This window comes from Manis pentadactyla, chromosome 12, assembly GCF_030020395.1.
Source record: "Manis pentadactyla isolate mManPen7 chromosome 12, mManPen7.hap1, whole genome shotgun sequence".
NCBI lineage: Eukaryota > Metazoa > Chordata > Mammalia > Pholidota > Manidae > Manis > Manis pentadactyla.
In genome coordinates this window covers 43,210,006-43,354,184 of record NC_080030.1, presented here as the reverse complement: position 1 = coordinate 43,354,184, position 144,179 = coordinate 43,210,006, and the positions used below count along the sequence as shown (strand labels likewise).

The following is a 144,179-nucleotide window of genomic DNA, read 5'->3' as shown; positions in this document are numbered from 1 at the left end:
GAGACAGGTGAAAGACAAGAGTGGAAATGTGCTTCCCCCCCATTCTCAAGGCGCAATCTGGCATTTAGCTGGAGGCAGCTACTGTAAAAAGATTTGTGGCAGCGACTGTAAAGAGAACTGAAATGTCAGGGTTTCCTCCATGGCGGGGCCCACACTGGGTCAATGCAGATGGCGGCCTCCACCAGACAGCATGCTGAAGAGAGATTTTAAAGGGTATTTTTGCCGATTTAGCAAATGGTACTGGAACATAATGGAGTATGTGGTAGCTAATAAGATGCTGTGTGAACATGTTGATTAATATGGATACTGTATTTAAAATAATGTAAGTTAAAGAAAACAAGTCCAGAACTCAAAATAGCAGTAACACACTGATTACAGCTCCATAAAATGTATGCTCCTTTTTAAATATTGGAAGAGTGCTTGGAATAAAATAAATAGAGTTTTTGAGGTTGGAAGCCTTAGTTCATAATTAGTTTTAAAGGGTTTTTGCAAAATGGTCTTTTTTGGGAAATGAGTAATGCATTTTTAGGAACTGAACTCCGCTCATCCCAGGCCGCTTGGGTGTGACTAGTGGTTTAGTCTAGAGACAAATATTTGAAGAATGAGGAAAGGAATTAAGGAAGGAAGGAAGAAAGGGAGAGGTGAAGAGGGAGGGAGGAAGGGAGGGAAGGAATAGCTGGGGCACTTTCTGGCTTTTCCCCCCTGAGTATATCAAAGCTCAGAGTGATCACCCTGAGGTTTTACTCACCTAGACACTTTCTGACAACTCGGAGTGACTTCAGACGGATTTGTATCACTAGTCACTCAGTCTCACCCAGTCTCAAACAATAACTGCATGTTTATTGATGACCTTTGGTGAATACACAATGTCCAGACCTGTGATCAGAGCTTTGGAGGGGACCACCAAAATGAATAGTATATGGTCCCCCTCATCAGTGCACTTTTCATCTCATTGGAGTGGTTGGAACAAAATACATAGTGAAGTGCAAGATTGGAAAATACCAAGAAAAAAAAAGTATATTATAGTTGAAAAGAAAGAGATTAACGAACGCTGGAGCAATCAAAGAAGGCTCCAAGGAAGAGCCGGCAGTTATGCTGGATCTTAAAGTGTGGCTATGATTTGGATTATTACATTAAAAAAAAAAGCACAGAGCCAGCAAGCAAAGGGGTCCCAGGGCAGTGGGTTCTGCCCACTGGGTGGAGGGAGTGTGGAGCACAGGGGACATAAAGCAGACCAGCCAGGAGGAGATGGGCCCCAGAAGGCCTGGGAGTCAGGTTTGATCTAGTGGGGGACAGGCAGCCACCGAGGGCTTTTGAGGAATTGATGGGGAAAGGATGTTCTCTGGGGAAGACTGACCTGGTAGTCACAGGTTGGGGGATGGGGCCCGTTGGATGCGGAGAGTGGTTTTAGTTTAACCACCAATCAACGGAAGAGGAAGTGGTCAGGCAAGATTTACAGAACTTCCTGTGGGAGGAAGGGGGCATGTGGGGGAGGCAGGGTCTCCAGAGCCGTCGGTGAGAACGGAAGGACAGAGGTGGAGGCGACAAAACCACAAGAAAATCATCTACCTCTTCTCATTGTATATGACTTAAGAAATTGCTGGGGGTGGAATGATATGATTGGGTCTCCCCGCTCTGCTGTTTCCTTCCTGTGTGGCCTTGGATAAACCATTCCAGCTCTCTGTCCCTGCCTCTTTAAATACAAAAGTAGACTAATACTTGCCTTACTTCCTTCAAAAGATGGCTGAGCGTAAGAAGAAAACAAATCCTACCATTTGCAAAAACATGGATGGAGCTAGAGGGTATTATGCTCAGTGAAATAAGCCAGGTGGAGAAAGACAAGTACCAAATGATTTCACTCATCTGTGGAGCGTAACAACAAAGCAAAAACTGAAGGAAAAAAACAGTAGCAGACTCACAGAACCCAAGAATGGACTAGCAGTTATCAAAGGGAAAGGGACTGGGGAGGGTGGGTGGGAAGGGAGGGATAAGGTAATTAAGGGGTATTATGATTAGCACACATAATATGGGGGGGCACGGGGAAGGAAGTATAGCACAGAGAAGACAAGTAGTGACTCTATAGCATCTTACTACGCTGATGGACAGTGACTGCAATGGGGTGGGGACTTGATAATGGGGGAATGTAGTAATCACAGTGGTGCTCATGTGAAACCTGAGTATAAGATTGTATAAAAATGATACCTTAATAAAAAAAAAGATGGCTGAGGAAGCAGACAAAACTGATTTGGAAAACATTTTGCAAAATGTAGAGCACTAAGCAAATATTTGCTATTATAAACAATAACTCATGTTCTACTATAAAATCAAGTTGCTTTCCAAATGAAAGTGGTCTGCCTTCATCTGAAATGGTTTTAAGCTGCCATTCTTTTTTTTTTCTAATACACATTTTCAGTTTTAGTGTTTAATTTCTCAAACACTTGAACTTTAGGTGTGCTTGTACATAAATTTAGTAGGATATTTAATGTGTAATTCTACTGCTAAAACATCCCTGAGTTTTATGTGTTACAGTCTATAGAACAAGTTCATTTTAAGGAAGTAGAACTATTCCATATGAGTGTTTTATCATATGATTTTTCCAGGCAACAGAATTTTCTTTCCATACATACCTTTCTTGGTTTCAAATGTACTGTAGGTTGCCACTCTTTCGAGCCTCTCTCATGCCTTTAAAATCATCTCCTTCTAGGAGCCTACCCTCTGCTGCTCAGCTCTGTGGGCACCTTTCTCTTCTGTATTTTTATGGTTCTACCATGAGGCTGTAAATCAGATAACCATGTCTGTTAAAAATGGATATAGGGTAAGAATAAATGGGCCCTGAGCGAGACCTTGAGAAGGCTATCCTAAGGGCAAAGGTATAAACTTTAGATCTTAACTTTTTGGGGAGCATCATTTGGCTATGAATTTTACTTAATAATAGTAAAAATGTATTGAACATTTGGGGGTTACTTCTGAGCTCACAATTGTGCTGGAGGCAGCGGAGACTGTGGACAAGGGGTGGCTACACAGAAGAGATGTCACAGGCATTTGAGCCAGTGAGCCTATTGCCACACTTGGCTGAGGTTGATCACATCAGGCCAGACAGCATACTGGAATTCAACTAAATAACCATTTTCTTTATCATTTGTATTTTTATAAAAGGACTAATGATTGAATGAATTGTGGTGTTTGACAAAGATGAGGAAGTTGTCTATTGGAGCTGGTCTGCTGTGAATATAGATTATTCTATTTTGGATATATTATATTTGCAATGATGATAAGATATGGCCATGGAATTATCCTGTAGACAATTGGAGATTCAGGAGCAAAACCTGGGTGGGAGGAAAGGAAATAAAAGTTTAGGAGTCATCTGTAAGTAAGTGGTAGGTAAAAATGAGACTAGGAGACACAACGAGTGGATCCTGTAGACAGAGAAGATCTGAGGACCGAGGGCTGAGTCCTGGGCAAACCCAGGTTAGGGAGCAGGAGGTGGGAAGTGTCAAATGCTGCCTCTGACCTCTAAGAGCTTGCCTCTTGTCAGAGACACTAAACATGCGCATCACTAAGGGCTGGAGAGTGACGCATGACTATAAAAATCACCCATGATAATTTGGGCTCTACAGACCATACGTGCTGTAGGCGGTCAGGCAGGGAGAGATGTCATGAGATGGAGCTACCACAGAAGGCTTCCAGGGAAGGGAAGAAGTTCTGCCTGGGAAAGGTCCCTCTGGGGGCTCTGAGCCAGCTGCAGTGTATTTGGGGAGCCCTTCAGCCCAGAGGTGTGCACAGAGAAATGTAGGTCTGGTCCACCCAGTGGAAGAACTCCCGCCCCTACCCGCAGCCAGCCTGAGCCATCTCAGCATAGCCTGCCCCAATCCCTCCTGTAAATCCCTCTTCCTCCAGTTCCCTATGCATAAATCCTGCCTCTGAAACCTGCCACAGGTTGCCCTTCCCTGACTGGAAGGTCTCCCTTCTCTTCTGCTGCTGTACTTTCTGAAAGCCTCAAGACCACCTACTTGACTTCCTTTCTTAAAGTCAACAACTTGGTTTTCATTAACATGCATTTGAGACTTTAGATAAATTTCTTTATATTTCGATACATTATTTTTATGCTTGGCCTGTTCCCGATGAAATTGTCCATCACCTACCTTAGAAGATGACTGCAAAGATTAGGGGCAATGTATGTAAGGCACTGGTGCTGAGTAGGTTCTTAGCAAGAGCTCGCTGGGGTTACCCACGTATGGGATAGTGGCCATGTCTGAAGTCCTCTCCACCCCAATCTAAGGGCAGGCACATGGTGAATGAGTGAGTATTGATATGACGATAGATTGTTCCCACATTCAGTTGGCTTCTTCTGCATCTTTAGCAATTTTGTTCAATAGCAGGGACAGTAAGAGCTCATTTCTGGGAGGTCTTAATGGGTATTTGCCCATGTGTTTTTTTTAAAGAAATGGCTGGAGAAAAGCCAATTCTCCTCTCCTTTATTGGTGAAGGAGAAGTTGTTTTTGTTAAATGTAACATCTCCAAATCTTTCAGATGGATATGAATGCTGATGACAGACTCGACCTCAGCACACTGCAGACATGGGGAATTACTGGCTCAGAAAGAGCAGCTCACAGGGAGCTTTATGTCCCTGGCCATCCCTGGCGCTTGGTCCATTAATGTGGTAGTAATGTTGTTAGTGGTCTCTGTCCTAGCAGCAGAGTTCGCTTCACATTTTAGAGCACCTGCAGAATGGCAGGGAGGAAAAGAGGAGAGTGACACAGTTTTCCTTTTGGGAGTGACAGGCATGAGGCCCAGCCTAGATGATATCCATGATAATGATATTTTAGAATAGCCATTTTTAGAATTTCAAGCAGTTTCAACTCAGATCTACCCTATTGACTCTGACGTGGGCAGAGAGAGAGAAGCTGGAGAAGGGCCTGTGCCCTGGAGACCATTTGGGTTTCCTCTTAATGGCCCCATTACGGTTTGGCCTGTTTAACATTTGCCAGGAGTGACGGAGATGTGGTTATTGGGATTTCTGGGCCACATCTCTTTTGCACACTGACCTTTGGACTTGGACTGTCTTAAAAATAACTATCTCTGGAATCAGAATAAACAGTTCTCTTTATTTAATACTTACGGATATTTCACATCCATACAGTGAATATATAAACAGTGGTGAAGAGAAGATGGTGCAGTTTGGGTAAATTTTCACACCCTGTAGCTCAAGCCCAAATCGAAGCCGTGAAATAGATGGTTTGTCTTCAGGGCCTGCCTCCCCCTCGTCAGCAGCACCTTTCCATGGGACCCACCCGACACTTCCTCGGCCCCAGATGGCCTGGGTTCCAGCATGCCAGCCCCCTCAGCCTCCTTCTAGGGAAACAGCGCTCCTTAGCTGTGCACCAGGCACCACCGAAATCCACCCCTCCTCCCGCAGCTCCTGGACAACTGGATCTGGGGGGCGCCTGCCTTCAGGACTTGCAGTCTGTGCTGTCAGCCTGTGTTGGCAGGGGGAAATGATTCACCAGAGTCTCTCTGGAATTTGCACTGAGAAACAGGTAAAAGTCGAGCAGTTCGTGGTGGATTTGGCTAAAGACACCTGCAGACATGCACCAGGACCCGGTGAATCAGCTGCAGTGATGACAGAGCAGAAGATAACAAAGCCCAGAGACACGTGGCTGAGGAGGCAGGACAGAGGTGCCGGGAAGGCTGGCTCGGGGCGCGGGTCCACACTCCAGCCACCAGTGCCAGGACACCCGGTCACCAGGGCGGCCTTGCTTGGGCCCCCTCTGGCTCCCCCACTGGGGTCTGCTGGCTGAGGCTGTTCATCCCTGTGGCCTAAGGTTGGGGATTCAGCTTTCCTGGGATTCCCAGGAGGCCTGGACAAGATCCCCATTTTCCTTACTCCCACACATGAATTTCCCTAAGATGAAGCCCTCAGTCCTAGAATCCAGAGTGCGTTTGGTTCATTGTGAGGCAACGCGAGGTCTGCTCACCTACTCATGATGATTTCCTCTTTTTCTATGAATTTTTTAGTTTAAGGAAAAGAAAATACCAGGAGAGAATAAAGCATTAAAGTCATGCTGGGACGTGACAGATGTTTCACGTGAAGAACCCAGCCTCCCCCACCATGCTGGCAGACCCTCCGAGGCCTACCCAGGTTAGCCCCGGGGTGGAGAGCTGGGACCCTGGGCGCTCGGGCGGCTGAGGGTGAAACACGGAAGGACCAGACCGGGAGGGGATTGTCTTCTCTCTGGCTGCCATAAGACAATGCCCCAGACTGTTCACAACAGTCATTTACTTCTCACAGTTCTGGAGGCTGCAGCTCTGACACGAGGGAGTGAGCACAGTCAGTTTTGTGGTTTGCAGGCAGCTGCCATCCCCCCGTATGCTCACGTGGTGGAGAGACAGGGAGAGAGGCGGGGAGGGCTCTCTGGTGCTTCTTCTTTTGACACTAATCCACTTCCAGCAGGTTCTGATCAGGGCCCCGCTCTCATGCCCTCATATTTAACCTTAAATACCTCTTTATAGGCTCATCTTCAACTACAGCCGCACTGGGAGTTAGGGCTTCAGTATATGAATTTGGGAGGGACCCATTTCAGTCCACAGAAGAGCCACATAGAGAAGCAGCTTCTTGATACCCTGCCCATGGGAGACTCCGAGCTGATCTATGGTTGACTGGGTATGTGTCTATTCATTCATTATTCCTTCATTCAACAAGGACTGTTGAGAGCCTCTGGTATGAGCACCCAGGCAATATTCCTAGTGAGTATTATCTATGTAATATTACCAGTCACGTGAATGTAATCAGGTACTTGTGATGATGTTAATGCCTAGAAGAAAAGTAAAGCATTGGTGGGGCCTGGGGAGAGTGTATATGTTTATCACTTCAGATAGCTGGTATTTTGAGCAATGGTTCTGGTCATAAAAAGAAACTCCAATAATGTCATAAGATAATAGCAGGAAGTTGCTCCTGAGACATTGTCTCTTTCTCTACTTCCTTGTTTTGAAACTCAGGGCACTGGCACTTTTGGCCAGCTGTTCCCCCAGGCTCCCTGAGCTTTACTCAGAGGACACGTAGCAACTGGTCGGCTCCTGCACCAGGAGCGCATCCTGGCCGAGTGCAAACAAGGGGTCCCTGAGCCCCTGGGCCCCAGCTCATTGCTGAGGTGAAACTGACTCAACGTGTCCCGGCCAGTTCTGGGAGACCAAAGCATTGCCAGGTCCAAGTTGCTTTTAGAATAAACCCCTGAGAAGTAAATAACCGTATAGCTCAGGTAGGTTAAATATTTGCATGTCACAGATGTTTGTTTAAAGAATACATTACCCTGATTACTTTAATATTTCCCAATGTAGGCCACCTCCTTTGATAAGGGTACTGATCAGAGTTGGATTATGTTAGAGTGCATTTGGGAATAATTCATTGTTAAATAGCTGTAACTGCCTGGCAGGCATGGGAGAGAGCAGGACTGCTCTGGGGTGGGGGTGGGGGCTCCCACATCCTGAAAGTTCCCTCCCCAGTGACCCCCTTGAAGCCAGAAACTCGACCCCTAAAACCCCACATTAAAAAAGTGTGCCAGGCTGGCTGGACAAAAGTGGCCAGTCTGTCATCTACCCCTGCTTATGTACAGCCAATGCCAACACCTGGTGCTTGACAAATTTCTCCTTTTGGGGGGCCCTCCAGAAATGTGCAGAACTGAACTGCTCAGATCTTCTCACTGCAAAATAACAATGTTTACTAATATTCCCACCTGAATGTCATCCTTGTCACAGCTGGTAGGGATGCAATGAGCAGCAAACAGCCGGGGCTGCAGCTCACCATGTAAGTGGCCACTGTTCCTGAGTTCTCGTGGTGGGGTCCACTGTGGATACAGCCAAAACCTAGGGTGGTGGCACTTTAGAGTGACTTGAGCTTAGAGATGAGGAATGAGAGATAAGCCTGGCACTCTTGGTAGCTTGCTGGCAGCAAAGTACTTACAAATCAAGCACAGAGTGGTTGACAACATGTGTGACACATCTAGTGATGGTTCCCCACCCCCCAAATAGATGATTATTTCTGCAGCTTGTCTCAGCAGAGCAACCTGAGCCGCACTAGGCTTTCCTATGTCTGGGAAGCATTTAAACTCCAAAGGCCTCAGCTTTTTATTCCATCCATGGTAGGGAAAACCACAGGGCTGGAGGCAGAGGCCGGCTGATTCACAGCCCACCTGCCAGCTCACTGGCTCTGGACAGCAGCAGTGCTTCGCAGTAGGTAGGCACAGACGCTGGAGCCAGATGCCTGCTGGGCGACCTCCTAGCTGCTGCAGCTCTCTGCCTCAGTTTCCTCCTGGGGATAGTGTTACCTCGCTCCTACGGTTGTCATGAGGATGGGTTGAGGGATTTTGTGCCAGACACAAAGCAAGTGTTTAATATGGGACGTATCTGAAAAGCACTGTAGGCAAAAAGTAGGAACTTCTGTGTGTGGCTGTTTGGGCCATCGGTAGCTCACTTTAGTCCTTCTAAATGCTCCTATTTTCTACCCACTAGGCAGGAGAGTGACCCCTCTTGCACAGAGGGCTATGTTCTGACTGCTGGTGTCATTCAGACACTTCCACCTAGAGAATAAAACCTAATTGTATGACATCTAAAGGATGATTCGCTTACTGGGGAAGGGGCTCCCAGGACTGGGTGTCTCCCTGTGTCCCTCTCCGTTTGGGCTAAGTGGCCTCAGCAAGACCCTCTGAAGTGGCAGCTGCTCTCTGGTCCCCTAACACATGCCTGTCACCCAGGCCCTCAATAAATGTCCACTGAGAAAAGGGATGCATCGGTTCTGTACTGGAGTGGAGTTTTGACTGCCATAGGCTCTCTGTATAGATGCAGGAGTCATGCAGGTGTGCTGAAGACCATTTCCCTTGTGTTTCAGCAGAGATATTCACACGGATAGGCAATACCTACAGTTTGATACATGCACTGTATTAATCAAATCAGAGTCAAAATACAGCTTCCAGGGAAACGAGCCTGCACATGGTTCAGGACAAGAAGGAGGAACACATTCTAATTACAGCAGCAGAGGAGGTCGAATGCTGCAACATGTCCTGGCATTGAGCCCAGCACACACTGAGTGGACCCTTCACGTACCCATCGAGCCCAGATCCAGTTTCAGCCCCATCAGCAGTGGCTTCTCCATGTCCCTCAGTTAATCCTGGTGCAGCTGGTGTGGGTTTGGGCAGCTTACGCAGGATGGAAGTGCACAGTGTATTTTATTACCACCCACATTGGGCTGGATATCTTGCAAAGGTGCTGATTTTTTATGACTAGGAGCCACACAGGGGCTTTTCCTGGAATGCAAGGTTGGCATATTCAAAATTAAAAGCAACTTACGTTCTGAGAATTGGTGTCCAGAGAAAACACACACTATTGTGCTACTTACCATGCCTAAAGTCAATAGACACAGAAAGAGTTACCCAACCTCGGTATTATGAGCTCCTATGTCACAGAATTTTAAAGTCAGCATTCAGATCTTCTGGTTAGTCCATTTTTTGCGATTGAAAACAGAGGCTCCAAGGGAATGAAATGACTTGTCCAGAGTCACACAATTCATAGCAAAACTTTGATTAGAGCCCAGAGTTTCTAACTTTAGTTCAAGTCCTGGGCTGTCTGAAATCTACTCTCTTTTTAAAATCATACCGCCAGTATTATAATGACACATTATTTCCAATATGTTTATTTAGGTTTGTTATTTTGAAGTGACAGCTAGTTGGAACTTTTCTCCCAAGGATTTTTTTCCCCAGAAAAAAAGCAATAGAACATTACCACCATCCCCCCATTTGCTAAAGCCAAGAACTTCTGAGTTATTCCCTCCCCCACCCTTGTCCCACTGGCCCTACCCCTGGCCCCAGCAGCATCTACTCTGTTGAGAGGTCCTGTTCAACTTCTGAAATACATTTTAAATCCTCTATTTCTTTCTACCTCCACCTCTGTTCCAAGCCCCGCCACCTCTTGGCTGGATCTGCTACAATGCCTCTCATCCATTCTTCACACTGGAGCCAGAATGCTTTTTTTTTCTTTTTAACTTTTTCTTTCAAAAAATTAAAGATCTGCAGGAAGGTTGCAAACCGCAATGTCCAGGGAGATCCCACGCAGCCACCAGCCCATTTCCCCCAGTGGTAACATGTTGCACAACTATCACCATAACAAATATTGAAAGTAGGACATTGACCTTGGTGCAGCCCCCAGAGGCACCTGCAGTTTTACACAATAATCATACCCCATGGGTAGATTTGGGTGACCATGACCACAATTAAGAGAATGATGTTTAAAACCCATCAATCAATCAATGATGGGATCTCCTTGCTGAATTCTTTCAGTGGCTTCCCATCCTTCTCTAATCCACACAAACTCTGGCCCAAGCAGCTTCCTCACAGACCTGAGCGCTCTCACCCTTTTGCCTGGCGGGGCCTCCTCTCAGCGCCTGAACCTGCTGCTGCCTCCATCTGGTTGCTGTGTTCTGGGCTGTTCCATAGCTGGTATTCTTCTGTAGGTCCCACTGGCCAGGCAGCCTTCTCTGGCCACTTTCTCTGTACAGCATCTGGGCTCTGCCCTCTAGCACTTCGCATGGCCTGCACTGCTGCCTAGGCCTGCTCACGTGTTTTTTTTAATTCTCCAGGGACATACATGCCCCAAAGGCAGGCATCTCATCAATGGTTATCTCCTCAGAACTGACTGCTGGGACTGGCATGCAGTAAACATGCCAAATGATGAGGGTTGGGGGCAGATCTATGGCTGAATGCCCAGAACCAGCCAGGGCAGATCTGGGTCTGAATTTTTTTGCTGGGAGGGAACTGTGTAGTTATATATTTAGAGAAAAATCTCATTTTGAAAAGTATAATTAAAAGTATAATTGCCTTATGCTGAATATAGATAATACTTTAAGAATACTAAGGTATAAACTTCTGTAATTTTTTTACAAGTCTGTATCCAATACTCTCTAAGGTTTTGAAAGAAAAGGTGCATTTTCTGTTCTTTATCAAATTGCATTTCTGGTAAATGTTTATGATAATTCTGTTTCTTTTTCCATGTTATATTTTGCATCTTTAAGAAAAGTATCAAACCCATCTTTCTCTGCTAAGAATAAGCTTTCTAGTAGGACAATATTGTACTGACTACAAACACGTGTGCTCCTGTTACAGCTTCTCTTTCCCTGGAGTATTTGTCTCAGTTTCTGCAGCCACTTTGATGCTGGAAGGATTCATGACTAAATAACCATTTTTAGATTTTGTCCCAAATGCATGGCTGCAGAATGCTTCTGAATTAAACACCCTCAAAGCTGTGTGTCCACTGGCCAGCAACATGCCACATCAGATCCTTTACAAAAATTATCCTTCCTCCTCATCACAAGTCCTTGGGATACATTCATATCACCTAAAATACGAAGGTACATTTTGGAAAAATGTAGCTGCCACAGAAGACAAAGGTGTCTTTGTTGTTGGGACAGAGGGAACTTTCTTTTTTTGCTTTGAATTGAGGGAATCTGCTGACATGACACAGGCCACTGAAAGCAGAAGCTGATCTCTAGGGTACGTTTTTGGACCCCTCCCCACTGGGGGATGCCTTGTGGTGTAGGAACTGCTCAGGACAAGCCTGAGAGAGTAGAAGAAATCCGCCTTTCCACCTCCCCCACGTTTCCCATTTTCTGTCTCAGGGGGCATGGCTCCCTCTGCTTCCCCCTCCTCTGTCAGAAGCAGGCAGGCAGGGACCAGTTCTGTTCACCTGCTCCAAGGTTCCTTAGGCAATCCACACTTTAGTGCTAATTCTTTCATTAAACATCCATTCACTGGCACTACTGTGTGGGTCAGGCAGAGTGTCAGAGACACAGAGATAGAAGATACGTAAGTGTTGGCCATGTAGAAACTTCCAGGGCCAGCAGGGCGTGCAGATAAATGGACAGGCAGTCACAGTAAAACACGAAGGCTGGTGCTAGTTAAGTGTGTTATGCAGCAAGCGTCACGGACTTTGGTAAAGCCCACTGAGAAGGGAAAAGGGAGAATTGTGAGCTCGGAGGGAGGGTGGCAGCTTCCTCCAAGTTGTCCTTTGAATGAAAATCAAAGCTGGCAGTGGAGGCCTGCTGCTGGCAAGCTCCGGGACAGGTGGGATCTCCTTCAATTGTCCTGGAGGGCCAGCGTCCCCCTCTCCCGGCCGGGTGGCAGCTGGTGGTGGCCTGCCTGTGATGGGTGAGTCCTCTCCTAAATCTCCCGGTTTTCCGTCGCACTTGCATTTCCTTGATTAAAGTCGCAGATGTGGCTACACAGGCAGGAGCTGCCAATTATGACAAGAAGGAAGCTGGGCAGTTGACGTCTCATGGTCATGACTTCCCTTGGCTGAGTTCCAACTGACAGGGGGGCTTCTCCTTGCAATGCCTGGCTTACCCCGGGGTTAATCAAGTCACGTTTCACACTGCTGATTTGTCTCTGCACTTTAAAATGTTTCCTTAATTGCATTAAAAAAAATTAGTACGATGTACCTACCTGTATCCCTCCCGTTCCCCTGAAAGGAAACTTGGTGGGAAGGGTTTAGCTTCCTTCCTGTTTCTGCTGTGGTGCTGTCCTTAGCTGCCTTTCATTCTGTTGGAGATAAAAACTTCATTACTTGACGCAAATCCCCTTTGGGGCAGGAGCCGCCTCCTTTCCTCCATTTCAGGTCACTGCGCAGATCTGCCCAGGAGCTGCTCTTTCCTTCAACCCCTTCAGGCTGAGGAGGTAGCTGGTGCTGAGGAAGACCCCAGGACGTGGAGGTGCTGACGCAGGGGTCAGGAGCTGCATCTGCCCAGGGCGCTGTTTCTTGACTTTTCTGAGGTTCGGTATCCTCTCTGCAAAATGGGGGCAATGGCAGTGCCCACCTCCCGGGGAGACGTGACCACGGCTGTGCGGCCCTTGGCCCAGAATCTGGCGCACGAAATCTCTCCGAAATGTCAGCGGCAATAATCGTGGATCTCATTGATTTCAAATGTGGACAAAGCATAAAATGGAGACAAAAAAACACTCGTATCAGCATATGTAAGGCTTTCTACCAGTGCCTCTGAAACCAGCAGAACATGGGAGCAGGCGGCCTGCCCAGGCTCCTGTGGGCCCCGCTCCCCCTCCAGCTACGCTGAGGCTCTAGGGCTCTGGGGGGCTCTGGCATGGCATCCTGTGGTCCTGGGTGTAACTGCCCCCCTGCCTCGGCTCCAAGGCTCAGCCGCCTCCCTGCAGTCTCTGGCTCACAGTTTCTGGGGCGAAGAACTGCTGCGTGGCTTCCGAGGAAGGGCACTCAGCTCCACAGTCAGCGACGGAGAACAAGAGGGGGCCAGTCTCCTCTGTGTCTTGGGTCCCCCCCCCCCCGTGTAATGTAGCCTCGGGAAACCTCTGAACAGCAGTGGGGAGTGGGCTGCATGGTGCTGTTTGTGAGCAGTATGTGAGTCATGTTCCTGCTTTGAAGCCATCTGTACCTTTTAACCGAGAAACTGAGACCTAGGGGCCCAGAGGCAGACCAGAGACAAGCCTCCCCGCTGGTGAGAGGCAGGACACGGCAGGGGGGAGCTTGGGGAGGCTGGGAGCAACTTCTGAGGTCTAGAGCTGTGCTGAAAGGCTCCTGCCCCCAGGGGCACAGACCACACCACGCCGCCTGCTCCCGCTGCAGCGCAATCTACCCCTAGGCCTTGTGGCTCCATGATGGCCGACCCTATGAGGGGAGGACAAGCCCATGTTGGCCAAACTCAGACTTGTCCCTGAGAACCTGCCTGATGCTTTACTCACTTGCTTTCTCTGAGGTCTCAAAGAATGGAGACACCTTGCCATGCCCAGACTCTGTTTGAAGGACACCTGACTTGCCAAATTATTTCTTTTCACATTTTAAGTGTCCAGAGGAGCAGAAAGCTGCAGCCCTTTCTCTTTCCTCCTCCCAGCTTGCTGCAGGAGAGGAGCATCTGGGGCAGCAGGGTATGTGTTGGCTGCTCAGTGGGAAGCAGAGCAAGGAGTTATGTAGATACTGTCATTTTTTTTAACTACTTCCCATCCAAAACTATAGTTACCTTTTTCGTCCGCATCTTCAGGTTCCAACAAACCAGGGACTTTCCAGCTGCCAAGAATAAGAAAGAGCCAAGGAAATGGACAAATATTTCTTGCTTGTGAGGACAGAGCTTATAACTTGGTGGAAAGACTGACTGTAACTTCAGATGGTGATGAGTGCTATGAAAAAATAAACAAAGCAGAGAAAGGGGTAAAGAGCTAAAAAACACTTGGGATTGCAATTTTAAATAGAGTGGTTAGGCAGGGCCTCCCTGAACAGGTGCCAACTGGGCAAGGACTTGAGTGGGGTGAGGGAGTGAGCCTGCAGCTGTCTGTGGTAGGAGGTAAACCTACAGTCAGAGGAACAGAAAGTGCAAAAGCCCTGAGGTAGGAGGGTGCTTGTGTCTTGCCTGAGCCCTGGGCAAGTTCTCTACAGATTTGGTGAGACTGAGAAATGACAACGGAACGTTCTCGGGGTGAAAGGGTTTACATCCAGCTTTATTCTCCTGGCAGTAGGTTGAGCACTGGAATCACAGTTGCATCCAGAAGTCTGCAGGTGTGTAATCCAGCTCCATCTCTGCCTCCACCCAGAGCACTGGGCAGAGCTCTTTATATAGTGACTGAGTCAATAATATCTCAGTGTCAACAGGTGTGGGAGCAATAGCCTAGCAGTAGGCCAATTACATCATCAAGGAGTTTAGGGTCAGATGAGGATCCTGGCCATAGGGAACTTCCATTTTCCTCACACTGATGCACACATTGTTAAAGGATGTCAGACAAGGCTGCGCTCTGCCTTCTTGTTTCTGTTCCCCAACTATAAGCATATGTCCTTAGTGCAACATTGTGTGTGTGTGTGTTTGGTGACTTTACTGCTTAAAATGGCCCCAAGCCTGGTGCTGAAGTGCTGTGTGGTGCTCCTAAGTGTTCTCGTCTTCCTGGGGCATCACCTGCATCCCACCTAGAGCCTTCCTCTCATCTGGGAGGATTAGAAGTGATGGCAGGACAGCAGACAGGAAGCTTGCCATGCATGCCTCCTGATTCACCCTTTTTGAACTTCTGCCATGGGGACAATACTTTGGATGAGTCAAGGTGTGCATGGACATCAGGCGATCCTGACCTCCGACTGGTCTGGGAAGCTGGCAGATGCTGCCTTGCAGGACGCTCCTGCCAGGGGGGAGGACACCAAAGTAGGATGGTCAGGTGTAGTCAGGTAGATGAAGGCTCTCAGGAATGGTTTCACCAAGTTTCCCTGAGGTTTTGAAGTGACCTAGGCAGAACCCCAAAGTAGCTGGGAGTCACCTGTAAGTCCTGCCAGAACAGGGTTTTTCAGCTAAGGACAAGGAGGCCTGTTTTAGGGCTGGGGAATGCTGACATACCAGGCCAAGTGGGAGTCCTGCCAGGCCTCTGAAGGGTCTGCTGTGCTATGATGCGGGGTGAGGCCTAGTAGGCCAGGGGCATGCCTAGGACAGACCTCATCCCTGAAGACTCCTTGTTCAGATGCACCCGGAGCAGAGGGAGAGAGGCAGGGAAGGGGAGGGATCCCTAAGAGACCAGCATTTTTATCTAGGAGAGGCTCAACCCACAAAAGCCTTTCAACGCCTCTCAAAAATTAATGTACACAAAGGTTGCCTGGGGATCTTATAAAATGCAGATTCTGATTCAGCAGGCCTGAGACTTGAATGAGCTGGTGTCCCTGGGCTCTGACCTCACTCTGAGTGGCCAGGCTCTAGGTCAGTGGGTCAGATTGCCCTTGACCTGAGCTGCAGTTTTAGTGGTTTCTTCTTCCAAAAAATAGTGGTGGAGTTTCAGGAGGAGAACAAGAGTCTTCTAAACACAGAAAAGAGTAACATTTCCTTTTGCATGTCTAAGATGCAGGGTGGCAGACTTTCACACCAAAAGCCAGAGGCACAGGCACAGCTCCTGGCTTGAGCTGTCCTTACATCACACAGTTAAAGAACCGCAGTGCAAGACTCTGGTCTTCTGACTGCCAGTTTCATGTGCTTCCCATTCCCCTGGACCGCCAGGACTCCCAAGATTCCAGGGCCTGGAGGACTGCCCCATTCCAATCATTCCAGAAAGACCCAGAGGCAAGGGAAGGACCCTGGAGAGAAGGTAGGCAGGTCAGGCATGGTCAATTTAGGACTGAATGGCTTTGATGTGGTTCCTTTTGATGACAAAGAACTCAGTTCAAGAAGCATTTACTGAGCACCTTCAGGGCAGGCAAAGTCCTATCAGTGCTATTGATGCACCAAGAGCGAAGAAGACAAGAGATGGTCCTGACCCAGGAGTTTCCTGTGTGGCTGGGAGGAATGGGACACAAATAGTCACGCTTCCAAGATTTATATTTTATTGCATTCAATGTGAAACTGTGGGATATGAAGTGTCATCGTTCAGACTGCATCTAATAAGACCATGTAGAGTCAACTATCTTAACAGGAAGTTCCATAGCAGAAAAATAAGGACAGTTCAACATTTCTGGAAACATTGCTGCAGTCTTGATTTGGTCCTGATTGTACCATTCGCTGCACCTAGCGGCCACTCACCTGAATTGCAGGGTCAGTTCTTTGCTCCCCATCTCCCCCTTTGAAATTGAATTTGCAAATATAAATGCATGATGACATGTAATGTAAATGTCTCAAAGAATTATCTCTTTGCTGTTGAATGAAAAATCTTTCCCACTTAGGAACTCTGGCAATTTATCACCAGTTTTGTGCCCACAGCCACTTTTTTTTTTTTATTTTTTTTTTTATTTTTTTTAGATAATTATTTTTTATTGAAGGGTAGTTGACACACAGTATTACATTACATTAGTTTCAGGTGTACAACACAGTGATTCAACATTTATATACATGATAATTCTAGGTACCAGCTATCACCATACCAAGTTGTTACAATATTTTGACTATATTCCTTATGCTATACATTACATCCCGGTTACTTATTTATTTTACAATTGGAAGTGTGTACTTTTTTTTGGTTGTTGTTGTTAGGGCATCTCTCATATTTATTGATCAAATGGTTGTTAACAACAATAAAATTCTGTATAGGGGAGTCAATGCTCAATGCACAATCATTAATCCACCCCAAGCCTAATTTTCGTCAGTCTCCAATCTTCTGAAGCATAACGAACAAGTTCTTACATGGAGAACAAATTCTTACATAGTGACTAAGTTACATGGTGAACAGTACAAGGGCAGTCATCACAGAAACTTTTGGTTTTGCTCATGCATTATGAACTATAAACAGTCAGTTCAAATATGAATACACATTTGATTTTTATACTTGATTTATATGTGGATACCACATTTCTCTCTTTATTATTTTTAATAAAATGCTGAAGTGGTAGGTAGATACAACATAAAGGTAGAAAACATAGTTTAGTGTTGTAAGAGAGCAAATGTAGATGATCAGGTGTGTGCCTGTAGACTATGTGTTAATCCAAGCTAGACAAGGGCAATAAAACATCCACATATGCAGAAGATTTCTCTCAGAACAGGGGGGTGAGGTTCTAAGCCTCACCTCTGTTGATCCCCAATTTCTCACCTGATGACCCCCCTGCGACTGTGCCTGTCTTAGGTTGTTCCTCCCTTGAGGAATCTTACCCGTCTCTGGCTAACCAGTCATCTTCCGGGGCCATACAGGGAAATGTTAAGTTGGTAAGTGAGAGAGAAGCCTTATTGTTTGAAATGGTTAGCTTTTTATTTCTTTGCATATTTATGCCCTGTGGCTTCTATGCCCAGCATTTGTCTTGAGGTATCTTTACCACTTGGAGGAGTTATGATACTCGGTAAATTTGATATGAGGCACGAATTCTATTTAAGAATTCGTTGTAATTAGGAAGGAAGAAGAAAAGCTATAGAAGTAGCAGGCGGGAGAAAACATGGGAAGATTGATTATTTCTTTGACATATCTTCTTGTAGAGTAACTTCAGCATGTATAGATTTTAAGCTACTACTTAAATTGCGCACATACATTAACATAATAGGAGTATAGTTACATAACCAAAGCATACCTGTAATTACCAGCCATCTCCAGTGAAACCAAGAAAACCAGTTAGGCACCCTAGGCATTTGTGAAAACTTATCAATGATATGATGGTTATTATCTAACTGAATTTGAATAGTTTGAGAAAAATCAGACAAATTAAAACAACCCATTCCTGGGCACTGTTCACATCCCATATGTTCTTTTAACAGTAAATAGTCTGTAGTTGTAAGATTTTGGAGCGCTACAATTTGCACTTCTCCTAATTCTTGGTTGAGTTCCAACAGTATAGATCCAGTCAAATTTGTTGTTTTACTGTATGCACAGGCCAGCTTAGATATCTCCTTCATTCCCATGGCAAGTCCAGGAATCGGTGGGATGAGTGCATCTACAGCTGTAGCAGTGCGTGGATCTTTGTTGGGGTTTTTTGATGATCATCTTCTGGCATGAGTCTTCCCGAGAGTGCTGATGTTGGAAGTTCTTTTTCATATCGTATCTTAGTTCATTTTCGGGGTAGCCAAATTAGGCTTTGATCCTCTGTATAAACACAAACAGACCCTTTGCCTACACTTTTATATGTCCTTTATATCATTGTGTAGAACTCATTAGAGGTCACCACATAGGAACTGCATTTTTTTTTTTTAATCATTAATCTACACTTACATGACGAATACTTTGTTTACTAGGCTCTCCCCTATACCAGGTCCCCCCTATATACTCCTTTACAGTCACTGTCCATCAGCGTAGCAACCTGTTGTAGAATCACTACTTGTCTTCTCTGTGTTGTACAGCCCTCCCCTTTCTCCCACCCCGCTATGGATGCTAATCTTAATACCCCCCTACTTCTCCCCCCCTTATCCCTCCCTACCCACCCATCCTCCCCAGTCCCTTTCCCTTTGGTACCTGTTAGTCCATTCTTGAGTTCTGTGATTCTGCTGCTGTTTTGTTCCTTCAGTTTTTCCTTTGTTCTTATATTCCACAGATGAGTGAAATCATTTGGTAGCCCACAGCCACTTTTGAATTTGTGAAAAATACTACCTTTTGACTTTGGACATTTTACTGAGTTTACTTACTTCTAAAGAGAAGACAAGAACCTTAAAAATTTTTCTTCAGTCATTTTTATTGCATCAAAATAACAGAGAGAGATAGAAAAAACCTAGTAAAATATAGACAGTAAAAAGATAAGTATTTCTGAAAGTACTAAAACATAACAGCACCAAAAATAAAATGTATTGCTCCATTATGCATGAAAGAGATGTACATAATTATCCAATTTTTTAGCCACAAAAATTATCCAATTTTTTATATACAGTTGACCTTTGAACAATGTTGGGGCTAGAGGTGCTGATTCCCCACATAGTCAAAAACCCACATGTAATTTTTGGCTCCTTTAAAACTAAACTACTAAATAGCTTACTGTAGACTGGAAGCCTTAGCAATAACCCGAACAGTTGATTAACACATATTTTGTGTGTTATATATACTGCATACTTACAGTATACTCTATTACTTACAAATATGATATTCTTATAATAAAGTGTGCTAGAGAGAGAAAATGTTAAGAAAATCATAAATAAAATATTTTTACAGCACTATGTTTAGTTACAGAAAAGTTCTTTTTTTCAAAATAAAAAATATGTTGACCTGTGCAGTTCAAACCCATGTTGTTCAAGGGTCAACTGTGTTACTATATTTCTCATGATCAAAGTATGTTTATTAAGCACCTTTTTTTTCTGGTGTTAGTCACTGTAAAGCAAATTAAGCAGATTATTTTAACTCTGAAGGATCACAGTAGCAATACCACTATGAAAAGTTCCCACTATTCCAGGAGGTGGATGGTAAGAACCAACAGTTTGTTCTCTGGAGTAAGTAGAGACAGAAGTTGAATGCCAGTTGGCGCCAAGAAGTGGGGAATTGGGGGACCTATACAGCATCCCCCTCATAATCTTCATCAACCCACTTCCCCATTATATGATGTGAACACTTGACATTTCTACACAAAAACAACTTCAAGCCTCATCTTTCAACCATACTGCTGTCCCTAACTCTCTCTGTTGGATCTTCTCAAAGGAGGACGCCACCCCAATTCACTCACGGAAAGCGTCTCTTGATGCAACAAGCAAGAGGACTTTATTCAGGAACCAGCTAGCTGGGGTCCAAGTGTCAGCCCGATGCAGCGGGTTTCAACAAGGACCCCAAGCACTCAAAACCAAAGGTTTATATAGCATTTTCAAAACACTTAACTCTTAGTAATTTTCCACAGCTGCACATTATCTTTGCAAGACATACATCCTGGGGTTAAGTGAGAGCAAGATGAGACCACTCCTCAACTGTTAGGGAGGTTCTGCACGATAAGCTTGGTATGTAGGATTAACTGACCAAGGTTAGCTGACTGAAGGCCACAGCTGCCCCCATCCCGGTGTTCATGATTAACTTGTTTTCCAAGGCCTTACCCAGTTCCAGTTTTTCCTTCTAAGTCACATATTCAGAAAAATGGCTTCTAAGCCTTTAAGATGGCTACGTTTATGCCATATTTCTGTTCTCACCTAATGGTAGATTCTACATCTCCTATATACATTTTTGGGCCATCACCTGGAAATATCCAGCCTAAGACCACTTTTAGAAGTTAGGCAAAGGTCTCCTAAATTCTACTTCATTGATAAAATGTTGGTCTCTGAAGAGGGTTGACATTTATAGATCACTTATCTGGTTGTAGGACTTAAGGACTTTCTGGCAGGTGACTATAACTATCACTGTGACAAGGCTCACATCAGCTGAGTGAGTGAACTAGTTAATTACACTAGTGTGACTCACAGGCCTGCCAGTCATTAAACAAAAGCAGGCCATTCATTGTGTTTACCCGCATGTGCAAGACTCAACTCAAAAGGTGATTTCCTTTAGGTGAAAATTTAATGCAAGTCAGGTTTCTCAGTCCCATGACCCTTCAGATGGCATTTCAGCTTCCTACCCAGACACACAGCAAATATAAATATTTTCATCCAGTTTAAGAAACTGTATTTCAGTGTTCTTGCTGCATCTGAAATCCATGGGAAAATTAGGTTTGTTTGTTGTTTAATATCAATACTACCATGGGATCTTGGTAAAACTAGGCACATTATGGGATCCTTTTGCCTTTTTGGTTTTTCTAACGAACACACTAACAAGCTCAACTAAATGGAATGACTTCAAGGAATGTTAAACAGAACATATAATTTGTGTGTAATTATGTGGTACTTATCCTCATAGAGTTTAGATTCTAATTCGATGAAAATGTGTGAGGTATAAACAAAATAATATTCTTTTGAGCAAATCCAACTGACAATTTTTAAAAACCTAAAAATAGGTGTCTTTTTATGGAGGAAAAGCCAAAATATAGGAAAAAAATATTAATGATTCTATAGTTCTGTGGTTTTCTACCTGTTCTTAGGCATCTAGGAGAGGCCTGAAGAATCTCTGCAGGGAAATGGGAGAGGCTGAACTGGCTGTGCAAAATATTGGAGTTTCAAGTAAAAATTAAAAAACAAAAGTTGTTTCACTAATATATATATTTAAAGTCATGAATGTTCTCCATTCATTTGTTCATTTCTTCAATAAATATTGAGTACCTATTATGGCAGGCATCCTGCTAGATGATTGCCTCCCCCAGACCTTTTAAGGTGTATTTTATCTCAGCCTCAGGCATTGGAATAAAATATAACACGAATGATAATGCTTCCTTATTATTTCACAGCATGTCTTTAAAAACGGATGTCAATATTGGAACTATCTTACAGAGAGGAAACTGAGATCAAAGACAAATAGTTAATATTTTACTGTAACTGTCATTTCTCTCACATTTTAGGTTAAGACACAAGTCTGGCTAAAATGATAAGCAACAGGGAACAGTAGTGCAGGAGGAGCATTCTGCCCACTTCCTCTTTTGCCCTGTGGTGGGGGTGGGGTGCTGGTGGGGGTGGTGGGGGTGGTGCTGGTGGTGGTGGTGGGGGTGCTGGTGGTGGGAGTGGGGGGATGCTGGGGGTGGGGTTGCTGGTGGGGGGGTTGCTGGTGGTGGTGGTGGGGCTGGTGGGGGGGTGGGGGCTGACCAGGAAGAGCACACAGAGCTTGCAGGAAGTGGGAAAAGGGAGGTGGTACCATGTGTCTTCTGAGGTTTCCCAACAATTCTGCCTGAATTAACTTGAATGAATCTGCTGTGCCCACAATATGACATTCTTAACCCAAGTCAAACAATTGCATATTAGGGGATTAAAAAAAAAAAAGCCCAGAGTTTTTGTGTATTTTTGTTAGCGTCTTTCTGACAGGAACTCAAGAGCCCTGGGACCCGCCATCTGTCATTCATCATCAGAGAAGGGAAGTCCCATCCACAGGGAAGAAGTCCTAATATGTTCCCTCTGCAAATACGTCTACCAATTAGGAGCTCTTTCTGTACACATCTCACTTGAGCTCCGCAGCCATGTGTGAGGCAGGCAGGAAGAAAGAAAAGATTTTGTTGTCCTCCTTTTATGGATCAGAAAAAGGATTGGAGAGCTCAGGTGACTTACCTAAGGTCAAACAGCCTGTACGTGGTTGAGTAGGAATTTAATCTCAGGACTTCTGACTGCAGGACTGAGTGGGGAGAACATTCAGGAGGTCTGGTAATGTTTTAGATCTGCAGACCGCGAGTGGTGCAACCCTTTAAGCCCCTTGCCAGCTGGCAAGTGAGAGGCTGGAGTTCCCTGGGGTTCCCTGAGGGACTGTGACTCTGTGCTGGTGGAAGTGGGGCCATCCACTTTTCCCTTCCACTTATCCCCAGGAATTCTCAGGTTTGGAAATTAGGAATACAGGTGAATACTTTTCAGTGGTATTTCATTTCTTTCCTGTAAGTACTGATGTACTGAAAAAAATCACTGGGGAATTTGCAAAATCCCCCAAATCTCCTTAAGTAATTTGTGCTGCCTAAATCCAAAGTTAAGCCCCAGCTTTGTGGTGAGCTGCTGGCAAGCTGCCTGTCTGATTCCAACACGGCAGGAATCTCTGTTATGTTGCAGAGCAACAATTAACCTCACCTGTGATTCCTTCTGAAGAAAACTGTCATTTCACGGTGTGAGCAATGTGTGGGTGTCACAGTGTGAATTCTGGATGCCGTGGTTACTGTGGGTTTTATGTCACCACCTGAAGTCACTTTCACATTTCCTTTACTGACCATCCTACCAGTGTTTCTGACCCTAAAAGCTGAACTTTTTGCCTTTCAGTAATGAGATTCAGCTTTCTGCATAGTGTCTTGATTTCTAAGGTAACCTCCCGGAAGGCAGGAACCAAGAAGCACTAAATTCACCTCATATAAGATCATCTTAAAGTGGTGTGAGGAAATGGATTTGCTTGGGTGAGGCCACCACAGCCACCAGCTCCTGGAAGCCCCGGTCCGGCCCTCCTTCCTGGCAGCACCTCTCCTGCCCTCCCCGGGCAGTGCCGCCTGCAGCGCACTCTGTTAGTCGTTGGTTATGGCTGTGCCGTGGTCACCGATGTTAACGCTCTAGTAAACAGATGGAGGGAGAAGCAAGAAGCATCTTAGTTAAAAGACTTTGGTTCTGTCAGGCTGTTGAAACCCTTTACACTCTGATTTAATCTTAATCTACTGGGAACCGATGATGTGGCTCCTGGTTGTCACTCTGTTGCGGTTCACATGGGTCCGCTCTCTAGAAAAGAGCTAAGACTACTTTCCTGCTCTTCTTCCCTCACTGATTAAGGCTGTGAGGTGAAGACACTTCTCTGGTGAGTTCTTTGCTGCCAGCAGGCAAACGGGGTGGGCAGCCCCCCTGGCAGGCGACAAGGGAGAAGGGAAGAAATCATTACTGCCTAGGGAACCTTGAAATGGTGCAGAAGCCTGGACTGGGGCTGGGTATCCAAACCTCAGCTCCCTGGGGTTTTCTATGAAATATGTTCTGAGTGTTTAACTTCTTCCTTTCTGGTTGGGCACCTGGATGTAGAATGATGTAAGTGGTATACGGAATAAAGTACCCAGACAGAAAAGAAGATAAAGATTGGGATTAGAACACATTTGTCTTAAAACAGTTTCTTTTAAGTAGCATTCTACGTCAGTGCGTCTCAAGCTGTGGATTTTGTGGGCTTTTGGATGCCTTATGCCAACCGTACCTCTTGAGAGGCTTATTCATTTCCAAAAGGCACTGGCTGCTTTGCATTTTAGGTGAAGCCTGGTGTAGGACTTCCCTAAGGCTGCCCTAACAAAATGTCTCAACTCAGAACAACAGAAATGTATTATCTCTCAGTTCTGGAGGCTAGAAGTCTGAAACCGAGGTGTCGTCAGGGCCATATTCCATCTGAATCTTGCAGGGGAGAATCTTTTCTTGCCTCATTTAGCTTCTGGCGTTTGCTGTTCATTCCTGGCTGTTAGACACACCACTGTAACCTCTGTGTCCATCATCACGTGGTGGCCTCCCCGTTTATCTGTGTCTGCATCTCCCCATTTACATCCATCTTACTGGGTTTGGGGCCCACTCTGCTCTTGTGGGACCTCATCTTAATTGATCTGGTTACAACTGCAATGACGCTATTTCAAAATAAGGTCACATCCTTCAGTACTGGATTAGGACACAGCATCTTTTGGGGGGACCCAATTTAACTCATGGCAAGAGAAGATACAGAATCCAAGGTTTCCCCAGTTTATGTGTCCAGAGCTCTTTTTAACTGAAGAGAATATGCAGACTTAATGACCTGTGCAACGTATTTGTGACACGACGCCCTTAGCCCTTTGGGATGTCACTCGTAGAGTTCTCCAGTTTACCTTGAATATTACCACCGATTTACCTTTGTTTCCATTGGGCTCTGACACCACTGTTCTCCCATGTGTTTCAGTTTCCTAGGAAACCAGAGCTTGCCGCCCACAGGAGGAGCTGGTCATGCTTTCTGAGTCAGCCTGCACAGCGGGCCTGGCATGGCGCTGTCTCTAAGTGCGTGCTTGCCATCTTGTGGTTGCATCTACCTTCTCCCAGCAGACTCTTTTTTTTGTTTTTTGTTTTTTTTAAGTAAAACAGAGCATTTTGCCTCTGCCGAGAAAAATACTGCCTCAAATCCAACCTATCTGTGGCCACCGCCCACTCCGGCTGTTCTCCACCCTCCTGGGCCAACCTCATCACACTCAGGTCTTTACACCGGTCTTAGTAAGGCTGGAGCTTGTGCTGTGTTCCCTACTACGTCTCCCATGGGTCTCTGACTCGAAACCCCACACTCCCAGGGTCCCTTGTCCTCCTCTTAATTCTTTCGTAAGTCATCTTTTCTGGTCTTGGTTATGTAACCCAATCTGTGAATATCAATCAACAAGATCAGTGACTTTCAAACTTCTTTGACCAAAATCTACAGTAAGAAGCTTTTGCTTTTGATCTTGAACCAAGACTCACATATAAAAATAATTTTTGGTCCATTATGTATCATGAAACAGCATTTACTCTTACAGAATGCCACACACTCAGTTTTCTATTCTACTTTAGTCTGTTCAAATCGTGCCTGTGCTTCATTTAAAAATGTTGTTCACAACCATTGAATTTACTTCACTACCCATTAATGGGCTGCAACTTGTATTTTAAGAAGTAACCTAGATTAAGGCAAAAATCTCTTGCATAGGCTGTATGCTTCTACACTTATTTCTCTGCACGTTATTTTTCAAGCAGCATCAAGCATGATCTTCTAAACCCCTAAGTTTGATCAGTCTTTCCAGGATTTAAAATCCTGCAGGGTCTTTCCATTCGGCTAGAATAAAGCTCAAACCCCTTATCAAGGCCTGTGAGCTCCCATGGGGAAAGGGCCCTCCCCCATTTTGTCTCCTCCCACACTACCCCGGATTACTCCACCCCAGGGTCAGTGGCCTGCTGTCTGTATTGCAAACACCTACTAATCCTAACCTTTGACTTCTTTGATGCTTTTTGTCTCATTCCCCAAGTTGTCTCCTCAGAGGCCTTCCCTGGTCCCCCTAGCCCTGCCCTGTCATTGCTTGCCAATTTTCCCTATTTTATGTTCCTCGTGGTATAAACAGTATATGATCCAGACAGTGATCCAGTTTCATTCTTTTGCATGGAGCTGTCCAGTTTCCCCAAAACCGTGTTTTGAGAACTTCCTCATATTTAATTACTCTGCAATCCTTGGATAAATTTTACTTGACTATAGAAGATGCATTTAAAAGATATTGGAACCTTAAAATTGTTAATTATTTCTTTAAATTTTATAAGTGGGGTTTGTATGTGAGATTGATTTTTGGGGTGTGTGTGTGTGGGTTTGGTCTGTCATCTTTGTTGGGCTTTGTTAATGGGATTATGCTACTTTTGCTCAATAAATCGGACAGCTCTTCATGCTTATATAGACTCTAATGAAGACTTTTTATTTATCTGTAGCTCTGGGGGGAAGGGTGTTCCCAGCCCTGTATGAATACCTTATGAAACTGGTGAAACTGAAATAAGTCAAGGGAAAGAATAAGTTGGGAGAAAGGCTTCTTATTGCTCATAGCTTGCTCGAATTTGCTAGCTAAGCCCCACGGTCTCCTCTGGCTGCTACTCACGCTCTGCCGCTTGGGTGGGCTCTCCATGTCCCACCTGCCCCTTCTGGGAGGACCTCCATTGGAGGACCTTGGTGACTGGCAGACACCAGACCAATAACATACCAAGAACGGAGGGAGGAGAGAATGGCCATTATTTCTCTACCCCTTGCGCTGGAGGCTGCTGAAGGCTTCAGTGGTAAACACTATTTGATATGTAAATGGACTAAGGCCAGGCAGAAGATTCTGGAAAGTCTGCCATTTACCCTACATTATCCCAAGTATTATTGTTCTTTAAATGTTTGAAAATGTTATCAACCTGAACTAGGATTTTTTAAAACATATAATCTTTGATAATATTTTCAATTTTTTACTCTAGTCACTGATTTTTTTTATCAGTTTTTGAATCTTGCTTGTTTTTTCCCCCAGAAAATTATCTACTTTATCAGCATTTAAAAAAATATATCCATATTTAATTATATAAAGCTTGATGTAATTTAAAATGTATTTTTGTAATTGTTTTAGATATAATTTAGTTCTAAGTTTGTTAAATTGGGTTTTTTAAATTTACATTTGCTAGTGTACATTTTACTCTTTTTTTCTCTAGAGAATCAGCTCTATTATTTACTTAACAAATGAATTTATTTGATTTTCTTACAGAAACATTTAAAAATTAAAATACAAGCATTTAAAAGTAATTGTAAACTAGGAAAAAAACCAAGCATGTCTCAGAAAAATAAGCACTGAATACCTTCCTTTGCCTACAGAAACACTCTTTCTTGTTAAAACAGGGAGATTATCCTGGATTGTCTGGTGAGCCCCATGTAATCAGAAGAAGATACCCTGTCCTTTCTCCCACTGGTTCTCCCAATGGAAAAGGGAGGCAAAGGTGGAAATCAGAGTGGTGTGCTATAAAGACGACTTGACTGATTGTTGCCATTACAGTGGTGAGCATTACCTCACTAATCAAATTTTAAAATATAAGAAAAATTGAAATCTGTAACCTTTAGACATCTGGTCTTTCCAGATTCCAAAGTTGGATCTATGCATACCAAAAAAAAAAAAATCCTAGTTTCCAATATTTGTATTGAGCAATCCTACAGTCCCAGTTGGGCAGGGCAGTCATTCGTGAGGTTTCAACACCAACAGGGACCTGACTACAAACAACTTGGCTGAGTGAACCCCTTTGTTTTCAGGGAGAGAAATGAATGCAATTCCTCCTGCTCCTCCTACCTTTACAATTAGACTAAAAACCTGGAGACTCTCTCTGATTTGATTGTTTCACAATTAATTTACTCTCATAGGAAACAGGCTGAAGGAACTTAACTTTAATTTTACCAGGTGTTCTGGGTTGAAATGTGTCCCCAAAGAGATATATTCATGTTCACCGAGAACCTGTGAATGTGACCTATTTGGAAATAGGGTTTTTGACCTCACATTAAGATGAGGTAATTAGGGTGGGCCCCAATCAAAATGACTCATGTCCTTGTAAGCGGAGGAGAGAAACAGAGGCAAAGATCCACAGAGAGAGGGTGGTGTAATGACACACAGGTGAACACCGGGTAATTCCAGGGGCAGAGACTGGAGTGATGTGTCTACAAGGCAAAGAGCACAGGATCGCTGGCAACCACCAGGAGCTAAGAGAAAGACCTGGAACAGAGTCTTCCTTTGGACCTTGAGAGGGAGCAGTGTCCTGCCACTGCCTTGATTTTGCACTTGTAACCTTCAGAAATGTACAAAAATACATTTCTGTTGTTTGAAGCCACACAGTTTGTGGTACTTTGTTATTGCAACTCTGAGAAACTAATACACCAGGCACATTGCCTTAAAAGCCAAGCAAACAACGTTTTTATTTTTAAAAACCTTTATTTTGTCAAAATTATGCCTCATAATTATTCTTAGCAGAGAAAAAAGATTGAGAAACAACCACTGGTTTTGATGATGTATTTTGTTTTATTTGCTGAAAATCAATCATGATATCTCTACAGAAAGCGAATACAGTATTGGCAAATGCCACATAATATTGCTCTGGAACATACCATTTTCCTATTAAAAAACATTTTTTACTATTATCACCACAGAGTTTTTGTTTTCTTGTCTAGGAATGGATGCCATTTTGTTTGTGGCTAAGTTCTTTCATATAAAGACATTGTTTACAAAAGATAATACAGTGGTTGGAGAACTCCTGTCATTTTTCTTCTGCGGACACAAACCCATGACCTGGCAGCACTGTTTGGAAATTGCTTGGGTGAGGAAAAGAAACACTTGGGAAATACCCAGTCTCAGAAGTCCTGATCTTATAGAGGTAAAAACAGTCTCACTTGAATTACATTCCAGACCAACCCTTAGCTTTGTGGGAGCAATATTTTCTTTGAATTTCAATTGCAATTTTTAATGTCTCTTTTTCCTGAGGGCTCTTTCTAGTAAAGAGTCTCTGCCTCCAGGGAACCCATCACCAGCTCTGTTTCAATGCTCAGTGGGTTAAGTAATACCCACAGCCTATAAAAATCCCAAACTCCTTCCCCAGGGAAAGTAAGGTGTGACACAAAGAAGAGATTGGAATATGCATTTGCTTGGAAAAGTTGGCAGGGGTGCCAGTGGCGGGGAGGGGAAGATGGGGGGAGGATGTACTTTTTGATTCCCTCTCTCAAACCCCCATGTCTGGACCTTATCACTTCCAGCACATCCAAATTTTATGCAAACATTGCCTCTTCTCAGCCTCCAAATTGTCCCTCCCAGATAATTCCTCTGATAGCTCTCATCTTGAACTGGCAATAGATTACGGTATAGACACCGGCACATCCTACTTTACACCAGTAGCTTGAACACTTGATGTAACACTTGCTGAATGGGCACTTTATGGAAATGCTTGATAACAGTTTGCTGGTGTGAGTCGTTAGAACTCTGTCACTTCCCTCAGTGCCCCAAGGAGTCTCTTTCCTGCAAAGTTCTTTTTCACCTCATTTGACTCCCCTGCAGATACACTTGCAGGATGTGAGGAAAACAGGAAGGAAAGGGGACGGGGATAATTAGACTTAACATCAGCACTGAAAGTTAAAAATCATACATATGTCTTGGGAAAATGTGTTTTCTAGAATAGTTCTATTCACAATGTGGTCTGCAGAGTGGCCAGCCCATCCACTCCTGATTAGTCCTCACAAAATGAAATCTGGAGCTTGCACTAGAATGTAAATTCAGGTATATCAACCACCTCACTATACATACTGTTTAGGACAATTAACTTCTTTTTTTCTAGGTAGCCAGACTTTCTCAAGAAATGCAACAACCTGTTCATTACATCCTGGCACAAGCTCCTTCAGTAGCCCTGTCCCAGGAGACACTGAATTTGTGGAGACTCAGTAAAAGCTTTATGACCTCCATGAGGTCTTGCCCTGTTTCATCCTGAGCGAGGGACCCCAGGTGCACATCTGTCGTAGCATTCGCTGCACAGGATTGCAGTGGTCTCTTTAAAACACCACAAGTATCCATTTAGTCTCTACTTTTTTAGTTATAAAAATAGCCCATGCTAAGCCACAAAAAGGAATGAAATTCTGATACACGTTAAAACGTGGATGAACCTTGAAGGCATTGTGCTACATGAAGTAAATCGTTCACAAAGGACAAATATGGTATCATTCCACTTAGATGCCATATGCAGGTTTTAGAGTAGTGAGAATCCTAGAGACTAGAAGCAGATTAGTGGTTACCAGGGGCTGGGAGAAGGGAAGTGGAGAGTTACTGTTTAAGGCTACAAAGGTTCTGTTTGTGTTGATAAGACTGTTTTGGATATGGTGGTGATGGGTGTACAACATTGTGAATGTACTTGATGCCACTGAACCATAGGCTTAAAAATGGGCTAAAATGTAAAATTTTATGTTATTGTATTTTATCACCAAAAATATAGTACATGCTGGCTGCCAAAAATTCATATAAATACACACATATAAGGCAAAAAGCGAGAGGCCTGAGAGAGGTGCTCCTTCCCCCAGACTCCAGCACTATCGCAGAATATCCTGAGATTTGGAACACTCAGAGGGCCATGGAGGCTGGTTGAGAAAGGTCAACCGGAAGAAAGGTCAACTGATTTGAAACCCTGATATTATCAGAGGCCTTTATTATAATGGTTGGTGGTGACTGTGAAGAACTTCACTGTCTTGACTTTATCACCATCTGTTCATGGAGACTGTGTTGATGGTAAAGATAACACGTCAGAGATGATCTCCGTTTTGGCCTGAGGACACAGTAAGGAAGCTTCCAGAGTCAAATTAGGAAGAGGGTTTTCACCAGGAACCAAATCAGCCTGCACTTTGATCTTGGACTTCCCAGCCTCTGGAATGGTGAAAAATACATTTCTGTTTAAGCCACCTAGTTTATGGCATTTCTGTTACAACTAACAAAATATTTGCTAAAAATCACAAACAAGCAAAGTATAAGTTATTATATAATTAATAAAACTGTCAAGTTCATTTTTTTGTATCACTTTTTTTGGATCCAAGTTTTTCTCTAATGTAAAATATGACCATCTCTTTATATGTTGGCCTAGGATTTACTAAAAAAAAAAAGTCAGAACCTCAGGACAGTGTTTCACAAACATGCTGTTTTCCAAATATAGGTTACCAGGCCTTTTCTTTCAGAACATCTGAGTCGGCGCCTGGAAATACATTCTCTTGTTAAACAAAATTTCTGGGTGATTCCTAGCTTCAGATAATTTGAAGACACGTTGCTTTCCAAGAAAAGTTACACAGGAGGAAAATTAAATGCCTTCTACCATTGTTAGTGAGATCAAGTGAATTAGAGTGTTTACTCACATCCTGGCAATTATTGTCTAAAAATATGTTGACTGACTACACAACTGAAAAAGTGGATGTACCTGTGCATTACCAAACCTACAGCACACCCCGGCTGCACACAGCTGTGATCTTTGCTCCTTTGCAAAGTCCTCACTGAGTTCACTTTGTTCGTCCCCCCAGCACCCTTCCCCTTCCTTTATTGCGTCTCCCAGCATTCCTCATTCCTATCTCTGTTTGCTTAAATACCAGTGTGGGAAGTACGTTCACTGTGCCAGATCAGTCTTATGACCATGTTTTTCCTGACACCCGTCTTAGTAGCGGTTGCCTGCATTTTGATTGTGTGGATCTTTAAAAATGCTGATGGAAGCATCAAGAAAAGGAAGGGGGAGGCTACAGCCAGGGCTGAGGCGCATCCCTGGGTGGATGAAGACTTAAAAGACAGCACTGACCTCCACCAAGTGGAAGAAGGTAAAGATACCGAGCTTCCACCTACTACAGTTCTGTGATGAGTGCAAGCTGATAGCGGGGCTTATGGACAGGAGAAGACATATGCAGGGTAGTTTTATCATCCACCTGTATTGTGCTAATCAGTGCGTGCCAGCGACAGTCACCTGCTGGTATCACCCTCCTTTATACCTGGATATTCAGTAACAAGCTGTTGGTTGAAGGGCTGATCATTTCCCTGGCTCCAATCCTGCCCTGGCTGTTAAAATCTTTCTTAGGGTTACATTGCATGCTGGCTGTGGCCATAAGATAAGGGGTTGGGTTTTTATTAAGAACTTTGAAATTTAAAAAGTGGCATCTATCTAGGACCTTGCTACCTCTCACTGTGCCAGGCCTGTGATTTAGAGACAAAAGTGGCCCGTGTCCTCAACGCTGAGCGTCCAATTTAGTAGAGAAGACAATAACAGGCAACGATTAGGGTAACAAGGAGACAAACTGAGTGGAGCTGATCATACTGTGTTTTGAGAGGCTTGGGGGTTGTGGTGGGGAGTTAGGGGAAGGACAAACCAGGCCTGGCAGATTAACAGGATATGAAGAACAAGGGCTAGGAGGCATCTCAGGTAAGCAGAGCAGGAACAGAAGTACAGGACGGAGCCCTGGAGAAGATGCAGGGAAGATTGGGGTGGGAATGGGGCTGCTGCACGGGCCAGGGAAGGTGTGCAAGTGAAACGGGCTGGTGAGGGAGGCCAGGTCGTGGCTGACCGGAGAAAGAAGAGGTGGTAAAGGAGGCAGGCAGGCAGGGAGAGTTCCTTGAGGAGCTTGCAGTAGTCTGTGTTTGAGGTTTGTCTGAGGTGGGTTTGTGGGTCAGGTCTGTTTTGGAAGATGCTCAGAGATTCTCAGCTGGGCTAGTGATGCCCCCACCTTCCAACAGAGGCCACCTGGAAATGTTTGTGGGTGTGTAGGTATGTGTTATGTGCATGCCATATGCGTATGGCACATGTGCCCGTGTGTTCTGAGTCACACTAATCTCAGGAATGGGGATGGGGTATACAGCTGGCGCTCAGTGCTGGGAGCCAGCAATACTGAATATATTGTAGAGGATTCAAGCCCAGACAGCCTCTTAGCGGGACTGCCTCTGACCCTCATTCATTGAAGGCTATCCCGCCCAAGTCCAATTACCCCAGTGGAGAAGCGCTTCCCAGAACAAAGGCATGTCCGCTATGAAGCTGTGACATGATTTGTTCTGGTGCGGGTGGCCCACATGGTGGTGGCAGCAGGAATGCAAAGGAAGGAGTGAATCGGGGTGAAATAAAGATCAACAGGATTTGGTAATAAACTGGACATTGGGAGAAGGAGAGGGTACCATTGGGAGGCTGGAAGAGTCAAAATGACACTATCATCAATGGTGAGGGGTGAGGATACAGTTTAAAGGAGAAGGTGTCGAATGAGGTCAAAGACATGTCAGATTTGAGCAGAGAGTGACACTTCGAAGTGACGAGGGAGATAGGAGTCCAGGTGAAGGGTCCAGGCCACAGACACTGACTAGACAGCCACCAGCATGGGGGTGGGACTTGGAAAGTGAGTGAATTCACTGAGGGGATGCAGTTAAAGAGAAGGGTGGGGACGGAGCCTGGGAGCCACCTGCAGATGGAAGGATCTGTGGTGGGGGAGATGGACATGGAAATAGGAGCTCCAGGATAATAACACACCTGCCCCTACTGTACCCAGTCAGTGTCACATTTTACACACAGAACATCATTTAGTCTGTATGCCAGCATGGTGAGAAGGCACTATCATTATCCCCCTAGCACAGATAAGGAGACTGAGGCTCAAACAGGCGAGGACTCCTGCTGAGCAGGCCGTGGTAGAGCCGGGACCCAGGCTCAGAGTCCAGGTGTGTAGCTGGTTCACTTGGCGGCCTTTCCAATAGGAGAGAGACCCAGTGCAGAGGAGGTGGGAGGCGGCCAGCAGGGTGGAAAGTTCCCGGAGAGATCAAAGGTAGATGTATTGAGGAAAGGCCACTGATTTGGGGTCCTAGAGTCTGGGGTGCAAGAGGGATTGAGAAGGCTAGTGAAGAACCAGGGACCTGAGTTCTGAAGGTTGGGAACACAGAGAAAGCAAGCTGTAGGGCCCTGTTCTGCTTCTCTGCTTCTGCATTTCTGCAAAGTCCTCTGCCTCATTTTCTATTCCTTTTCTCATAGAGGAAAGAACTGTGCGTTTAGTGGCTCCTCTGCAACTCTGCCCTGAATGCAGAGTTCAGTGTCTTTTTGGAATTTTTGTGGTTTAAACCAGGCGTACCTGCTGAGGTCCCACAGGGGATAGAGGAGGCAAGTGCCTCTGCCACCCAGGTCCCTGCTCCTGACCACTGTGTGGGTGGACACGGTCTAAGAGAGGGTTCACTGCTGGGACTGCAGGTTCACAATGGGTGGAGCAGGGGTATAACTGGAGAAGAGAAAGCATTCTATTATTGAAGAAACATGGAGATGCTTTTGATGACAGCAAAGAGGTACCAGATTCCAACCAGCTTGAAAATTAATAGTAAGAGACAAAACAGTAAAATAAGTATTGCAGGTCATTCTAGTGTGAGTTAAGGAAAATATGCATACCTCCACAACCTCTCCCAGCTTTGATTCACAAGGAATTCCTACTCCACACTCACAGATCAGGGAACAAGCAGGTGTGTGGGCAGAGGGGGGCTTGGGGTGGCATAGAGTGGCCATGCTTACCAGACGCTAGTCACGGACTTCCTTTCAGGACCAAGCATGGTGTCCTGACAGTACTTTCAGTTTCCTATTTATCCGTAGCAGCGATTTAAGGAAGAGAAATTGCTGATGTTTATCTCATAGAGAAAACCTAAGATTGTCCTGCTAAGATGAACCAAAAATCCTACACAAAAATTCTACTCAGGCCCAGATTTGCAGAAGTTCATGGAAATGGCAATAGGAGATAAAGATATAGGGAATAATGCCATTGAGATGTGCCTGTTTTAATATTGGTGGGTCTGTTTTCTTCACTTATCTTTACTGACCATCCCATAAGCTATTATTCTAGCTGAAATACAGTCCCATATTGTCCACTTGCTGCTAAGAAAAGCCTATATTAAATTTTTTATCCAGTGTGGGTAACACCTGAGAATAAAAATGTTCCCAGAAATTTGGAAAAAGACAGAATTTTATGTACCCACGGTAATGAACAGCTGTCAGAACCAATTTCAAATCTATTCATTGGGTCAATGACAACTCTCCAGAGTACAAGCTTAGCAAACCAACCAATCACTGGCAGCCTCTTGCTTCTGAAAGCCAATCAGGGATGGATTCACTCCAGACCAACTTCTGACTGCCAGCCAATCAACAACAGTCTCAACCTAGTTACATCATTCCTATCCTCTCACAACCCTGGGAGTCCACCAATCCCTGAACTCCATGCTTCCCAACCAAGTGGTGTCTAGAGCTAGTCCAGGGGGCTGCAAGAACCAATTGCTAAACATTCAGGAATTTTGTGGTCCATTTTTTTTCAAACATCAGTAGTATGAAATTAGGTGTGATGGGAGCATTTACACAGTGAAAATTGGCAAGTGCTTTAAATCAGGGTTCCCCTCTCCCAGTCCTCCCAGGGCTGGTTCACCAGCACCCTGCCAAAACTACTGTTAAAGATCAGCAGTCTGCTGTGCACAGAGACTCTCCTTTGCTATAGGAAGATAACTTTGTGTTTTCATTTCAGCATCCTTTGAAACACACGTACGCACACACACACATCCATACTTTGAATAGCTGATTTTAAAAGGTTGGCTGGCCAAGACTCTTCTTGTAAGACCTTAAGGTTTTAGGACAAAAGGCAGGTGAATTCAGATGAGAGACTGGAAAAGGGAAAGGACTTGAGTGGAGACATTGTCCTTGATATCAAGTCTAAGTGACTCCTACCAGGAGAGAGTGATGGTCAGCCTGGGGACACCCCAAGGGATGAAGGGGCCCAGGACAGCACTGCTCTAGTCAAGGTCTTTCCATCTGGACACGGGCCCACCTTGAGAACTGCTAGGAAACTAGTCAATCTATACTGCAGTTGGGGAGTGGGTGACTGAGGGGCCCCCATAGAAGCAGATGGATGGCCAAGGCAGTCGGAAAGGAGGCATTCTCAGCGCAGGCATTGAGCCCTGAGGTTGCTCCCATCCCCACCTACGGAATCTTCCTACCGTGACAGCTCTATCACCCTGATCATTATTAATATTGCTCCTGGAGGCTCTGCCAAAACTGAAGGGAGGGAACAAGGATCACATGATGCAAGTTGGCCTTTTAGTTTCATAGCCAGAAAATATTTGTCCCACTTGCAAAGATTTTGGAGTAGAACAGAAAAAAAAACACAAAAACAGCTTATGTAGAGATGAAGCCAGAAAAATACCTTCGTGTTAAACATTAAAGGATAGATGTGGCCTGAAATTACATGGCAGATAAATCTAATTGTAGTGCAGTTTAGGGTTGCTTGACACTAATGCAATGATAAAAGTGAATTGTCCTTAGTGTTAATAGCAAACTCCAGGTATGGCAGCACAAGACTTGGGTTAAAAAGCCCAGCATAATAGCCTGTATTCATTTTGGAATACATGGGCTTGATGCTTGAATGAATCCCCCAGTGTGACTTGGCTGGTCTAGAGTGGAGCAGGACACCTACAGAGTTTACAGAGGCTGTTCCACTTCCTCGTGGTGAGGGCCACTTCTCAGGGTACTCAGGAGGTCAAGGGGAAGAAGAGGAAAGAGTGGTGCCTCTCGCTTTGGTTCACTGCCCTGCGGCCTCTTCAGGGCTTTCTCTCCAGACCTGGCTCTGCCTGCCCCCCTTCCCCAGGCAGGATGTACATCTTCTGCCCTGGGAGAGCTGGTAGGAACAGCAGCCCCGTGTGCACTGCTCGCAGAGCCCTTCAGGACAGCCCAGCACAGTGTTGATTAGACCATTTGTCCCCTCCTCAGCTCAGAGATGATGGCACTGATGAGGCCCAGGCAGCTGCTGCTTCATCCTGCTCGGTAGGAGCACCTACCCTGGGCTTTGGGAGCTGCAGAAACTGCCAAGTCATGCACCTGGGCTGCCTTTAGTTTCTACAAATGCTGAATAGATCTCAAGAGTTGGTAACTTACTTTTTAAACAGTTAAGGAGGCATTACATGCATTTGCTTACTGACCTTACTCCAGAGGTTGTCAGATGTCATAACAATTGGTGTAGAAAGTCTCACTGGTGTTGAAAGTCCTATTGACGCATTTGATGAAGTTCAGGGTTGATGCTGATAACACCTGGCTTTGGTTCAGCACTGATGGCTAGAAGGCTGATAGGTGTATGTTGCCACTCACCCATCACTCCCAGTTCCCTGAAATGTAGAAACCGGGTCTTCTCATTCAACGTGTACAGTCTGGGCCCGAACTGTCCCGGGTAGTCCCATGCAAGGAGCTTTTCTCTAACGGCTGCGACCAAACCATGGTAGCTGCTAGTATTGTCGTCGGGTTCTCAGAGTCTCTGAAGGCAGTCCCTTGTCATGAGTGAGCCTTCTTGCCTCCCTTCTCCCTATTCTCAGACATCTAGGAGCGAGGTGTGTGGGTGTGCGTGTGGGAGAAGGTTAATCCTCTACCTGAGTCCCACCTGGCAGGTCCCGGGCCCTGGACCTTCTCGCTCTCTTCCTTCTGTTCCCTTGTTATTCTCATCTTTTCGCGAGGGCTCTCAAAGTGACATCTCGTCTCTGGACTCAGACACTTCGTGTTCATCTCAAGTTCATGCTTGAGATCGCCACTCAGGTGACTCCCAGGCATCTTGGATGTGACAGAATGTTGATTCCTATTCTTGCTTCTGCCCCATTTCCCCCGAAAGCTTCACCCCTCATCCTCTTATCTGGCAGATGGTTCCATTGTCTATCTGGACACTAATGGCAACCTGGGTATCATCCTTAGCTCCTCCCTCCCCACTACACCCACCACACACTTTGCAAAATCTTATCACTTTTTTATCTCTAATCATTTGTCCAGTCTGTCATTCTTCCTGCTGCCCACGTGGTCCAAGCCAGTGCCACCCCCACCCAGGCTATTGCCATAGCCTCTTCATGGATCTTCCTTTGGCATTTCTGCCTCCCTCCAAGACATACCTTTAAAAGCCTAAGATTACTCACACTTCTGCTTGTACCTGTCTGGGCCTTCCTATTATACCTTGGCTTAGTCTCCAGTCTTACAAGGAGTATGTCCTTTGGGCCCATGTGAGCAAGTTCCCCACCCTTATTAAACCATTCTTTCCTGTGCTTATAGACCCAGCCATATTTAAGTCCTTGCAGCTGCTTAGACATGCCTGAAACATACCTGTTCCCATCCCCAGTCCTCAAACACGGACTCACTCTTATTCTTTAGGTGTCACCTCATTTGCCATCTCCTCAGAGAGCCCCTTTTTGTCCTCTCTTTCTGGATCACCCCTTGTTATTCTCTGTTTCTTCCTGGAGAATTAATCATTTTCATAGTAGTGCTCATCGTTTGTAAAATATATACACATTTGCTGATTAGTTTAAATGTTTAAATCCCATATCTATTCTGTTCTTTCATATAAACCCAGTAAATGCTTAGTAAAAACTTCATTGAATGAATTGTGTATTTCAGCCTCCTCCGAAGACTTTGGCAGCTTTACTAAATGTGATTTGTACATAACATTTCACTAAATGTAATGTATACATAATAACATCATTAACATTTTATGAAATGGTATACATAGCATATTGTGTTTTGCAATATATAATTATCACACTGAAGCTGTTTATTCCCCGCATAGGGAATTTTATATTGCTTGTGTCCTTTAGCTTGTGAATGGGACAAACAACATTGGTTGTTTTTCTAATGTTCAATTAACTTTGCATTCCTGAAAGAATCCCAATTTGGCCATAGTGCATTGTGTTTTATATGTTGTTGGATTCTATTTACTTACATTTTGTTTAGGATTTTTGCATTTATGTTTATGAGGAAGTTATGCCTGCAGGTATTCTTTCTAGTCAGGTTTGGTAACAAGGTCCTACTGGTCTAATAAAATGAGTTGGAAGGGGTGTGTTTCCTCTTTTTTTTATTCTTGGAAAGAATTAGAGAAACTTCAGCAATATTTCTGTTGTGACTCTATAATAAAACTCCCTCATGAAGCCATCAGAGACTGTAGTTTGTCTTTTGAAAAGATTTCTGACTACTGATTTAATTTATTTAATGGTTAGAGAACCTTTCAGCTTTTCTATTCTGAAGTTAGGTTGGGGAAGTTTTATTTTCTAGAAATTTCCCTATTACATATACATTTTCTAATTTTTTAACACAGTGACATTCTCATGCTATTGATTAAATGTCAGTAGCATCTGTAAGGGGTCTCTTTTTTCATTCCTCACACTTGTTGTTTGTGCTTCTTTTTTTGTCTTGATCAATATTACCAGAGGTTTGTCTTTAATCAGTCTTCACAGAGAACCAAGTTTGTTTTTGATGTTTCTCTCTATTGGACATTTGCTGTCTTTTTTTATTATTTTGTTAGTTAATATTTACTTCTTTCTATTAGCTTTGGTTTTATTTGGCCAGTCTTTTTCTAACTTCCTGGAATGAATTTTTAATTCATTAATTTTTAGGTCTTCCTCCTTTCTGAAGTATGTCTGAGGATCTATATTTTCTTCTGAACAGAATACTTTAGTGTATTGAATAGATTTTTCAATGTTATCATTTCCTATTTTAATTTCAAAATGTTCCCAAATTTTGAAATGGCTTGTTATGTTTTTATTGTTGATATCTAGCTTAATGCATTATGATCAGAGATCATTATTTATTGTACCTTTAAAAATGTATTGAGAGTTATTTTGTGGCCTAATGAGTGGCTACTTTATAGGAATGTTGAGTCTGCTTATAAAGAATGTGTTTTCTACAGTTGTTTGGTGCAGTGTTTTTTATATGTCCTCTTGGTCTCTTTTGTCAACTGTCCTGTTCAAATTTTCTGTATTTTTACTTTCTTCTGCTTATTCTTTCATTATCGAGAAACATGTAAATCTCCCACTATGATTGTCAATTTTTACATTTCTTGAAAGTCTGTCTTATGGTCCTGTAATATAAGCCCATACACACTTAAAGTTATATTTTCCCATAAATTAAAATTATTTAATTTATAACTGAATGTAAGCATTAATATATTTGATATAACACATCATTTTCATAATTCATAATTTAATGTAATAATTATATTATTATAAAGTGACCCTTTTTATTACCAATAATGATTTTTTCCTTAAATTTTCTTTCATCTGATATTAATATACTTATGAGATCCATGGCTTAACTTATCCAGGCTTTTATTCTCAATCTTTTTATATTCTTATGTTTTAGATGTATCATTCTTGTTGTTGATCTTCCTAAGGTTACCTTTTCTCTCTGGCTGATTTTAAGATTTTATATTTGATTATAAAAGATATACTGCTTGGAATTTACTGAACCTCATAAATCTGTAGATTTGATATTTTTCATCAGTTCTGGGGAAATCGCAGATACTCTCCCTTTAAATATTGGGACACATCTTCTTTCTCATCACCTATTGTAACTGTCATCAAATGTATATTATACAGTCTTGCTCTGCTTTATTTCTCCTAGTTCAACCTTGATATTTTTCACCTATTGGTTTCTCCTTGCTCCATTGTAGATATTTTCTTCTGAGCTGTCTTCCAACTCATTAATTCTTTCTTTAATATATATAACTTGCTTTATACCCATCCATTAAGTTACTAATCCCACAGCTTTGTTTTTCAGTTCCAGAAGTTCTATTTTTTCCAATTTTCTGTGTCACTTTTTATCTTTTCTTGTACCCTACAGTTTTATATAAGTTCATCTTTTATCCCCCCTCTAAACATAGTGATCATAGTTGTTTTATCTTTTGAGTCTGAAAATTCCAATATTTGGATATTTTGGGTGCCTGACTCTATTTTTAAAATCAATTCTGCTGTTTCTTGCTCAAGGTGTTTTGTTTCTTTTTATATCTGATTATATTTTGTGGGTTGCTGGCAATTGTTCTTGCAATTACTTGTATATTGACATGTACTTCTGCTGGGCGATGGGGATATTTTCAGGCAAGATCACCTCATTCCAAGTTCAAGTTTGAGACAGGACCCACCAAAATGGTATAATTCCACAGGGGCTAATCTGTTTATGATCATGCTTTCTTTAAGGATGTATTCTTGGAATCCCAACTTATTAGATTTCACATTGTGTATGGCCTGGACTTTGATTTTTGTCCCTCTTGATTCCTGAAAATATAAAAATGAAAATTCAAATATGTAGGTATTGTCAAATGCTTTCAAGGGCAAATGCACCTTTTGTGCTCATTTACCTCTGCAGGTTCCTTTGTTAATTTCAGTTTTGGCCTGGGAATTTCTTACTATGTTGTCAGCAATTCAATGATTTTAAATGGACTTTAGAAAAATACTTTATTTTGTAATCTTCATGGTTTTCAGCTGGTGGGAGATTGTTTCAAATAAACTAGTTCACCATTAACAGAAATACACATTCATCATCTTTCTGTAAGTACAATTTTTCTTTTTCTTGATTTACAACCAGTGCAGAGATTGAAAGATAGTCAAGACTAGAGTTTAGGGTTCTGTAGACCTATTTTCATTTTTTGTTGATGTTTTTGAGCTCAGAACCTTACAGTTTTGAGAACTTTATCTTCTTCTCCCTAATGGACACTTTATGACTGTAGAGGAGGAAAAATAATTTCCTTCTCACTTTGTAAGTTCTTGGCTGAGACTCCCTGTAATTAAAGACAGATTAATAAGAGAAAAACAAACAGAAGCTTAATAAATGTGCTAACCTTAAAAATAAAACTATTTGTCATTTTATCAGCAAAAATGGATTTATTTGGAAATAGCAGAGAATTGCAATTTTTGGTACAAGTAAGCTATAGCAAATCATAGGCAAGTCTGGGCAGCAAAGCAGAGGACTGCACTTTTACAGAAGGAAGGGTGGTGCTGGGAGGCCTGTCATAAACAAAAGGCCCAGTGGAGTAAAGTAGGAGTTCACAGTATAGTGGCTTTTCACTGTCTGAACTGTCTCTCATTGGCTGGGATGTTGCCCCAGGGGGAGGAAAACCTTCCTTCCTCCTGCTGGTGTAGTGTAGTAGCTAAAGTAATATCCTCTTGCGAAATCTGACTCTTCCAGTTGGTCTGCAATCCGCGATGAGTGGTGGGGTGTGAGAACTCTGCCTGCTGGCCTCCTGACTCCATGTAAGTGAGGTTTCTCTTCATTCATTTTCACACATGTATACATACGTATACATGGGGGATACCCAGGAACACTGAGTAGCTAAAATGGTCCAAGCTATCACCTTAAATACCATCCTCAACTAAGAGAAAAGCAGATGTTCAGGGAAGGGGGAGTTAGTTACGGAGGTCAGCAGGAAAAACTCAGTAAACAAGGGTAAGTTTGTTTTGCCTTCTCCATTGACAAGAGTTTCTTGTGCTTTAGAGTCATCTTTCTCTTCCTAGTACAGAGAGGGAGACATTTACAATGTAGATTTTCTTTATAAATTTAAATGTCCCTTATAAAAGGGTAACTTCTATTTGGTTTTCAGAGCTTCTCTTGTGTCTGTGATTTCTTAAAAATAATCAGCTCAAATAGTCCTTATGCCAAAGAGGTATATTTTGGGGTGGCATTTTCTGCTGCCCTCCATGACCAAGAAAGATCATTTAATTTTCTTTCTTTCTTGTTCTTATTTGCAGATGCTGATGAATGGCAAGAGTCAGAAGAAAATGTTGAACATATCCCATTTTCCCATACCCGGTATCCTGAGATGGAAATGGTGAAGAGATCTCAGGAATTTTATGAACTTCTCAATAAGAGGCGGTCTGTCAGATTCATAAGTAATGAACAAGTCCCAATGGAAGTCATTGACAATATCATCAAAACAGCAGGTCTGTAATTGCACACTGGGTCTCAGAAAATGACAGCTGCAAGTGACAATATTTGAGCAATGCTGACATGGTGGATAAGGCCTAGGAAGGTAACATTAGTCTTATCCAGGTATTGACTGACTGCCAGAAACAGAATGATTTCCATTTTCTGCAAAGTTTTAACTGTTACAGATGTCTTGGAATAGATATGACAGCAGTTCAAAACTTCTGAAATTATTCAGTATTGTTAACTTTTGTTAAAAAGGAAACTTTTTGAACACACTGTTATACATTGGAAGAGAACATCCTTTACTCTCCCCTCTTCTTTAAGCACATGCACACACACACACACACACATACACACTAACTCACATTTACACATTTCTCTCTTTGGAACCAAATTTCTTACATTACACACCATGGTGTTCTGGTACTGTATTGTAATGAATTACCAAAATTTACACACAGGAAATTGCAAAGTAAACCAAAGTCAGGCAAACCCATTTTCAATATAAATTAAAATGTCTCCACAAAAGGAAAACAATGAGATTGAAGAAAAAGAGAAGAGAAGATAGAAGAGAAGGTCCCCTACCTGAATCTCCTCTGGTTGGAGTATTATTACTGTATAAATCACTTTTAAGTTCATTACAAAAATTATGCATAACCATTGTGAATCCACTGACAAATTAAAAGGAAGCAAGAATAAGGCATTTCAATTCAGTTAAGTACACAAATGCATTAAATCGTTGAGTCCTTTATCTAACAATAGCATTTATTCAGTTCCTTCTGTGTATATATCTTTATCTATGTATGTGTGTATATACATATGATGTTCAGATAAATTACGTGGCATAACTGAAAACGTGAAGGAACCATTAATTTCTTTTGTTTAGTAACACAAATGTTTAGTGGACCAAAAAAAAACACAGGTACAAAGTGAACTGGAATCACGATTCAGAAATTTGGGCTTTATGTCTAGGCTTTGATTTGCATTTCACAATCCAATCATACCCTCTTTACCATGGGGCATGGCAAACAAGAACTCCGTCTTGGTCTGGGGGCAGCCCTGACCCTTCTCACATGGAGTTTATGCCATTATATTTCTCACTCGTAATAAAGGAATAGCTTTTTCTGAAACATCTACCAGGGGTCTACTGCTAGGAACAGTGGTCCATCTCTAGAACACTGGAGTGACACCCAGATCGGAAGTTGGTCACCCCTGGCTGGAATCCTCAAGGGAATTCAAGCTCCATAGGCACTGCAATGCACTACGAAACTTTGCCCAGGACACTGGGACTGATCCAGGTGTGGGCGGTGGGTCTTCAGCATGAGCCGGAAGACATGCTGTTGTATGTACTGAGTGCCCAGGGCCAAGAGTTCTGTGTGTCCCCAGTGAGACCACAAACCCCACAGTACCACACTCAGAGCTCTGAGAAAGGTACTAAACAATTTATAGTTCAGTTACCACTTGAGGAGTGTTTAAAAACCGTTTTACCATTTAAATTTTACCATTTTCAATCAGCCACCTGACTTCATCCTCTTGGGAATTTTTGAGTTTCCCCTGTGAGTTCCCTTGGTGGTCGTGGTTGGGGTCCAGTTCCTTAGGGATGTTTTCTCCCTCATGACTAGAGAAGCAGTGCTAAGTTCCCACAGCCCTAGAGCTCCTGGCCTTGACCTCAGTTTGTCTGGAGCCCCTGCTGAGTGAGATGGGTTGGCAGCAACGTGCAAGAATCTACAACCAACCACTTCATTTGCCAGATGATTGAACTTCATTTTGAGTATGAATGAGTTATTGTATTTATTCTTAATGAACATTCTCACATTTTCCTGCAGTTTTAATTTCTGCTTTTAATTTAATGGCTGACAGGAACAGCCCCAAGTGGGGCCCACACAGAGCCCTGGACCTTTGTGGTTGTGAAGGACCCCAACATGAAGCATAAGATTCGGGAGATCATTGAGGAGGAAGAGGAAATAAACTACATGAAAAGGATGGGACGCCAATGGGTTTCAGACCTGAAGAAATTGAGGTACAAAAGTCAGTGGAATTAAGGATGTTTGGTTTGGCTTCTTAAAATGAAATAACTATGACTTCAGTTTTCTGGTTTTATTTTAGGTGTTAAAAAGTTTGATTCTACCTCTGGGAGGAAATAGGGAAGTGAATTCAGGTCTCGCCACTACGTTGCCTTGAGCATAGGTATTGTGGAATGGAGGCAGGAGAAGATTGATATTCCACATCAAAGACAGTCAGGCAGAGGGAGAAAATTCTCTTTCACTCCACTTTTGTTCTATTCAAGCCTTCAACAGATTGGATGGGGCCCACCCACACTGGGGCAGGCAATCTGCTTTACTCAGTCTACCGATTCACATGTTCATGTCATCCGGAAATACCCTGACAGAAACACCCAGAAAAATGTTTAACCAAATATCTGGGTGCTCCGTGACCCAGTCATGTTGACACATAAAATTAACCACCACCTGAGCTTGTTTTCCTTTTTTGCTTGTTTTCACATATTTCTTACTGAATCAACAGACTAGTACAGAGGCATAGAAACAAAAAACTCATTTCCCCAATAAAACATACCTAACTATCCAGATAGTAGTGATGTTTACAGAGTGAGATGGTAAGAGCATGTGACTTTGATACAGCATAAATACATATGCCACCTCAATGTGATTCCTTCGAGACCTAGCTTCGTTCTTTTCCAGTGTGTCTGCTTGGAGTTGTACCAGATTTTATTACCAGTTTTCATCAGAATCAACTAGGAAATGAGATGATGATGCTTTTATTTCTTGGCCAGGAATCTCTTGATCCTGGAAGTCTTGTGAGGAGACATGGCGAGGAACAGTGTCAACAGCACACACCATGATGGCCGGGAAAGGAGCTTCTGTTTTCTTATCCAGAATGATAATTTAAAAGTTAGTGTCAGAATTAAATAAAATCAGACTAAGAGTAGGGCCTCCAAAGTTCACTGCTTGCGTTCAAATACGAGTTCTACAACTTACCAACCTCTCTGTGCCTCCATTTCCTTAGTTGTAAAATGGGAATATTGCTAGTATTTATTCCATTGTGGAAATTAAATGCATTTGTGAGCGCATACAGTGGTGATGGCACATAAATGCCATATGAGTGTTTGGTCAATAAATAGGCTCTGACCCAAGTCTCTGAGGACATACTTCACTTTTCTCCCATCTGGAATATAAGATTGTGAAATATTTCTCAGGATCTTGAGAGAAGTAAATTACATTTCGCTAAAGTGGTTACATCTTCCAAATGATCTTACTAAGCAGGCCTTAGTTTTACTACATGTTTAGCAAAAGTACAAATTTAGTCCAAGTCTTCTATCCATTAGGCACTAGTAATTTTGTGGCTTTCCTTGTCTGCAGGAAGGAGATAGAGGGGAATTCATGCTAATTAGATTTGATGTAGTGTATTTATTAGGGTAGGTACATGCAAGGTGTCATTTTTTTCTTAGTAGCTACATCTGCGCCTTGACGAGTCCTCTTTACCCATTGCAGAGCAGTCCCTCCACAATACTGTGGAGATCCATAATACCTCAGATGGATTCCATAACTTCTCAGTCGCTTTATAATTAAAACACTCATTTTCAGTTTTTTAGACAAACCCTTGTCATTTAAAAAAATTGGTCACAGAGTGCTCTTTGCAAACACTGCCCTTCCCCCAAAGGTGGTCTCCTTTCCCTCCAGTATCCTCTCGGACTGGGTGAGAGGAAGGTGGTGGCAGGGATGCTGGTTCTCTTTGGCACTTGGAACATAGTGGGATGCCTGCCTCCAGCTGTCCGCTGTAGCCGGTCCTGGCACTGCCAGCCGGCACCCCGCTCTGATTGGGGAAAGTGGGGCTTCTCGCTGAGAAGTCAGGCCTGGGATGATGAGAGGTGGGCCTCCTGCCTCGCTCCTGTTTCATTTATTTGGCCCCAGAGGACAATTTTTTCCTAAGCTATTTAAACCCTATCAAACTGATACCTTAGGGAGTTGTAACTAATTACCATGCTCTGAAACACGTGCAAGATGTTAATAGTGGATATAAAAATCTTATTACATGTTCATGGGAAAAAATGGGATGGGTAAAAGTCAAGCTGACTTTCTATCCTTAGAGATGTGCTCTGGGTGTGCACATTACCTACAAAATGCTGCCGGTCCCTTTCCCCAGTTAAGCCAAATTAGTTGTTCTCTGATCTCTGTGCTCCAAGCACCAACTATACACCCTCCATACTTGTAAAATAGCCATTTCCACATAGTATTTTAATTATTGGCTCACTTTCTTCTCATTTTATAAGTTATATTTTTGGAAACCTTTATGGTACATCAAGATACTCTTGAGAATCCAATCAAAGTTATAGACTTTTTCTGCAGACAATATGCACACACATACACATATACATAAAAACTCTAGCAGTCCAGGAAACTCAGGTTCAGGAAGGTCTAATCCCATCTAGTACAGAGCTGATGCATAGCAGGTGGCTGAATAAATGTTTGTTAAATTGATTACAAATGAACAAATATCTCGACCTCCTGTTTGAGTCAACATCAAAACCCATAGCTGTCATTAAAGCCTTGATATATACAGTCTGCATCTAATTTACCTGGCAAACCTTGTCTTTTCCTGTTTGCTGGTGTGAGCTGCCCGCTCCAGGCAGAGGTGCTGCTTGTCCATCTCTTAATAAGCCTTGCATATCGCTGTGTTTTTATTAGCTCTGATATCATAATAAATTCTTGTAAAGTTGAGCAAACAAATAATAGTAGATGCCAGTACATGCCTAGGTGAAAGAAAAAAGTACAAAATCATTAAAAATTACTTACCTATCTTTGAGCATAGGGAACTTGCTTTATCTTCATCTTATATTTTAAAAACCTTTTGAATTATTTGCTGTAAAATAATATTAGTAATTAGTAATAATAATGCTAATTAACACATACATAGTATTATGTACTAGGTACTATTCTAAGCACTTTACATATTTGACTGATTTCACCTTCATAACAACTGTAAGAGGTGGGTGTACAATAGTATGCTTGACGTATAAGGAAACTGAGTCATAAAAAAATCAAATAGGTTGCTCAACATGGGCAAAACTCGACAGATCCAAAGTTAATCATCTGAACAATTAACATTCTCCATCTTTGTAAGGAGAAAAGAATTGATAATAGTCCAGTGTGACTAAGATGGTTGAAGTACAGCAAAGTAACTTTGAAAATGTACCCTGTATAGGAGGTAATAGTGTAAGAAGAACCACTGAAAAATATGCAGGCGAGTTTAGTGTGTTTTAAAGCAGTGAGGCATAACTAGGCTGAAAATGAAGAGTGATCTCTTGCTATCAATGTCATAATATATAGTAAGAACAAATTCCATTATATAGCATTACATGGGTATCTTTCCTTTGAGTATCTATGCTAGAATGAAGTTATTGCCAAAACATATGGGTTGGGGTTGTGCAATAGGGAAAAGTATGCTCTCGGCTATAAAACAAAAATTTAAGCTCAACATTTAGTAATTAGTTAATGTTCCCACTCCCAAGAAAGTTTCCTTTCTTTTTGCCTTAACTGGGTTAACGAGGGTACCATCTGCCCACTGTGACTCTGAGTAAACCTTATCGCCCTCTTTTTCTTCTTCCCTGTGCACTCCTTCCCAGACCTGCCAGCTTCAGCCTCTATGCTGCTCCGAATTATCCTGGGCCATCGCCATTGTCTGGCCCCCTTGAGCTGGTCCCTTGCCCACACAGGTCTGCCTCTTCCTGAAACATCTGATCAGGCAGTGCTTCTGCTTGGAAACCTATGATCACTCCCCATCACCCACCAAGTGAAGTCCAGGCCCCTGCAGAGTCCGTGTGTACCTGCCTGCCAGCCCTCCTGCACCCCCCGCCCTGTGCACCCTAGCCTCCAGCCTCCTGGGCCTCTGGACATTCCCCGGCCTGCTGGGCCTTCTCCGTCCTGACTGCACACTCACCTCCTCACTGCGATGCCCTCCCCAGTGCCTCTTCACCAGGTCTTCAGGCACTCACCTCAAGAGAAACTTTGGAAACATTCTTCCAGTCTTCTTATTCAAACTTAACATTTAATTTTGGGGGCTTCTAATGCACTTGGCTTATATTTCTTAACAGCATTTGCAAGGCTTTATTTTGCTGGATTTGACTTATTGCCCTCTGTTTATAGGCTCCATCCTTGTATCTTTCAGCATTGCCTGCACTTGTCCTATGAGGCTCCTACTAATTCAAGATTATTGAATTGCATGAGCTTCGATAGGAAAGGATGAAAAAACACAAACAGAAATCCTGCTGTTTTTCAATGTAAACACGAATGACAAGTAAATGTTTTTATTTTCAGTGGAAATAGGCTAAGGCAGTAAAAAGAGAACAAAAATCACTACCAGCAAATATTTCCTGGAATATCTCTTTCCCCCTTCAGAACCAACTGGATTAAAGAGTACTTGGACACAGCTCCTGTTTTGATTCTCATTTTCAAACAAGTCCATGGTTTTGCTGCCAACGGCAAAAGGAAGGTCCACTACTACAATGAGATCAGTGTTTCGCTGGCTTGCGGCATGCTCCTCGCTGCCCTGCAGGTATGTTACCCTCCCCCTCTGCCCAAGCCAGAGAAGTGATACTTGGGGGACAAACGGTGGCCTTATTTGCAAACTTCAGCTCAGTTTCTGGTTCAGGGATCCTTGGAAATTGTTTACCTGAAGTTGAACTCCTGAGTGAGGTAACTGATGCGAAAAGCAACTCTGGAAACCTGCACTGAGTGTGAGCATGGTGGTTCAAAGAGCTGGAATTCGTCCTGGAAACTCACTTATAACATCATTTCAGGGTCAGAAAAATGGTCATTGTACTTGCCTTCATCTTTAAGGTCATGAGGCATCAAGGGTTTTGGGGGGCATACATGAAGAGCTTCAGAACCTGCACATTCCAGGGACTGGCTTCCTAGTTGTGTTTTCTGTTGTCTGAGCTGATGGAATGATTAAAAAGCTACGAGGAGGACTCCATCGTAGAGCTCCTTTGCTGAGTGGTTGAGTTGACATTGTATTGCATTAGAAAGATGTGCATGTGCTTTGAAAAACTCCATCTACGTAGCAGCTAGAGCAATGCTCAGCATGAAATTGAGTGGGTTTGAGGTATGCCTTTCACATGGTTCAGTTCATTTACTAAACAAATGTTTACTGAGCGCCATCTGTTGGGCAGGGTCTGGGAGGCACCAGGAATAGTCTCATGAGCAGTACATTCCGGTGGGGACAGGGGTCCTGAGGTGGAGAGAGACAGTAACCCGAAAAACAAATAAAGCAAACAAGACAATAAAAACGAGTGTCTCCAAAGGACAATTGATTCCAGAAAACAATGTGCTTTTTCACTATTTCAAATAAAAATTTGTATGCTGAAAACACCTTGCAAAATAACAGTCAGTATTACATACAAGAGGAATGTTTTTTTTATTTCTTGAAAATTGTCCTTAAGGAGCAGGCATCGTATTTCCTTCCTGATTCTGGAAGCAGCTAAACCATGGAATCGTAGTGCACTATAAGGCCCAAGGGTGCTGCCAGCATCTTAGGGATCGGGAGGTGGTTGAGGCTTAGCTCCAGGTTGAGTCAGCAAGCCGCTTCTGTGCCTGGGAATCAGCAGAACTTTCTCACGTTAGTGTTGACTTTGCTGCCCTCTAGCTTTCGGTAAGGCATCAGTGCGCGTTTAGGTCATGAATTGCGAGGGAGGAATCTCCACTGGACAGAGCGCACAGTGGCTGGACTCAGGGAGCTCGTGCAGGACTCTGAGAGGCCGTTCCAGAACCTCTCTCTGGCTCAGGCTGAGCTGTGACCACTTGACTGGAACAGCAGCGGATAGAGGGGGTCAGCTCGGGAAGTGTCACAAAGCTACACCTGAGTTTTATGAGGTGTTTGTGATCTGGAGGGATTTGGGAACAGGTTGATGGAGTATTTTCTCTACCTCCAACATATCCCTTGGCCACGGGGTCTTCGATCATTGGGCATAAGTATTTTCACCTGGGGGTGATGCTCTGCCTCTATTTTTGGCTGCATAATCATAGGAACTCCAGGCTGTTTGGGCCATTCCTTTGATGTAGTTGGAGTCCCCACATTTCTTTCCTTGAAATAACCATTCCTGTCTCTTAGGCATCACTGAAAATTAAGACTAGTATTTTTCTTCTTCAAGAAGTTTCTCACTGTTTGATTAAAAGAATATGGGAGCTGGGGGGTTGAGGAGAGAAAGCAAGATTCAAGATGCCTGCTGCCCAAGCCAGCAGCCTCTTCACGGTTCAGTGTCAGGGAAGCAATGGGACAAGCAGGTTTTATAGGGACTAGAATAACCCCAGGCTAGAAGCAGAGCTGTAACTTTGCCCGCTGATTCTAAAATGCATGCTTTTCCTCTCCTGTTTTAGAATGCAGGACTGGTGACGGTCACCACCACACCTCTCAACTGCGGCCCCCGGCTAAGGGTGCTCCTGGGTCGCCCTGCAAATGAAAAGCTGCTGATCCTGCTCCCTGTGGGGTACCCCAGCAAAGAGGCCACAGTGCCCGACTTAAAACGGAAACCTCTGGATCAGATCATGGTGACTGTGTAGGCAGGAGAGCACAGGAAGATGCTGGAAGATGATGCCCCCGATGCCCTCCCCTGTTCTCTTGGGCCAACGGGCTGCCTCTTCTCTAGGTGCTAGGTTTCCCCAGCAGTCCACTCCACGAGGTAGCCACTTTGTGTGTCAAGACACCTTTGCACGTTCTCCAGCACTGCACATCTGAGAAGCCCTGCTTCTGGTGGACAGTGATTAGTGAATGTAGAGTTAAGAGCTCAGCAGGTGCATTCTCTTCCATTTCTCATCTGCTTTGGAAATGCATGACATTTTACTAAGAACATATGCTGGCTTTTAAGTTTTTTTAATTGTTCCAGAAAAATCACTAGTGAATTTTTTCTTTAACTTTTTAAATACTCATAAAGAGGAAATAAGCATCAGAAAATTTAACGTAATCCCAGGAATCCAGCTGTGTGAGGATTCTTGAATTTAAATTTAGACTAATCAGATTGCCTTCTGCCCTTAATGGTTTCTAGAAAAAGGATGTGCTTTTGAGGCATACTCTTTTACTTCTTGGCCATTCTGCTTTTGAATAAGTAATCATCAAAATAATTAAAATGTCACACTCACAGAACAGAACAGTGCCTGCTTGCATAGGGGGTCAGACTGGCAGCCATCTAAACATAGGAGTTGTCAGCTGCACCTGGTTCACATCAGCTCATGAAAGCTCTCCTAAAGCATATATCTTCCCCACTTGTTAATTGTCTCAAAAACCTCACACAGGCTTTCTTATATCCCTTGCTCCTGTCCTCTTTCTGAATCCATTTTTCATTCTCACATTATAAATCCAGCTGACCTTTCCGTCTCCTTCAGTCCTTGACCCCACCTTCACCGTGTTATTCTTGTCCTGGTACCAGAAGCCCAACTACAGCAAATGGGCAGACCTCTTAGCAGGTCAGGGAGAGGACAGGAGACCATCCAGCCTTGTATGTCAATGTCACCCTCACAGTCACGTCCATGAGACAAGGTGGCAGGGGATATAATGGTTAAGCACATGTGCGTATGAGTCAGGGCCTGGGTTTAGATCTCTGCTCAGCCAGGGGTCTAAAGGGATAATCCTCATTTCCTTGGTGACTTGAGTTAATTGTTTAAGTGAGGTGCTTCTCTGATGTGCACAGTCATACATGCCTTGCAGAGTCTGGCACAGTGCCTGGTACACAGCATTCCTAAATGGTAGGGTCCTTCTTGGGGAGGTGGCTGTCAACCACACTCTCACTGTAGGGCAGCCCAGGTGAGCAGAGGTAAGACGGGTGGGTGAGAGGCTCCCCTCCCCTTGAGAGAAGCTGGTGGATTTGCAGGGCCAGATGCAGTTGGCCCAGAGAGCTCCTCAGCAGACGTCACCACTGGGCACCTGAAATGCTTTCTTTGGCTGTCTGTATGAATGTGACCCATTTGATAAGCAGTTGGGTTGTCTCTTCGCATGCATTTTGAAAAGTTTTATTTAAAAATTATGACTGAAAAATCACATTGCTTCTAGGGAGCCTATGGGGAAGCAAAGGAAGGGAAGGGAACCATGGGGAGAAATGCAGAAGCACATTTCTGAGGTGGGTGGGGGGTTCCTGGGGAAACCAGGAGCTTCTGGCTCTGCTGCTGCCCCAAGGACACCCCACACTAATTTCTGCTGCCGCATCATGATTGGGCGGATCAACACAGCCCCCGGCCAGCAGCTGTGCCTGGAAGGGTGAAGTTAATTTTCTTCCTTCCCTCTATAACCTCTAGCTCTTGTTAACTTTATTTTATGTATTCATTAAATGCAGTCAGGTAATGGACTGTGTTCAAGGTAGAAAGAGTGGTCTGGCAGGCTTCTAGATCCTTTTATAGTTTTGAGACCATAAAATGGGAAATAACTGAATAATTTCATCACTGTGAGGAAGAATAATTAATTAAACTTACAAAATGATTTGTGTCTATTTGTTAGGAGGAACTTGGACTCCCACTTTGCCAAGAGTGATGTTTTCATTGGTTGCTGTGAGAGCCAGGATGGCTCAGGGCAGTGGTCCTCCAACGTCAGTTTGCATCACAGCCACGTGGAGGGCTTGTTCAGGCACAGACCCCGGGGTGCCACCTGCAAAGCATCTGGTTTAGTAGGGCTGCATTCTAGCAGGTTCCCGGATGGTGTCGATGCTGCTGCTCTGAGAACCACCAGGCTGTGTCAATCATCAGCAACGCTAACTCTTCAGTGAGTCAGCATAATAAAAGCTTATTTCTGGGGCAAGCAAGGTCCGCACAGACCCTGGAATCCCTTCAAAACATTGTTCTCCATGGGTGACTCAGCTGTCGTGTGTCTACACTATCGAGAGCACGTGGCGTCCTTACTCAGAGGGAGAAAACAGTGGCGGTGCTCACCCCACCAACTACATGCCTTAGCCCGGGAGTGACTCCTCATCACAACCTGCTGGCCAAGACTGGTCACATGGCCTCAGCGGAAGGGGGTGGGGTCACCCTCTGGGGGAGATGCCATCCTGTGCCTGGAAGGAGCGAAGACCAGCTGTGGGTAAACATTAGAAGTCTCTCCCCAGGAGCAAGTGACTGTGAACTTGGGAAATAAAATTGGGTATGACTGAAAGGGGGGGAGAGGAAGGAAGCAGGAAAACATGGGTGAAACTAGGATAGGATGGTGAAAGGCACGAAGGTTCTCTTCTGAGAGGTTAACAGTAAGATTTGTTCATATTTGTCTGATACAGCTTTTAAATCCAGTATCAATTTGGGCCAAGAAAATCAATACGAATATGAGATGTTCCTGCTTCTGCCCACACAGTGGAAATTACTGTTTCAGAAGTACTGAGGGGAAGCCCCAGTTTCCACCTTTTATTTGCTCAGCCCTATGAAAGGAAGAGGGACATCTTTGGTCAGTGAATCTGGGAGAACTGGGTTATTGAACATGGGCAAACCCCAATAAAGAATATTGCAGTTTATGCAATGGACAAATGAGGGTGATTACTCACTGTAAAAAGATGATCCACTAATGGATTTCTCTAAATATTGGAGTTTTCAAAGAGTAGTCAAACTGGTATAATACATAGTTCTTAAATTTTGTACACATCTTTTTGGAATATTTATAACCTGAAGAAAAACATCATTATCAGTGAATATGTTGCATGCGAGGCATGAGAAATACAATTTATTTTGCCAGATAAGGCAAATAAAAAACTTCCTTTGCCAAATAGGGAGCAAAGTACTCCCTTATAATTTGGTGAAGTGGGAACAACTGTGTCAGCCCACACGTATCTGGGCACGGTGAGAAGTTAAAGCAAATGCTATTGAGGCTCTGTGGCTAGGGTGCCCTCCCTCCCACGCAGAAAAGGCTACTCTCATTCAAAAGTGGAACTGCTTAGCTACCTGTGCAGGCGATGAGGAAAGAGAAGGGGAGGGAGGTGGGGATGGTAAGAGAGGCCTGGCACAGGAGTGCAGAGAAGGTGCAACAGGCTGAGATCGGGTTGAGACCTGATCAGTGTTGTCTGGGTGGCCTCAGCCAAGTTACAGGATGTCAGGGGCTCGCTCCAGGGAGAACAGCACCCAAAGTGGAGATCTTGCCAAATTAAATACAGTAGTTCTGATGAAATATGAGCTGCTGTAATCCCGTTTTAGGAATTCCTAAAAAGTCACAAGGAAGGGGTGGTTTGTGTTATTATGACTTTAGAGTCATGGCTCAGAGCCAAATGTTCAGGATTAAACGCAAGCACATTGAAAGCCCTTAGGGCCACATGGAAATATGCAAGCAATGTCTGCAGAGTGTCCAATAAACATAATAGCCAGTGAAATAATAAAGGAAGTTGGTGAACTTGGGAGGAGGAAGAGCTGCCGACTTCCTTCTATGCTAATCATTAAAAATAAAGAATAATAGCTTAGAGGTAACTGGAATATGGTTTCAAAATCGACTTCTCTGAAGAGTGTCCCCTCTTGTCATAGTGATCGCAGAAAGGGTCAGGTGCTCATTTCCCTGGGGGCTTTGCTCCTAAGCTTATCTACAATGTCAACCATATTATTGTCATGAGTTCTTGGATAGGGAACTTTGACTTCCTTGGGGTAAAAAAATCTATTCCCTTGTTGAGTAAGTGACTTTCCAAGTCAGAGAATGTTTAGAATTAAATACGGAGCAGCTGAAATAAATCAAACACCTAATATTGATATTTTCATGTTACCTTGAGAAATAACCTGTGTATGTTTCTTACTTAAGTGACTTAAGTGTTTTTAAAATTTACAATTCCAATTTAAAATGTAAAATTGATTTCAGGCTTGTGATTTGAAAGTTGAAAGCTGTAAGAAAATGTGACTTAGCTCATTTTAACACTTAGAATAGATTCACTATAAGTTTGATTGATTAAATTTAGAAAAGATGTTTAAGTATATGAAAACACTTTGGCTTAATCGGGTGTAAGCTTGCCAGGTCAATTTTTGAAGTGCTAAAACAGAAAATTAATGATGATTAAGTCTATACAAGGAGTTTAAAATGTTTAAGAAATTTAAATAAATAGTGCTTCTAAATAAAACTGATGGTTTAAAGGAATTTGATTTTTTTCAGCTTGAGTTACTTGAACATTAAGCAAAGCCCCTCTTCTTAAAGGTGATTAGTTTTATTTTATTTAAATTTACTAGATTTATAAATATAATAAGAAGATACATGTGTCAGGTTAGAATGTTTTCAGCAGAAAATAACAAACAAAAATCCCCAAATAAACGCCAAATATAGTGGCTTTAAAAATAAGGGAGTTGTTTTTCTGTTATAATGACAAGTTTGTACACAGGTCCATCAGTCCAGTGAAACCAGTGCCAAAATCTCCGTGATTCTCTTGGCCTTCTTCCACGATCACAGAACGAATGCTGCTATGGCTTCACCCAACACAACCAAGCCTAGTGCTTGAATCATAATAGACCCTCAATAAGTATTGGTAAAAGAATTTATGCAAAATATATGTATACATCTTATACAATTTTAGAATGCAAGATCCTAACTGGACCTGTGCACTGTGTTTTAATTAAGTGTCCCATGTGGTTCTGCTGAGCGGGTGAGTTAGGAAAACATGGAAAGCATTCTCTAGCAAGTGCATCGATCTCACTGCTGTCTGCCAGAGCCTCTCAGGTCTGTGCTTCCAGCGGCGACCTCCCCCCTAAACTGCAAACACTTAACACCCAACTGCTTCCCATGCACCTCCACTTAGATGTCTATTAGGCATCTCAACCTTTACATGCCCAAAGTCATTCTTATGCATCCTTGTCACCCCTTGCCTGGGTCCTCAATTTGCTCTGCTTTGGGTGGGGCCCCAAGTCTGGAAAGCATCTTAACTTTTTATCTTTCTCTTATCCCCCACATCTGACTCTATCAACAAGTCTTACTGATGCCACCTCTGAATATCACCCACAGGAAGGGGGCACAGACAAGCACCGTGAACACAAAGCTCACACTGCCTCCCACCACAAGTAATGAAATCTTTTGCTCTGACTCAGATGTTTTGTGTCTTCTGTTAGCACCCACAAAACCGGAGGCTACCTCATTAGCTGGCAAGTAGTGTACAACCTCAGACCCTTCCCAGCTCCTCATACTCTGAACTAAACGTTCCCTTTATCTGAAAGGCTCCCTCCCCAGATATTAGCGTGGCCGGCTCCTTCACGTAGTCATTCTCTGTGAAGGTTTCTTTGACCACCCGATCTAAATACCCACCACACCAGCCACTCTTGATCACATCAGATGTTTCTTCTCTTTATAGCACCTGTCATTATATAATACACTTAAAAATTTTTGTAAGGCAACATTTAAAATACACACACACAAAAATATAAAGAATATTATAGTGAATAACTATGTATTCAAAGCTTAGGTCTTAGATATAGAACATTATCATACAGTAGTTCCCGATGTATCTTTCCCCAATTCCATCCTTTCCCCCAACTCCACAAAGGAAAGCACTAACCTGAGTTTGGTGTTATTCATTCACATGCATTAAAAAAAAAGTTTTGCCACTAAATAATATAATATTTGCATATTTTAAATTTATGTAGATGGGCTTAATACTTTATATATTTTTCTGCAGCATGCTTCTTTAAGCTGACCTTATCTTTGTGAGAGTCTGCTGATATGTGAGGCTCTAATTCATTTTTTTCCACTGTTGTGGACTATTGTGGGAATACGTCTCACATTATCCATTCTTTTGTGAGTTGGCATTTTAAATTCTTTCATGTTCATTCTTTCTCCATATGTTAATGTTTAAGAATTTCTTCAGGGTAAATACCTATGTGTCGAACTGCTGGATCAAAAGGCATTCATATTTCAACTAGATATTACCAGATTGTTCTCCTAAGGTATTTTTTTTTTTGCCCTGATTTTTAAAATACATATTGAATATATCCCATGACCAGACTGTAAGTTCTAAGACGTCTTATTCGTCATGTTCCTGGTGCCCAGAACAGTGGCTGCTACATGATTATTTGTTGAATGGCTGAAGAAATAGGGGTCCAGAGGGGTGTAGCCTATCCAGGGTTACAGAACTATCTCTGTGACAAATCTGGGCTTTGAGCCCAGACGTCTGACTTTCTAAAGGCTGACTAAGAGGAAGCAGCTACTATAAAGCAGTCCCCTGAGCTCTGGGTCTAAAGGTCTTGTTCCAAGAAAGAAGGTCTGGTGTGAGTTCACGCTGATTAACCAATGGGCCTTTCCGTGGTGCTGAGCTGGGGTGGGCCAGACACACGCTCCCTGTGGAGGTGCGTGCTGTGATTCCTGAAGAGTGTTCAGAAGGTGAGGATGGGAACCCAGGAGGACGGAACAGATCTGCAGGGGCGATGGGGCTGAGGCGGCAGGGGCATCCTTGCAGAGCGGGAAAAGCAGGGGAGGGCAGGCCACCCCCATGACAGAGGCCCTCTGACCCAGCACAGGCTCCTTGGGGAAGGCCCTGAGGTCATATCAGTGTTTAAATGGCAAAGAAGGAATAAAGAGATCTTCTCCCCAACTCCCCACACATCCTTGTGCAGCCTGCAGCCTGCTCTGAGCTGAGAAGGAGTATAGAGGACAGTTCAGTGGAGGCACAGCCTTGGAAACTGTTAATTTGAGGTCTTTGTGTTTATTCTGGCCCTAGTCAATTTGTATTTACTTTATATCCCATGCTGTCCTGGACCCAGCCTGCAGTGTATAAGTCAGTTAGCAAGCAAGCAAACTTCAGGACCACCAAAGGGTTGGAAAATAAACCCCCAAAGTGGGGTTGAGGGAGGCAGCTGGGGAAAAGGGGAAGGGGGCAAATTGGGCTGGGAGCAGAGAGGAGCTGGGGATGTGAGTCACACAGGCGGTAATAGTGCCTCCTAGTCCCCAAGGACCAGCTCTGCCAGACTCAGATACCTGGAAGGAGGGAGTGTAGGAGGGAGGGAGGGAGAGAGAGGGTGAGCGTGCTGGACTGCACATGTGTACAGAGAGCATGGGGAAGAGAACAAGCCCAGGAATCAGGGTGTCTGACCATCACCGAGATGGTCTGCTTCTCCCCAGGGTCCTGCTTAGTTAAACTGGACTATTTTCTGTGCACCCTGATCCCACATCGTTGTCCTCTCTGCTCAGACCCAGAATATGACTTCTCTCAGCTTTACCTTCCCATCTCTTAAGGCCCACCTTGTTGTGGCCTTGCTGAAGTCTCCCCAGATTCTCCATCCAGACTTCAGGAGGGAAAGGCCAAGGCTGTGCTCACCCGAATCCTCTGAGCGTCCACAGTGTCCCTCCCCGTGACACCTGCCCTCCTCTAACTCGGGTCAGGCCCTGTCCTAGAGCAGGGACAAGTCCAGCTCAGCTCTGTGTGCTGGCAGCTAGCACACGGCCTGGCCCAAGATAGGTTCCTTGGTGTTAGCTGACGGGATTCTCGCTGCAGAGAATCCCTGCAGTCTGATGCTGTCACTGGATGGCTGGGAGACTTCACCAGAACTTATTCTGCATTTTTGGTGGGAAACTTTCTGGAAAAAAAGAAGTATCTGAGTCTCAGATTTAGTGACTAGACACACCAGCAACAACAAAACTCATGGAATTATGAGCAGAGTCGGGGTGGAGGTGTGTTTGGAGGGCTGGGTAGCGGGATGGCATTACACTAAGTGCAATCTCTTTCCACTCTTTGGCACTCTGAGTTTATAATAGACTTCCAGTCACAAACCGGAAACACTGGGCTAACTAAACACCATATTTCTGTAAATATTTGGACTGAAAAGGAATAGAAAGGCTCTTCCTAAGTCTATTCTCTGCTTTTGGAAGGCAGAGACGCCTCCCATGTTGCCACATTCTAAGGAAGGTAGTATGGGGTGTGTTAGACAGGTCCAGTCAGGTAAATGACACCATGCTAGGTATTTTCATAATGGGATTTTAAAACAAGCAATCGACTCTACAGTTGATAGGCCCACAGGAAAACCAAGGGAGACAGTGAGGCAATGGCTGATGAGCCATTGTCCTCCCCACCTCTAGGGCTGGAGGGCAGGGTGCAGGGCCTCCCTGGAGGGATCACCTGCAGGAAGAGGGCCTGCGAGATGGGGCTGGTGGCTCGGGCAATGAGCCCGCAGCCAGAACAGCCCTCAGACAGAGAAAGGCTGAGAAGCCCTCTGACATTCCCCCTCATTCCCACTCCTTCCTTCCCTATTTTTGTTCTGAGACAAAAACATTTTTTTTAAGAACAGGGAAAATGTTTCTAGAGTTTTCCAGATATATCTAGGAAAGAAAACAGCACATTTAAAATTAAAAAGTAAAAACCATAGTGGCCTTGGTAGCCCTGAGCAGAGTGAGGAATGATGCCCTTTCCTTCCTGACCGCAAAGCACCCATGGAACCGCAGAGCAACGCCTCCAGTTCAACGGAGAGACGCTGGGGTCTGGTGGGCGGGAGCCTGCGCCCTGAAGCCAGCGCCTTGTATGCTCCCGTGCAGGGTCGACTTTTCCATGGGCGAGCCTCGTTTGTGGGAATAGGAAATGATCACAGTGGTCCCAGCCTCGCAGGACTGTTGTAGGGACAATGAAATTAACACAGTTACAGGCCTTAGGACAGTGCCCGGCAAACGTTGGAGAGCTCTTCCCCCAAGAAGATCCTACGTGATTCTGCGGTCTTCAGTTGTCTTCTAGCAAATTCCAGAAAACAGAAAACCTGCTCCAGCAGTCCTCCTCTGGAAATATTTGGACTTAGAGATCATACATCATCTGTTTTCGCTTTTAATCACACACACACTACTTCTACCAGTGGGAGCCCAGTGCTGCCTTGGCATCCTGCCACGTGTCATCTGGTTAGGACCCAATTAAACCAACAGCAGGAAGGAGGAGAGACAAAAGAAACCCGTCTTTTGTCTCACAATGGCATTTCGAAGACTGCCAAGCTCAGCTGCCACCCCAGCACAAATCAGGGATAATGTGCTACATGTGCGAAATTAGGGCCCCAGGCATCGGCATGGGCTGCGGCCCCCCGTCCCAGGCCGGGGGCTCAGAGTCCCGAGCACACCTGCAGGGCAGAGCAGCTGTCACCATGTGTCTCCCTCCACATGGGCCCAGCGGTCCAAGCCTGTTCACCCAAGGCTTCGTGTCTGTGAATTGGTTTCTCAGATCAGCTGCTCCCTTAATTTCTGTACGATGTTTCTTCTTTACATTTTCATGTTAACAGTAATTAATAGCATTACTTGCTGAAAGAATAAAAATTGGGCTAGTGATCTCAGAGGGTTGTAGGACCTTAGACACAATGTATTAATCACTTAAACAAAGAAAAAAGAACTGTATCAAACATAGGAAACCCCCTACCCCAACCATCAGTGATCTAGTTCATAAGATTGACATGGAGCCTTGGGAGATGTTGGTCGCAAACTTTTTGTGTACCTAGAAGCTAGTGGACTTCTGATTTTCAATTAGAAGTTTAAATGTAATTAAACGAACACTTTTGCAGTTCCCTTAATTATGTTCTAAAGGAATGAAGTGATTTAACTTATGCCAGTTTTCACCCATGCACGAATTTTTTTCCACGTTGAAAGTAAAACTCAGAGTTTCCCAGCTGAGAGGCAGAAACAAAACCAAAGCCAGCATGAACTCAGGCAGTGACCTGTAAAGGGAAAATTGTGGAGGGGAAGCTAAGAGAAAATAAAGCTTAACAGACGCGGACGTCCACTAATTAAAACTAATATGAGACATGACAATCAAAGCTAATAGACTTAGGTTCTTTAAGACTGCATATCCAAACCCTAGTTTTCATGCCAAGTCCATACTTGATGCAATGTATTTGTTAAATGTGTTCATGTCTCTTATTTTTAAAATATGCCTACTTTCAATAAAGATATAAGGCAGCTTACACTATTGAAACTTATTTTAAAAAAAACAGAAAATAGGAGAAAGTTAGAGACAATCAGGAAGGCAACTTCTAATGAGATATTTTCCTTCTTTCAGCATTCTTGAGTGCAAATATATTTAATTTAAGATGATCACATTACATTGTTATCTCAAGATAAGATCTCTTGAAAATAGTCTGATTGTGTCAGGCTTTTCCTATGAAGACTTCAAGGTTTGCTCTTCATCACGTACATCTGCAGTCTTAGTCAATTTTAATATGACACATGGCATATCAGTCATAGAAACTATAGATCACAGCCATTGAGATAAATGCTCACTTCAAAATGTTGAATTATATTGAGGTATTAAAACAACTCCCAGCTGTACATACAAATAGGTATGATTTAAAATGCCATTTTTCTTTTTATAAGCCATACTTCTATGATGGATCATGAAAAATAAAGTGGAATATGTGCCAGCCAGTTACTAGGTGATCTATCATTTTCAAAACCAAGGTTAGAAAGGAGAGATTCTGACAGCTTAGTGGTGTTCTTCTATGTAATAAATTATGTGTGGGGTCCCCTGTTTCTTATTTGGAATTATTAATTTATAAAATGAAGTTTTATAGTGAGAATCTGTAGCATAACTGACAAGAGGCAAAAAGAGATTAAAAACTGTTGTGCCAACACGGGTCAGCCAGGATCCTTTGATTCCAGAAAACCAGCCATGCCAACAACGGATGCTATGGCTCCTGTGAGTGGTCAGAAGCCTCTGGCACCAAGAGTTGGAAGACAGAACTGGGTTCTCCCTCTCTGGGTGAGTACACAAGCCATGCCTACTCATACTGTTCATTGCAGGAATCAAATGTGATCATTTATGTTTTGAAGCTATATAGTGTCATTTATATATTCAATGTGATCGTCACAGTGAGGACAGAAATATAGAAGATTCAAGGCAGACTTTTCTTACTCTTAAAAAAATAACCCAAAGGATGTTTCTATACAATGTACTCAGTCAGTTGTTCATTGCTCTCTGTTGTGAATGAAGGACAGCAAGTGAAATAAATAGCCACTTTTAAGTGCAATCAACATAATTCCATCAACTCTGAAAATCAAAAGACAGCTTTCCCAGTGATCTGCAGCCTCCAAACAAAATAGATCCAATCTTTGGCTTCTTGGGGGAAAATATGAGCAACCATACAATATATCTTAAACAATGAACAGCTGCAATTGTAATACATTAAAAGACTACTTTTCAAAAATCAATTTATAATGTCCGGTCCAAATGGCTTAACCAATGGGACACAAATTGTGAGGTGAGTTTGCTCCAGATAAAAACTGCCAGATGGAAAAATTCAGAAGGCTGTGACTTTCATCATCTAATAAAGTCTGGAAATAGAAAAAACTTTTTTTTTTAACCTCTCTAAATGGTTCATGTGTCTTGTTTTTGATTTCCAAGGCACTTTTTTCAGCAGTAAGCAGGTAATTTCTTCATATACTCTCTAAACGTAAAACTGAGAAATATATAAGTTTATATTATATACAGGAATGATACACTCGACAGATGTTTGGATTTATAAAAATCTCAACCCTCTGGTTCATAAGCTCCAACACAAAGGTGAATATTTTTCCCCCCTACAGGCCTTCAATAGCTATAAAAAAAACCCATCCTAAAGATCCAGGACTTTCCTCTACACATCTGTTAACTCAGAGTCTATTTATTTTACTTTAGGTCTAAAAAGCCTAGTTACTTAGTTTTGCAGGGCATAGTAAATTACATAGGAAGTTGGAAGTTGGACAGTGGAGCAGGTGACGAAACAGGAAGAAGCAATGTTAAGAAGAGTCTACTAGGTAGGCAACAGACAGACAGAAAGGAACCCCAATAAGCTGATAGCAATCTGGGGACTGTTAATGATCTAGAGGACTTTCATCTTTAATCATGTTTAAGACTATCACTGTGCTAGAGCATATAAACTCCTGGATGAATATTAAAACACTGGAAGACAAAGGATGATATAGTCAAAGAAATTTTTTTTCTGTGGATAATATGGAACTTGGTATGAAGAGTACAAAAAAATAACCCCTCATGATCCTGTAACTTAGAATTATTGTTAACTGTTTGCTATTTCCTCCCACTTACCAACATGTGCAATATCTTTGCATAACATTAAGATTTTTATTTAATTCATTTACTTGAAAAATGCACGCAAGTATAAAGAACATAAAAACACACATGAACCCAGCATTTCAAATGACTGAACATTTACGTTTTGTAATTTTGCAGACTTTTCTTTCTTTCTTTCTTTTTTTGATAAAAGAAACAAAGCATTAGAAATGGATGTGTGAGACCTGACTAGTCCCTCTGGGCCTCAGTACATCCCTCCTTTCTCTGAGGTAACTGCTGCTTTACATGAGTCACTTTTGAAAGAAAGGTATCAGTCAGCAGAAATCTGTGCACCTCATGTATTTGCTATACGGGTGGAATGAGATAATGTACATAAATGCTTAGCACAGATTAGTACTCATAGAGAAGACTAAAACATATATAAGCAGTTATTATAAGACCTGGGAAATGAAGGTGTGTTAGGAGGCGACCTATCAGCTATGCTGGTATCAATGAAGAGCTTTTTTCCTCTTGATCATAACTTCACATAGCTGTGACAGTGGGATTTTAGCGAAAGGCGAGAGGTGTCTTATGTGTTTGCCAAGTGGTCATCAACAAAGCTCTAGGCTGGCATTGGAAAGGGACATTCAGTTCAATTTGATTCAGCAGACATTTATTGAGTGACCGATACTTACAAGAACAGTCAGAGTCCAAGTTAATAGAGACAGACAAGTGAACAGTTATTTTAACTGCTGTAATGGTGCTGCGTTTAAGAATAGACGCTACCCAGGAGAGGAGGCTTTCTGTTATGACCAGTTTCATAACAATGAACCAGTTAAAGACCAATAAAAATGCCTTTTTAATTCATGACTGACAAAAAGCTGAGAAAGGTACTTAGTGAAATGGAAGCAGATTCATAAATCCAAAAGATTCTAACAAACTGGAATTCTAGACGGAAATTTATAAGATGAGATTTAATAGGGATAAATATGAAATCCTAAAAGTTTTAAAAACCAACTACTCAAGGACAGTGAGGTAACAGCAGGTCATTCAAACACACCTGGGGGACGTTAGCTGATTGGTGTAAGCACAATTTGAGCTAATATATTACATAGTTGCAAACACTCCTGCGGTCTTCCACAGCATTCTTAGACAAAGCACAGGATCACAGCCAAATAATGCCTCTTTGTATTCCCCACTGCCTGGAGCACATTTTGCTCACATTTGAGTGATACATGGTTAGAAGGATATTGACACATTTTAATATCTAGGGGAAGGTGTTGGAGATGGTAAGGAATGGAACCTATGACTTCATAGGAAAGGTTAAAGGTCTGAAGATAGTCAACTTAATGGTCATGGTAGGTAGCTCGATATAGCTTAAAATTTTTCACATGGTCTCAAACTTTATAGAAAGTTGTAAGATGCCAAACTTTAAGTATAAGGAAGGACAGTGTAGAAATTATAAATAAAATGGTAAGACTTGTATTAAGGGTTCCCTGTCATTGGATGAATTTAGTGAAATGATTCACTGTTGGGTAAATTGCAGAGAACCTTCCTGCATAGTGGGAGGAATCTCTCTGACAGTTCTGACTCTAAGACTCTGGGATTCCGTAAACGCCATGGTAGCAGAATACAAACAAGCTGTGTAATTAATTCTCCTCTGGTTACGTAAGGTCAAACTATAATTGATTCTAATATGTAGAAATCTTATCTTTGCCCAAACATAATCCATTTGTTTTCAGTCTGTATTTACATTAATGCTTGTTCTTAAAAATCAGTGACCACTTCATATTTACTAGGATGGCAATAATAATAATAATAACAACAATTATTTTTTAAAACAGAAAATAGCAACAATAAAAATAATAGCAACAACAATTATTTTTTAAAACAGAAAATAATAAGGATTGGTAAGGATATAGATAAATTAGAACCCTCGCACATTGCTGGTGGGAATGTAAAATAGTGCAGCTGCTGTGAAAAAGAACTTGGCAGTTCTTCAGAGTGTGGTACATAAAATCACCATCCCACCCAGCTATTCCACTCCTACATGCATATCCAAGAGCTCTGAAAATACACATTTACACAAAAACTTGTACATGAATGTTCATAGCTGGATTACTCATAATGGCCAAAAAGTAGAAGTGACCCAAGGATCCATCAACTACTGAATGTATAATAAAGTGTGATAGATTCATGCAATGGAGTATCATTCAGCCATAAAAAGGAATAAAGTACTGTCATGTAACAAGACGGATGAACTTTAAAATCATGCTGCAAAAGAAACCAGAGTCCAAAGGCCACACATTTTATGAAACCACTTACCTGAAATAACCTAGAAAAGACATACAGAGATGAAAAGTAGATTTGGTTGCCAGAGACGGGAGCAGGAAGAGGGAATCGGGAGTGGCTGCCATGGCAACAGGCTTTCCTTCAGGGGTGATGGAAACATTGTAAAATTAGTTTGAGGTGATGATCTCACAATTGCATGAAGGACCTAAAAACTGCTGAGCCATGCACTTAAAACAGTGAATTTTATGTTATATGAATTATATCTCAATAAAAAATACCAATAGAAATAATATCAACTATTTGGAATAATCTAGTTTAGAAAGTAGAAGATGTTTTTCAAATTTTGACACATTTCAATTTTTCCGACTTTTGCAAAGGAAAGAGAGGCGTTTGACCGACTTGCAGCTTTCTCAGCTCAGCTGTTTTATCAATTGGACAGTCCTGTGTTTTCATAGATCTCAATGTAATGTGTAGTCATTTCAAGACACCTTGTAAAATAAACTGTGAAGGTTGTTTTCTGATTTTTCTTCCCTGAGTTCCTCTTGACTCTTCGCTGCGGTTGGCCTGAGCCTCCCAGCTGAGAGTGTAGGTGGCTATGCAGAGAGGTGTGCAGAGCCACTAAGATCTGAGGACTGGGGACAAGCTTTGGTGGGTACTGATGGCCTTCAGAACACGTGACAGGGGGGAGGAGATTCCAGGTAAAGTAAGAAAGAGCCAGACGTTGGTGTGTCTAGGCTTCACATTCAGAGCTAATATCAGCAAAGATCATCAAAATTTCAGACCAAGAAATTCGGGCAGTCAATATTGTTGCTTTGTGAATAACATCAGCCTTTGGTTATTAGAAGGATGGCTATAAAGTTTTGGGATTCTTCTGTCTTTTTATTAGGTGCTACCAATATTACCACTACCTCTTAGCCCCTTACAAACATAAGGAACGAGAATGTGTAACTCCTCTCCTCAGCAGTTAAACTCCTGGAAGACAGTGACTGAGTCTCCAGAGCCAACTGGTTCTTTGGTAAACAGCCACGACGCACAGTTAGCTAGCCCCCAACCACCTCCACCCTGACGCCTGATCATGTAGGCTGGGCACCACCATCAGAGCTGCTTTCCAGCCCCACCCCCACCTCCACCCCCAAAAGCCCTGTAAAAAGTGCCTTGTGAGGAAAGCTGGGAAGTGAGAGCAGCCAGGTTAGTTTCTAGAGGTGTGTAGATGAAAGGTTACCCCTGGAAGACGTGAAGACTGGGTCTGGTTAAGGAAACCTTTGCCTGCCCTCCCTCAGTCAAGTTCTCCCAGACTAAGGAATTGGGAGAGCGTCAGTACCTGTGCCTGAGAAAGGACCCCATGCCTGATGGAGGAGGCTCCCCACCTCATTCTGGATGAATGCATTATTTAAGTGAGGTGAGGGCACCAGTTGGCTTTCCTTGCTTCCTGTGGTCACACCAGCAGACCACTGCACCCAGGCCTGGGGCTAGCTGTGGTGCCTGACTCCTCCTCAAGGGATACTCACCTCCCACTGTCATGCAGGAAAGCCCGGTTGTCACAGCTTACACATCCCTCACCCAGCCACTGGGCTGGGGCTTGACTCCTCTCGGGGAATGTTTCCCCTGGGCCCTGACTTAGGCCTACACTCAACCTCTCTGCATACCCAAAGGGCTCTCTTGAAGCCCCCTGCTCCTCTGTGCCCCTAGGAGATAGCATCCATCCCACTCTGGGTCCTGCCCCTGCCTAAGAGTGTCCCAGCCCCCAAAAGCCTAGGGAAGCTCTACACAGAGAGACCAGGGGCCAGGCACAGGGAAATTTGTACAGCTCAGTGTCTCTTAACTGCATAAGCAATAACGTCTTAATAATTTGTTCTGGGGTGTAGGTAGTTCCTACAATCAAAAAAAAAATTGTGTGAAGTTTGTGAGCTTTCACACTGTGGTTGGCTTAAGTAATTGGAAATAGCTATGTTTGGATGCCATGGAAATACTCTTTCAACTCGCTTTTATTATAGTTGATGGGAAATTCAAAACACCTTTTTAAACTGAATCAAAATTTCCCACCCGAGGCAGGAATTAGGAAGCCACGAGATGGCGCACTCATGCTAGATGTCATCAGGACTGTAGCACAGATGAGGAAAATGAATCTTTTAGATAACCATCAGACACTTAAGGAGCTGTAGTTTACTTCTTCCCCCCAAGCCCCAGAATTTCTTACGTGTTAGTAATTGATGTCTTCCAGATCATGCAAATACAGATGTACTAGAATGAATTATCAAATCAACTGTTCAGTGACCAAAGTCAGGCTATAAAAATGATCACTTCCCTTTGTTTTCAGTTCAAGTATTTTGACTATTCCTTTGCCACACATTCCTTTATTTTTCATACAGTTGCATCAGTGACCTGCTTCTCTTTTATACACATAATGATGGAAAGGAAAATACTATCTTTAATGTACTGGAAATTCTTTTACAGTACATCAATTCCCTAACCCTTTTAAAGATGTCACTCATTTTATTTTGCACTGTGCTAGGGAGCTCCAGCTTTTGAAAAGGATGTTAGAGAAAAGAAATGTTCCCAAAACACAAAGCAAATGATTGCTTTTTTACCCAGCTTTATTTGTCTTAGTCTTTTGAAAGAAAAAAAAATAGAGGAAACATTTTATTCACAGTCAGAGGCTGAAACAGCAGGACCAGACATGTTAGTGAGACTGTGTCCTGTGATCACTTGAGATATGTCATCTCCCAGTCTACCCCGGCCCCAGCCAACATCCCCTCTAGAGCCTCCAGAGGAAGAGTTTATTAGTAGGGGATCACTGGGAGCAAGTCCAGAGCCAACAAGGGAAAATAATGGAAGAGACTTAGGGTCAATAAGAGAGAAATGAGATTTGTTTAGCCTGAGGTCATAGTGCCACAAATGTGGCCAGCACAGAGCGAAGCCAGGACAACCAGCAGGCTCAAAGCCCTGCCAGGGGCTGGGAGTTCCACCTCCTGGCTGGGTCAACAAATGCTTGAGTTTGGGATCACACGGAACCTGAAGAGGGCCCAAGGAAATCTCAGCAGCCCCTGGAGTGGGTGGTGTTAGGGAAAAGCAGCAACCCTGGCCCAAGGAGGGGGTAGGTGAATGGGATGAGGGCAGACACATGGGCCGGGCTAGCCTCCGTTTTCTAATGGTGTTCATTTGCCACAGGAGGAAAACAAAAAATGATGGAGTCCAAATCACAAACAAGGGTGGATCTATTTTTTTTCACAGAAAAGGACTGAGAACCACCCTCAATTGTGCTGACAAGATGGTAGGAGTTATTTATAACTATGCTACTGAAGTCTCCAGAGATGACCTTTAATTCTAGAAGTATATGGTTAAAGATTTTTTTACTGGTCCAGTCCTTGGGATATAAAAAGAACCTTGTGGTACTTAACATTTATTAAGAGAGAGGATTCTTTTAATTTTTTAATACATTGGATCAATTTTTATATAGCAGTATGTTTTTTGTAATCCTTACTTAATTTTTATTTTTGAAGCCTCCCTTCCTGTCTCTTCTTTTGATCCGGATCTCATGTAATAAGTTGTCACATTAAAAATTTGCACCTTAGAACCATGTTCTGGGGCTTTGGTGCTTTTATTTAAAAAATGGTATACCCCATGAGAAAATGCAAATATTAAAGAAAGCAGACATGGATTCAGTTTTATGATGATTAAATTGAATTCCACAGTGGCAAAGATTTACATATGATTCATACTTCAAATTAGTGGTAACAAGTAATGCTGGCTGCTGTCCCCAAACCTGAACATTTCAGTGGCTTACCACGATAAAGTTTATTTCTCACTGTCATCACAGTTCCACAGGGATCTCCCAGGAGGCAGGGAGAGAGCTCTGCTCCATACATTCACTCAAGGATCCAGGCTCTTTCCAGTTAGTGGCTGTGCTGTCTTCTAGTGCCTGTACCAATGCTATGCATTCCATCAGCGGGTGAGAGGAGAGAAGAGGAAGGGGTAAATCATGCTCCACCTAACTGCCTCAGTCTGGAAGTGACATACATCATTTCTGCTTATGTTCCATTGAAGAGAATTAGTCCCAGGAACCCATGGGAGAAAGAAGAGGAGCTAGAGATTGGCACGAAATACTCTGGTATTTACCACCAGCCTTACAGAGTTTGAATAGATTCAAAACTATTTGTTTCAGGGTATGAAACATCATGTTCCATCCTTGGTGTACTCCTCTGTGCCCCTCCACACATACCGTAATTGCTCAGGCATAAGCAAAATCTGGCCTTGGGAACTAGCTTCCTGTTTCTACCATTTGCTTACATTAAGGTATCTTGGTGAAGTTTTGATCAAGGGAATTTTTCTATAAAACAGCATGATTTTTTAATTTAATCTAGTCTTTAAGAATATAGGCTTTAAGTCCTTTGTTAATGTGGCCAGCCTACAAGACGGCCCACAGTTATTCCTGCCAAATGATAGTCACGCCCTTGTGCAATCTCCTTTCACACTGAATGGGGCCAACTTGGGTAACCAACAGATATTGTGAAAATGAAAGAGTGTGACTTTCGAGGATAGGTCATCAAAGCCCTCACAGCTTCCACCTTGCTCTCTCTTGGGCAAAGCCAGCTGCCATGTTGAGAGGACATTCAAGAAGCCCTGGAGAGGGCAGCTAGCTGGGCACCCACAGCGATGGGGTTAAGAAAAATCCTTCCTGAAGAAGAGATCTAAAGTAACATGATGGATTCAGAAGCTCATGAAAAGAGTCCACCAGTCCTAACATCTTGAAAATGAGATGTGAGCAGTGTTTCAGAGACTTAGATTCAGAGAGGCTGCCTACAGGGTGTGCATCTCACCTGTGTTACGTACCTTCCCAGGACAAGGTCGTGCTTGTCCTGTATCTGCTGATCTAGTAACCCTCCCATCCCCACCCTGCTATGGGCTGACTGTGTCTCCAAAACTCATATCTGAAGCCCTACCCCCAGTACCTCTGAAGGTGGTGGTATTTGGAGAGAGGGTCTTTAACAAGGTGATTAAATCGCAGTGACGCTGTTAGAGTGGGCCCTAATCTGATCTGACTGGAGTCCTTACAAGCAGAGAAATTTTGGATGTACAAAGAGACACCAGGGGCACATGCACACAGAGGGAAGCCCCCCAGGGGACACAGAAGAAGGCGGCCGTCTGCCAGCCAAGGAGAGAGGCTCAGGAAGAACCAGACCTGCCGATTCCTTGATCTCAGACTTCCAGCCTCCAGCCCTGGGAGGAAATACATGTCTTTTGTTGAAGCCACCCAGTCTGTGGTAATATGCTATGTCAGCCCTAGACTCAAACAGCCCTCCCCCTCTCCCTCTCCACCCCCACTCCATGCCTTCATGTGTCTTGCCCTCCACATCAGCGACCTCTCCAGGCCCTGCCCACTCTGGCTCATCACTGCTCTGTGGTTGGCAGTGCTGCTTATGCCCACGTGATCACCTGAACCGTCCTTGACCTCTGGGAGCCCTTGGGGTGCCTTTGTTCCCAGAACTATATGGGCTCTGGACTGCTCTTTTCCCCAATCTCCCTGTTATGGACTGAATGTTTGTGTCCCTGCTAATTTCTGTGTTGAAATCCTACCTCCTGATGTGTTGATATTGCGAGGTGGGGGCCTTTGGAAAATAAATAGGTTTAAATGAGGGTAGAGCCCTCCTGGATGGGATTAGTGTCCTTGTAAGAGTCATGAGAGAGCTTGCTTCCCCTCTTTGCTCTCTGCCATGTGAGGATACCATGAGAACTTGGCAGTCTGCAATTCAAAAGAAGGATCTCACCACAATTCAACCATGTTGGCTCCCTGATCTTGGACTTCTAGCTTCCAGATAGTGAGAAGTAAATTTCTGTTCTTTGTAAGCCACCCAGTTAATGGTATTTTTGTAGCCTGAATTAAGACACTCCTCAGCTTTGATGCAGCCTGAGTCAGTCTTCAGAGAGAGCCACTTAATCTGTGCTCAAGTAGGGCAAGATTGTTCCCTAGCTGCAATGTGTAGAAGAGCCACCTGTTTAGAATACAGATTCCCAGGGCAATTCTGAGCCCATAGGCTTGGGGTGAGGCTGGTGGGTCTGAGGCAGAAGGATACCCCAGCCCTCAGAAGAACCTTGCAGCAGGGAATGCCCACCCCTTCACATGCCACACCTTTTGAGGGTCTGTTCTCTTCCAGAACACTCACATGGTCTAAGTACCTTTCATGCTTTCCACAGTTATGGCTTCCGTCTCTCCAGATAAGAACTGTCTGGCCCACAGTGTGATCCACAGGCCCCTTCCTCGCTTCCTGTGGTCCATTTTCTTCCATAGTTGAGACACTTCCCAGAATGCCCAGCTCCACTCAGAGCTGCTCCAAGCCTGGGCTCTAATCCAGTGGGGAGCACCAGGCCAGGCCCTGAAGCACAGGAGGAGGGAGGTACCAGCCCTGCCCCAGAGGATTTGGTAGGAAGTTCCTTGTCATTAATAGGAAGCAGACACAGAAAGAGATGATTTTAATATCATATGGAAAGAGCTGAGCAGAAAGTGTGAACTGGGTCCCATGGGAGCAGAGGCGAAGGGCCTTTTGTCTAACATGCCCAAGACGCAGAGAGAACTTTCCTAAAGAAGGCAGTATCTGACATGGCTGTGAAGACCCAGGACTAGTCTAGGTCAGGAATTGGCAACCATATCCCATGGGCCAAATGCAGGCAGCCACTGAATTTGATACAATCTTTTTATACAACTAACAAAAGTTTTTACATTTTTAAATAATTGGAAAAAAAATCAAGAGAAGAATTATATTTCATGACATGTGAATATGACATGAATTCCAATTCTCTATCAATCAAGTTTTATGGGGACACAGCCCTGTTCATTTGGTTGCATACTGTCTGTGGTTGCTTCCATGGGTGGAGTAGTGTCACAGGGCCTGTGCAGCTGCAAAGCCTCAAATGTTTACTATCAGGCCCTTGAAAGCCAAAGTCTGCTGACCTTCAGTCCAGGTAAAAAGGACACTCTGGGCAGAGGCAGGATGCGAGGAAACTAGGAAGTACTCGCTCTGAGCACTTTTATCAGAGCAAGGTAGGCGGAGTAGGGAGAGTTGGGAGATGGGACTGAGGGAACATCACGGGGTGGTCTGGGGCCTCGCTTGGACATTGCCCCCTGCTGTGATGCGGAGCTCTGGAGAGTGGGAAATGTAGCAATAGGAGCCCAATACTAAGGCCAAGGTGGGGAGAGGTGGCCGGTCTGAGAGGCTGGAAGCCCAAAGGTGGGAGAACAGGGCAGAGAGGAGCCAAGAAGGAGGCGGAGGCGGGATCCCTGAATGTCAGGCAACTTCGCAGAACAGGAGCCAGCACCCAGGCGTTCCTGTCAAGCTCCTCCTGCTCTTTCAGGTGCTTGGTTTATATGAATAAAGGTCACAGCTTTGTTATTTATTTTCCAAGTCTATAATGAGCATCTGCAGTGGGAAGTTACACTTTTGCATTTTCTCAGAGCAGGGACTTGAAGCTATGATAAGGTACCTGAAGGCACTTAATAATTATCAGTGGAGTACCCTTTAAATGTCAGCTGCTGTCGATCTACAGCGCCAAGATTAGGGCCAGGTCACCGTGGGATAGTTAGATGGTTAATAGGGTCTTTTTTTCAATATTTGTCACTACTTGCAATTTATCCCAGAGGTGCTTATTCACAGTTCATTTTGCTGCTTTTTGAGGGACTTTCAGCACGTGGTTGTGCCCACAAGTTACTAGTATGGCAAATAGGGGAATCATCTCGGCATTCGTCTCTGTTCAGGAAGAACTAGCATTAACTGTCATCCACTGGATGCACTCTTTAGACAACTATACTCAATATTTTGGGAGCAGGGGGAAACTAAATCTCCATGACTAATTCAGTTCCTATTTGGTAATTAATCACTAGAACGTTCTTCCAGTAAAAGAGGCGAAGGACAGGAAGTGTGGGAGGACAGCGCGGAAGGATGAGGCGCTTCAGAGAATCTTTTAACCTCAAGTGTACCCACGGAGCATTGAGTCCTGGGCATTAAGACAAGCAGTAGGATTAGGAAGCCATATGAAATGCTTTCTCAGTGCTGTTTTACACTCATTTATGTTTTTGGGGGGGGGGGATGAAGTCAGAATTATTTTTAAAAAAGAAAGATGATAAAAACTAGCCCATTAAAAATTGCAAATTAAACGTTCATGAACACATCCCACATCCTTAGCGGGCAATCTTCCATGAGGTGGTGGTATGTTTCCCTCTTATGCAAGGTAGGGGACATGGATGTCACCTGGAGCCACCATCTGGTGGCCGTCTCTGTCCTGCCTCCACACCTGTGTCTCAGGTAAATGGTCCTTTCAGCCTCAACACTGCCTGCCATGTTCATATGTCTTCACTTTCTGCATTTCCTTTTTAAGCTTTGCCACAAATACAAACCCTTACCCCAAAGGGAAAATTCTGAGGAGTTGAATTTGCTGAATTCAGAAGGGCGCCTTCTTTCTGGGAGGAGGGCAGGCAGCAGAAACGCAGGCTGGGGGCAGTGCACATAATCCTAAGGGCATGTTTTGAATTGACCAGGGAATGTGATATTTCCAGTACACATGTACTGGAACATATACACAGTACACATGTACATGGAGGCCATGTACACCAGTGACAACAGACCAACTCCCGACGACCTTCCCACCACAATAAGAAGGGCTTTCACGATTAAAATGATAGTTTCTAAAAACGCAGTCTACTGTGGAAAAGGGGTTCAGTCACCAAAGATGATGCCAAGAGCACATGTGAATTAACAAATAATTAGACAGAGAACAAAAGGCACTAAGTGCTATTTAGAACCTCTCTCTTATAATGACCTGAAAGCAGGACCAGCCCCATGAGTTTGGGACCCAGAACAAACTGAAAAATGCAGGGCTGCCTGTTAAAAAATGTAGAATTCCAAGAACTGAGAGCAGAGCATTAAATCAGGCACAGGCCCGCAGAGGGCAGGCCCTGGCAACTGTACAGGTCACACACCCATGAGAGTTTAAGAATTTATTTTCTAGAGCAAAATTAAATTGTCCTGACATAATTTTTCTTCAGCCTTGCACAGGAATGGGTTTGCCTATAACATACCCATTGAATTGGTTCAGAGGGATGATGGGTGAGATGCTCGTGCTGGGAAAGTTATCCAGGCCTCCTTGTGTACCACACGCGTGTGTGTGCAGATGCTCTGTGCTGGCAGGATTTAACACACTCTGGACTTGTATTATCTTTGATAAAAACAAAACAAAATGGATATATGGGGTTTTAAAAATACACTTAGATATTTAGAAATCCCATTTCCTTGGTTGCTTTCTCCTTTATGGGAATTTATTCCCGACTGTCTGCTATTGTACTCCAAGGTTTGGTCCATTTAAGGGCTGTAATTGAAAACTGTCCCCCTGAAGTTATTTGACAGGTCCATATGAGGAGCAATTAGTGGATTTTAGCTACGAGATAAAAGATCAGAGGATGACGCAAGTCTTTCAGGTTTTGAAAGCTCACATGGACTTGGGATCAGATTAAGGAAGGCAGCGTCAGCTCAAGAAGCCATAGAGGGACCTGCAGAGGAATCCATCCACAAAGATTAGGAAACTACCAAGGGGCTCTGTGCTCACGGGTGATGGAGAGCAGAGCCGGGGGGTCCCAGGAGAAGCTAAGCAGGGAGAAAGCTGGGTTTGAGGTGGGCCTGTGGGCCAGGCTCCGGCTGCATTCCCACCCCCACCTCCACCCCAAGGCCAGGCCGTGGAATAGAGTGGTCGGGTACGGAGCAGGCAGAACAGCATGGAGGATGAGGGGAAGGGCAGACCCGAGAGGCCAAGCCGCACCTGGAAGGGTGCATTTCAGGGAAGCCTCTGTTCGAGTGTGACAGCTTACATTTAATTGGCCAAAGTAATTCCCCTGGCTGTGCCCAAAGGCAGCACCACAGAGTACACTCACCCAGGCCTGGTACACTGCCCAGTCATGTGGCCAAGGAGTAGGGAATCACATTGCAGCCAGGATAGGGGAGGCTCCCCACCGGGGGCCATGCTTCCTTCCGAACTGGTTCTCACAAAGGGGGACAGGAGTGTAGCTACTGCAAGCCAGCTGGTGGGAGAAACTACCGGAAGGCCTCAGGCGTGGTGCTGCCTCACGGGGGGAAGCTGGCAGGAATAGTTCTGATGGCTTCTGAGGGCCAGTCACAGTTGCTTCAAGTTGTAGTTAAACCCCTGAATACCAAGAAGGCCTGTTTCACTGCTCAGAATGGAAAAGGGCAATTCCAGGGTCTCCTCCGGCATGGCAACTGCTGGGGACACCAAAGGGGCAGGACCAGCTGCGCTCAGCCAGCGCTGGGCTGGGACACCATGCTGAGGGAGGGTGTCTGAGGACAAAAATGGGACTTCCACCGCCTGGAGGGGGAGGCGTTCCTCATCTCTCCACCCCCCAGGTCAGTGACTGCGCGTGGTCTGCCGGATGGGACCAGAGCAGACCTGGGCCTACGTAAGCCTAGGTGAGAAAGGGAGTTTTGCTCATCAAGGCTGAGGCGGCAGGTGGATTCTAAGAGAAAGTCTGGCAACAGAGAAGGCACAGGTGTGTTGGAGCCTGGACATATCCTGGGAGTCAAGAGCTTTGGCGCCGGTGCCAAGCCCAGGGGTGAAGAGGCAGCTGCCTGGGCACCTGATCCCCTGAGACAATTACCCCAAATTACCAATGAGAACCACAGGACTTGTTAAGAATCAATGAAAGGGCAACTTCTGCAATGCCGTTAGGATTATACAATCCACTCATTGGAATTAATTCTGTAATCAGATGACCAGCTCCGGCCCTGATCCCTTAATCAATAACGTCTGGATAAAAGAGCTTCTACCATATGAACTAAATGTTAGAATCTAGGGTTCTACGCTGTTTTCCAGTGACCAAGTAACTAATTTGTATGCACATGGCGCTTTTAAATATTTGCATCAGGCTGGGCACAGTTAGCGGCCATGACCTTGTGGGCCCTGTTGCAGGAAGAGGCTGCAGCACGATGACATTGCTGCTGCTCCAGCCTTGCCCTGCTGGCCGGTTGCTGAGCGAGCTGCAAGGAGTGCAGGGCTCAGGCTGGCCAGGCCCTGGCACCTGCCCAGAGGACCCACCAGTAGTGTGGCTCAGCGGCATAAGCCAGTGTGAGCCGGGAGGTTGTAATTCCATCCAGGCCTCCCAGGGGTCTGTGGGCCATGCCTGAGCTGTGCTGCCTCATCTTTCCCCCACACGCCCTTCTGAGTACTGAAGTGCAGAGGCTCATTCTTAGCCTCCTGGATTTTTTTTTTTCACAGCAGGAAGGAACTGTGTATATATGTTATGTGTGTTCTTTGGAATATATGATATAGTTCACAATTTAAAAAATGTTTATAAAGGGAAAGATGAAGTTATGGGATTTTTCTATGAGGACCCCTGGGTAGGCTTTTTATTTTCCACCCTGAGGTGCTGCCTTCCAGTGAGGGCAGAGCCCATGCCGGGCCACGCTGGGCTGGGCGTGGAGCTCCAGCCTCAGCTTCTCACTGTGGAATGAGGTGCTCGGCTGGGGAATCGCGGGGGGCACTCTCCTCCCCAGCTCTGGCCTTCTATGACTCTATGCTTCTGGCCCTCTCTCCTTAATGGGCACCTTTTTTTCTTTATAGCTTACTCTTCAATTTATTCCTGACTAATACTTAGGTTTATTCTAACAGGACCAAATGCTCAAAAATGAGAAGAACATCTCATTCATTTTTCTTCAGTTTCCTTTGTTCATAAAAGAGGTGTGGGGCAGGTGGATTCAGGGGCATGGACACCCCATGGTGTCTTCTGGTGCTGGTTGCTATCAGGTGTCCACCACCCTTGGCCCACTAGTGGTGCTCATCTCACTGGGGATTCCTGCCTTACCCACAGGACAGCCAGCACTTCAAAACCCCTAAAGCACCCAGGAAGCATTCGCAGGGTCTCCACACTCTGCTTTCCTGTCCTGAAGTATAAAGCGCACCCAGAATTTTCCCTTCTAGAAGAATAAAATCTATGGCTGAACTTTATGTTTAGGTAGTAGATTAAACTCAAAATTTCTACCTCAAATTGAATTTAGAAAAGAAAGATTTAAATTTATTTAAAATGAAATCTGGTTTGTTTACAACAATAACAATTTAAATAATCCCGGCGTGTTTTACCTTAGGCCCTGGGATGGGAAACTTAACGTGGTTCAAAGTCAAACCCTGCAACCAGGAAAGGTGATGGATAAATAGCTTTCTTTGGAGACAGCCACGGCATTCAGATTTCTGTCAAGGGAGTGATTTATTGCTTAGTTTGGACCCAACCTAGAAGATACCCACCAGAAAGAGAGGATTTAAGGGTGCCTTTCCTGGGCTGCAGTACAGACAGGACACAAGGAAGCTGGTTTCAGAAAGCAGCTGCTTATTTTAGAGGAAACTATTAAAGGACCATTCACTAGTAAGGGGCCCCATCTCCCAGAGGCAGCTTCTTCTGGCTTGGGAGCAAATCTTCTTGAAAGAATTGTCCATACTTGATGTTTCTAGGTCTTCATCTTTCATTCTCTTCTCAACCTATCCCAATCAAGTGTCACCTGCCCCTCTCATAGACACCACCCTTGACAATGTCCTGTGCCATTTGTATCCAACGGATGATTCAATTGAGGTCCAATGGATGATTCTCAATCCACATTTACTTGACCACTTACCAGCATTGAACTAATCGATCACTTCTTTTTAACCACTTGACGTCCACTTGACCACACTTACACATTATTTTTCTTCTATCTCCCTGGACTTGCCTTCCCAGTCTTTGAGTGTTCCGGGACTCAGTCCTCAGCATTCCCAAGACATGGGTTTAAATCTCATTTATATACTGATCATTTCCAAACTTCTATCTCTGGTCCTGACCTCAACCTTGAGCTTCAGTAACTGCCAACTTGGCCTCACCTCTTGGATGTCTAACAGCTGTTTCAAATGAACATGGTGAAACCAGAACTTGGATTCTTTCCCTCATACTCACCCTTGCCCAGCCTTCTTCATGTCCCCTATAGTGCATGCATGACTCTTGAAAGGGATTAAAAGGGATGTGAAAACTTTTCATGGATCTTCATGTGTCAATGTCCTAAAACTTCTATTTCACTGCTAGTAAAGAATCAAAATATGGTCTAGCACAGAGAAAGGAATTCTTCCTAATTTTAGGAAATCCTAAACCATACATTCTCAGTGAGTACATATTGAATGTATAAAGGAGAAGTAAAGAACTTAAATAGCCACCATAGGGCTTCAGGGCCTTTATCTGGGTAGACATTTGCCAAAATGCTGGTTTTCAGAGATCTGAGAGCCTCTGAATCTGGGCTGAATCTCTCACCTGCTGGTGAGATGCCTCTCTGCCTGGATTCTAGCCCTGAACAAACACATCAACTGTAAAACTCTGATACTGAATAACAGCTTAAATTTAAACTGCAGGTGGAGTAGACTAGGTCCGGCACCCACCTGTTTTCCCTACATGATTCAAAACGCTGTAGGTTGACCACTTGGCTTTGTTGCTTTTCACAGAAAATGACCTCTGATGAATATCTGGAAAAGAGCACGGATTGCACATTGTCCATTTCCCCCTCCCCATAGAATAGCATAAAAGAGGAGAGGTCATATGTTGAAAGATCAATTTTTATCACCTCCAACTAAGCTTAAGAAATAAAATGGACAATATCAATGTAACACAGAGATTCCCTTTTTGCTTTTAAATTTTTCAATGACTTGCACTCTTGACATCACCTTCCTTTTGGGGACAATCCTTTCAAATAACCCCAAACAGATCTTAATATTAAAAACATTGGTGATGAAGGAATGAGGAATGGGCAGAGAAATCAATAATGAAGGAGTTGTGTGAAGTCATTAAGGCATGAAATCACTTATTGGCCTCTAGATAAAGCTCTCATTATATGCTAGAGAGCTACACGTTCCTTTCCAAGATGCAAGAACTAGCTGGTGGCTGACGAGTCATGAGTCAGCCTCTATTGCCGACATGTGGGAGAGGGAGTCAACTGCTCTCTTCACTGGGCCAGCCTGAGGCTAATGAGAACCAGAGCGGGGCGGGACATGATGAGGAAGACACAGGGACTGGGCATAGGCAGAGGTCTTTTGGGGCCACCTCACACAGGCAGCTTCTCTAATCTCTACTTTTATACTCAATGTACATAGTACGTGTGTGTATGTGTACTTTTATATTTATACACATAGTATGTATGCATGCATATATATGTACATATATATACATACATACATTGTTTTATATTTCAGAAAAATTACACATTCAACTGTGTTTTTGAAGATAGTTTAGAACCAAATCATCTTTTATTTCAAGAAGTGCCACACATATAGGAGACAACTCAATCTATTGTTGAATATGTGCATCATTAAGTAATTGTACTTACTCATCGTGATAAATGCCTTGCAGATGATTCCCCTGCTCCTGTTTGATTTTCCTGAGAATCCACATTGGGCCTGGGGAGCACTACATGCATGTGTTTCTTGAACTCAGTAAAAGAGGAAGGCAGTTGAGGAGGAAGATCAGCGACTGGCTTTAGCAAGTGTAGCCTGAAGGGAGGGTCTGGCTGAATTGTGAGGATTTCATTTCGGGGAACAGCTTGCCAAGTTTTACTGCATGATCCTATTTTAGAGATTCCCAGCGCAGGATGTCCCAGCTGCACGATACTGCAGGCTGGCCAGTACTTTTCCCTCTTACCCTCTAGTGTGTTACTTCACTTCAGTCATGAGACTTCGAGGCAATGGCCACTTTTATCTTTAATTTATGCACCAGGTAGAAACTCTAAGGTTTACCTTGGTTTGTCTTACTTGTGAGTTTTATCTCAAAACTTGGAATTATAGTAACCTCTCTGGGGTCACTGGGATGAAAAGAAGCAGAAAGGACAGTGAGATATGGCTCTACAAATGGGGCTGGTGGAAACATGACTAAGGTGCCAGCCTGAGTAGAGGGTCTTAGGAGAGAAGGAAAAGGAAGAGAGACCTTATTTCCAGGGGAAGAAAGCACTGTAATATCTACACTAGCACAATGTATCTCAGCATGGCATCAGAGAGAGTATGGTCTAGGCTGTTTAACTGGTTATGTGACTTTAAGTATGCCACCACACCTCCCTAGGCCTCAGTTTACTTGTGAGTAAACTCAGTGGGTACCCAGGGTAGATGCTGTTAGTTGCCCACCCAATGACTATGTCCCTTTCTTCTCGCATATGGAAAACCCGTTTTGTTCTGGTGGCTATGTGCTCACAGAACGTGGGTCCTACCTTCCAACCCAGAGCATGAATCTAATTGGTTTGAGCCAAGCATAGTAATTCTCCTTCCTAGTGATTTTACTTTATTTAGGGGTGGGCATATGTTAATTGCTTCCCTATTAAAAAAATATGTTGGAATCTTAACCCTCAGGATCTCAGAGTATGACGTCATTGGAGGTAGGGCCTTTACAGTGATAATCAAGTTTAAATGAGGTCAATGGCATGGGCTGTAGTCCAGGATGATCAGCGTCCTCACAGAAGGGGGATCTGGGCATGAGACAGACACTCATAGAGGGAAGATAATGCGAAGAGACACAGGCCTCCAGCTGTGGACGAGCCCAGGAGAGAGGCCGGGACAGCCTCTCCCACACAGCCTTCAGAAGGAACCGGCTCTGTAAACTCCCTGTTCCCAGATTTTGAGACCCAGAACCGTGAGATGATACATTTCTATCTAAGCCATTCACCTCCTGTTCCTTTGTTCTGGCAGCTCTGGGACATTAACACAGCATTTTATGGTTCATGTGCTCAGTGAGGAAATTTTCTTCCTAATAAAAAGAGAGGCATGTGAGAAGAGACTCATCTTCCCTTCTTGCTGCCTTGCACGTGATGCGGGAAGCCTCAGGGCTCCGAGGTCTGGCGGCCACGCTCCAACTGCACTTGGCTTCTCAGCGGATGGCTGAGAATTGCCTGGGTCTATGCTAAACTAACCTGGACCCACCCACTTCCAGGCTCAGTATGTGATCTAATTATACATCTTTATTGCATAAGCCCATGTTAGATATTGGGAAACAGTTATTGAAGCTCCAACAAAATATGCTCCTAATTGTTTATCCTTATATGCTCCCAAAGCTGATCTTTGTATCCTCTTAGTAAGGGATGACTGAAAGGAAAAAAGACCTTACTGGTTTTAATAGTATGTTTCCTACAGATGGAGCTCATTTTTCTTTTTGATGTGATGTAGAGTACCTGTGAAAGGTATTAAAGTTGGAGTAGTGTATAATTCATTTCTATTGGAATTTAAAATAATGAATCATACACAGGGCACTAAAAATGTAAGAAATTGAAAAATGCCCTTTCCAGTAGCATTTAAAAATGCCACTGACCCTAGAAAGAGATCACTTGACAGGGAAGACAGGTTCTGGGGATTGAATCTTTAATTGTCATATTTGAATTTTGATAGAAAGTTTTTGTGCAAAGGGTTCCAGGACCTTCATGGAGCATCTGGGTCCTGTTTGTGGCTCTGAGAAAGGTAGACCCATGCCATCTCTAAAGGGTGGTACTTGTGTAGGCAGGCGCAGGGGCAGGTAGGGCCAGGAAGCATGAGGACAGAACCAGGGGAGAGCAGAGCCATATGGAGAAAAGTAGTGAGTACCAAGAGGGACAAGAGAGGCTGGAGAAGCTGGGAAGGGAGACAAGGACATGGAGCCTGAAGTGGCGAGATGAGAACAGTGCTGGAGGCAGCGCTGGAACGGGCAGGCTGATGCCACCAACACACAGGGCATTGCAGCCCCATTTTTCATATATCTCTGACTACACAGGCTGGCTGAAGTGGGGGTGAATTAAAGGAAACTCTAGGATTGGACTCATTACACATGGTAGATTGTTCTGACGCTGTTCCCTAAAGGATACCCCTTCTCGCACTGCAATCTCTCTTGCCACAGTCCAGCCCTGTGAGGTGACACCTTTCTCTGTGATGAGATTTGAGTACCATTGCAACAGCATCTCTTTTCCCTAAAGATGCCTCCTGCCTCTCTATCCAGGTTCCTGACTGCCATCCATACCAACTCTTTTCTTTGCTTGCTATTAAATACAACTACTCATTTTCTGTTTCTGGTAATATGGTGGACTGTTATTTGGATCAATCTTTCTGTTGCCAACTAAAAATCTGGGTATAAAGATTTTAAATATCTTCTTAAAAGCATCAAAGCATTGAGAGGAGAGTTAGGAATGAGGCCAAAATCTCAGTGCAAAGTGAAACCTGGAGAGGTAAGGAGAAGTGAGAAAGTTGCTTTTGCTCAGAGGGCATTTGCCAACCTAGTAGACTTGAGCTTCTGATTTGACATCCTCCCTGGGGCATGGAGAAATGGAACAAATTCATCTGTGTTGCTATAAGTATCAGTCTTTCATTCTTTTTTATTGCTGAATAGTACTCCAACGTATGGATGTAGTACAGATTGATTATATATTCACCATTTGTGGATGTTTGTTATTCCCACTTTTTTGTGATTCCAAATCAAGCCACCATAGAGAACCATGTACAGATTTTTGTGTGAACATATGATTTCATTCTACTTGGATAAAAATGTAGGAGTGGGATGGCTGGATTCTATGGAAAGGAGGTGTTTAACTAAACAAGAAACTGCTAAGTGGCGCTACTGTCTTGTACCTACAACGTAAGGGAGTTCTAATTGCTCCACATTCTCACCAGCACTTAGTAGTATCAGTTCTGTCTTGGTATGGTGTGTTTTTTTTTCCTGCCATTCTAATATCTGCCATAGTGATATCTCATTTGGTTTGAAGTAGCATTTCCCTGATGACTAAAGATGTTGAGCATCTTTTCATGTACTTAATTGCCATCTGTGCATCTTCTTTGATGGAGTACCTATCAGAGCTTTACTAATTTTTCAATTGGGCTTTAATTGCTTCACATTGAGTTTTGAGAGTTTTTTAATATATTCTGGATACAAGTTCTTTATCAGATCTGTGATTTTGCAGATATGTATCCCCATCCATGTCTTCTCTTGCTACTTTTAATAATGCCTTTTTAAAGATCAGAACCTTTTAATTTTGATGAAATTCAATTTATCAGTTTATGGGACATGCTTTTTGTATTAGATCAAGTCCCTTCTGAGCCAGTTTTATGTTTCAGTGGCTGGCAACTTCCAAGCTTTCATGTGGTTTCAGTCCGCCCTTTGCACTCAGAGCACTTTCTCAGATAAATGAAAAGTAAGTCATCTAATAAGTATATTGAACAACTCCTGAACATTATACTGAGAATCTACTGTATGTATATATATAGCATCTCCTTCTGTCAAAGTCTTGATAAAACCTTGGGATAAGTAGAACAAATAGCAGCGAAGCCATGATAGATCCTGTATAAAGAATAAACCATCCTTTTCTATTACTTCTATTGCTTCACCCATTCTAATATCAGTAATAAAAATGAAACAGCATTCACAATTTAGGGGACAAAGTAAACTGCAATCTTAAATAAGGAAAGTAAGAACAGAAGTCCTGGGCAGCCAATAATGTTACTCACAAAGAGAAATCACCCTATAATGTTGATCTTCAAGACTTGCTTTATCACCTCAAGCCCCTTGTACAGCTAGGAGGGCATGGGGTTTTTAAAGACATGAAAACTGATGAAGAAGAAAACTATTAATAAATTACATATCTGAATATATGCTCATTTTGTTGGTCTTCTACTTTTCTAGCCAACCATAATTTTTTTGAAGGGTAACACCTTAAGAAAATATTTTGCTTACTGAATGGTTTTATCACCGAGAATTATACCTATTCCTACTAAATCCTGAAGTGATTTTTAAACAACAAAAATCCATAATAATTCAAAGTGAGCTCTATTTTGTTTTCAAAATGGCTGTTATCATTGAAATATGGTCTTGATTGTTTCACATATATAAGGTAAAATTCTTGTTATCCTCTTACAGGATGATCCTAGTATTTTGGTTAAGAATCTTTAAAGTTTGGGAATATTTTTTTATCTCTTTTTCAAATCTACTAACTATTACATGCCAAAATAACTCTAGATGTAGAACCTAATAAAACTATCCATCTGATTTACAGTGAAATACAGATTAATACATAATACATAATAGGTATATAGCAAGCAGGGTTTATTTCATTCATTAATTATTCCAGAAATATTTATGAAGTACCTACAGAGGTTAAATACTGTTCTAGTTGCTGGAAATACAATGATGAGCAATTCCCTATAATCTGGAACTTATGGTCTAGTTCAGGTACAAGTATTAACCAATACTCTCACAAGTAAATGCATAATTACAAAATTTGATGAATGCTTAAGTCATGACATGAGAGATATCTTGGGAGTAGGGAAGTTTTTCTAGGAAAAAAATGTTTGGATTGAGATCTGAATAAAATCAAATATTAACAGGGAAGGAGTGGTAGGGCTAGTGAACATTCCAGGCAGAAGTAACAGCATATGCAAAGGCCCTGTGGCATGTTCAAAGAAAGCTTGAGAGACTGGGGCAAAGAAAATGTAGGAGAGAACAAGGTAAAGATGAGGCTGTTTTAGGTTTTGAGCAAGATTTTGTTCAAGAGTAATAGGAGGCCATGCTTTAAACCAAGGAGATGTTAGTGGGTGTGTGTGATGAGATTTTTCACATTGCAATGTGAAGACTGTTACTGAAGACAGTCAGTAAGAGTAGATTAAGGAGAATCAGTTAAGAGGCAATTGAGGTCATTCTAGTGAGAGGAGATGGTGGCTAGGATTGAAGTGGTGGCTATAGAGAGATTTGTGAGATGCATGTGGGTAGCTAGGACCTGGGAACTGAGGGACAGGGAGGCCCTAGGTTTCCAGTTTGTAGGACTAGAGGGAAGAAAGTACCAGTCAGTCAGACAAGAAACCCTAAAAGAGGAACAGTCTGGAGCAAAAGACCATGACGTCTTCACGGATACTGTTTTGGTCATGTTGACTTTGAAGGTGCCCTGATGGAGTGCATGAGTAAGCAGTCAGACCCAGAGGTCTAGAGTTAGAACAGGGGTGTGGGCTGGAGATAGAAATCTGGGAGGCCTTGGGGTATTATAATTGAAAACACAGGCAAACATGGAATCATCCAGGGGACAAGCGCAAGGTGAGAAGAGAGGATCTAGGCAGGGCCTTGAGGGACTCTCAGTGTTCATGGTTAGAGAGAGAAGGCCCACAAAGAACAGCGTCAGCCCCAGGGTTGAATGGAAGAAAACCTGCGGTATTACAGCAGCATGCAGTCCTCTGTATTGAATGCTGCTGAGAAGTCAAAGCCCAAAGAATGCACATTGCTTTAGTGACCTGGAGGTGACTGCAGCTGCTTTTAATAGGCTGATGAGAGAAACTATTGGCCAGATGGAATGGGTTGAGTGGTAAGCAGGAGGTGAGCAAATGCAGACAGAGAGCATAGACAGCTCCTGAGAAGTCTGGCTCTGAATGAGAGAAAGAAGATGGGGTTGGCTGAAGGGACACATGTGGTCAAGATTAAAATAATCAATCAGTCATAAATAATGACAGGTGAAGATATCAAAAGACGGTGTGGAACACTAAATACCCGAAATATGTTGTAACAATAGCTCACATTCATGCATTAAAATGCTTCCAACTGTGCTTGTATTTCAGAGGGCTTTCAACCTCTTTTTAAAGAAGCTGAACCCTTTTCTTTACTAAAGTTCCACTTATAATCCCAAGCTGTACAACAGATAAAAGCAGAGGTGGTCTTTATGACACCTTCATAAAACACCGGGCTCCTCCAGTACAAATAAATGTCCTTTGCAAAGGTGTGGAAAGGTGGCACACCTGTTCTTAAATGATTATTCAACAATGACTTACTTTTGGAATGTATTCATCTGGGGCAACTTGCAAAAATACTTGAGATACAAAAGAATAAAAGATAGGAAGGAATCAGAGCAAAGTGAACTGTCAGAAATCTGCCCAAATCTATACCAGCTGGTTCTGTACAGCTGCTAGATAGGCAATAATTTTGTCTCTGTGCTTCCCAGTAGCCAAAGCAAAGAGATAGGCAAGATTACACCCAAGAATCACAGTGTCTTGAAGGTAAGGTGTCCAGCTGCTCAGGACAGTAACTTCTCAAAACATGGTCTGAGAAAGACGCCTCCTGTGAGTTCTCATAGGGGAGGACCCAGGATGTAATGGGCAACATCCTCAACAATAGCTCCTTCAACAGATTTCATGACAAATTTTGTTGCATCTGTGTCTTATGTGCCTCAAGAGGCTAATGGGATAACATCAAAGCCCAGTCAAATGTTGCCCTTTTTCTCACTCTTAAAAATAAAGCCTCTATGAATTTTTCATAGGCATAATTTTACAAAGTTTTTATCAGGATTCCCTATGTGAACCTCCTCCTGCTAGCATGATCTGATATGAGTTCATTTATTTTCTCTTTACCTTTAAAGTTATCTTGTGCTTCATTTCCTAAGGCCCTTGACTTCTCTCTGTTGACTCACAGCTTAGAAGAAAAGAATTCCCTGCTGAATATCACTGAGTACAAAAGGCCTTGGAATTTTCTCTCCAAGTGCATGCATTCCCATTGCAGTAGTAGTGTCCTTCTAGACATAATACTTTATTTACAGACACGGACTTCTTGAAAGCTAGTTAGGTGGGCAGCTGAGGTGTCTTAGGCCAGATATAGGGGGTCAGCTGCCTAGAAATCAAGTCAGTTTGCAAATCTTCAAAAAACACACAGCTGGCATATATAGAAGGTTGCCTAGCACAGCAGTGATGGGTGAAGGGTCTGGAACCCAGCTGCCTGGGTTTGAATCCTGACTCCAGCACTAGCTGTGTGTGACCTGTTTCCTCATTTCTAAAGTAGATAATTACTATGTTATGAAGACTAAATGCATTAGTAACTATAAAGCACTTAGAATAGTGCTGGCACATAGTAAACTATTGAAGTATTTGAAAAATAAGTAAAGTCTACTCTTAACCAGCTACACATTGATGCAGATACTTACAAGCCCTTGCTAACTTCGTGCAGCTATTCAACTGGGCCCGGGATGAGGATTTGCCCCAATCAAGTCCCAGTTTTTCTATTCAGTTCTTCATCCATTTACACACTCACTGCTACACCCAAAGTTTTATTTTGGTCAAATGCAGTTTCATAAGTGCTACTGAAAGCAAGCTAATTCTATTTCTGTAAAAGTTTACTATTTCTTTGGATGAATTCATAACAGATTAGACATTAGCTTAAGAAATGGTTACATTGATAAGTTTGTAATGCATCAAATACTTAGGCTACTAGACAATATGGGCATTATTGAATTTTATTACATCTATTACACAATTTTTTTTCAATTCCCAATTTCACTCCAAAACAGATATGAAGTAGCTTAATAAATATCATGTAAGGAAATACTCCATCAGTGTACCTCTAAAAACAGAGAAAGTTTTCGACGTAAATCCTAACTCTGTAACAGACTTTACTAGGCTATTTTCCAAATCAGCCCACTAAATCAGTGTTATTATTTTTTAGTGAAGAAAGGCTCAACAATAACCAGCTTTATTCACCTACAGAAACATGTTCTAGAAACATTTTTTGAGTACTTAAAAACAATGATCTGTTTATACTCTGTGTAGTCTCCCACAGAGGCCAGTACCAGGTGCTTCAGGAGACTAAAAATACCAAAAAATGTTCATAAATGTACACATTTAGCTCATTAATTTCTTCTGTGGACTTGTTCTGGACCACAGTGTCTGCCTACTGTGTAATCTGAAAGTTGAAAGTTTCATTCATGTGACTAACTCTAGTTACAGAATTCCTGTCCAGCAGTTGCCATTATGTACATGTAATATGATTTTTAGGAACCGCACTCTAACCCTTTTTCATAAAAACCTTGGACTAATGCATAGTTTGCTTCTTTTTTATGGTCTTATATCTGGTAATACCTCACTGTAATCTTAAACTAATATAACTTTGTACTAAGCATAAATAGCATGTGTACTTGTCCTCACAGTAAGACAGAAAAAGACACTTCCCTCTCCATCTTTTGAAGAAATCAAAGTTTTCATTAATTAGGGGGTTAAAACCCATGACCAAACATGGAATGCTTAACTGTGTAGGACTTGTCATTTTTGATAGCTTGGTCAGCTGGTTGGTTGAAAAAAATCAAATGAAAGAGTCAAGTTACCATCTCAAGCCCAATTAGGAAAACTGGTAACTCTGAAAGTCTTTGTTCTGAAAGATTCCCCTTAAAGAAGGTATTTTTTGCTCATTTGAAGACAGGGGCTGTAACTTTATTTCTGTACTCCCTGTGACCAAGATATGATGGGTGCTCAGTAACTGTTGAACTAAATTGTTAAAAATTGGTGAAAGTTTTGTTCTGGATGGTTGGCATATGGACAAGAACATGGACTTTGGAGTCAAGCATGCCTCAGTTGAAAATAAGTCTCTCCTGCTTATTTGCCATGAAACTGGGCAGCTTAATTACCAGACGATCTCCAGTCTTCTCATCAATAAAAAGACACTAAGAAGACACATGTCTCTGGGCTGTTGGGAAGACTAGTGATAATGGATGTCAGGTACCCAGTGAAATGAAGAGTGGGCTATGGTTATGAAGCTTCTGAAAATAAGGTCTTGGCCATAATCTTCAGAAAATGAGTTTTTCCTTAAGAATGCCGGTCAATCTGTCTCTGTTAGCTGATACTTAACTTCTTAAAACTTGGTGCAATTTCCTGGTTTAGGGTAAAATATTGAACCTAATGGTCTCTTTCTCATGTTGGATGAGGGATCCCAAAGTAATTGTTTATTCTAAATATCAAGTAGGGTTATTGTGTACATGTTAATGTAGAGAATGTAAGAAATTGAGTTAAATGTGTGTTGGGCCCAACACATTCTGGAAGGTTTTTATTGTTGATTTTTTTCAAAAGGCATGATATAGGTTTGTTTCCTTTAGGTTGCCTAGCTTCTTTCCCCTAAAAGTAGAGCGCAAAAACCATTTAAATGGGTGCTCTTACTGGTTAGTTCTGGTGAGTATTTTAGTGAGCAAAGTAGACATACTAGCTTGACACACAGAACTCAAGAATGAGCTGCTGCTTTAAGGATGGGGGAGGCTTCAGCCTGCCCACGTATGTAAGAGGCAGAATCTCGGACAAGGGTAGGCCATACAAACAGGTGCTGCACCCACAAATCACAGGATAAGCTCAGGATGTGAAGTGTGAAAAGAACTGCTCACCACCCATGGCTTTATTGGGGATGGCCACATGCTTGGTGCACACAGGGCTCTTTGTGGGCCTTCTATGCAGGTGTCTTTGAATGACCAGGGACACTCGCAGAATATTTGCAAGTGGTTTATGCCTCCACGGAGCTGGGCTCGATGGATAAGAAGTTCAGAGAAAGTTGAGGGGATAAGAGGTCCAGCTAGAGAGAAGTTAAGAAGATTTCATACTTTATTACTTTAGGAAGGCTTTGTCAAATGTGAATGAGGGATATTTGCTCACACAACTGAATTCCTCACTATTTGACATAAAGTTGAGCTACACTTGCCATCAGAGAGCTAATGAAGTGTAACAGCAGGTCCTTGCATGCTGTGCAGACAGGAGCAACATGCACCATTTCACCGTCAGAGCCTGTTTCTCTAAGCAAGGTGTTTGAAGTATCTCTTGCACAGTGGAACTTTAGCAATGTTTTGAAGTACAGAAAAGGAGACGTTTCTCCAGCTCAGGACCCACTATTGGTTTGAAGGGCATTTCCTGTGATCCTCAGTGGGCAGGTGGGCCTCTGAGACTTTCCTCCTTGTTTCATTACCACCTCCTGGACATGATATTGCTGCAGAGGTTTGCTTGTCTTCCTACCGGAAGTATGGTCCTCAGACCAGCTGACTTAACATCAAAAGCATCACTGCAAGTAATGGAGCCAGAGGAGAAAATTCTGAAACCCTTGTAGAACGTTTCTCGATCTTCACGCAGACAGTCCCGGAAGAAAAACCGGCCTGCAGCTCACACACTTGCTTAGCACTGGAGTCTCTGGTCCCACGTTCCTTCCTTTAGGCCTTGCTGGGTCCACACCTATGACCCAGTGCTAAAACCGGGGCCATATGTTATCATGTAGACTATGGAAAATAAAGTAGCCACCCAGCTTTTTGGATTGTTTCCCAATGTTCATGATTCCTGGCAACTGAAAAGTGCTTCCAGGGACAGAACTTACGGAGGGGCGGAAGAGGGAGGAGAGGAAAGTGAGGTGGATCCTGCTGACACAGTGGAAAAGGCTGCCTGGGAGGGACCTTCAATCAGCGCGAGTTCACCTTCCTTCCCGTCCTGCCCTCCCGGCCCCAGTGCTGGGGTCAGTAGTTCATGCATAAGAAATCAGGATTCTTTGGAGCAATTCATGCTGCCAAATCCACCCTGACAGTCCAGGCCAACCCCCACCTTGTATCTGAAGGTCACTTACTCTACGTCAAGTCCACTTGACAATTGCTCAAAGGGAAATGGAGGAATTGTGTTTACATGAGTCAAACTGCCTTCAGTCAATGCAACTTGAAATGAACCTTTCAATGATAGGCACATTTGCATGGCTCTATCTGGATGTCAAACGATAAAATTTAAAACATATTATGTATGTACCTCTCAGCTTATAGTTCTACATCAGGTTTTGGAAAACAATTAATTTGGACACAATATTTAGTCGAGGTAATTTCAGCACGATTGAAGGTAACACGTGAAGAACATATGTTCATACTTTAATTATCCAGAGTGAGGAAGGTGACAGAATGCAATTTGTCCAAGACTGTAGGTAACCAGCCTCACCTCTTCCCTCCACATGCCAGCCCTTGACATCACCCTCTGCCTAAGGACGGCTGGCCCTTTGGGGAGGCAGGTACAGTGGACATCTGATACCTGGCACTGTGAGGAGACGAAGGAGGTTTCGGGCAGGCTGAGGGGATGGAGAGGCACCCTGTAGAGCTCTGTGAACCTGCACCATGAAGGACGTAGAGCTGGCGAGGCAAATCCCTGGGTGAATATTGGCAAACATATTCAGTTGATTCAACATTTATAGTTGATATGGGCAAAGGGATGCGTCCATGCTGTGGGTGGTGAATCAGGGACCTGAAGATTTAACGTAAAAGCTGAGAGATGTTCTCGGGTGAGCTGAAAGCCACAAGGTCCAGGTGTGTGTCTGTGCGTGGGTGGGGTGGCTGCCTTCCCTGCGCAGTGTGGATGCTCCATGAGAGGAGAACAGCTGGGGGCAACCTGTTAAGTGCTCCTCTATCCTCTCCTCCTCGTGTCCTTGCCAGGGTCTCAAAAAACAAGCAAAAAAATTACATATATATATAAAATAGCTAAATGTTCCCTCATTAAGCTTGAGAGGTCGTGCTCTACCAGCAGTCACCTTGTTCTTCCTGCCAGCAGCCACCACCCCTGGTCACACCTCCCACCGTGACCTTACTACTGCCTCATCACCTCCACAATCTCTGTTCCATATGCCCCACCTTATCATCAGAGCTTATCACCACTTTGCCAACAATTCTTTAACTTTATCAGGATCTGCAATCCATTGTCTTTACCCCCTTCTCTAGACCACCCTGCCAAGGCCCTCGCTTCCTTCTGTACCAGCAAAGGTTGCATGTCTCATCATTGTAATCATTCCCCTTCTTCCCCCCAACACTTCACCCTTTCTCCCTCCAGCTGACTCACCTAGAAAGAACCCCAACCATGGTTCCCTACCTTGTCTGAGCCTGCACCCAAGTAGCTTCTGTGGCTGGAGAACATTAGTCAGCCCTGCCCAGCAAGCTTGCCATGTTTCCTTAAAGCCATTCTCTCATTCTCCAGGTGACTCTTTCACACCTTCTCCTTTCTCCCTGGACACCAGTATTCTTCCCCCTCCCAGCTAGAGATGTGTTTTTTATTTGCCTGAGATAATAGGACCTCACAAAAGTTATCCTTATCTTCCTGCTCCCAAATTTACCAACCTAACCATACATACTGCCTTCCTTCCCATTCAGCAGACACCGCCTTGCTCCAGCTCCTCTGTCCTGCTTGGGTTCCTCAGAAGCAGACCCTAAGATGAGGATTTGGGTGAAACAGTTTGTTAAAATGCTCCCAGGAGGAACCAGTAACAGGGCTGGGAAAGCAGAACAAGGAGAGAGGGAAGCCAAACAAGCATGCAGTTTCAGATGAGATCCCTTGGACTGTGGCTGTAGTTTGATCCTGGAGAACTCTGGGGCATCACTTACACCTTGGATTTGTCCTGCTTGAAGGCCAGAAGCTGGACTTCCCCAGCCCTGCACTCACCAGCCACTGGCCAAGGACTGCCTGTGTACTGCAGTAGACACCTGCAAGCTCCCAGGTATTCACAGTGGCTGATGCACACTCAGGGGCTCCCACAGCCTGCAGCAGCCTCCGAAGAAGGATCCTAGGTGCAGGACTTGGGAAGCAAAAGCACGCTGATGCGCATAATAAATTTATTATGGGACATGCTGGACCATGATAAGATATGCTGAGTGAAAAAATAAAAGAGAAAGAGAGATTGACAGCGTGAGGTTTGGGGAGTAGGGCAGGTTTCATTATCAAATCGGGTGGTGGGGCCAAAACTCACTGAACAGATGAGATGTGAGCAGGCTTGAGGGAAGGAATTCAGGGTGCAGCTATCTGGGGAAGAATGGCTGAGTGGAGGCATCTGCTGGAGCCCAGACCCCTTTGGCAGTAACACGCCTGGCAACAGAGTGACTGCTCATCAGGTGGATTGTAAGACCAGTGTAGCTGGTGAAGTGAGAGTAGCAAAGAGAAGCAGGAGATGAGGTCCAAGATGTTGACGGGAGGGAGTCAGGTCGAGTAGGAATAAAGTATTTTGCCCCAGGATGGAAAGCATTGCCCTGTGGGCACTGTAACCTGAGGACTTTGAGATCAGACAGACCGTACTTTCTTCTCACTTGGTTTATCAATGGTAGCACCTACGATTTCTTACAACATATTTTATATTTGTCTCCTTGTTTATTTTCTGATTGGGACCTAGGCTCCCTAGGACAGGGGCTTTCTGTGTTGTGGTCATTGTTACACACTCACTGCTGAAAGCAGTACCTGGCACAGAGCTGGCTCTTGCTGAATACTGGATAAAGTGAATGAATGGATGAACCCCTGTTCGGATGTGAATCAGTAACCAGTGGGCTGGCAACAGTTTACCTTGTGGTTGGGAGACAGTGGGGCCAGAGGACACCCAACACACTGGTTCACCAGAGTACCTGTCTTGATAGGTTGATTTTTTTATGATCAATGTCCTTCAGGGAGAAATTGCCCCTCCCCAGGACAGTGCCGTTGGTAGGTGGGTCTGAGCCCATTCTCAGTTATGATCGCAACACAGATTTGTTCTCACACATCAAACTCACGAAAGTGGTCAGAAACATTGTGTATGAGGGTATTATTTGAAGCTCCCAGCAGGATAACATATTCTTCCAAAAGCATTTGGGGAAAACATATAAGAATTTCAAAAAAAGAGAAAAAGTTAAGTGTTCAGATACATTATGTCAGTTGGCCTAAAACCCTAAAAGAATATATCTTTTCCCGAGATGAACAGAAAAAACACTTCCAGCCTTAAACAGGCCAAAGCACTAAATATTTGTCTAAGATACTGCTTTTAAGTTGTAAAAATGATTGAGCATATCTGCTCCATCCAGGGTACCTTAAGGACAATTAACCCCACCTCCCTGATTCCACAGGTGATTACAGAGTAAAACAGAATGATTATAGTGGCCAATCTTACTCCCAACTGTATCTCTACTTCTGTAGCAAAATTTGCTCACATTCAATTATTAATTACTTCCAAGTGTTAACTAGCCTAATTGGCTGCTTGCACTACATTATTATTTTTATAATATTAATTTTTCTGATTTTATATTTGGTGCATACATATAGAAAGCATTTTTTTATTTGCTTCCTCCAATCCATTCCCCTTCTCCTAGGGCAGAAGTATCAAGAAGGTTCTTCTCAATTCACTGATATTGTTAAAAGAAAAAAAAAAGCCCAAATGGAATCATTTGTCCTTCAAACCAAGACTTAATTATAGTTTCAGCCTATTCTAGGAATGGGACCTTTCAATAGTCAATCAGGAATTCTCTGGTCAGCACTGAGGAGGGTACTTTGTCACGTGGGCCTGTTCCATCCACCCCAACCCAATCCCCCCACCCTCCACCCCTGCTCCGGCTGCAAGATGTTGTAATCTGCATGATAAGACCCCCTGCTTTGTCTGTAAAAACCTTCCATTCTGTACAGCTCCTTGGAGCACCTCTCTACTTGATAGATGAGATGCTGCCTGGTTTATGAATGGCTTAATAAAGCCAATTAGATCTTCAAGTTTATTCAGTTGAATTTTGTTTTTTAACAGTATGTTTGTAGGAATTCCATCTGCTTTGGCATGGGGCCTTTTGTTACATTTAATATTCAGGAAATTGCCAAGCTTGTATTATTTTGGGGGGTGTGAGGGTGAAGCTATAGTATTTTCATGGAAGTTGGCAACAGATACGTCAGGAATGTCAGGCCTGACATCATATTGATGCCAGGGTTCTTGTTTGCGGAGCCGAAGAATGAGCTTCACAGTCAAGGTAGGAGAGCAAGGTACAGGCTTTTATTTAGAGATAAAGTGAAAGGACAGAGCTCCCGGCTCACGCCAGGAGGGGACAAGAGAGTCCGCAGTGGTGCGTTGTCTAGGGGGTTTTATAGGCAGTTGAGGATTTTTCGAGAACATGAAAAAACTTAGGGGTGGGGACTTGTTAAGTGGTCCCTGAATATTAAAAATTAACTTAACTGTAAGGAATTTCCTGCTTTGATTTCTCTCTGGGACACCGGAGCCTTGGTCTGGGAGCATATCAAAAGGCTGCCTGCCCAGCCCCCAAGGTGGGCTGAGGTATTGTCTACTTGCTAAAGAATCTTGCCTCTTGAACTTCCTGGGTGTTAAAATGCAATCTTGAATCACCTCCATCAGATCCGAAGGAGGAAAGACAAGCACATAGGCCTGGGCCTTTTAGTATGCTAAAGTGAATCTTACATATGGTTACAAATGATTAGCATAATTAAACATGTGCTACTCTTCTTTATCTGGGGAACATTAACTGATTTCACTGAAGAATGATTCTAGAGCTCAATGTTTAACACAGAGTTTTAGTAGGGGGGTTTCCTTGCATGTAGTTACATTGCTCTGACTGCAAATATCCCGCCCTGCCCCCTCCAGAGGCCCTCACCCTGCTCTGACTACATATATGGTCCCTGTGTCAATATGAAACCAGAAGCCCATGATAACTCCTATGGCACAAATATCAAAGAGGAGTAATGACTCCTGGTTTTTAAAAGTAGGTAAAAATTCACGAGCGCCTACAATAAAAACAGCAAACACATAGTGCTAGTAAATGCCAGGTGCTATTGTAAGTGCTTTACTTAACTCATTTTACCCCACACCAACTTCGTGTGGTCGACATTATTATTATGCCCACATGATCGATGATAAAGAAGAAGCAGAGGGTTAAGGAGCTCAGTCCAGGGGAGCGGCTTAGCCCCCAAGGGGCAGAGCTGGGATTCAGCTCTGGAGGCTGGCTTGGGACCCTGACCTCCTAACACCACACCACGTAAACACAATGTAAAATCTGTTCCCTGTGGGCGGGGCTTTCTGAGATGGCACTTCCGTGCTCTCTCCATGGGCTGTGTCCTCTGTTTCCCTGTTCTTAGTTATCCGGGTCACTTTAGAAGCCGGCACACCGGGCTTTGTTAACCTGACGCTGAAGCAGCTGAGTTCCCGCACTAATTCAGGGAGCCGCAGAAGTGGAGGGAGCTGTGCCGTTCTGGTTAAATTTAGGTTCTCTTGTGTCATCCCTTTTTCATTTTGTTTATTGCTGAAACTTTCCCCCTTATCTCTGCTCTTCTGGTTGGTGGAGACAAGCCCTAGGTTTTCCTCTGTTTAAAAAAATCTGGATGTGAAGTTTGTAAACAATTTACGTGAGTGAACATATGTTACGGAAGTGGAAACAGCTGGCGCTGGGGAGGCTGGTGGCCACGGGTTGTTTTTATGTGAGGAGTCATTGGAAAAACTCCCAAACCCAGCCTGGAGTGTCCTTCCCCCTTTGTCCACCCCTCCCCTTGCCCCTCCCCTACCGCTTCCCCCACCCCACCCCCGCTGCCCCTTCCCCACCCCCTTTTCTCCTCTCCCTCCCTTCCCACCCCTCCATCCCTCCTCTTTTCTCTCCATCCCAATCCTTCCCTGGTTGTGCTTTAATGTTGAAGAGCACAAAGTCTTCCTTCCCAGACTCCCTACCTCTCCTTCCTACCCCCTTTTTTGGAGGGGGTGGCTATGATCATAATTTCTGCCTCCATCCCCACAGGGCACAAAGCGGTGAGCAGGAGCCTCTGAGTGTCTGGTGCCCGGACAGCAGCTACTCACAACCTCAATGCGGGGCAGCCACTGGTCAGGAGCCGGGTCTGGAGGGCGGGCGCCCAGGCAGAGGAAGCCCTCTGAGGGACTGTTCTGCCTCAGGAACACAGGGTCACAGGGCCGGGAGCCCCTTGTCCAGCGGTGTCCTCGGGGGGGCTGGTTAGAATTATAAAGACAGTGTGGGACCAAGCTGAGTGATTCCCTTTTCATGAGTAACAGCGATAACAGGAGTAACATGCAATAGTACATATTACATTCCAGGTAGTATCCAAAGTACTTTATATATGTTAGCTCTCCTCTTCCTCATAAAAGTCTTTGAAATAGGTACGACTATCTGTGTTTTATAAATGAGGACCCTGGGACACAGGCAGGTGAAGTGAGCTGCCCAAGGCCATATAGCCAATAGGTAACAGAGGTCGAGTCAAACCCAGGCAGCTGGGCTCCAGAATCTGACAGTTTCATATGTGATCACATGGCGGAATGCAGGGCTTTGCTGGTGGACATATTTTGTCTGCACACATATATTCTGCTAGATTTAGCTGAGAAAGAAGACTGGGAAAGCAAGTTACCTATTCATTTATTCAATCATCTATTAATTGTCTACACTATGTAGGCACTGGGCCGGGTTGTAGGGATATAAAAAGACTTTGTCCAGTTGAGAAGGCATTCAGGTAAATGTAAACTGTAATGATGGGATGTGATGAGAACCGTGAAAAGAATCACGTTCTGTGTGACAGATGCTGTGAGGTCCTCTTTCCCACCTCTCTGGTGGGCACAGCTGAGGCTGGGAGGGGAGCTACTGGGGTGTCTTTTGGGGAGACATGGTGTTTGCATCCATCTTGGGGGAGCAGTAGACATTGAGTTGGTGACCATTGAGATGGAGTACCAAGGCGGGCCACCGTCCTCATGGGGACACACTGGACAGATGCTTCCTGTCTTGTCATCTGTAACACAGATAAATAGTACATTAACTTCTCTTGTCCATCACAACCCTGCATCCCAGGTGCCCAGTGAGAAATACATGGGACAGCATTGTGCAATGCTCTTCAAGTTTGGTTGATGAAAACATCTCAAGTACTACCTGTTATGAGCTAAATTGTATCCCCTCCAAAGTTTATACATTGAAGCCCTAACTGCCAGTACCTCAGAAGTGACTGTTTGGAGATAGGGCCTTTAAAGAGGTAAGTTAAAATGAGGTCAGTAGGATGGGCCCTAATCCAATATGACTGGCGTCCTTATAAGAAAAGGAGACTAGGACATAGACACACACACAGGGGACAGATCACGTGAAAACACAGGAAGAAGATGGCCACCTGCAAGCCCAGGGGAGAGGCCCTGGCATGAAACTGACCCTGCCAACACCTTGATCTTGGACTTCAAGCTTCCAGGACGGTGAGGAAATACATTTCTGCTGTTCATCCCACCCACTCTGTAGTATTGACGATGTTAGCCCTCAGAAATGGATTCACTGCCTTGCCCTCACTAGCCTGCTCTGAATGAACAAGTGTCCTTCATTGGATCCGTGTGAGTGGGGAAACTCCTGGCTGGAAGCACCACGGTTGGTAAAAGGGGGGACTGAAGGAAGAGAGCGTCACACCTCCTCGAGTTAAGGTGGGCTGTGGCCTGAAGCAGCGCATGGACAGGGGACAGGTCCCAGCAGCCCTGGCCCCCTGGCATGGTGCAGCATCCAGAAGGTTCCAAGCCAGGCCTTCCTTCTAGCCCACACTTGGCCAAACTTATAAGAAGAAGAGCTCTCACAAACACTTCTAGACAGCACATGTAGGCTGTCAAACAGGGACTTCATGGCTAGCTGGATTCTAAACCCTTCAGTGTGGATACAAGTTCAATCTGATGAGCTTTAATACCACAGACGATCAACATTTTTTTTTTCCAGAGGGCGACTGTAATTTGCTTTTGAAAAGTGGTTGCATGGACAGTTGGAATCTTGAAAGTCTTTTTGATGGTGTTTCATGGTAATCCTTAAGCAAATTGGGCAACTAAGTTGGCTGTTTTTTTTCTTTCTAAAAAAGAAAGTGAGAATTGTGCTATGTTTTATAATCTAGCATTTAGAAGTTGATTACAAGCCATTCTCCCTAAATGCCCTCCCCAACTTATTTCTAGCAATAAAAAACTAACAGATGGGACATGGCTGCTTATTAGCCCCAAATCCCACATAATTACAGGGATAATAAATTGGCTTTTCAAAGTAGGACATTTTTCTGAGTCAAAGAAGATACTACTAAAAATTATGCCAGGACAAAGTCAGAATCCAGGGTTGTTTAAGCAAACAACAATCACTATACTTGACAACTATTTTTGCTCTGGTTATAGCTGTCACTGAGGGATCTTCCAGGGCATTATCTCATGGTTTGTTAAATCTTAAACATCACAAACACATTTTTTTTTGTTAGCAAACACTATCTGGGTAAGCTCACAATAGCATGTATTTTCGGTAACTCTCAAAGCTTATGCCATGCAAAGAACTGCAAGTTCGGATGCCCGCATCTGACTGCTGCACATGAGCTGCAATTCTGCTGACTAAGGAAGCAGCGGATGCAGCAGAAACAGGGCCAGTCTAGCAGTTAGGAGTCCAGAATCCTAGTTCCAGCTCTGCCACTACTAGCTGCTCAACAACAGACAGTTTTCTCACCTATAAAAAGTCAAGGTTGGATCACGTAACTTCTACATCAGCCACAGCTCTGGCATTCCCACGTAGGAGCAGCCTAGGGACAGCAGTAGGTTTGGGCAGAGGCCAGCGGGCCTGTCCTGAAGCTGCATTTATAGCACCCTTTCACAGCTTGAGGACACAGTGATTGTCCATGTCACCAAATGCAAGGAGGTGCTGATAGAAGGTGCCTGGGCCGAAGCACCCCCAGGTGCAACCTCCGCCACCCCGTGCTGGAGCTCAGCCATCTTTACACGAATCTAGGATTTGGTAAGAATAAACATAGTGACAAAACCAAACATTACCCACCAGATTGGAATGAACCCGAGATGCTGAAGTTCTTAGAGAAAAGTGGACTATTCAGGTAATTATTTAGAAATGGAAACATGAAGCATGAATTGCCCCAGTACATCTTTCTCACTAGCACCAGCTGCCCTGGCAGTGACTCTATGGTCATAACCGTGCAGTGTGGTCTTCGTTCATGGATCCCTACTGCATGAGCCATGGAAGGTTATCTCAAAAGTTGGAAATGACCCTTTGTACCTATCACAAGGGCAAAGACTTCAAGGAGCTCTAACAAGGGGTGATGCAGGGGCTTTCAGGAAATGGACACACATATGTTGTCGATAGAAGTATGGACTGTTTTAACAAGTTCTGGAAAAATAAAAGTTTAAATTGAGGTATGGTTTACTTAGAGTAAAATGCACCCATTTTATATGTATATTTAAATGAGTTTGGACTAATATAAGTCACCACCACAATCATCTAGAGCATTTCTAGCACCCCAAAAGTGTTTCCATGCCCATTCTAGTTAATTCTTCCAATCCTCCCACCCCAGGCAACCACTGGTTCATTTTCTGTCACCATAGAATAAACTTACCTCTTCCAGAACTTCATATAAATGGAATCTTACGTACGTATTGCTTTGTGCCTCGCCTTTTTCAGTCAGGACCTCAGCATAATGTTTTTAAAGTCTGTCTATGTTGCTGCATGTATCATTCCTTTTCATTGATGAATAATTTGTTGGATAGATAAGCCACAATTTTTTCATCCACTCACCTGCTGATTGACATGTGGGTTGTTTCTAGCCTACATTATGAAAAAATAACTTCTATGAACATCTGTGTACAACTCTTTGTGTGGATACAGGCATATCTTGGAGAGATTGCCAGTGTGGTTCCAGACCATAGCCAGAAAGCTAATATTGCAATAAAGCAAGTCAGGTGAATTTTTTGGTCTCTCAGTGCATATAAAAGTTATGCTTACACTATACTATAGTCTATTAAGTGTGCAATAGTATTATATGTTAAAAGAACAATGTGCACACCTTAATGAAAAAATACTTTATTGCTTAGAAATGCTAATCATCACCTGAGCTTTCAGTGAGTCATAATCACTGATCACAGATCACCATTAACAAATAGAATAATAACAATGGAAACATTCGAAAATTTTGCAGGAATTACCAAAATGTGACTCACAGACATGAAGTGGGCAGATGCAGTTGGAAAAATGACACTGACAAACTTGTTTGATGTAGGATTGCCACAACCTTCAAAAATTTGTAAAGAACATACTGTCTGTGAAAAGCAATAAAGCAAAGCTCAGTAGAATGAGGTATGCCTGTGTTTTCTCTTGGGAAAATGCCTGTGAACATATATTTTCCTTTTCTTAACAGCATCTTTTGAAAAGCAGAAGTTTTTACTTTGATGTAGCCCAATTTATCAATTCTTTCTTCTGTGATTTTTGCTTTTTTTGTCCTAAGAAATCTTTGCCTAACCCCTGATCACAAAGATCTCCTCCTCTGTTTTATTTTCTACAACTTTTGTACTTTTACATTTCACATTTAGTTCTATGATCCATTTTGAGTTAATTTTCATATATGGTATGAATAAGTCAAAGTTCAATTTGTTATCTTTTTTTTATTATTATTAGATTTAATTTTCAAAACACTCTGGTTTCCAGAAAAATTGAGCAGATAGTAGGAAATTCCCATCTACCCCCACACCCAATTTTCCCTATTATTAACATCTTACATTAGTATGTTATGTTTGTTACAATTAATGAACCAATATTGACACATTATTATTACTTAAGGCTACAGTTTATTCAGATTTCCTTCATTTTTACCTCGCGTCTTTTTTCCTTCCAATGACCTCAACCACTCCCTTACCTTTAGTTGTCATGTCTCCTTGGTTTCCTCTCGGCTGTGACAGTTTCTCAGGCTTTCCTGTTTTTGATGACTTTGGCCTACAGCTTATTTATACCCTTCGGCCCTGCTCTCTCCCAGTCCTGAATGTACTACTCCATCTTACAATGGATTGCTGGCTGGGTCTACCCAGCCTTTTGCCTTGGTGAATTTGACAGGACCTTGCTCATGACGGGCAGCTCTAAACACCTGGACTTGATGTACGGTCAAATGCTCCATCTTTACTACAGGCAAGTGGCACACCAAGAGATGGTTTCCCAGTGCTGTAGAATTCTCTCCTGTAGCAGGCATGGTCTTTCTCCAAAACTCTAAGGTCTATATTGAGGTTCTCCCTTTGGGGCTTGCCTCTGACTTTGCAATGACTTCTCCTACTGCAGATACCTCTAGTACCAGGGTGTCTGCAGGATCTAATGGCCTGGGTGTCAGGGGTGTTTGTACTTCTCTCTGGATTTACTCAGAGCTCTTTCCAGTTCTGGGACTGATTCAAACCTCGCAGCCTTCCGTAGGACTTAGTAAATGGATCTGACAGCATTCTTGAGTGTGAAATATGCTGGTACCAGTGCCAGAAGTGGCCTACCAAGAATTTGCCACCTACTTAGTGTTGAGAAGTAAGAGGAGCAATAAATTGTCCTTTATTTAATGGGATTTTCTGGTTTACTCATAAACACTTCACTGATGTGACAGGGCCCTAAATCATAGAACTTACCTCCTACTTTTATAGCGCATACTAAAGTCTCCAATCTGCTAGCTACTTCTTGCTCATTTGATTGACATGATGTCATTGGTGTAATGGACTGGCATGATATTGTACACAATGTCCAGGTGGTTCAGGTCCCAAGGATATACTATGACAGATGGTGGGAGAGTTAGCTTTGGAGCAATGATGTACATATATACCCTTGTCTATCCCCACATGCGTAAGAACTGCTTCTGATCTTCCCATCTAATAGGAGTGGAAAAGAAGCCATTCACTAGCTCAGTGGCTGCAAACCACAGACCTGAGGCTGTTACTGTGCTCGAGCAAAGACGCCACATCCCGCATGGCTGCTGCGACTGGGACAGAAAGAGAGGGAGTGCGGCAGCAGACAAGACCAGAAATGCAGGCTGGTGTCAGATCGCGGATGGGCCTGGAGGGTTTGCGATGGGATTGGATGCAGGCCTAGACATGTACCTGTATATCTCTGTCATGTACAAGTCTGCGTGTCGGTACTTCAGGGCTTGTATGGCATTTCTAGGATCATCTGGGCCCCAAGTACCTCCAGCTCTCTGCCCACCAACCCAAGGCTCTGGTCCTCATTCTCACGATCTGAGATGGAACACTGTCCATTGTAGACCTACGTCACAGTGCTGAACACCTAGGGAGAAGATTGTCTCCTACCCCTTTTAGGGACCTGTGCTGGGATTTTGGATATTACTTTCTCTCTTATTCTACTAGGCAACACTTGGTTCTGTGCAAGCAACTGCCAAATGGGGAATACAGTCTATATTTAGTAAGGCTATGTGCCCAGCTAAGGTATCCATGATCCCCAAATATATTTTCCCAACTGAAGTGGTGGTCCTATTACTGAAGAAAAGGGGAAAATATATTTGGGGATCATGGATATCTCTGTCACACGCACACATACCAAAGAGAAAACACAATGCTCAGAAGACATTTTGCAAAATAATACACTGGAGGATTGCGGTTTTGGGGAAGCTGTCTTTGTTCATTTTCATTTTTTCCACTTGCCCAAACATTAGTCTCTTACTTCCATTTACTGTTTCGTGTGTGAGACCATGTGTTCATTAGAGCCTCTGCAGCTTGGCAGGCTCACTTTGCAGAGGGCCTTAGAGATGACTTTGCTTCTTCAGGAATGCCTCTAATGTGCCCTACATGAGCTCAGCTCTGAGCATCCAACTTACTTGGCAACAATAATTTTTTAATAAATAATCATTAACCCTGGGTGTTTTGGTTTGCATTCGGTTTGCTAAAACTAAAACACTGGTTTTCTGTAAGTTTAGAAAAGTAACACTAGCAAGTTGAGAAAAAGAATTTGGGACATAGATGGGAGTAGGAAATCGAAGTTAAATATTGCATAAATTATTCTCTTAGAGCTGTTTCAGTGTCCAGGGGAGTGGGTTTTTCCATCAGTTTCTCTTTTAACCTAGAATTCTCATCACTCTCATAAACCACATCAATGCCAAAAGGTTTTTTGGGGTGAAACTGCTATAAGCTAACGTTATCTTAGTGCTGTGGGAAATACAAAGTAAATTTATAGTCTGCAGTTAAGGAGGTGGCCTACTGTCATGGGAGGGACAAGAATATGGATTTAGTCAGGATAAAATAGGCTATGAGGCAATAACAAATAAATCTTGAGATCTCAATGGCATAACACAATAAGCATCCATTTCTTACTCACCTTTCGGTCTAAGGCAGGTCTGCCACCATTTGCCACCTCGAAGGCCTGCCATGGAACTCACATCCCTCAAACTTTCTGTGGAAGGAGAAGGGAGGACTGGGGGATGAAGCTGGATGTTAAGGGCCGGGCCTGGAAGCACGCTCTGTATAGACCAGAGTTCAGTCACATCACTGGAACCGAACTGTGAGTTTGAGAAATCCCTGTGTGCCCAAGACAGCATGGCAATGTCTTTGCCACCCCTGGCTTTAACTCCCAGCTCTTCTGCTTTTTGTGCCTGTATGACCGTGGGCAGCTTCCACAGTTTTTTAGCCTCAGTTGTCTTATATGTAAAATACACATAATATCAGCTATTTGGGTGAAAGTTAAGTGCTTGACATCTGGGTGCTCATGAAGCACTGTTTCCCTTCTTTTTATTTAGAGACACATCACAGTCTTGGTCTCACTGTTTAACATATGTGCAAAATCTAGAAGCACCTCCAGCTCTGTCCTGATGACTACCTGCTTCCACAGCCCCTGGGAGTCATTACTGCAATGAAGATTTCTCTTCCCTTCCCACCCAGACAACAACACCCAAAATAAGAACCTCAGAGTGGGCCTGGGAACCTTCATCTTATATTCTCTTCCCAGATTTTTCTTTTATGAAAAAAATTGTGGTAAAATGACATAAAATTTACCACCTTAGCCATTTTTAAGTTTATAGTTCAGTTGTGTTAAGTACATTCACATTGCTTTGCTAACCATTGCCAGAACTCTTTACATCTTGCAAATCTAAAGCTCTGTATCATTAAACAGCTCCCCATTCTTCCTCTCCCAGCCCATGGCAGCCACTCTTCTACTTTCTGCCTATCAGTTTGAGTCATATAGTATTTGTCTTTTTGTGACTGGCTGATTTCATTTAGTGCAATGTCTTTAAGTTTCCTTCACATCGTAGCACATGTCAGAATCTCCTGTTTTAAGGCTGAATAATATTCCATTATGTATGGGTGTATGTGTGTATGTATATACATATATATATGTATATGTGTATGTGTGTGTGTGTATATATACACACACACACACACACACATACACACCATATTTTGTTTATCCATCCATTCATCTATGTATCCTTAGGTTGTGTTCACTTCTCAGCTATTGTGAATAGTGCTGCTTGGAACATGGATGTACAAATATCTCTCTGAGATCCTGCTTTCGGTTCTACTGGGCATATTCCCAGAAGTAGAGTTGCAGTATCATATGGTAATTTTATTTTTAATTTTTTGAGGAACCAGATGATTCCTATTGCCTATCAGAGTTTGAGAAACACTGGCTAGAGCACAAGAAAGGTTATGATCAGGTGCTAAATTTGTACAACAAGGCAATAAACCCTGCAGGAGGTTAGGAGGGAAGATAAAAGAAAGGAAGGAAGTGCATGGGAAGGAAGTGCTGCAGAGAAAAGGGGGCGACTGGGGGGCAACCTGGCAGCATAGGGTGAATAAAATGAAATGCAAGGAGAGGGCAGTCTAGGTGGGAAACAACAGAAGCAAGTCAAGGAAGAGACCATGAGGGCAGCAGGGAGCAGGAGAGAAAAGCCATGCTGAGGCTCCCGTGAGACAAGGCCATCAGAAGAGGTGTTCCACTCTTCTATCAGGAGGTTAGATTCTTGCAAACCCTGGAAGCTAGGCAGATAGATTCCCATTTAATGCAACAGACAATAGGCAACTCCTGAAGGCCCTGGAAATGTCATAAGATGATTGTGTCATCATCCAGGAAAATTAATATAATCGAATGAAATAACACTAAAGGTGCATTTCTATATAAATTCCATTGTAGGGAGAATTTCGATAAAATTATGTAAGTTGTTACTGTTACATTATAAATGAACATAACTGTATAATCACACCATCTCCGTCTGCCCACCAGAAGCTTCTAATAGAAAACAGATATAAAGAATTACTAAAAATATAATTAGCATCTTCCACAATACCTGGCAAAATGCAAAAAAGTCTTTCTGTCAAATGGGATAAATAATATGAAAATGTGTATAAGAAAAGTGTGTTTTCTTTGGGGTTTTATGCAAAATCAAGTGAGAGTTGTGGTATTTCAAGGGTTTCTATATTATATGTCCACCGCCTATTAGTTGCATGGTAATAAACAACTTAACCACTTTATGTTGTAATTTCCTCATCTATGATACAGAGATAAAAATAGAACCTAACTTAGAGAGTTTTGCGATGACATAATAAGTTAATGTATGTCAAGCTCTTACCATAGGGTCTGGTGCTGAATAATGAATAAATGCTATGTTAATGTCATTATCAGTACTCTTTGAATAAATGAAAGTTAATAAAATCATTTCCTGTTCTAACAAGAAATCATCAAGCATCAGACTTTCAAGCTCTTAGCTTTCCCTCCACTGATCTACAATGTGCAGATTTTCTCTGCATGGTCTTGCTTATTTGGAGCAAAGAAAATTAAGGCATTGTTTATAAAATACCTAAATTTTAATGGTTCTTAGTAGGACTTCAAAGCTTTCATTTTTTTTCTTACCAGTCTTTCATTATTTTATTCTGATAAATTTTTATTCCTTTATCTGCATTTTCTGTGTCCTTCTTAAAATGTAAGCTTCTTCACAATGAAGACCTGACCAGGAGAGGGAATGAAGGAGGATTGGTTGGGCTGACCTGTCTTGGCAGGAGCCCAGACTGTTTGGTTCTGTGCTGACTCCCATGCTTCACCTACACCTGACGTGCAGGAGGAGACCCATCAGAGCAACAATGACTTGTGTCCTCCCAGGTCATCCTCCGTCACCATGCATTGGTTGCCACTGCTCCTAATTCAAAGTAGCAGATAATGACTTGGTGAACGACAGCAGATAATTGCATGTGGCGGCGCTGACAGTGAGGAGCTTGGGAAAATTTTTAGAGAAAAATTCTAAATTAGAGGAATATTATCACACCTCCAAATAACTACAGGGCTTAATAATTTATGAGCCACAGCAGGGCTGGGAAATCAAAGTGGAGATAATAAGAGAGGGAGCAAGGCAGGAAAAGAAAAGAGAAACAAAAGCAAACAATAAAAATAAGCAATTTTTCACCTCCTGAACGCACGTGTTGGCACATGCACATTCAAAATGGCAGTGATTCATCAGGGAGAATTACTCAGTATGAAATGGGTGTTTCTCAGCAGTAACCATCCCTAGAAACATTCAGAAAGCTTCTAATCAAGCAGAGACTAGACAAAGTAGTCTGTTGATGTGACCAGCGTTCTCAGAGCCATATGTTCAGTGTATTAAATCATTGACCCACTTTAACCCCCACCGAGTTTCTGAAGGTCACTGGAGCATGAAGCCCCACAAAATCATTATTCTGAACTGTGTTTATTGGTGAGTGTTTATGAGAGGGAAGTACTGTAGCGACAGCAGGATGATCTTTAGGGTCAATTAATTGCTGCTGGGGTGAGATTAATGAGGTTCCCATTTGGGCCAATGACAGAACTCTAGGAGCTATGGATTCATTTATGAAGAAAATCATCCCCCTGTAAAGGTAGTGAGAATAAATGCCAGGAGACCTGCACACCCTCTCTTGAAATATCCGAGATAAGGAGACATGGATTGGCTTGGTCACTAGGGAACATCACTCACTGGAGTGGCAAGAAGCCAAGCATCTTCCCTGACCCTTAGGGGGATCCTGGTATCATAAGAGCACTGTGTTCTTTGGGTGCCCAGCCAGGATTATGTTTGTTTGTGAAACAGAATTATGTGGGTTTGGGAGGTGTGGTGATGAGTGATGATGAGTCATGTGTGTCAACTTGGCTAAACTATAGTACCTAGTTATTCAACCCATCCCTACTCTAGGTATTTCTATGAAGGTAATTTGTTGATGTGGTTAACACCTACAGTTGATTTTAACTAAAGGAGATTACTCTTCATGATGTGGTGGGCCTTGTCCAATCAGGTGACGGTCTTCAGACCAAAAATGAGATTTTCCTCAAGAAATGGCATCTGTGGATTACATCATCAACTCCTGCCCTTGTAAGCCAATTCCTTGAACTCTATCTACCTATCAATCTATCTATCCATCCATCCATTCCCTACTGGTTCTGTCTCTCTAGTTGAACCTTGACGGATAAGAGAACTAATCATTGAGAAAATTAAAATTTTCTTACTGACTCAGTTTGCCCAAAGGGGAAAATAATTTTAACGAACAACAAAGCCCACAGCCTCATCTTGGTTAACCACTGAGTCCTTGACCAAGACCAAAAGCTCCAAAACAAAACCACATGCTCCTTAGATGATTCTCAGAACTTTCCACTTCTCTCAACTAGAGACCTGCTCTGCCACAGACTAGGTGATCTTCAACACATTTCTAACCACACAGAGTCTTGATTTCTTTATCTTTAAAATTTGTTAAATTAAAAAAATTATGGTGACTATGAGATGAAGTGACCTATTTAAAATATGTAGGGAAAACAGTAGCACTTGATAGGTATACTGAGTGTAAGTTCCTTTCTCTTCACCCTCTGAATTGTTTCGCTCAAAGAATGAGCTCCAACTGTTTTGTGTTTTCTTTTTTTCCTTTCAAATGACCTCAGGCAGAAACTGAGCTATTAAAATAGGCATTTTGGATGTTCCTGACACCTTTTTGGTTGGCTTCCTTGTTTGTTTTGAGGTCTCCTTTGTATACAATACTTGATATTAATAAATCAGGGAAATTCAAAAGATCGACCTACATGCATGCATTTCCTTCCATAATTAATAACAAAATCAGGCCCTCAGGTGCTTAGATATGAAATACATATATCAGCACCAAAGTCCAGCTAAACTATATGTTCACTTACCCCACCTAGCTGAGCTGAACACATTTCCATGGGCAAATAGAATTCTTTTGAAATACACAATTTCAACATAACACAAAAGAAGTAGAAATATTTTCAGCCCATTAGCTTTGCCCATCACTTCCTAATCTTCCCATGTTTTGTGGTAAAACAACACATTTTGATATAAGTAACCACACAAATGCAAAAGCTCCTTTAATTCTTGAACGCACAAGAGGGGTACAAATAGGTATAATTACAAACATAAAATTATTATTGTTGTCTTTCTAATAGTGGTAATGGGTTGTCTGGGCCAATCTTCCCATCTAACCTCATTCCTGGCTTAGCCAGGTCTGTGAAATTATCCCTGTAGCCAAAGACTTTAATTTTGAATCATGTTGCTAAACAAGAAACAACCAAACTTTAGAGGAGCTCTTTCTGTCGACCCAGCAACCCAACCGGAACCGAAAGACACATTCAGAGGCCCCTGTCTGATTCAATCATAGCCTCAAATGACACTTTCTTTTGTTCAAGGTCAGGAATTTGCTCCAGTTTCTGAAATGCTTGCTCACCTCCTTGACAGAATACAGAATGGTTCCTGTTTCCCTGTTGTTTCCCGAAGGATCAACACTGACCTAAAATCCCTTTTGTCAATAGGTCTGGAAGGAACCCGTCTTCACGTGAGCGTTTTTTCCGGCCCTGTTGGGCTTGTTTGTTGCCTCAAAGGCTGTGGCAGGATGTTTCTCTGCTAGGTTTCCCAGGGCTTCTCATCCCTCAGATGTCCTTAAACAACTACATAGGAATGATGTAAGGTTCTAGAGGTCTCCTGACCTTATTCAGGGAGCATGAAATACCTCCCTATGCCTGGGCTACATCTTGCAAAATCTGTTAGTTTATCTGCTTGGGATGGAGTAAAGTAAGCTCTCTGTGTTCAAGTCCCTGAGGGAGCACAGGCCCAGTGGGAGACTTTGGGGGTAAGTGGTACAGGAACCTACTTCACAGCATTCACATTTATTTTGACATTTTTTTTCTTCAAGTTCTTTGGCTTTGGCCCAGAAACTGTAAGAAGATATATGCATAAGAATCATCCAAGGATTCTGTTAAAAATGAAGATCATCTGCTCTTAAACGTGAAAAGATGATTAACTACATTTACAATAAGAGAAGTACAAATTGAAACTACAGCAAAATACCATTTCCAGCCTATCAAACTGGCAAACAACTGCTCTCTCTGCTGGAAACACTATGGGAGAAATAGACACTAATACATTATTGGCCTCATCCCTGTGAAGAGGCGTCTGGCTCCATATACCTAACAAATATTGCAGGCACATTTACCCTTTGACCTGAAACCTCACTTCTGATCATCTTTCCCACAGAGACACCTGTACACATAGTAAATGGCATACACCAACAGTCACTTATTGTGGCATTGCCTGTAATAGCAAACAATTGGAAATAACCCAAATGCAAAACAATAAGAGATTGATTATAAACTGCAGTAGATCCACACAATGGAATATTATGCAATGTAAAAAAGAATAATGGGGATATCTAACTATATATTCCTAAGGATCTAGTGTTAAATGAAAACAACAGGTTGCAGATATATATATATATTTAACTTTTACAGGAAAGGGGAAAATAAGAATATATGTTAATATTTATGTGTACTTGCATAAAGGAAAAAAAGAATAATATAGAGGACAAGGGTAAGAGAGGGTGACTGGGGACAGGAACTTAAGGTAACAGTCTAAATGCTTTGCTGTGTATAAGCTCTTATACACTGCTTGTTGAACCATGTAAACTATTAGCTATTCGATAAAACAGCTTAGAAAACTATGTAGATTTCCAAGTCCCCTTTCCCCAATTCTAATTTGCTGACTCATGGGTGCACTCAGAATTCTTTTTTTAAAATAGAGATTTGGAGGCAAATGAACCAAGGAACACACACTGAGAAAGATGCCCTCAGTGCAGTTTCTCCTACATTATTTTATTTACATTTGGCCCTTACCCAAAGGTTTAGCTGAATTAAATATTTTCTGGCACATGGTCCACTAGGAAAGGCCACTAATGAGAGGCTGATAGAGCTGACCGGAGGACCCTAATGGCATCAGTGGACACATGGAACAGTATAGAGTGAGGTCAGAAACCCATCTAGAAAGTGGTCAGATGGCCAGGAAGGCTACCCAGGTGGTAGACAACTCACAGGGAAAGCCGTGTGCTCCCGCCTGTCCCTACGAGTCTGAGAAGGTATCTTAGGAGTCTGAGTTCTCGATGCTATGGAACCAGCAGGTCAGTGGCAAATTAGCAAAAAAAATAAGTGTTGACAGCTGGGATGGTGTTTGGGGTTGAATTGCGTCCTCCAAAAAGAAACGTTCAGGCCCTAACCCCTGGTTATCTGTGAATGTGACCTTATAGGGAAATAGGGTCTTTGCGGATGTAACCAAGTTAAAATGAGCTCATGCTAGATGAGGGTGGGCCCTAAATCCAATATGACTGGTGTCTAGAAAGAGGGAAATCTGGATACTGAGCTACAAAGACGCACAGACACATAGGAGAAAAGGCCATGTGATGGCAGAGCAGGGGCTGGTGTGACACAGCTGCAGGCCAGGAACCCCCAGGACAGCTGGCCACCCCCCCAGAAGCTGGGAGAGGCCCATGGAGATTCTTCCCTAGAGCCTGTTCAGAGGAGCATGGCCCTGCCCGCACCTTGATGTTGGACTGCTAGCCTCAGGTACTGTGAGAGAATAGACTTCTATTGTTTTATGCCTCCTAGTTTGTGATAATTTGTGACAGTGGCCCTAGGAAATTAACACAGATGTGGGAGAAGAAAGAAAAGACAAAATGATCTCCAGGTGTAAAAAGCCTGAGGACTATATGGGTGTTGGGAGGGATTAGAAAGAGTCTGAAGCTGGGGCTTTACTCACCAAGTCCTAGGCACAGGCGGGTGTAGCAGGGGAGATGGATCAGAACCGATGGACTCGGAGTGGACGCTCATGACACCCTGCAGGGAATCAGCACACATTTGGCGCATCACCATCTGTCAACCAAGTGTTCGTTGATGCCTTCTAATTTCACAGCCCTGGGTCTCTTGAGATGATAGAGAGTGAAGGAATGCAATCCTTCCCTTAAGTTCATGTAATATGATTGAGACATGGGACCTGCACATATGAAGAATAACGAACCTTGAAAGCAATAAATATATCACATGACTGCCCTTGTACTGTTCACCATGTAACTTATTCACTATGTAAGAATTTGTTCTCCATGTAAGAACCTGTTCGTTATGCTTCAGAAGATTGGAGACTGATGAAAATTAGGCTTGGGGTGGATTAATGATTGTGCATTGAGCATTGACTCCCCTATACAAAATTTTATTGTAGTTAACAACCATTTGGTCAATAAATATGAGAGATGCTCTCACAAAAAAAAAAAAAAGTACACACTTCCAATTGTAAAATAAGTAACTGGGATATAATGTATAGCATAAGGAACATAGTCAAAATATTGTAACAACTTGGTATGGTGATAGCTGGTACCTAGAATTATCATGTATATAAATGATGAATCACTGTGTTGTACACCTGAAACTAATGTAATGTAATACTGTGTGTCAACTACCCTTCAATAAAAAGTAATTATCTAAAAATAAATAAATAAATAAATAAATAAATATATATATATATCACAAATGGCTATACATTTAAACTTTAGAGGAGGAGGAGGGTGTTGTGCTGGTAAATGGTTCTCCAAACAGAAAGCCCTGATTTGTATTGTGTGACAATTTCCATGGTGTAAATATCTCCATCACGGCTAGTTTTAAGCTCCAAACTTAACGCCACTAAACACAGAGCAGGAGGTGCTAGCCAGTGGCCCTCAGAGTCAGTGCGAGCCAGTGAGAGCCAGCCCAGCACCCACGAGCGGGGAGCTCCGAGGGCCAGGAAAGGAAGGCGTCAGGAGAAAACAGAATCTTTGAAGGCCCTGAGGGATGGCCAGATTCAGGAGAAGCAGGGAGAGCCTTCTACAGAAAGCAGCTTGAATAAGGAGGAGAGGAAATGGAGAGAAAGGCCACGTGCCACATCTTGACCTCAGTTTACTCATCTGTAAAATAGTACCTGTCACACAGGACTGTATGACACAGACATGTCACCTGGTGTATAATAGACCCTCAAAAATGTTCTAGGCTAATAAGATGCTAGGGGATGTGAAAATGCTGGGAGAAGACAGGCTCCTTTGGAGCCTAAGCTGTGTGTTCTGCTGCCCACTTCAAGGGAGATGGGAGTGCATGCTTCCCCTACAGCTCAGAAGCCTTTGCATGAGTCCTCAGAATTTGACAGGGATGGGACCTGGTATTTGATTCACACCCGAAAAGCCTAAAGATATGGCACTAGCTAAAATACGAGATGTGGCTGCTTTGATCTATATGGTCTAGGTAACCAACCACCCCAGTTTGTCCGATGCTGAAAGATCTCCTGGGGTGTGAGACTTTCAGTGCTAAAACAGGACAAAACCAGAAAGGTTGGTCACTGAGCGTGAGGCAAAGATACATTTCTCCAAGGAATAGAATGGGCTCTGGAGACATTATCTAGCCACAAGTCATCATGAAAAGATTCTCATTCCAAAAGAGCCCCTGAAAGGTCAAGGGGGTCCCAGAAAAGGGGTGAACAACAAAATGCCAGGCCTGCATGGCAACCCAAACAGCTAGGGGGCATTGTGGGTGCAAAGCACTTCAATGAGAGGCCCCAGGGGGGTCTACAAGGCACCTAAAGCACCCCCCCCAGGATTAGCGGGCACTTGCACATTCGCCAAAAGGTGCCAATGGCAGGTCCCACCTCTCCCTGCTGAGAAGGTAGGTGCCCTTTTCTTCCAGCCCCTCCACTGGGAGACCCTCACACAGGAGAAGGATATAGTCTTGGCTGCTGGCGTGCCAGTGGCACACAGCCCTCAGCAAAGCCATGCCCTTCCCTGGGGAAGCCAGCATCCAACGGTTGATGGACATGGGGAAATAAAGGCCTGACTCTCTGGTCACCACTGGGGACAACTCTGAAGAGTCCTCCCAGCTTCAAACTCTCTGGGGTCAGCTGAGTCCCCACTGAGACAGCATCAAAACTAGGTTTACCTTCTGCCCTCCTCACTGCTTTCCTCCCCGCCCCTCCTCTCCCACAGGTGATGATGGCGAGGCTTCATCCAGAGGCAGGTGAAACACCTGGGACAGAGTGAGTCGGCGGGCCAGACGGGCTTCGGCTCATGCCCTGCTGAATTCAGTTCATTCAGTACTAGAGCAGCTTCTAGTGACTCTTTCACTATACACAGAATTGGTGAAATAGGGCCAAATCCGCTCCTTATTTCACACAGACTTCACAAAGAAACCAAAGGTGACTCAAACTCTGACATAAGGTAGTCAAAGGGCTAAAGGTACTATTTTCAGACCAAACAGCCCTCAGAACAGCACCACAAGTAGGATGTGGGGATTTTATCTGAGTCACTTAACCCAGTTGGTCATTAGCCCAGTTTACTAAGTGAGCTTACACTCTCTCCTTAATAGAGTGATGTAGGCCAAGTTTTAGCCTTGAGCAAATGTGAAATTTGAACTCATACCTGGACTTTTCCTGAAACTTTGAAACCCCTTAATCACACGGGTCAGGGGCATACATAATTTTTGAAACAGAACTTTACATGTTTAGCTGAGGTCATGTCAGTAATGGCTCAAGAGCAGAAACCCTGGCCTGCATTTTCAGGGACGTGAAGTCATGGGACAGTGGCTTGCAACCCTGCCTGTAGTTCTCAGTAGGTGTTGCAGACACTGGAGTATCTGAGGGGTTTGGAGCCCCTAAGAAATGAATGTCCATCTAGTGATGTTTTCACAGCAAGGGTCAAACCAAAAAAACCATGGGCCAGAAGGAACCAGGAAAAGGAAAAAAAAATACACCTTATCCACAAAATGTATTTTTAAACATCTGTTTTTCCTGTGCAGCTGTCTGGCCGGATTCCTCCACTGAAGAGCAAAATGTTCAAATAAATAATAATTAAAAATCTTATTTTTTTCTTCAACTCATGCTAGGATAGGAAAGGATCTTATAGCTTATGTAGTCAGACTCTTATTGAATGTAAGTGAAGAAATGGCACCAGAAAGGGACTTGATGGTTAGTGAGGGGGCTTAATTCTGCTGATACAGAGCGGTCCACTATCATAATCTCTTAGGTGTACATTTATTATTTTTCTATGACTAATTATCTCACTTGAGAATTTCCAGGTTCTCCAGTAGGTGGGAAAAGCATTATCCCCCACCAGATAATGGAGTATTGGAAATATTAGGTGACCTGCTTCAAATCTCACAACTAATAAATTGTCACCCTGTTTAATATTCTCCAATGGCTCTCCATACATTTTGAGACAAAGTGCCTCCCAGCCCCGCCCCTCGCTGGCCCCGCCTTCTTTCTGGTGCCTCACATCCTCCCAGGCAGGCTCAGCTCTGGCGGTGAACTTCTGCACCTGCGGGTGCCTCTGCTGTCGTGCCCTCCCACGCAGAGGCTGCGCAGGCAAACAGCAGAGTCCTGAGGGTAGGGCTGGGGACTCAGCCCCAACCCTAGCTGTGCTGGGTGAGTCATGTGATTCCCTGAGATCCTGCTTCCTGGACTGGCCCGCCTGCTAGAAGTCCCGCCTCCACCAGATCTGCCCTCTCGCTCAGCCGCGCAGCGGCCAAGGCCCCACAGCATTCTTAGCCCATGTCCCCGAATCCCCTTTATTCCTTTTTTTCTGATAGCATGTCAGCTGAAATTAAAACCAGGTGTCCAGGAAAGTCATTCCCACTATCAATCTTTCAAAGCAAACATTGAATGAGTGATTGGTGTATGCTGTTTAAAGTTTAAGGGTGTTTCATAAAGGTTATTTTCAAGGCAGAAAATGTATTTTCTTTCACATGGGGATTGTGAATGAATGAATGCAAAATATAAATGTTTCGTTTGGAACTGAGTTGAAATGTCAGTTTATCAGGGATGCATCCCCTGATATCTTTAAGCCCCTAGTTATTTGCTGACATAATATCTAGTAATTTTCCTCATCAGAACTGACATTTAATAATTATGTAGCAACTATTTAACACCCACCTATCCAGCTAGAAATTGAACTCCATTTTTCCTTTTACTGTATGCGTTGGCTTTGAGGGTAACTTTTAATAATTTAGAATTCTATTTTCTCCTTCAACAGTATTAGGTGGGTCTCTGCAAATCATGTCAAGTGGTCTGGGGACCCTGGCTTGAGACTGTCCAGCTTGGCTCCATATCCCATATTTCCAGAATTAGTTATCTTAAAAATTATTAAAAATTATTTGACTTAGAAATTAGAAAGTACGTAGTTCATAATGCCTACGATTATTTAAGACAGATGAATGTGCAAGGGTGAATGGATTAAACATAGAGAAGAGAAAAGACTTGATCTCAACCACTTGGATGACTGTCCCCAAATGAACCAGATTCAAGTTCACCATCTCTCCCAGGACTTGAGGTTTGGATTGGTAGCCCCCTTCTAGAGGGTACCCGCCTTTCTGTTCCAGTTAGTGCTCTTCCCTGCCTTCTGCCCCCAGTCTCCCACCCCCATCTTCACACATTGTTACTCTGAGCAGGGTCTCTTTCCCTGACCAGAACTCCCAGCATGCTGCAAGTTTGAGGCCCTGTCCAATATAACCCATTAAGGACCAGCTCATAGTTTAGACAACTACTTTTGTGACATCCCATCTCATGAGAACATCTGGCTTACTCTCCCCAGGCAAATCTATGTATTTTTTTTTTTATTGCTCTTTTCATTAGAGGAAAGATCAATGGCCATATTTGTTTAGAAAACAGACACAGAGATTTCACCTGGGAAGAGAGGGGTCCTAGTAAAGGGTATTGTCAAGTATACTAAATTATAAAGTTAATTGATGCAGCAGCAATGTCATACAGTTGAGGTCAGGTTGCAGAAGCGGACTTCTCAAGTAAGTTACATGAGTAGGTGGCCCAGACACCCACATCACTGGTCTCTAAAGCACTGTAGCTTCCAACTTTGCTCATGACTACAGGCTTGTAAGTCTTTCCTATAATCTACCAGGTGAGAGCAAGGAATGGAGTAGAACAGAAAAATGTCAAATAACAACTTTTATTTCTAAGGAAATTCCCAGTTGATTAAAATATACATTAACTGTCCACAATGTCTTTGGAACAAAAGCCAAACTTCATTGCATTGTCTTTCTAGTCGATTTTATTATCTGTACTGCTCTGTTTATTCTTCCAGATTATGCCTAATAATGAAAATATTCTTCCTGAAAAACTCTTAAGTCTATTTCCAGTGAGTAAAAAAAAATAAACAAAAGAAAATTCAGGGACTGAGCCAGCCTGCGGGCCATTCTAGCCCACTATTATATTAATAATTATTTTTTTCATAAGTGTGTATTTATTCCCAATGGGTGTGTCCTAGATTCCATTATGAACATCCTTGATGACCATAGCAATGTCTTCTAATGAAGACCCAATGCTGTATCCTAGTTGCCCCCACCAACTCAGCTCAGCTGAGAGGACGGATCACGCCTGAAACCGATGTTTTGGCTTTCCCTGGCCAAGGAGTTCCATTCCCTCCCAGTAAATGAGACTTCATCCCTTACTAGATGCACCTTCCCGATTTCATCAGATGAGATGAGATACTTGTTGGGGGATGACCACAAATCTTGGCTTAAGCAAGCAAATCAAATGTGTGAACTTAGTAAGAGCACAAGCCTGATATGTACTGTTAAGAAAATTATATTGGATTGAAGATAGCACGTTCTTCTCCTAGTGAGCCAGCAATATCCCAAGGTGATTTTGTAAAGAGAAGGATAAAATAATTTCAGCATGAAATCTTCACATTCTGGAAGTGGGAGAGTTGTGGATGGCATGTAATAGTTCTCAATAAGAACTTTAGAATTTAATTACAGTCTCAAAACAATGATAAAGGAGGACTCCAGATATCAAATCATACTCTAAAATTAAGAAATTAAGCATTGTGTTATTGGCACAGATATAAGAAAATAAATCAGTAGAACACATTAGAAACTCCAGAAGCAAAGCCCCTTGTGGCATATAGGAATTCAGTTAATGAAAACCATGAAATTTTAAAACAGTGATGAAAGAAACTTCAATAAATAGTGTCGAGAAAATTTGCTACACATTTCGTAAAAGAAAAAAGATCCCTTAAATACCTTATACCATGCACAAAATAAACTTTATATGGATTAAAGAGTTAAGAACAAAAATTTCTAAAACAAAAACTAGTGTAGAAGAAAATATAAATGAATCAGTTATTTATTGCCTCTGAGCAAACTGTCCCAAAACTTAGTAGTTCAAAGCTACAATCACTTATTATTGCTCACACGTCTGCAAGTCATCTAGGCAGTCCTGCTGATGTGGGCCAGGTGTGGCTGATCTCAGCTGGCTTTGCTCATGAGGCAGCAGTCAGCTGGCAGGTGGGTTGGGGGTTGGCTCTCTAGCATGGCCTTACCCACATGTCTGCTGGTTGGCCGGATACAGGCATGGGTGAGGACAACTAGGCCACATGTCTCTTATTGCCCAGTTAGCCAGCCCACATTTTTCACATGGCATATGTAGGGTTTCAGAAATAGAGTAAATGGTGTATATTGTCACTTTTGTTACATTCCATTGGCCAATGCAGGTCACAAGTTGGGAAATAGGTACCATCTCTTAATGGGAGAAGCAACAAAGTCACATTGCAAAGGGCATGGCCACAGGGAGTGACAGACCGGCCATTTTTGCAGTTTTCCACAGGAAGGAAGGTGGTTTTTTATGCTCTTAGGTTTGTTTTCATAAAAATTTAAAACTTAGGCACAATAAAAGATTCCATAAACCAAGTTAAAAGAGAAATGTCAAGTTGATAAAAAGATGAGCAGTGTATATGGCAAAGTGTTCCCAATACATAATTAAAATGTTAATATTCTAATCTAAAAATAAGCAAAGGTCCAAAATGGTAAATTCTCTTATATAAGAACACAAATGTCTGATAAACATCTGTGTGGGGAAGTTGGGGTTCCTATGGCCAGGATCCTCACTGAACTTAAACCACCTGATGATGTAACTGGCCTGTTGCTGGGCTGCCGCTTCCACACCTGTGGGCAATAAGCTATTACTGCGGTATATAGAGAGCTTGGCCCAGTGCCCTGGGTGGGGGTAGAGACGCTAGTGCTCGAACTACCGCCGGAGAACAAGCCAGGTAATAAACCCTTTCACCCCAAGAGCGTTTTGCTGTGGATTCCTTTGGTCACACTGAATCCATAGCGAACTTGCCCGGGGCTGAAACCCATTGGCAAGACAATCTGGAAAGATGTTCCATCTCATTAGTAATCTATAAAAGAAAACTTAAAGGAAAAAAAAAATAAAGCTTCTCCCTGAAATGACTGGCAAAGAGGAAAGTGATTCAAAGTATTCAGAGTTTAAGCATGCAAAGAAATGGACTTTCAAATACTATCGGTGGGTGTAAGTTTGCATATCTTTCTGGAGGCCAATCAGCAATATATATAAAAATACATTTAGCATGTGGATGCTCTGTGTCCTTCCCAGTAATATTTCTTAAGGGAATGATTAGCAATTGTTTGTAACAACTGAAAACAACCCACCCATCGGTCTAGCAGTAGAGAACCGGATACCCAAATTATGGCAGCATGTCCGCACAATGTGTGGATGTGTCTTTGTTCCTGCTGCTGTCACATAATACGAGCAACCAGGTGGCTTATAAACAACAGAAATTTATTTCTCACAATTCTAGAAGCTAGCGTGGTCAAATGAGGGCCCTCCTCCAGCTGGCAAACTTCTCATTGTATCATCACTGATAGAACAATTCTCAAGAGCTCTGAGAGGGTCTCTTACAAAGGCATTAACCCCATTCATGAGGGCGCCACCCTCATGATTTAGCACCTCCCCAAGTCCCCGCTGCCTAATACCAGCACCTTGGGGATTAGAATTTCAACATATGAATGGGGGATGGGACGCACACATCCAGACCAGAGCAACCTGCAACCATTAAAAGGACCAAGACAAAATCCATGTGAGCTCTTAAAGAGACACCATGACAGTATCTCTCATAGGATCCTGCTTTAGTAAAGGCTACTTTGTTTCAAACTCCAGGATCTTACCCATGATATTCCTTCTGACTGGAAACATTCTTTTAACCACCCATTTTTCAAACACAATACCATAGTCCACCAGGAACGGCCCCCAGCTGACACATCTTTCCCTAACAGAAGAATTAACAGCTTCCTCCTTTGTGTGCCCTGTACCAGTACCCAGGCCACAAGGGCACTAGTGTTTATTTCTTCCATGGCCCAGTCTAGTTAGTTCTCTCTCTCTTTCTCTCTCACACACATACACACTGTAGTTGGCTTAAAGAAAGAGGAAGAAAAATAAATTGGAAGAAGTTTTGTGAATAAAGGAGATTGAGTGTTAGAAATTTTTGAACAATGTTCAAAGAGACTAGGATGGTTAGGGGGTACCTTTGATTTGTATTTGGATTTTTAAAAATTTGGTTGGTTGTTTTGTTTTATTTCCTGAGGGAACAATGCCCTAGGCTAGGCATATGGAGTGTGCTCCCCTGCTGAAGGCCTGGAAGAGCGCTGGGGGACATGGTAGCATTGAGGCAGGCCTGCTGGACGCTGCAGTGTGGACCCAAGTCTTACCAGCTGTGTAGGTCTGAGCACACTCAGAACACACATGGATTTATCTACTGTTCGCATTGTATTTATTTTTATTTATAGGAGCTAATCTACTGAGGGTTTATAAGTAATAGAAAATTAGAAGGCAGTTAGAGTTTGAAGGAAAAGGAATCTGTTTGCTTGAACTATGCCCAGAAAGGGGGAGGGGGAACAAAGCTGAAACCCCCCAGGGAAAGAGAGAAGAAAGCCAGGGTGCCCCCCTCCCCGCTAAGAAAACATGGAAAGAGATCATTCTTGTGAAATGAGGTCATTTTGTGTGACAGAAAGAAACAGAGAGATAAAGATGAGAGAGAGGTAGAAAGAGAGAAAGAGGAAGGAAGGGAAGGAGGGAGGGAGGGGAACAAGGGACCACTTAGGGGAAAAACATGAATCACTCACTATATGTTCAAGGACATAATTCCTGATGTGTTGCACCGCTCATGTGTGGCTGGATTTTGAGTCTTAAGGCATGTGTATGCCCATTGTTAAAGTGTAACCATCTAGTATATTCTTTCCATACTGCCCCACCTTGAAATACATTGTGTGTAATGATTAAATTTTAAATCATGAATTTCTCTCTTCCCCAACAAGGGCAAACCTTAGAAAAGAGAGGTAACTGATTTTTAAAAAAACATAATCATGTAGGAACTTGTATCAATTTCCAGACAATAGCACATTTTAAAACTACTTCAGGCATAACACCTATCAAATGAGACACTAGCTTGGATTAAAATTGGAATAATGACAATATATGTAAACTCTACAGTCTTTACTTGGTATAAAAATTACAGAAGACTACCAACTAAAACATGGTGGCATTCTTTAAATTTTCTGAAAGAGTGAGATTTCATCTTAACGCAGAAATGAACTCCCCTAGATGAAAGCACACATGATCTCCCCAAATTGTACACATCAACTTAATCTCACTGGATTATTACAAAATAGGTATGTCTTACAGTTAAAGCTCCCGCAGCCATGAACTTCCCGTCTGGGGTCTGCTAGGTTATGGATTAGCTTTGGCTTACTGGTTTTAATGACTCCCGAAGCTTGGAGTTGGGCTGTTTTGTCTGTGTTAAATCCAGATTTCTTGAGTATTTCTTGTGAGTGTTCTGCTAAGACAAGACTCCATCTAGAAGGGACAGAAGCTGGAGTTATTGAAGGAAATGAAACTGGCTCTGGGTGTCACCATCTATTGATCCTTGATAAGAGAGGTGTGCTCCTTATTCTTCAGGAATTGAGAAACATCATCAAATGACAGAACAGGGGTTACACATGTATCCAGCTGTGGGGAGATCTTGCACTGTTCTGCTTTCGTCTTCTCAGGGAATATGACTGCATAGAGTGTCTTCAGCCTCAGCTAGTCTGGTGAAGCCAGCTGCTTGGGAAGTTTTGAAGGATCAAGACCAAGTCCTTTCAGACCCTTCTCATACATGGGACTTCCAAAACCTCCACAGCCATGAACTTCCCATCAGGGATCCGATAAGCTTCATCAAAGGCCACATACTGTCATTTAGATTTTTCTTCCTTTGCTTTGTTAAAATTGTCTATATTCTATATGCAGCTAACATGCTGCACCTCCTTTCACATTTGCATTGACTGTCCTTTGTCAGACTAGGGACGTTAAAGAAGAGCCATCACAATAGCTAGTGCCCCAAAGAACCCCTCCACCCCTCCAACTGAGGGAGCCAGGAGATGGTGCAGATGGCCTTTCATGTTCCCCACCAGATTTTGACAACTCACCAGACAAAGCTGAAAAGTTAGTATCAGGCCCATTGCTTTGGGAATAGTTACTGAATTGGTTCAGTGTAGTAGAAACCTTAATATAGATAAATCTCAGATTCTTCCATAATATGTGCTCTGGCAAAAGTTTCCCTTTCCCCAGAGTCCCTTTGGATCAACCAGCAGAAGACACAGATTTTCTCAGGGACAGTGGCACCTTCTGGCCTTCAAGCACGGAGCCAGTGACGGCTTATTCGATTCGCAAATTCAAATGTGCCTTTTTGGTGAGAACCACTGGGCTCCAAAGTCAGCTAGAATCATGGCACAGATTGAAGAAGGAAATTTCCCAGCCAACTCCAGTGCCAGCACTGTGCTCAAGGCCATATTAGCTTGACACACAGGGAGCTGGAGATAGCTGCATTTAAATGTAAACTCAGGACTTTAAAGAAAGAAAAAGCCCCATCCACTGAAGAGTCAATAAGTAACTTCTAAAATTAACGTGGGTATCTCCCAGCTTCCACTGCTTTTGTAGCATATGTCCTTTCAACTACTAAGTACAGTTACTAACTAAAGGCACATAGCTCTCTCCTTGAGATCCTGATGTCAAAATGTTTTACAGGATTAAAATGTAGTCACATCTTGGGGAAGACTTAGGCCGGGGATATCATCTAAACACAGATGTTTCCGAGTGGTAACACGTGGGCAGAGCTAGAGATCTGCCGAGATTAGGGACATGTGGGGCACCCCCTCCCTCTCTGACTAGAATCAGGAGAGGCAGAGACTCAAACAGAGCAGAGACAAGGGACTGCCATTAGAGAGTCCCTTTAGAGAAAGACAGCCCCCTGGGAGAGCATGACTCCTGGATTTTGGTGGTGATACCTACCTCCTTTACCAGTTCTACTAAACTACTAACAACCACCATCAACAACAATAATAATAAAGGGGATAATTACAAGATCTTCTCATTGGAGGTAGGAGGAAATGCAATGGATAAACTGTGCTACATCCAGACAATGGAATATTATTCAGCCCTAAAAAGAAATGAGTTCTCCAGCTATGAAAAGACATGGAAGAAACTCAAATGCATATTACTAAGTGGAAGAAACCAATCTGAAAAGGCTACATATTGTATGATTTCAGCTATGACCTTCTGGAAAAGGCAAAACTATGGACACAGTAAAAAGATCAGTGGCTGACAAGGGTGATGGGAGAGGTAGGGGTGAATAGGTGGAGCACAGAGGATTTTTAGGGCACTGAAACTACTCTGTATGGGGCTATAATGGTGGAGATGTGTCATTATCGATTTGTCGAAACCCGTTGAATGTCCAACACCAAGAGTGCACTGGGACAGACTATGGCCTCTGGGTGACAATGACATGTCAGTGTAGATTCGTCAGGTGTAACAAGTGGGAATTTTGATAACGGAGAAGGCTATGCATGGATGGGGTCAGGGGGTATATGAAAAATTGCTGTACCTTCTGCTCCATTTTGCTGTGAATCTAAAACTGTTCTAAAAAAATGTTTAAACAAATTTTTTTTAGAGGATAGGAAGTGGCATGATTCACACAGAGTACCTGCAGGGATGGAGGAAAGCAGGTATGCAGATGCAGGTGATAGGTAAGCTGATGTGGTTTTCAGAACGTTGATGGAATTCACACCCGATGACTTTAGTTTTCTTGGTGAAATAGGACACTTTTTGGCCAAGGGTAAAGTCTGGAGTTTGGGTAGGGAATTAGAAGAGAGAAAGAAAGATTTGAAACAATTGCTGGGTGGTAAGGGGTAAGAGGCCAGCAAAAGATAAGTAAAAAAGATCTGAAATGTGCTGAGGGTCCAACTGAGGGAGGAGACCAGGAGTTTGTAGTGGATCCAATATATTCTGCTGAGCAATTTGCTCCAGTGACACTTAGCAGCATTAGTGGCAGAATGTCAGACTGATCCAGAGGTTTTTTGGGGGGTAGGGCTAGAAGAGAGGTTTAAAGAGCTGAGAACATTTGTGAGAAAAATCCATGGTTTAGGGGATCGATCCTGTGGCCTGAGTTGGCTCAAGAAATTAGACCAGGAAAGCACAGCTAGGTTGGGAGAAGTGAAGAGATGTGTAGCAGGTGTAGTCAAGAGCGTGTGTAGAAAGGACAAGGCTGACAGGATGTGAAATATGGTTGAGGTGGGGATATTAGAACTTCAGAGTTCAGAGGTGACCCATTCTGAGTGCTGACAAGGTGTGGGGTTGGAGATTCAACCAGGTACCAGAAATGGACAGAAGAGACTATGGAAGGAAGGGTATCAAGACTCTAGGACGTGGCCCTTGTGTGCTGTCTACATGGACACTGCAGTGTCCCAAGAACTGGCGGCAGGACATGAGACAGAGAGAAGCCTGTGGTCTTTGTGCCGAAGTCCTCTGTGAAGGTGGGAAGTGACCAGCAGGTCAACGGAGGGCAGTGAGAAGCCAGTGGGCATGAGCCACAAAGGCTATGGGAAAGGGGAGAGAGTCCAGCAGAAAAGCCTGTACCATGCCTGTGGGTAAGGGCATTGCCTTCAGAGTGAAGCAAACATGGGTTCAAGTCCCAGTTGTGCCACTTGGAAATTGTAGACTCGGGCCAAGTTACACAGCCTTGGGGTCCTTAGTTTCGTCATCCCCGAAGTGGGGATGATGCCGCACCCTCAGAGTTCTCGTGAGAACCAGGACCATATGTGTGGATGGGGAAGCACAGTCCTGATCTGTGATAAGCATCTGATAAAAGGCAGCTTCCCTCTGCCTGGAATGCCCTTGTTTTTCTCATTTATTTAAAGTCCTACTTTCCTTTTAGGATTCAGATCAAATGTCAACTCTTCTCCACAAAGTTGCCTGTGTTCCATGAGTTCAAACTGCTCTTTCCCTCAATGAACTCCCATAGTGGTTTCTTTGATTTTCTCCTGCAGTTACAGTTCTGAGTTCTTTCTAGACATGCCTTGCATCCCTCCCAAACTGCAGATTTATGGAGAGAGGGAATACTAGCTTACTTGTCTGTATTTCAACCGAATGATCAATAAATACTTGTTGAATTCTCCCTGTTTCAATCTCCACATTATTCTAATAGTTAAAGTTAGATTATAAAGACTTATAATTGATTGGAAAACAAAAACAAAAACTTTTAAATTGCTGACAAAAATCTTGGCCTCAGATACTCTAAACACGATGCCTGAGGACTTCCAGAGAAAAACTGTGAGATCACATCCGTGGATTATAGCATCTGGTAGGTAGTTCTGGGATCAAAAGACTTCATGTGAAAGAGTCCAGGCATTCATAACCTTAACTGACAGTAAAATATGTTCTAAAATCAGTGCGTTAGAATTTGGCACATTTGTCTTATTTTAAGCCAATGCTTTAATTTGTTTTTCTGTGTATCTTAAGCCATGTAGAAATCACCGTTGGTTTCAGGTAAAGGAGATAACCCAGAACTTTATGCTCTTTTACTAGAATGTGGAAGAATGCCCTGCAAGACAAAATCAGATCATCATTAAAATCTCCTTAACAGTAAGTATATGGTTGCACAGGAAGCCCCTTTCCACCTCTAAACACATAAAAAGTCATGAAAAGGAAGGAACTATGGTTACACAACTCAGACAAATATCAGAATCAGTGTGTTGCACAAAGGGAGCGAGACTCGAGAATAAACACCGTATGATTGCATTTATATGAAATTCTAAAAAAGGCAAAACTAACTTACAGTGGCAGAAAGCATTGGTTGTTGGAAGGCAGGGGGTGATTACAAAAGGGCAAATGGAACATTTTTGGATGACGGAAGAGATCTGATGCTCGATAGGAGCGTGGGCAACCTGGGTATGTGCATTTATCAAAATTCATAGAGCTGTACATCTTAAATGGGTGTATTTTATTTTCAGTAAGTTATTCCTCAACAAAAGTGATTTAAAAATAAAAATTTTTAAATTTTAATTTAAATCAGGTTAATCTAACCAATTCTTCATATACCAGGACCCTCTGAGCCAGTATTATCTGATGTTTCCAGGTTGTTGATGGGATAGAGAAAGCTTATAATGAATTAATCAAAAGGTTGTTAAAATACTTGCTTAAAGGAAGAGATCCATCTGTTTGGATGAGGAGGCACTAACAACAAAATAGAAGGTTTTTTCCAAGGCCAGAACTCTCCTTTCGTTTCCTGTTACACCAAAATAAATGGAGGAAGTAAATAACTGAAGGGGTGGTTGAGTGCTTTCGCCTACCAAGGCCACATGTGGGGGGTCCTTCCTGATCCATGGTAAGCACGGGCTGGAAAGAAAGCTAATATGGGTACTTTGGGAGCAAAGTTGCATGGAGGACCCACAAATTCAGGAGCTAGGAACAAATCCATGGACATTCTATAACCCACCAAACACATGTAAAGCAGTTACACTGAGCAGTAATTGTCAACAGCTGAAAATTAGAAAGCTGGTTCACAACAGCTTTGATGGGTGTGTCTTAAACTTTTTCTATACATGGATCATCCAGCTAAATATAATAATTAGAAACTTTATCAAATCTTGTACTTAGTTGGTTTAACAAAGTTTTTTTTTTTTCACTTCAAATATCATTTGTCATTGGTGGCAAAATCCTCCAGTCCCGTGTCTGGAAGGGATCCGTCTGTTTGGACGAGGAGGCTCCTGCCCAGGCACCACCAGGAGCTGCTAGGCAAGTGGTGTAGGTCAAGGTGCTCAGGCTTCGGAAGGCTAATGCGGCAAGTCTCAATCAAGAAAACAGAATCGTCAGACACATGATCTGATAAAATGCTGCTTTCTGTGCTGCCCATTGGGCCTCATTTGTCTTTTACAGTTTCGTCTCCCAAACTAGAGAGCAGGAATCCTAGTCTGTGCCCCCCAGAATACCCACCATACTCACATTTGGCCCCTGGCCCCATAGTGCTTTCTTTTTAATGAGTGTTCTATTCATGGTCTCAGCTCAGGACTCGCCCCCCACCCCCACCCGCCTGTCCCCTCCCATCCCCGCACAGCCCCCCAACCCCCGACCTGAAGCTAAATACTTGGCTCCAACCTTTGTTATGTAAGTTTCTAACATCCTGAGAGCCTACTTCTCCTTGACTAATTCAGCCCTAGGACCCCACATTTTTGCAGTCTTCCAGGGGACACTCACCTCTCATCTCTTTTCCCATCCCCAGTCCAGTGGCCTGAGGCCCTGCACCTTTGCCTTGATGCTACCCTCAGATGTGTCTTCATTCTGCAGAGAGATTTTGCTTTGGTAGACAGCGAAGGTGGGTTACATGCAGCCCAGTGCAGGTATATGTAGCTGCAAACACCAGAAGGGGCCCAGAATACAAACACACAGATTTAATTTTTAAAAAGGAATGTTACCTGCATTTACCAAGTGCTGTGACCTCACCTGTGTCTGATATCCACACCCGGTGGGTTTGGTGATTCTTTAGACCCCAGGAACCCCTGATGTGAACGGATCGCACCAGGCAGTTACGTTCCCACTCCCAGGGGTCACAGATTTGGGCTTGGAACCGCCTTCTTGTCCCCACACAATGCATAAAGCTGTGCCTAGAGTTTTTTCTTTTCCAGAAAGGAACTTTCTCTTTCCTAATGGAGTGTATTCAGAAAATTGAATCTAATTCTCAATTCTATACGGGAGGTTTGACCCAAAAAAGTGTACGTAGCGATTTTCTTTCCCCCTAAAAGTCTCATTTCCATTAATTTTAAAGATTTGGGGAGTTGATAGGCATTCTGAGAGAAGTTATCTTCCTCACTGAAAAAATATTAAGATGTTTCCTTTCTACAAAATTTAGAGTCTATCAAATATAAACTATAATCCTGAAAAAGCTGCTGTTCCAGAACAGAAAAGACAATCTAAAGCTCTCTGATTCCCAAATACGGCTGGGAGGCAGGAATAAAGTGGGAAAATCTCAAAAAAAAAAAAGGGGGCGGGGGGACTATTTTCTTATAGTGCTTAACAATGGGCAAATACTTATGAAGAAAAATGTGCAGAAGAACTTAATCATAAGGGCAGAGACCTTTGCCAAGTAACTTAAAGCCCTAATATTTGGTGGTTATTTCATAGGCTGAAAGTCTTCAAATGAGATGTCACATAATTTTATGATTCTCTTGGTTGGCAGACATAAAACAAGAAAGAGAAGTCCTAAACAGTAATTGCAAGCTAGCAGATCTTCTAGCTGAGGACGTCTAATTGATTTTTCATGCGGTTTTTAGAGGCTGGCTGATCATTTACATCAGTTCGCTTTGCATGCAATTCACCACACACTGGACAGATGGAAAAGCTGCACAACAATTTACTGGGGTGGAAAAGAGAAAATACTTCTCTCCTCATGTGAAGCAGTGAAAGCATGGATCCCTCTGAAAGAAAGATGGTTTTTAATTATTTCTATTTTCTCTCCTATAAAGGAAGCATGAATACAGGAATCTAAATAAATGCAAGGCCCAACAAATATACAATAACTTCAAAGAGGTTTTCTGTCTGTATGTAAAGAAGGGTGTGCCTTAGCTTCTAGCCCACATTTCTAGTTGCCATAATAACTTCCATACATGCTCAGAGCCTTGTTTCATCCAGTCCAAGGCTTGGTGTCTGACAAAGGCTACAGGTTACATCTTGTAGAAAGACACAGTTATTATCTCTCAAATGTTAGGATAATAAAACTGAAAGTACCCATCTAACATGGCCCTGAAATTCTCTATACGCCCATCCTTTCAGCTACCACATCTGTATCATAAAGAACTGGAGTCCATGACCTTCATCCTGAACTCCTCTCCTTGATCCAGACGGTTCCGATCTCCCTTCCTCTAGGGCTGTTTGTCTTTTCTCACTGTTTGCATTCTGACTTTATCCTTCTAATTTGAACCTCTGCACAATTTTCCTACCCTATGTCTTCTCTCCTTGGAGACAGATTCTCCATCTTGGCTGCCCTACATCAAGAAACACCTCTCCAAACTGCCTGTTTTAGACGTTCCTGTTCCTTCTGCACAAATCAGTCCAAATAAATTGTAAAAGGTATTTACATGCTCATTCTGACCTTTTCTGAAAGTAACGAGTACAATTTATTCATTGTAGCTTTCAAATATATAGAAAATTATTTAGACTAGAACAATCTTTCTCTTTTTCCAATGTTCTTCCTAGTAATGTTTTATTTATTATTATTTTAGTAGTAATGTTTCCTATATACTATTCCTACACTATTTACCATTTGGCTGGTGTTTTTTGGTCCCAACAGGTCAAAAAACTCTATAGGTGACTCCTATAGGTTGAACACTCTATAGGTGACTCCTAAACCCTTTCCTAGGTTGTGACAATTATTTCAGTGTTTGTCATTTACAACACAGGTATTTCCCCACGAGGATTACCTTGCACAGATCCACACACAAGCTCAACAGTACTCTTCTGGCCACTCTGTGAGTCTCCAGTGATCTTCTGGTTCATAACTTCAGCTCAACATTTGACTACATAAGCATGATTAGTACCATCCACACACTCTGAAAAATCATTATGCATTTTCTCTTTTATTTTTGATAAACACATGAAAAATTCTAGGTTCTGTTCCAATCTCACTTCAATCTTTAAAATCTAGCCTGTGCTTGGGAAAATTTCCAGGCCTTTGGTCAACCAGCCAATCAACTATAGCTTGTTGAGAATGAGCGTTATGTGTAGGGGATTGTAGAGATGAGAGTATTTATGTCTGACCAGCTTGTTGAGACTGGAGGTTTGAGTCATAATTTTCGGCTCACAGGATGCCCCTGAGTGCCTGCCTAGGGACATAAATAATACTGACAGTTCAGCAGTTCTCCATGAAGCACAGTGTTCCTATAAAATTAAAGTTTTTAATTTGGTCACTAGGACACAATTTCATTCCACCCCTTCCTAACGGCTTAGCTTCGCCTCTTCTGTTAGTAGTTCTGCTATATCCTGTTTATCTACTCACCCGTTTCAAAAGAAATTTGGGAGTTGGAATCCCCCTCTAGCTTTTTCTCCAAGGGTAATTCTGGAGAAGAGCACATTTTTCCTTGTCTTAAAAAAAAAAATTCAGAAATGAATAATTAGCAACATCAAGTGCCAGCACTGAGTAACTCTTATTCTTTCAACGGCCTCTCAGTATTGTGTTTGGATCCCCCTCAAAGCAGCTCTTCCTTTGCTTGGGAAGCCAGTCTGATTTCTGATTGTTCCTGACCTAGAACATTCTCAGAAGCCTTGCTTGGGCCAACAGAGCATCGTCTCCAGCCTCCCTGGAGGCCCTGACCCTGCCTGGAAAGCTCTCTGCATTTCCTCAGAAGGCGTCCCCACTGGTCCTCCACAAGGGTGTTTCTAGTCGAATCCTCTCCTTTACAAGACGTGAACACAAAACAAGGTGAACTGTGGCCTCCAGGACAGATTACCTGGTGGGAATCAGGGCTCTGTGTGACCTCGGACAAGTTAGTTAACCTGTTTCCATCCTTCCCTTTCCTCAGTTTCATATAATAATAACAATAATAATTAATAATAATAGAACAGCCCTCATAGGGCTGTTCAGAAGATTGGATGAATTCATATAGATGAAATGCTTGGAAAAGAGCAGTACATTGCAAGTGTTAGTAATTGTTAGTATTATTTAGAGAAAGTAGAATAACCCCTCAACTCCTGCACAAATCTATGAACTAACTTGCATTCACTTTCACTTACACCCTTTTCTCCCCTCTTTTGCTAAGTTGTTTTAGGATGTCTAAGATTAGTTCTACCCCATACCTCAGACTCATCCTATGACCCCCTGCCCCCCGCTGCTTTCTCAGGGACCTCCTGCATTGTAACCTAGCGCGCCCTGTCTTCCTACATCTTAAATCCCACCCCCTTCAATATAATTTCTCTCAGCATCGAACATACTCAAGATTTTCTCACTTAAAAAAATAAAAATAATCTCTTTGAACTCCTACTCACCTAAATGACTACTTCATCTCTCACAAGATTTCATCTCTGCAAAGATGAAATGCCTGGAAAAGTTTTCTCTCCTCTCTGACTCTCCCTCGCCTCCCACCGTGCCTCAGCCTCACAGTCTGGTCACAGTTCCCTTTCTCCACTGAAATACCTCTCAGCCATGTCTGTCCTTCTCCTTCCAGAACAGTAAAGTTGGAAGAAACCCCGAAGGTCATCACTTGAATTCCTTAATCACACAATGAGAGTGAACAGGGGTCAGAACTCAGACATTCTGATTACTATTTTAGTGTTCTTTTCCTAATGCAAAAAGTCTTTTCAAAAAGGAACACAATTAAGGCAAGTTCTTTTTATCCCCCTGAAGTATGGGAATGCTTGTAGTTCAAAGATTTTAGAGTTAAATGATTTGTGGGCTATGCCATTAACAAAGCCACCACAGCCAGGCCAGAAAGAGGGATGCCTCATTGGCAAGCCCAGCTCATTCTGCCAAGAACTCCATGCCACCTCCAGGGCGCCCCCAGAATGGGCACTGGGCTTGTGCAATGTGGGAATCTCCAGTAATTTCGCTGAACTTTCTCTTTGATCCTATGTCAACCTATCCTGGTACCAGAAGAACAATTGGTGGTAAACCATGCTATTTATAGGCACCTATTCTCCTTCAGTATGATTTCTTATGAAATCAAAGAAAATGATTTTGTCCAGTTTCCTCTTTGGAGTTAAACTACTGGCAGAGCCCAATCCAGTGAGACTTTCAAACATCCTCTTGCCCTCATCAGGGGACCTTCAATTCCATCATCTCCTGGTACTCTAACTGGAGAGACTCCATCCCCCTAGTAAACCCCAGCTCAATCTCACAATCTGATTTCACTACTCCCTGCAACTGGGTTGCTGAGCCTTGCGGAGACCTAGGAGGCATTAAACAGTGTAATTAATTGATTTCAAGAGGCTACCATAAGAAATATATAGATATCATACATAGTGCTAGATCTTTAAGATTTATGATCTAGTTGGGGAGACAAGATGAACACAAGTGAATTAATTAAAGAGCAGTAAATGGTAATGTACATATAATCTCTGTTAGCAAATGATCAACATACAAATAAAAAGCTCCAATAGTTGAACAAGCTCAGAAGTACTTAAGCCTGATGCCAGAAGTCCTGACCTCTAGACTCTTAACTGCTACTACATTCTGCGATCTTGCCTCCACTTGCTGAAACTTCCTTCCCCCTCCCCTACTTACATCACTGAGGGAAATGTTTACTTCAGATATGCTTGATTGGAACTTGAATTCATTTTACTCCAAGAAACAGTTGTTAGGAATGATGTAAAACAGTTGTTAGACTTGATGTAAATGACGTAAATTATAGGTTAAATGGGCTTTTGTGAACTATTTATAACTATTTCTTTGGCAAAGCTGCTCTGAATACAATATGACCTGCTTTCCAGGTAAGTGTCAAAACACACACCCTTCTTTCAGGTTCAAATACTCAAAACTAAGAACACAGGAAGGATATCCCACCTGCTCCATGATGTTCTTCCTCATCAGCAATGTTGATTCTCTTAATGTTTCATGCAAATAGTAACTACAGATGTATGGAGCAATAAAGCATAGTGGGTCACACGTTCTTTATTTTCAAGGAGACTGGCACTCCTCCACTTCCTCGGGGTCTTTTCCTGTTCAAGGGCAAGAGGACTCAAAGCACTTCGGGAAACCTGACAAGGGGCTGCAATGCTTTGTGCACAGCCCCAGCTCTTGAGGTAGGGAGATGAATGAGCTATCTTGGTTTGCACTCTTGGCCTAACCTGAGCAAGACAGCTTTTAGAAGAGATACTGTTTATATCTTGAGGCTGCTAATTAATACAAGTGGAGTCAGAACCGAGAGGCACAAATGCCCAGCGTGCTGCTTGGCTGTGCTGCTCCACGTGTGCTCCGCGGATCAGCGGCATCCGCCTCACCCGGGCACTATACCCAGAATCAGAACCTCTGAGGTGAGGCCCAAGTATCTGGTCTTTCACAAGCTCTCCCAGTGATTTTTATGCACACAGAAGAGCCGTGTCTTCTCTCAGCTCTGTGGGCCTGGCGTCAGTGGGATCTGCTGGGACTTGCAAAGACCTCTTTGCTCCCAGAGCTAGTGCCCCACCTGGCTGTGCTGGGTCGAGCAGTCGGCTGAGCGCAGGGCCTGCACAGAACAGGCTCTCAGGACCTGTGACATGAATGAATGTGGCGTGACCCCTGTGTATTTTCTGCTTCCCCTTACACTCTATGAACTTCTAGCTACCTGTTACAGACTGAATTTTGTATTAGCCCCCAATGCATATGTTGAAGGGCTAATCCCTAGTACCTCAGAAAGTAACTGTATCTGGAGATAAAGTGTATAAAGAGGTAATTCCGTTAAAATGCAGTCATTAGAGTGGACCCAATCTGATGCAGTTGGTGTCCTTAGAAGAAGAGGAGATCAGGACACAGACGCACACAGAGGAAAGACCATAAAAAGCCACCAGCATGAAGACGGAGTCAAGGAGAGAGGCCATGGAAGAAACAAACCCTGCTGACACCTTGATCCTGGACTTCTAACTTCTAGGACCGTGAGAGACTAAATCTGTTGTTGAAGTCACCCAGCCTGTGGCACTTTGTTGCGGCAGCCTCGGTACACTGATACACTACCTTGCCTCGCCCTCACACACCAGGAGTGGTTTACCCTGAGCTCTGTCCAAAGTGCTCATTCCCAGAGCAATACAGCACTGACCTTTAGAGAGGGGCGGGTGCATGAGATTTTCTGCAGTGGGCCGTTTGCGTGGAGCCTGTACCCAGTCCTGACCCAGGTGACAGCGTGCCCTTCTGTGCTCTGATGTCCACCTGGGGAGCAAGTACCACAGCCGCTTAACCCACAGGGGTCTAGTGTTTGCTGCTAAGCACATGCGCTGTGCTTGGTCTGGGGGAAACGCCCTCCCTCTGGGTCTGCATCTCCAACAATAATGACCTTCATACCAACAACATTTCTCTCTGGCTCACAGGGTTGTTGAAAAAGTCAAGTGAGGTAACAGACAAGTGAGCATTAAAATGCACTGTCGATGGAAGGTGGAGAGTGGCTATTGTTTTCACTTTATTATTAAGCTTATTATTAGTAAACCTGCTCTAGTGCAACAGCTTAGGCAGAGCAACAGCTGGGAGCCCCGAGGGCCATCTGCTTCACTCCACACAGTCACCTGGCAGAATTTAAGGGCCCTCGGCTTCAACCCAGCAGCCACACATTTGGAAACTTGCCGAAGGGTCATGTAAACATATTTGTACTTTGTATTTGTCACTAGATATTCACCCCAACTTCAGAGTGTATGCGTGTACTTCAAATCTGAGCAGCCCATGTTAATTCATCTATAAAGTGGGTTCCATCTCACCTATCTCCTTAATTTTAATCATATTCCTTCCTATTCTCATTAAAAAATGCCTGTATCTTGGATCAATATGGATACAATTTGATTGAAGATAAAGGCCCCTTATTTCCAAGTTTAAGTCATCAGAACAAAGAAATCATATCAAGAACCGTGTTCAGCCAGGAAATGCAGCAGATTGAGTGCTAAGTGACACCAGACAAAACAAGGGAATGTTTTGAGAGATCATTGGTGGAGTTTAGACTCAAAGAGTTCTATTTAATTCAAACCACATAACAAATGATAGTGATATCATTAGAATAAATATCCCACATGGGCCAACCCTTTCCCTCCCATATCATAGCACTGACATCATTTTTGCATATTATATCAATGGCATTTTCCATATTCTGCTGAAAGGTCACAATTCTGTCAGTAATGAGATTCAGCCCCCAGTCAAGCTGTTCCAAGACACCACCGCCCATTTCCAAAACAATTTTGAGGGCGGCTTCCCAGCAGTATGAATTCCAGAGAGCAGATGTCTCCTTGGGGGTGAGCCACAAGTTGGATAGGGGAGTCCACTCCAGATTACTGTGGTCCTCAGAGGGGTGGCCAGGCCCCCTAGGAGGACACTAGCAACATGTAATACGCAGGAGGCTGGGGCTTCCACAAAGCAGGTGGAGGAAATCCAGAAGGGGCTCAGTGGCACCGTCTCCCTGGGCTGACCCTTGAATCCTTGCTAGTACGGCCATGTTTGTCAAGCAGTGAATCCCTAAAACAAGACTGATAGGCATTATTTGTCAAAAGATCGAGAGTGCTTTAGAGGGAAGCAGTGATAGAGGCCTGGTTCTGTTCCTTGCATAGGTACGTGGCTTTAAGCTAATTGTCTAACCTCTGTGAGCCTCAGTTTCCCGAGCCATGAGACAGTGATGACAATGATCCTTCCCTCATAGGGTTGTTGTGAGGATTATGAGATAGTGCATTTCGGTAAGCCCTCCATGATTGTGGCTGCTATTATCACCATTAATGGGGATTTTAGGGTTGGGCTGAACTTGAATATCCGCAGCAACAGGGAATGACCATCCCTCTTGTACCCAGCTGCAGGAGAAGTGTAAGGTGCATTTGACACTTGTTGAGTTTGGTGACTCTTAGAACAGAAGGGGAGGAAAGAGCATCTTTGTGAGCACGCATTAGAATCCTCAGAGGCTATGTAATCAAGTTACATGTCTTTATCTCTTTGTAAATGTATATCTGTGCATGGGTCCATTCTGAGCTCATTTGTTCAGTCAATAAGATTTATTTTTATTCCCCCTTCTGCTGAGACTACCCACTACTTATATTTATATTAACAACCCCACTTTCCCTTCCTCCAGTATCCAGTGACTTCTCCATTCCCATCTGAGCCAGATACAAAGGCGTGTGTTTAGATCATTTCCATATTAGTGTGAATTAAAGCAACATGTTAGCTTTCCCAGGAGTGATGGCCTTTCCAAAGAGAATGCACAGGAGAAAGAAGATCTTTTGATTATATATCGGGGGAATGACATAGACATAGACTATCTTGATTTCAGTGGGGCAATTGACAAAAGCTCTTACAATATCCATGTGGAAGATATGGAGAAATACAGACCAGAAGAAAACACAATTCTATTTATAACTGTATTTATAACTGGTTCAATGTCCCTGACCAAAAAACGCTTTTTAGGGAAAGAAGGCACAAGAGGGTAGTGTCCCTGCAGAGGGTCACAGGGCTCCTTCTAAGGCTACATCCTGGCCAACATTCTTTTCAATAATCTGAGGGAAAACACAGATGGCCTGCTGACCAGGCTCCCAGATGGTTGGGCTCATAGCTGATATATTTTGATGATCAAGACTATCCCATGCTCTTATGTGACCTGATAGCATGGCATGATGGCCTAGTAGTTCTCATTCATTGTGGCCCTCCTTAGCACAGGTAATGTGCCAGGAAATGTGCACATATTATCTCCACCCCTGAAAAATATGGACTATTGACTGGATCCTAAAGCTAAATGGAAGGACAGAACTGGAATTGGAATTCAGATCCATGTGACTCCATAGTCTATGCTTCTTCATGACCTACTCAGTTTATGCTAAGTTCTGCAGTTCCCTTTAAAATACAAATATACAAATTGTATGTGGAGGGGAAAGGTGTCTAGCAGAGGGTCTGGAACATACAAATGCAGAAGTATTTGCAGGAGGAAAAATAGGGATGAGTAGGAGGCAGGAAGAGAGGGAGAGACAACATCGGCTTTAATCTGTGCAAGCAATCATGACCAATGGGAAACAGCTGATGGCATTTAGTTTGGCAAATGGAGCCACACTAGTTCTCTTCAAATATTTCAAGGGCTGTTATGTGGAAGAAATATTAACTGTAACCCAGGGAGGTGGATTTAATTCAACGTGAGCTGGAACTTTCTAAAATAATGAGCATTGTTTGCACATGCGGCAGCCTCCCTCCTGAGCTGGTGTCTTGTCCCTGGAGCTCCCCAGGCAGGACCAGATCATGCTCAGGGAGGTGGCAGAGCCAAGCTGTAGGGCAGGTGCCCTGGGCCAGAAGGCCTTTATGTTATGAGGGTCATAGTAGCCTTCCAGATACTTCAGTGCTTGGCTTGGGGACACATTGCAGAGCAGAGGGAGTTCTGTTCTATCCTTCACATTGCACACAGGTTTCTGCCTCCTCCACTTGAATGTGCAAAAATTATAAGTATGAGATAAAGATGGCCCTTCATTTTACCAAATGCCAGCAAAACAGTGGCTTAATTTAGGTCTTTGAAGAAAAGAGCTAAAAATCCCTCAAGCAGCTTCTGGGGAAAAGAAAAACCCTCGAAAGTACAGCAGGGGTGCTTTAGGGAGCACAAAATAGGCTTTGTTCTGTGGCTGCAAGCCTGTGCCAGAGGAGCAGTGAGCAAATGGAAAAACGTCCTGACAGACCCTGTTTATCCCCCATGCCACCCTACATTATTCACAGATTCTTACACAGACTTTCTTGCTGGTATGCTCATGCTGATAAATTTGAACTAACTACATGGAGAGTTTTTTTTTTTTTTTTTCAAGGCAGTAAACCAGGAAGAGCTTTAGACATTCTTTTAGTTACTGGAATACTAACAATGAAATACACCAAGAGCACAGCCTTCTTGATTATTTCCTAATTTTCTTTTTATGCTGATTCCAGCCTAGAGACCCTGCCAGATGCAGAAAGCTTCCTTCACGACAGCACAAATAGTTTCCATTTCCCAGCTGAGAGCCAGCATCCAAGAGGATCTTCTGATTTGAAACTGAATGAAACAAAAGATGGCCCAGAACTCGGCTGCAGCCAGGAAACAGAGGCTCACAAGCCAGAAGACCTCTGCAATGTCCCAGAAATCCCCACAGGGCAGAAAGAGGGCACACTGGCTACTCTATGTAAGTAAGCATGCTTCCAGCCTTCCAGCTCTTTTTCTAACAAATATTTCTGCAGGTTCTTGGTGAAACTTCGTAAAAATCCATTCCACATTATACTACCAATGGTATGCCCTTGGTCTTACTCTCTGCAGGTACCTTTACAAGATTTCATAAGTTCATCATCCCATCATTTATTTCTTCATTTACTTCTTTCATTTATTATTCAGGAAATATATATTGAGCATCTCATAATGCATTCATTTCTCTAACATTGCTTGAGCACCTATCACAAGCAAGAATATGGGGTTGGGGCTAAAGAGATTAATACACCAGTTTCTTCTCAGTACAGTGCCCTCCCATGTTGAACCCTTACTATATGCTCTACACATTTTAAGAGCTTTCACCTACATGCAAAATGTTCTCAACTGTGTATTTCCAACTCTGCTTTCCAGAGCCACAAGTCAGATTTCAACATGCCTGCTAGGTTCAGTCTCAGTCATGACAATCCCACTGAGAGCTAAATAAACTTTGATATGTTCAGAGCTGAACTCGTGTGCTATTTCTCTAAGCCTACTCTGTTTCATGACTTTCTATTTTGGTTACACATTACCATCTCTGCATTACATGGGCTGAGGCTAAGATGTCTTTGAAGTTCCTTTCCCATTTATCCAAGACAATAGCAACTTTCACCTCCAAAATATCTCTCGAACATTTGTTTTGGTCCATTTCTATTGCTGTGATTCAAGGACAGGACAGGAGCCCTGCAGTTCTTACCTGGACTATTGCAGTAGACTTTCACTTGGCCTTCCCACCTTGATATGACCAAACTCTGGTACTTGGCCACCAGAATCATCTCCCTAATTCACATTTTCACAATTTACTCTTGTACCCACTATCTATAAGATACTGTCCTAGGATGGCATGTCCTCTATAATGTTGCTGTATCTTCCACCATTCCCCAGTCTTCTCCATACCCACTCAAACTGGTCAAATTCCCTTTGCCAGATTCTCTGCAGGCCTGCCTGCCTCCATGCCTTTTCTTATGCTGCTCCCCCTGCCTGCTGTCCCCTTTCCCGTTTGCCTGCAGAAACTCTCCCAGACTTAGCCTTCTGGAGCCGGTCCTCCACGGAACCTTCTTGCCACCTCTCTGGTGATAAGTGCTCCCTCCTTCCCTGAATTTTCATCACACTGATCACATCTCTCAGGTTCATGAAACACTAGTTTGTATCTCATTTCCCCTTTCAGCTTCTGATCTTCATGGGGTCATCACTCTGCTAAACACATCATTGAAAGGGAAATGTTAATTCGGACAATGGGGTAAATGGACAAAACCTTTTTCATGAAAAGGAGTAGAGAATGAAAGATCAAAGATACAACAAAGGACGTGCTAGAAAAAAGAACCTCATAGAACAGGTTGCTTCTGACTGCTCAGGGAAGAAGGAGTAGCAGAGGAAATGTTCAGGGAGTGGTGTGTGTGATGGGGGCAGTACTCCTGCTGTGACAAGCAAGGGGAACGCAGAGAGGAGAGGAATGCATGCCCCTTGCTCTGTGATGTGGGCAAGTCACACTGTGAGCCTGTTTACTCCTTTGTGTGGAGTATATGAAATAAGGTGCGGGCCGTGCACAGACCCTGGCTCCAGTCCCTGGTTCCCGGTTTGCAGGTAGTCACCTTTTCATTGTCCTCACATGACTCATTGGTGTTTCTCCTCATAAGGGCACTAATCCTATTGAATTGGGGCCCACCCTTATGATTTTGTTTAACCTTAATTTCTTCTGTAAAAGCCCAGTGTCTTGCCAATGGGTTTCAGCCCGGACAAGTTCACTATGGATTCAATGACGCCAAAGAAATGACAATGGAACGTTCTTGGTGAAAAAGTTTATACCCAACTTTATTCCAATGGTGACAGGTCAATCACTAAAATCCTGTCCACTCAGAGCAAGTCTGCGTGCAGCAAGCTGGTCTCTGCCCCTGGGCCTCTCTGCCCCCATAGCCATCCTCTGGGCCTCTGTCCTTGGCGCTGTCACCACTCCAGCCTCTGATCTCATGCAGCCTTGCAGCTGTGCCACCATGTCACCCAGAGCACTGGGAAGGGGCTCTCTATATAGAGTCAATAACAATGTATTGCCCACACGTGTGTAGTGAGCTAGCTGACCAGGGCCAGGTGAGAATCCTGGCCAGGGAACCTTCACTTTATCCACACCCAGGCTCTAAATATAGTCACACTGATGGTTAGGTCTCCAACATAGGAATTCTGTGCAGATACAAACATTCAGTCCCTAACAATATATGATATCTCATCATGAGTTAGAAATGCCAACAAGCATGTAGATTAAGAGTAGGCCCATTACTTGGCTCCTAATACAGTTTCTCTTTCATCTCCTGTCTCCAGATAAAGATACAAATGAATAAGTTATGAGATGAATGAAAATATTCGTCTCACACATTTTTTTCTTTCTTGATTTTAATGTGATTCTTCATTCTTTTGCTAATAAATACATTTTATTTTATTCAATATTACATATTTACCTGAAAACAACATAAATTCTAATTTGATTTTTTTGATTGCTTATGTCCACCTTACCTCATTCCAAGTAGAAGTGTTTAAGGAGGTTTACAGAAATGCAGTAGCATTTTTAAATGAAATGATGGAAAGAGAAAACAAGTATGAGAAAAGAAGGTGGAGTCAAGAGTAAAGTTAGAACACAAAATATTTGCTATAAACTCCTGGGCAAGGCCCACAAAAGACCCTTGGTTTGAGGCTGAGCTCCCTAGTAGCTAAAGCAAAAAGATAATCAGGTAAATAGGCATTCTGTGCTGATGTTAACAGTAAGTCCACGTTCTTTGAAGGCTGACCAAGAGGGAGGGAAGAGGGAAAGGATAGAGTTGACATATTCTTAAGTCAATTTTAAAAGCTCTCAGAAACAGACTAACCACAGGTGTGCAGAGAGCATACCCATGGGTAAGGACAAGATTTCCTTATGAAGACCGCCCTTCTTGACATAGAGCATAGCTTCTCAAGCTTTAGCATGCAAAAGAATCACCTGTGGTAGTTTGTGAAACTACAGCAGATTGCGGAGTCCTTCTCCAGCGATCTTAGGTCAGGAAATCAAGGGTGGAACCTAGGAATCTGTACATTTAGCAAGTTTTTCAGGTGATGCTAATTCTGGTTGTTCATGGACCACACTTCGAGAAACACTAAGAGAGAGCTTGTCTGTAATAACTTTGCAAGAAAATTTTTCAAAGCAAAATGTACAAATTGCTTTCTGTGTGAAGACATGTAGATGTATGTGTGTGTGTGTGTGTGTGTGTGTGTACATATACACATACACATGCATACATAAAGAGTCCATAGAAATCTAATTTTAAGTAAGGCTACTTCCTGGTTAACCTTCCAACATAAACCAGTTGTAAAATATATCTCTAGGAAGCTAAATAAGTTGATTTGCTGGACGTGGATTTTGGCTAAACGCCAGTTAAAGCTCCCAGGTATTTTTCACATGAGTTACCCTTGAGTTATTGATTTTTTTAAATTCAATTACAGGACTCCACATTTATACTTGTAATTTTCCACTCAGGATTCCATTTGATTGGCTGGCCTGTGTCCAAGGAGTTGGCCCTATTTGCCCAATACTCTAAACAGCTGAATTCATAAAGGACACCCCTACATTTAAGTCTGTGGAAAATCTATCAAAGCCAGTCAATTTTCTTGAATTGACAATGAACAACATATTCTATTTAAATATTTTTCTTCCTAAATTTAATTTCTTATCCAGGCAATTAAAAACTAAAAAACTAACTTTGTGCTTCTTGAAATCTCTTGGTACCTGAAGGGCAATAACTGTGTCCAATTCATCTTTAGGTGTCTCCTGTCTATAGTAAGAGAGAGCAACAAATAATTGCTAAGTGGGGTAGTAAAGAAGGAATGAATTCATGTATAAATGTAGTAGTTTAGTGTCTTGCCAATGGGTTTCAGCCCCAGGCAAGTTTGCTATGGATTCAATGTGACCAAAGAAAATGACAGCAAACGTTCCTTGGGGTGAAAGGGTTTATTACCGGCTTGTTCTCTGGGCGGTAGGTCAAGCACTAGCATCTCTGCCTCTGCCCAGAGTGCTGGGCCGAGCTCTCTATATAGCACAACAATAGCTTATTGCCTAAGGGTGTGGAAGTGGTAGCCCAGCAACAGGCCAGTTACATCATCAGGTGGTTTAAGTTCAGTGAGGATCCTCGCCATAGGAACCCCAACTTCCCCACATTTATTTTTTTTATTTTTATTTTTTATTGAAGGGTAGTTGACAACAGTATTGCATTACATTAGTTTCAGGTGTACAACACAGTGATTCAACATTTATATACATGATAATTCTAGGTACCAGGTATCACCATACCAAATTGTTACAATATTTTGACTTTATTCCTTATGCTATACATTACATCCCGGTTACTTATTTATTTTACAATTGGAAGTGTGTTTATATATATATATATATATATTTTGTGAGGGCATCTCTCATATTTATTGATCAAATAGTTGTTAACCACAATAAATTTCTGTATAGGGGGGTCAATACTCAATGCACAATCATTAATCCACCCCAAGCCTAATTTTCGTCAGTCTCCAATCTTCTGATGCATAATGAACAAATTCTTACATGGAGTACAAATTCTTACATAGTGAATAAGTTACATGGTGAACAGTGCAAGGGCAGTCATCACAGAAGCTTTCGGTTTTGTTCATGCATTATGAACTATACACAGTCAGTTCAAATATGAATATTCATTTGATTTTTAAACTTGATTTATATATGGATACCACATTTCTCTATTATTATTATTTTTAATAAAATGCTGAAGTGGTAGGTAGATACGAGATAAAGGTAGAAAACAGAGTTTAGTGTTGTAAGAGAGCAAATGTAGATGATCAGGTGTGTGCCTGTAGACTATGTGTTAATCCGAGCTAGACGAGGGCAATAAAACATCCATGTATGCAGAAGATTTCTCTCAGAACATGAGGGGGGAGGTTCTAAGCCTCACCTCTGCTGCTCCCCATTTTCTCACCACATGGCCCCCTGCGACTGTGCCTGTCTTAGGTTGTTCCTCCCTTGAGGAATCTTACCCGTCTCTGGCTAACCAGTCATCTTCCGGGGCCATACAGGGAAATGTTAAGTTGGTAAGTGAGAGAGAAGCCTTATTGTTTGAAAAGGTTAGCTTTTTACTTCTTTGCATATTTATGCCCTGTGGCTTCTATGCCCAGCATTTGTCTTGAGGTGTCTTTACCACTTGGAAGAATTATGATACTCGGTAAATTCGACATGCGGCACGAGTTCTATTTAAAGGTTGTGATTAGGTAGGAAGAAGAAAAGCTATAGAAGTAGCAGGCAGAAGAAAACCTGGGAAGATTGATTATTTCTTTGACATATCTTCTTGTAGAGTAACTTCAGCATGGATAGGTTTTAAACTACTAATTAAATTGTGCACACACATTAACATAATAGGAATATAGTTACCTAACCAAAGCATACCTGTAATTACCAGCCATCTCCAGTGAAACCAAGAAAACCAGTTAGGCACCTTAGGCATTTGTGAAAACTTATCTATGATATGGTGGATATTGTCCGACTGAACTTAAACAGTCTGAGAGAATTCAGATAAACTAGAACAACCCATTCCTGGGGACTGTTCATATCCCATATGTTCTTTTAACGATAAATAGTCTGTGGTTGTAAGATTTTGGAGTGCTACAATTTGCACTTCTCCTAATTCTTGGTTGAGTTACAACAGTATAGATCCAGTCCAATTTTTGTTTTACTGTA

General features: G+C 43.2%; 1 protein-coding gene, 2 long non-coding RNA genes and 1 pseudogene across 5 annotated transcripts in view; 3 read left to right on the top strand and 1 right to left on the bottom strand.

Moving 5' to 3' along the window:
• LOC130679715 (uncharacterized) overlaps window positions 1–17,622 on the top strand; it is an 18,214-nt gene extending 592 nt beyond the window's left edge. The window contains exons 2-4 of one of the 2 annotated variants that reach the window (XR_008992731.1): window positions 6,016–6,139; window positions 6,511–6,661; window positions 12,629–17,622. This is a non-coding gene — a long non-coding RNA (uncharacterized LOC130679715). Of the gene's footprint in view, window positions 1–6,015; window positions 6,140–6,510; window positions 6,662–7,752; window positions 7,803–12,628 lie in introns of those variants that run through there. The other variant, XR_008992732.1, reaches the window with a different exon arrangement.
• A 13,908-nt stretch (window positions 17,623–31,530) lies between these two features.
• On the top strand, window positions 31,531–55,765 carry IYD (iodotyrosine deiodinase). Of its 2 annotated transcripts, XR_005029153.2 has the most exons (6): window positions 31,531–31,760; window positions 42,469–42,660; window positions 44,507–44,666; window positions 49,060–49,216; window positions 51,037–51,450; window positions 53,144–55,765. XR_005029153.2 is itself a non-coding variant. In XM_036906958.2 (5 exons), exons 1-5 carry the CDS (start codon window positions 31,577–31,579, stop codon window positions 51,217–51,219), a joined length of 876 nt encoding a protein of 291 aa, XP_036762853.1. In that variant the 5' UTR covers window positions 31,531–31,576; the 3' UTR covers window positions 51,220–53,117. The 2 variants fall into 2 exon arrangements, 1 of the variants encoding a protein (XP_036762853.1); XM_036906958.2 differs by lacking the exon at window positions 53,144–55,765 and having other exon boundaries at window positions 51,037–53,117.
• LOC130679714 (60S ribosomal protein L39-like) lies at window positions 44,676–46,056 on the bottom strand (annotated as a pseudogene).
• A 6,405-nt stretch (window positions 55,766–62,170) lies between the features above and the next one.
• LOC130679928 (uncharacterized) lies at window positions 62,171–138,873 on the top strand. Its single transcript, XR_008992923.1, has 3 exons — window positions 62,171–62,291; window positions 126,156–126,212; window positions 138,160–138,873. It is a non-coding gene; the product is annotated as an uncharacterized LOC130679928 (long non-coding RNA).
• The last annotated feature ends 5,306 nt before the right edge of the window (window positions 138,874–144,179 follow it).

Coding starts and splice junctions, on each gene's coding strand:
- IYD (XM_036906958.2), top strand. CDS start 31,577: ATGACCATGTTTTTCCTGACACCCGTCTTAGTAGCGGTTGCCTGCATT. Junction 31,761..42,468: donor CCTCCACCAAGTGGAAGAAG/GTAAAGATACCG, acceptor TCTTATTTGCAG/ATGCTGATGAATGGCAAGAG. Junction 44,667..49,059: donor TCAGACCTGAAGAAATTGAG/GTACAAAAGTCA, acceptor TTCCCCCTTCAG/AACCAACTGGATTAAAGAGT.